We start from the raw sequence: 111443 nt of genomic DNA, 5'->3' as shown, positions 1-111443 counted from the left end.
CAGAGCACATGGCACAGGGTTCTAACCTGACCGTTCTTGAATGTCTGTGCCGGGGGTGACCGCACGCTGACTCCGGGCAGCCTGTTCAGTGCTCAGTGCAGCGAGGTTCTGCCTCACATTCAGGCGGAGCTCCCTGTTTCTTGCCGTTGCCTCCTGTCCCTTTGCTTGGCACCACCGAACAGAGCATGGTCCGTCCTCTTTCACCTCCACTTTGGATATTTATGAACATCTCGAGGCTGAGCAGAACCACAGAACCCATTAGGTTGGAAAAGACCTTTTGGGATCGAGTCCAGCCTGTAGTGTGCAGGCCCCGTTCCTTCAGCTCCTCAGGGGAGAGATGCTCCAGCCCTTGATGAATTTTGTAGGCTCTGCTGGAGCACTCCAGGTGCTCCATGTCTGTCTTGTGCTGAGGAGCCCAGAGCTGGATGCAGCCAGAGGCCAGGAAGGCGCTGCCAGAGACCAGGAAGGTACAGCCAGAGGCCAGGAAAGCACTGCCAGGGCTGCTCACTCTGGACACGGATCAGCTCTAGGCTTGTATCCTCCTGGCACCTTCATCTTCCCGTCCCCACAGCCCTGGTGGCTGTCGTGGCTCCACAGCTTTGTGTAGCAGCTGTGTGTGCAGGGAAGTGCTTTAGGGATTGTTTGGCTCTAAGGTTGTTTTTCTATTTTTCCTATTTGGATTAACATCACACACATCTCTGGTAACAGGCTTGCACAGAGTGAAGTCCACTTCCTGCTCTGGGTCAATGTGGAAAGGAGAACAAGCCCTGGGGAAGGACGACCCGAACAGAGCTGCTGAGGACAAGTGACACGAGCCCACACTCTGCCTTGAGAGTCCTTTTTTCCTCTGGTTATAGAGACACCTGGGATGGCCTTGCTAGCCTAAAGTTAGGCCTGTAAGAGTTCCCCTTCCTCTCCTCTCTCAGTTCTCTATTTGCAGCATTTACACCAGAGTCCTTCCGTATCTTGTAGGGCTTATAAGAGAAGAAATTAAAACTTTGCAGTCTTTAATGATAATTATCCAGGACCAATCAAGTGGTTAAAGTTGCATCCATAATGCTGAATTGATCAGGCACCAATCTGACTTAAAACACTGCCAAGCATAGGAAACTTCACCTATTTGAGTTTCCATTGCCAAGACGGACCAAGTTGTCTGTAGGGACTAGAAACAGCAGCACATGTAAGAAGACTTCACTGTCAGTGGTTTCCAGCCTTTTGCAGTACAACAACTAAACTCTTGGGCCACAGTGCCCAGTGAGTTGTGGGCAGCTGGACATCCTTCTGGGAAGAAGGGATAGTGCTATCACTGGTGCTATCAGTTTTCACTTGATGAAGACTGTGTGGGCCAGAGGACAGGTTATCAGTGGAGGAAAGCATGGCTTAGATTTGACTGTGAGGTCAGTTTTAAAGCACTATTTAACTTTAAGGAAAGATTTTAATCAAAATGGAAGGGTAGGAGCAATATTAGAGGGAAGGGCTCAAGTTTACTCTACAAAAAGCACAGTTAGATTGTGTTGAGCCTGCCTGGTGGTGTGTGGAAGGCACAACAGAGAACAGAAATAGCTAAATCTGGTTGCTCTTACTCTGCTGTCTCCTCTAGCCCTTTTTTGCACATTTGTCTTCTCAATCTGCTTTCAGTGTGGCAAAGGACAATGTATTCAGCACGTGGTGAACCTCTTGAGTAAGCCTGAATTGTAGTTTAACCCTTGCAACAAATGCCATAGCCTGGGTCTCTTCTGACACTTGCATGAAAGTCTGGGGAAACAGTGCAGATATTGGCAGGGGCTTTTTGTCAAAGAGTAAAACAGGGAAATAAAAAGTTGTTCTTGCACCTTAACTGTTCCAGAAGTAACCATGTATTTTGTAAACAATCAGTAAATAGAATTTAGATGGGCCAGTAAGTAAACAGAGGTTTATCAGGTTTATTGTTGAGCAGCACTTTTTAAATGTGCCTTGCTATGCAACAGGGTAAGGAACAAGAAATATTTTTTTTTTAAAGTAGAGTCCCACACTAAGAAACTCAGATTTGCTTTGAATTGCTACAAGAAATGGACAAGATGGGTGGAACTGAGTGAACCATAACCAACAAAATGTTAACCCAAATTTTTGCTGTGGAAAGCTCGTTCCTATTTTGTCAGATAAATTCTTTGCATTCCAAGACAACTTACAGCATAGTCCCTCTCAAATCTGTGCCTCCAGCAGATGTACATGAAAGGTTTAACTTTTCTCCTCCCATTTTGTCAATGACTCTGTTTTCCATTGTATCATTTTCCTCCCCAGTTATTTCATTTCTGAAATACTCTTGCCTGGTGATCACAATGAACATGTGTGACATGTACTTCAAAGGCCAGTAGCTTTAATCTGTCAGTGACCTTGACCAATGTTCCCATCACAGGAAACAGCCAAAATATGGCAATTCTGTCAGGAAACTTTGCAAATGGCTTAGATATCCTTACTTAAAACAACAACACTCTAGACAACATGAAGAATTCTTGGAAGTATTCTTTATGATCTTGAGGAAATCTGTGGAATTATGAATTCTGTGGAAACTAGGATTCTTTAGCCAGAGAATTATAAAGACATATTAGTAAATATGAAGAGATTTAAAAGATTCATTGTCTTTGGCAAAGACTCTCAATGTTGATTCAGCTGCTGTTTTCTATGGCAAAGACTTGTATTTTCAAGCTCAAACCTTAACTCAAAGAGAATGAAGATAGTGAAGAACAGAACTTGATGCAAAGAGATCTTGAGTATTCTTCATACTGCCTTATTCAGATTTACTTTGCCAGCAATCCCAGTTATGATTGTAGGAAGAGTTTATGAACTCCTTTCTTATTAAGCAATAGGAAAACACAACAGCAAAATACAGTTCCATTCAACATTGCTCGGAGAATTTAAGAGTCTGAAATAGAGCATTTATTTCTTTTCTGGGCAGCTGTTTCCCAAGATGAGCTAAGCTTTGAAAAGTAACAGCTCGAAGCACAAACAAATTGCTCCAGTTGTCAGGGTGCTGATCATATGTGCTGTCTTCTAATGACTCTGATTAAGATATTTACCCTGGATTCTTTGAGAAAAAAAAATCCAGTCAGCGATTCTTACCATTTATTTGGTGTGAGATCTACACAACAGACTTGTGGAGTAGAGCCTGCACACTGGATCACCTTATACACAGATCCTCACACATCAGGGCACAGCTCAGAGCAGAACTGACACTTTGGGATGTGGAACATATCCTAAACTCCCATGCAGCACTGTCCCTCTTCTCCCCAGCTCCAGGAGCCCACACTATGGACTGATGCCCCTGTTCCACGCTGCTGTTCTCCAGCATCTCATTCCCATACATCCAGGGCTGCTCCATACCAAGCTACAGAATCCAGCACTTGTCTTTATTGAGCTTCATATTCTTGGTGATTGCCCAGCCCTTGTCATGGTCTCTCTGCAGGGCATCTGCCCTCGAGGGAATCTACAGCTCCTCCCAATTTAGTATAGTCAGCAAACTTATTTAGTGCTCCTTCCAGTCCTTAGTATTCCTTCCAGTCCTGCGTCCGGGTCATTAATGAAGACGTTGAAGAGAATGGGGCCGAGGATGGAACCCTGCAGAACCAGGACCCCCTAGGGATGCCACCCCATTCACTACAGCCCTCTGTGCCTGACCCTGAGCCAGTCACTCACCTGTCACATGGTGTGTTTACCCAGATGAGTGCTGGGCATTTTGTCAGGAGGGAGACTGTGAGAGACAGTCAAAAACTTCACTGAATCTTCTCCATTTTATTGGGCATGGAAGTGAGACTGACAGGCCTGGAGTTTGCATGCTCATCCCTCTTGAAAACTGGGATAGTATTTGCCCAGCTTCCAGTAGACTGGGACCTCTCCAGACACCCAAGACTCAGAAATCATTGAGAGAGGTCAGTGATAACTGACACCAGCCAGCTTTTGAGTACTCTTGCGTGAATCCCATCAGGCCCCATAGACTTAGAGGGATCCAGCTGAAAAAGCAAATCCTGCACAAGTTCAGGGTTGACTGGGAGTTTATCATTCTCACCGTCATGAGAAATCAGTTTAACACAGCAGAGTCAAACATAGAATGATTTAGTGATCTGCTCAGCATACTCCATGACATGGAATTCTTCCAAGTACAGTAAACACTGTAAATTCCAGGTTTTAGATATAACTCCTCAGGGCTAAGTTGTAAAAGAAAAATCAGGAGTTATGAGTGTAACATTAGATTTCAATTCTGAGGAAGAATTTTAAAAGCTATTTCCCACTGAAGCATTCCCAGCCCTCTTGAGGGCCTACCAGGGCCTTTTAAGGCTATGAGGAAACCACTGAAGTTCCACAGCTGCACAGGAGCAGAATTCCCTCTTTGGAAGACTATCTACAGAAAGGAGCTGTTATGAGGCTTCTCAAATATACACAGTCACTGACTGAGCTCTCCTAATCCAGACCCAAATTCTTCCTTGTGTACTATAAAACAAGGAAATGGGAATTATCACACTAGGTGGAACATTTTTAAGAATTGGAGGGGGAGTTTTGGTATGTTAGTAAATATATTATGCCATTATTTATATTAATTGCCAGTACTAAAAGGCTGTAACTTCTTTCAGTTTGGGTGACCTGGAGCTATAAAGCCACCAGCTGAGAGTTATAAATGTCTGTCATTGCAAGACATCAATTGGTCATAAAAATACTCTGAGTATTCCCTTCTCTTTGATGGGAATTTGAGAAAGTTGCTCTGAATCCTGGTTTCCTGTCAAAACCCTTTTTCATTTCCCTCTTAGCACTGCCATACTAAACCACAGGGTTCCCAAACCCCACCCTATGACAGAAGGAAACTACATGACAAAAATTCTCAGAAACACACAAAAATCTTCAGCTGCCTAAAAACACAAGCATGTTTTGACTTTGCATAACAGCACCATTCACTAACAAAAGCTTCTCATTTTTGACTTTTACCCTTGCAGCAAGTTTTCTATACAAGGAAGAAAAATCATCTCATAAACTGGCCTTGACAGAATATTAAGAAAGGTGAATGAAGCTGAAATAACTTCGGCACAGGGGTCTTCCATGTGTTTAATGCAAAAAAGAGGCACTTTATGCAAATAGATGCATTTGAAGAGACTGAAGTCAGACCCAGCTGACTTCCAGTGCAAACCAAACTTTTCAAAATTACTGCCATGAGAAATTAATTTTAGAGAGAAAAGGAAGTCAAATTTACCCAATTATTTTGAAATAAAGGTACAATCTCATCTACAGATGTAATCAGCTCAGGTTTTTTAATCAACAACTAAAAATGCCATTTAAGAACTCACCCCTTTTAAACAGGTTAATAAAAAATTAGGCTTAATAGGAAGTTCAGCATGCTTCATTATACTAAAAAAAATACAGTGTTTCAGATTTTATATAACAGCTTTATTATCAAATGGCAAGAGACATTTAGTAATGATGTCATGCAGGTATCACAAAAAAAAATCCAAAAGATAAACAGGTCACCTATCAGCTCAAAATCCCTTGCTATTAAAAAACAAAGCTACATCTTTCTGATGTCCTGGTTTGTTTTATGGTAGCCACTGTCTTTCTGTCGAAATGTTATGGCTGTCTCTTGGATCACTTGCTGGATTCCCTAAAGGAAAGGGCAGACTAGTACAGTATCCTACACCACGGTGTTTTTTTTGCTTTCCACAAGGCCTGCCTTACTCTGCACAACCTCAGAAATCCTCATGGGATAGGAAAGCACCTCAGGCTGCTGGCAGCTGAAGATAAACACACAAGGGATGGGTTAAAAAAAAAAATGCTAAGGTTTTGTAAAAGTAAAGAATCCTATTTTGAACCTTTTTAAGGTCTTAAGGCTTTTAGTTATTGTGATGGAAGGCCAGTCTCGTGGCTGAAACACAACAGGTTTTCAGTAACAAAGCCTGATCCCATCTCCGTAGTGAAACAACTCAGTGAAAATATCAAGTGATATCAAGTCACACTAGATTGAAAGAGTTCAGCTCCTTCTTTAGTGACAAGGTTCCACCAAAACATCGGCTTTACACAGCATGGGAAGGATTTTACAACAGCTTCTGTTACCAACCAGGAATTGAGACGAGTTTTGAGAAAAGCCACTGGAAAATAAGTAGTAGGTAATTTATCATGAGAGTTCATCTGCATGAAAAGTTAACTCTGCAGAAAAGGCTGTAAATCTACAGCAGCTTCACACTCAGTAGTCCAGGGGACACTTGCTCACATCACATCCAAGTTTACTGTGGAATAAATCCCCTTGGTAGAGGAGCTCTGGAAATTAGAATGGCTGCAATAAAAGTAATCACTGTTCAGTTTTAAAAGACAAAGTATACTTTTAGAATAAATTCTAAATAACAGAAGAATTCCTGCAGCTGAATGGTCTTACAATAAACTTGCAAACAGAACTGATATAAATTCCTTTATATACTTATGTAAAAAATACCATTTACTGTGCAGCCTGGACTTAAATAAAAGACAAATGATGTATCAATAATATTTACTATATATTTACAAGTAATACTGTGATGAAACAAAGCAGTCAATTAACATTATGTTACAAAAATGAATAAACCCTGTAAAGGTACCAGTCAGTACCTTTTACATTATCACATTCATGAACTGTTCTCTTACATCTCGAAGATCTACGATATGATCATGAGTTAACACGAGGACACAGACAAATAAACCCTGGAACTGGAGCACATGATGATGTGCTGAGTCCCTTTTCAAGACACTGCAGAGGCATCAGCTTAAACCACGTGAGCAGCACTGGTTTCAGTTGGATAAAACACCAATGTGCTCCCCAGTTCCTCACTGACCAGGGCCTTGTTTGATGAGGTTCCACTGACAACACAACAAACTACCACAGCTGGAAGCACAGGGGGAGGTATCTTGTACCTTACTGAGAGAATACACAGACTGCTACTGAAGGTGAGTCATGGCTGGTTGCCCATGGCCAGTCACTGCCTTGGCAGACACTGGAACCCCCATTTTTATATACACCGATGCAAGAGCCTGCTGTTCCATGGTGCTCTGAACGTTATTTGGGATCAGCTGCTTGATAGGAACTGCACCAGTTTGTGTACCTGACATTTCTTTTAGCTAATCAAGCTGCAATGAGAAATGTTATACTCTTTACATATTGCTTGAGAAATGGTAATATACACTGCTTAAGCATTTTTAAATCGCTTGAAAATTGCAAGTTTTATATAATCATACCATCACTTAAGTTAGCAGATAAATCTATGCAAGTGAAATATTGGCAAAATAATCAACAGTTAAAAAAATTAAAATTAGAACTTAAAAATCATCAGCTAGCCAAGGTAAGAATTCTAAGCTGCTCCCTCCCTTCCTATTCCCGCTCCCAGAATAAAACTTTACAGGGACCAAGAGGGAATGATGTGACACTTTGCCTTTGTTAATCCAGTAAGTAAAGCAGATGCAGGTTCAAGTATTTAATTCCATAGAGCACTAATAAATAGAAGTAAACAACCAGGATGAGAATAACATTGTAGTTAAAGTACTGCAAAGAACCTCTGTTTCTGAGTGAGCACCGTTATATTATTTTGAAACCCCCCAAGGCAAAAAAGAAGTTAGTGAGAAATGCACTCAGACCAGATCACATGCAAGCCTACAGAGAATGTTACAACGTTGGACTGAATAGTTCAGGGGTTTTTCCTGCAAGAGTTAGAAAGCATCACCTGTAGTTTTTGTCTACATCACCATTTTTGCTCAGCATGTAGCTAGAGCAAAATGTTACATCTATGTTCTCACTCCTCTCACCCGAGGGCCACACACACACCCTCCCAAAGTAAAACACTGGTGTTTGGTTACAAAACTATATGCAGTACATTTCTGAACACATTTCCTTCAGTTTAAGGCCATGTGTTCATTTAAAGACATTCTCATCAATCACAAGCCTCCCCTCTAATTGCTTAAGATCCAATAGAAAAGCAAATATACAAATATCAGAAGTGCTGATCCTGAGATGAAGTATGGGAAATTCTGGTCCAGTTCAATCCTTATTCAAACTTCTGTTTCAGTTTCTTCTGGAAGAGAGCTGGTAGGATGGAGAGGATGGCTAGAATCATGAGAACAAAAACAGAGTTCCAGGAAACAGCTTCCCCTGCTGTTGTAAGCTGGTACAGCGTTGTTCCTGCCTTAATGGCTACAAACGACGGTGGTGCTACACCTGGAGCAAGGAAAGGATGAAAAAACAGCTTGTTAGGGTAAAAAAACCCTTAAAAATTAGTCATCAAATTTTAACACCACAATGTTGAGATTTTGTTGTCTTGTACTTCTTTTGTTTTAAAAGAGGGCTGTGAATACAGAATTCAAAGATAAAAAACCTTTATCCAAAGAACTGGTTTTAAGCCATTCTTTATATTTGTAATGCCAACTCAAATACAGGAGACTAATCAAATAATCTCTGCTCTTTAAACTCCGCAGATTTCAAGTTCTCTCTTTACAAGCTGATTTTTTATAACGGAAAAATAATTAACTTTTTCATAAAGTTCATAAAGGTAAAATACTGGACTGTTTCCTAAAATCAGATTTAAAAGTATGTGCAAAAATATGCCCATTAAAAAAGCTATAGTGTATACCCCTTCTTCTGGCCAACGCTAAGCTGTAGATGACTAGCCACAATTCTTACCTAGGAAAGTGCCAATGAAAAACACTTTCAATGGCACGTTGATTACAGGAGATGTGATATTGATAAACCAGTTGGGGAGGAAAGGTGTTATTCTCAAAAATATTATGTAGTTAATGAGATGTTCTCTATGTCGTTCAACCTGCCAAGACAAAAACAAACAAAAATTTGGTTAAAAAAAAAAATATACAACCACAGAGATTTAAAGGGTTTTTTTATAGACATTTACATGTTGCAAACATAAAAATCAGTTAAAAATGTGTGATGGGGGGAGGATTGCCCAGTCAATCACCTGTTAAATAGCACTGAGATCAGCCTGGAAATAGCTGTGTGTGAGAGCAGTGGTGATGTGTCTGACTGACTCAGCCAGCTCAAGCAGCAAAGGAGTCATGGGCAGAGCCACAGCCCAGTCACCACAGCCAGCCTGTCATCCCATTCCTAAAGCTTCTGCAGGAACTGGCAATGAAGTTTGCCCCTCAAGCCATTCTGACCTAACTTGTGATCAGGCTTGAAACACAGCTGCATTCCTCTCTTGGAATTGCCCAGGCAGGCCATGGCTCTGAACTTCATGAGGTGGCTGCTCCCAGCACAGCTCCAAAGCCTGCCTCCCCAGAGGTTACAGTGCCCAGCATTAACATTTACCCAGAAGCAACAACAATTCTCCAGCTTCATTCACAGTCTCAATTATGTTCTCAGGTCTAGCCCAGCTCCTCACACCAAGCTACAACAAAGCCTCTTCTCCTTCCAGCCTGTCTCTAGCACATCAGCCCTTTCAGACAGCAAGTGCAACCTCGAGCCAAGCTGCAAGGACAGCCAAGCATCCACAATTCCAGCCTATCCTGGCACACCTGCACCAAGCTTAAGCCTCAAACAGTTGAAAACAAAACTGGTCTGATATCAATTCCACCTGAAATTTCACATGGCAGCTCATCCCTGTTTTTCAGCTTTAGCCAAATTTAGATTTTACTGTAACATCAAAATCAGGAGTACTGTGGGTTTTTTAAACCTTAATGAAGAACGATATTTAAATATTGATTAATGCTGCATATAAAATGCCTTAATCTCAATATGATAAGCATGATGGAGTCCAATTAACCTGGAAACAGTCAGATATGAGCTGCACGTGCAATTTTAAATTATATGTTGAGTTCTACTGTCAATAGTAACCATTTGCTATTCAGAGTAGCCTCAAGATTATATTGCAATATTAAGATTTACTTGGGTCAAGAGTCAAAATGGTACTGTATAATCTAACAAGGTCAATTGTGCCAGACACAGCTCCATATCTTATCTAATGAGGAAGAAGTTTAAAGCATTTTTATGTGATTCAAAAAAATCTTGAATAGAGTACATGTGTTTCATACCTGCAAAAAATAAAAATTTGTTTGAATGTTTCAGAGTATCAAAGAAAGACACATAAGGTCTAATACAACTCACACTGTATTTCTGCAAAACCTTTAGCTTCATCTCACAACCAAGACTTGCTGAAACTAATGTTCCCAGATACTGTAAGAAAAAGTTTCTAAATGCTCCAACTACAATAACACATTCAAATTAAGGTCTTTTCAATCAGACATACAGCTACAGGTTCCTCCAACACAAAAATACAAACCCAGCTTTCATCAGTGCTAATGCTTAGAGAGCAATTACTTGAAATTTCCTGAAGCTGGAGAGGTTTCCTGTTGACACTAAATAAACCAGCAGGGTGATCAGTTGCAAAGTTCCTTCCTAGGTAAGAACAACCTTCCCATGGGAAATCCATAAAATCAGGAATACTTCCAGAATATTGTGCTCATAGATACATGAGCACAAGACCTCCTAGTTTTCCATGCTATTCCACGACACATTTTGTATCATAAGTTCCAGCATCTCCAGAAACCTTACCTGTTCTGACCATTTTACTGCTTTTTCTGTTAAATATCTGTACACAACGGGACGTCCCACTAGGTATGACAGCATATAGCAGAATGAAGCTCCAAGTCCTGAGCACTGAAAAATAAAACAACCAGACAACGAATCAGCAGAAGCTCCAATTAATGTCAGCCTTGTGTCTGTATTAATGACCCTGCCTGGCTAGAGCAGGTTTCTGTGCAGCCCTCCCCTCCACTAGGGCTCTCCTCCAGCAGTATGTACACACTCCCTAAGAATGCTGTTGATCCAAGACAGTTTATTTCCGAGGCATTTCAATCAATCTCAGCACTCAAAGTAGACAACATTGATTACTTATCAGTTAATATTGAATGCTTCTGCAGTTTTAAGACTTTGAACAGTGAAAGCTTTTCAAATAAGAGGCATAATGCCATTAGAGAAATTCAAACATGAAAACTGAACAGGGTCCTCCCTACCTTCTCAATATTAAGGCTCATTATGATTGCATCTTTTGCCCATTTCATATTTTAAAGCTTGTTCATAACATACATTTCAAATCTTAAAGGAAGCTTCTTGCATATTTAAGCCAGTTAAAAAACAGATGCATTTTGCAGTGTGATAATAAAACCACAGTAATTGTGTTGTTAAATTACAACTGGCTTCTGGCAGATGCTAAACAAATTTAAAGCAAAGGAAACTCTTGCTGATTCACACTCAAATGCCTTCATCATTAACAAACCTGGAGAAACAGCTCAGTGTTTTGGATTATCACCCAATGAGACAGTGAATTTTGTGGCTAATGCCACTCCTGCAGCAGAGCTGAGTAAGAACTCAATAGTTAATCAGAAACTGAAGTGTACACCAGTTTCTGACTGATCATTTCCAAGAGGAAGCTGCTCAGATGCTTGGTTGTATTCCAAATGGACAGAAAGAAATATATGCCCTCACAAACTACTTTCCATACTTACCAAACAAACAAGAAATAAGGCCAGTGGAAAGGGATAAAGAAATCCTGACAGGATACTGAGAAATATAGAACCAGGAATAGCAAATGTTTGCAAGCTGGATGCATCTTAGTTAAGGAAAAACACATTTCTAAAAAGCTATACACTTCTTAGTTTTATAAGCAGTCAGGATACATTTTGCAATTTGAAAGAGCATAAATAGGCAGGGCCTCTGAAGATCCTTACTTGAAAAAAACCTTTTGTGGAGTAGCACAAGAAGCTCAAGCACAGAGCAACAAGATGTAGATATGTCACTGCACATACAAAGTCACTAAGTAATAAGAGCTGACTACATTTTTCTCTTTATCTGTGCTCCAACTGCCACAGAGGATTTATTGTGACTTCCAGGAAACACATACTTCTGATTTTACACTGTTGACTAGAGATGTGCCGTTTCAGATATTCTCTCTGCAAAGCTCACAGGCCTGTCCAAGCCCATAAGTGTAAGTTCCATGGAAGACTGAAAGGTATGAAGGCAGCTACTACTTCCTTACAAACAGGCTTGGTGTAACCACTAAGCAACAGCTGGTCACTAATTTCAGTCAGAAATTTTTAAAAAGGCAAAAATTAGGTTTGTGCAACATAAGCAAGCAGCTTGTTGGATTTAAGGCTTGCTAGGCATACTTAAGACTATGATGCATTGCCCACTTCAGATAGAAAAGTTATAAAGCCAAAAAACCCTGCACACTTATTTTACTCAAGTTGAATTGACTGAAATATTAAAAAGCCCAATAATCTACCCGAGTGCATTATAGCCAGTAGAGCTTTTGCTAAGCCATGTCAAGGTTCAGTGATAACTGTGCCATGCCTGGAAACTGATCACACTCTCCAGCTGCGACAGTAAAGGTCATCACATCTAAAACTGCTAGAGCTGCTCAATAAAGAGGCAATTTATTCTATTCCTTGTTACTATATAAACTAATGTTTGGATTTTCTGCCTAGATCTACAATTTGGGAAATACTGAATATTTTTTGTGGAATACTTTGCAAGAATGAGCTGAAGGATAATTACTAATGGCGTGTTCAGTGCTGACTCTCCTGAGTTACAAAAGCCTCTTGCATTAAAATGGTGAAATAAACTTCTTCTACAGCTTTAAAGTTATTAACCTTTAGTTAAGTGTTCCAGTTAAGGGTGTGTTTAATGATTAATATATTCAGCACTCAGGAAAAAGAAGTCAACACAGAACATAGGTAGCTTTTGTGCTTCCCTGGACAGAAAGTACTTTAGAAATTTGTCTCTCTAAATGAAAATATTTGGTTTTGTGAATTTGGGCAGTGCAGAGATGAAAGATGGCTCAAAATACTTTCCTTCAGAAATACTGCTAAATATTCTATAAATACCCTTATGAGGAACTTTGAATGTCTGAAGGAAGAGCAGTGCAGTAGTCTCAAGTCTTCTTTTAGAACAAACAGTAATTTCTATCTCAAAATTCACTTTATTTTAAAAGTTATCACAACATTAAAGTGAGACCAAGCCCTAATATACAGAGAAATGTTTTTAAATGTCCAAGACGTTAAAATATTTGTGTCTCTTTGTAGACACTTCTAGGTATCTTAAACTTCACCCATGATCAAGAATTTATCAATTTATATTTTTCATTTATCTTTTCAGAGAAGCATGACTATATCAAAACTGCCCTTTATATCAGACAAAGGATACAAAACATATGTGGCAAAATAAGCCACTAACACTTGAACGTAAAATGTGTCCTTGTATTTGGACAAGACTTTTCCCAAGGCCTTTGCATCGTCCATATCTCTAGGAACCTTTATACATTCTCTTTCTTCTCTGGAGAGGAAAAAAAAAAAAAGCAGGAATGATGGAAATATAATCAAACAGTGTGGTACAATTACTTACTGAATACAGAGATAATTAGATACACTACATCACTAAATTACAGCTTCAGCAAATAAACCATGATTATTGCTGTAATAATGTCCTCAGATGAACACCTAATATTTACAGTGTGGTTTATATTAGAAAATCCCCAATTTCAGATATTTGCAGGCTGTTTTTTTTATTCAGTACAACAATGGGCTTCTTTTCTAGGTTTTTTTTTTTTCTTACCAAGTACTAATCAAAAAGAAAAAATTGCGCAAACCAAACCTTGGCAAGTGAAAGCAGCCAACATTTCAGCCAAAACCAACTGCAGCTGCCTCAGTGCTGGGGTCATAACAGTTGAAGTGCAGCAGGAGTGGCAGAAGTTCACCTCACAAAGTTCTAAGGGCAAAATCTCATGTCACACCTTAATCTGGTGCAACCCTGGGCAGCACACTTGAGTGTCTTTGCTTCCTCTGTGTCAGGTTTATGGATGGGCCATTGCAAACTGACCTCATTGAGCAAGTTAATCAGAGAGAAATTTAACGACCAGAAGTGAAAAAGAAAGCTGCCAGACAAGCAGGCTTCCACCTGCCTGCCATCCCAACACAAGTACTGCATGCAACAAGGAGAAAAAGAGAGGAAGGAAGAAGGATCTCCCCTTTTGGTGACAGCCTCCAGTTTCACCAAGGCACAAAGAAGTCTCAAGTGAACTCAGCCTGAACCAAACACACTCTGGCTGTCAGCTGAAAGTGGGTAAGAACAGCCAGTTACCACTGATAATGTGACAGGGAATAACACCTCAAAACTCAGGATCTTGACCGTACAACAGAAACCTTAGATCAAGAACAATTCTCCAAGTTTATGTCATATCCCCACACAGGCTCCTCCACAATCTGATACTGAAAAGCAAATAAACGGATAAATTAAACTTTCATAGCATACTTACTCACTAAGTTGTGGGAAATTTTTATATACCAGGAACATAAGGAAAGCAGCTGATAAGAAGATGGATACTAAAATAAGAAGTGATGTCCGAGCTGATCCACCTTCTGCAAGAGCTTTCCCTGAAATTAAACATGAAACAAAGTTAGAAAAAAACCCTAGCACTAAAAAAAACAAAACAAAAAAACGCAATCCCTCACAACTTACAACAGATTTCAAACTTACAACAGATTTCAAACTTAACCTTTAAGGGAATATTAAAGCAAACTCTCTGTGGACATCTTCCTACCAATGCTTTCAATAACACACATTGCTCACATCCCCTGAAAGCTTTCAAACAACTTTGAAGTTTTTATGCTGGCAAATATCCCACAGAAGTCACCTTCTATGATCCATAATAATTTAAGCCTCAATTAATAAATATATTTATAAAGAGAAAAAACAGAGCTAAACAACGTAAGCCATACATATGTTTTCCTTTTCGCCAGAAATCTTCTGCCAGTTGAATTAACTACAGATTTAACTTGAAGTTAAATTTCCAGGATGTAATTTCAAAGTTATGTACAACATAACTTTAAAACCTGCTCATTAACAGATTTTGGGGGTTTTTCCCCTCTAATGAAAGACTACCAGGCACAGCCAGTTAGGTGAGACATACTCATTAGGAGCAAACCTATATAAACACACATATGCTAGCCTGTGATATAAAGATCACAGCTTCCAAGTCTTGGGAATAACACATATTTTACACTCATATGAATATATATACGTAAGTGTTTATTAGCCTTTAAATACCTGTGTAGTGGAAGCAGTGGGAGTACACTAAGTGACACAATGACATTTTAGGCCTCTTCTGTATTTTATATTTTTATCAAAATGACCACATACGTGCAACACATTGATTAACACAAATGCAACTACACACATGAAGAATGTAAAACTGAAATGAACACCACACTAAGTACTCTCTGCAGCCACACTGTTGTGTGGATGCTGTGTGTGTGTGCATGTATTAAACCACTCTCTCCTCAGGCACTTTGAGGCTCACCCAGCTTCTCACTCAGGGTCACACGAGGAGCCGAGGCTGTTTTCCCTCGCAGATGCCACTGGCACAACTACAATGCCAACACACAACACTCCAGAGGGTCACGCTGACACCTCACCGTTGTGAAATGCAGCGAGCGGATGACGAAACCCACGGAGCCGGCTGGGCGAGCTGGCAACTTTATCGGTTTAAGGTTTTTTAGGTTTAAGGTCAGCGCGACCCCACAGGTGTGCACTGGGTCAGCCGAGGCCAAAGGCAGCATCCACACAGCAATTACAGGCACAGAACGGTCACGCCGGAAGGGACCCAGCGGTCACCCGGTCCAAGCTCCCAGCCGAAGCAGGGTCACCCCAGAGCTCATGGAACAGGACTGCATCCACACGGTTCTGGAGGATCTCCAGTGAGGGAGACTCCACACCCTCTCTGGGCAATCTGTTCCACTACCCTATAGCTGTGGTTATTCTGACAACACCTTCTCCAAGGAGCAAAATAAACGACAGATCAATAAAGAGATAAGCAACTTACAGGGCCAAAAAAAGAAAAACACAGCCCACTGCACTTTCTGCCACTTCCACTTTCTACACTCCAGGCGTGCCGGTAGTGGAATAGCACAAGCACACACACACACACAGACATAGGCATGCAAGCACTTGTGTTCCCTCATGCAGGGGAGAAGGGAGAGGGCTCGGTGCCCCATTCCCCCGCGGGGCCGGAGCCGCCTCAGCCCACACGCACCGTGAGGGGCCCGGCCCGGCCGCCCCAGTGGCCGCGCGGGACGGGGCCGGTGCCCGAGGCGCCCAGAGGCACCGACAGCCGCACCGGGCACCGTCCCCGGGCACCGACACCCGCACGGGGCACCGTCCGATGCCAGGGCGAGGGCACTCCCGCTCCCGCCGCCCCGAGCCCCCGGCACCTTCCAGAAGCTGCCGCTGGTGCCTGGCGCTCTCCGCCGCCGCCGCCGCCTGGCAAGGCCCGCGCTCCGCCACCCTTCGCTGCGCCATGGCTCCGCGACGCCCCGGGGCCCGCCGAGTCAGGGCCGGGGCAGGCCTCGGCGGCACCGGGAGCCGCGGGGAGCAGGAGGCGGGACCGGCGGCACCGGGAGCCGCGGGCAGGAGGAGCAGGAGGAGGAGGCGGGACCGGCCGCTCCTCCTCTCCTCACCCCACCGGGTCGCGGCCGCGCTCCCGCCCCCGCCGCCGCACGGCGCATGCGCTTTTCTCGGGGCATTACGGCTTTGCTGTGGTGCACGAGAGCACGTGTTGGGCTCCACGTCCTTGAAATGCGGTGGCGGGTTAGTGCCGCTAAATACGGTAGCGCCGGCTGCTGGGCGTGCCCGCGTGGGTATTTACGGTAACGGGGATGCGCTCACTAGTGATAAATACGGTGCGGGGCGGTGGTGTCCCAGGCTCCTCGCCTCCAGAGAAATCACATAAATGACATAAATGACATGATCAGTTAGGCTGGGAGAGGCCTCTGAGATCATCGAGTCCAACCTATGACCGAACACCGCCGTGTCAATTAGACCATGGCACTGAGTAACACATCCAGTCGTTCCTTGAATACCTCCAGGGACGGTGACTCCACCATGTCCTTGGGCAGTCCAGTGTCTAATCGCCTTTTCTGTGAAGGAATTCCCCCTGATGTCCAACCGCTGGCACATGAGGGGAGGTTCTATGGGCTGTGTCCTCTCGTCCTGCCGCTGATTGCCCGGGAAATGAACGCGACCCTCCCGGCTACATCCTCCCTTCTGGGAATCGCAGAGCTATAATGTTCCGCCTGAGCCTCCTTTTCTCCAGGTTAAATACCCCAGCTCCCTCCGCCGATCCCCACAGGATTTGTGTTCTACACCCTTCCCCTGCTTCGTTTCCCTTCTCTGGACACACTCCAGAGCCGATCGTGCCACAGGGCAGCGGGATCAAACCCTTGTGCGGGCTCCTTTTCCCTCAGTAATTGCTTTCCATGAGCCAGGGGAGCGGGATCTCCTTTCGGGGAGCGGAATCTCCCATCAGAGAGCGGGATCTCCCCTCAGAGAGCGGGATCTCCCCTCAGAGAGCGGGATCTCCTCAGCGAGTGGGATCTCTCCGCTTAGGGAGCGGGATCTCTCCTCAGACAGTGGGATCTCCCATCAAGGAGTGGGATCTCCCCTCAGAGAGCTTGATCTCTCCTCAGAGAGCGGAGTCTCCCACCGGGGGGCAGGATCTCCCATCAAGGAGCGGGATCTCTCCTCAGAGAGCGGGATCTTCCATCAAGGAGAGGGATCTCTCCTCAGGGAGCGGGATCTCCCATCGGGGAGCGGGATCTCCCATCAAGGAGTGGGATCTCCCATCAAGGAGCGGGATCTCCCCTCGAGGAGCGGGATCGCCTCCTCAAGGAGCGGGATCTCCCATCAGGGAGCAGGATCTCCCATCAAGGAGCGGGATCTCCCTCAGGGAGCGGGAACTCCCCTCGGGAAGCGAGATCTCCCATCAGGGAGTGGGATCTCCTCTCAAGGAGCGGGATCTCCCATCAAGCAGCGGGATCTCCTCTCGGGGAGGCAGGAGCCCCCCGGCGCCTCTGGCTCTGGAACAGCGCCGGGCTTCCAGGAAAACGGGAACCTCATTGCTTTTGTTGCTGTCGTTCGAAAAGAACTCTTATTTGTCGGGAAGAAGGAACACTCCTCTATCAGCCCCGGGATTTTCCTCATGTCGGTTCCTGTAAGAACGTTTGAAATCCCGCAGAAAAGCCAGAGGGGCATGTCCCAGTGTTCGCAGATCCCGTGGCGTTCAAGCCAAGTGTGACCTCGAAGTGCCTTTTCCTCTGCAATCTTCTGGCAGCGGGAGATCCCCGAACATTCCAAGTGCCCGGGCAGCACAGAGTGTTACAGGGAGAGTTCTCCAGGGAGAACGCTGGAGCCCTGCGGACAGCACACATTGCACAAGCTTCTGGGCAGACGGCTTGGCTGATGGACCTGTTGTGGCTCCCCCTCGCCTCTTTTCCAGCCGTGTCTGCTTATAAATGTCCAACCTTTCCTCAGGGTCTTCTAGAAAGGAAGCTCTCTTGGGAGAGCTGGACGCTCGGATTTAACTTCAGCCTCGTTTGTCTGATTACTCCACATTCATACCGTGACTAAACAGCTTTTAAATTGCTCATACAGGATCCAGCAGATCAATTTCTCACAGCAGTGGTATTTATGGGTTGTATTTCACAAGATCACAGATCTTTCCAAAGCCATGAGGAAGATGTAGGTCAGAACAGCAGAGCTCTTAAAAGCGTGGCTTTATTGCCACGTGTACAAAACTCGCTGGTGATACAGTGCAAGTGTCTGCAGGAAGTCGATGATTCATTTAAGATCTAAATAGTCTAATATGCTATTACACAAGTACAGCCACTGCCAAATTCAGTGGCAGGAAATAATCCAAGCTATAAATTGTGGTCAGATTCCACACAAAGCTTCAAATCATGAGCAGATTCTATGTCAACCCATAATTTACTCAGAATTTATTTCTTTTACAATCAAGTTATTTAAAATAATTTCATTAAATAATATTTTAATATTTGCAATTGATAATTGAGGAATTTAGTGCCCTGAGAAGCTGGTTAGGTCTATGAACTTGCTGCTCTGGGCATTGATGCCAGATGAGGGAGTCCTTTGTTTTTTCAAAGCCTTTCACTAGAAAATTGTACGTACTAGCAAGATGGGAATTGCTGACACTGCAGAAAACGGCACTTTCCCCCTTATTGCCAATGCACATCATGTTTGTCATTTCTTTTTGGATATTACTTCTGAAACTCCAGGCGAAATGATTCAAACACTGGGACTTCTTTCCTCTCTAACTTCTGACAAAGCATCAAATAGATGCTGACTTTATGCAGAGAAATCTTCACCAAGTCATCCTGAAACACAGGAGGAAAGACGTAAATAAAGCAAGTACCACAATTTAAAACTGTAGATGGTAAATGCTGCAAGGGCCATCTCTCATTTGGGTGAGGAGGATTTTCAACAAGCAATTTCAACAATACAGATTTGCTCTGTGTTGCCCCTTCCGTTTAGTAGAAAGCACATGGTCTGCAGATGATTCCCAGGATGCTGATTCTGCAGTAAGCTCACAGTGTTAGTACATGTCTTATTAAAAATAGACAAGATAACTCTATAACCACCTCACTGTTATGGAGCTCCAGCTCTCTGAATTGCTGCCAGAGTGAAATTTAAAGATTCATTAGCTAGATCACTTTGCAGTTATGTACTGCACAAATTGTATTTGTTAGACTGGATTATCAGCAGACTTTTAAATTGTTCTTCACTGTTCTTGGTTCCTCTTGCTGGGAGAGTACTGCTGGTGTGACTAGTTGTCTATTTCACTAAACTTTGAAACTGTCAGTGGTGTTTAGTATCTGCTGACAATTTGAATAGTCCACTGCAAAGATGCCCACACCTAACAAATATCAGCAGAACCTCTGCACTTACTCAGGAAAAAAAAAAAAAAACAAGACATGTCTGGGGAATGTTCTTTAGGGCTCACTCTGTAAATAAAATTATCTAGGAACTCTATTTAGAAGATTAACTTAGATTTATTTATTGGAAAGAAGGCAAATGTGAAAAATACTGCTGTAGGCCACATCCTGTATGTGTTCAGGGGATGGAGAGTTTTGGTAGCTGGAACTCAGTGAGTATCAAGGAAATTTTTGACACATGGTTGAGATCAGCACTGCTTCACTCCACAGCACATTGGGAATCATAGCAATGGACTGAAAATAGGTTTACTCTCACAGTGTATAAAGCATCCCCTATATATAATGTATAACTTCAGAAACAGCACAAAACCTGCTATGTCTTTGGAGCACCTTTGTAAGCCCCACCTGACAGGGGACATGCTGCAGAATGCTTTGTCCGGCAGAGAAATGGGAGAAGGACTCGTGTTTCCAGCTGGAGTTTGCTCAGTGACTTTACCAGTGGGAGCAGCACTCTCTGTCTGTACTTAGAGGCTAGAGACTGAATGGGCCAAAACCTTTATATTAAATGGTTTTTGGAAAATACACCTTAAATGCAGAGTATGAGTTCTTTCAAATTATCTGTGAACCAAAAAGAAAAATGTTTTTCTGACCTGCTGGAAAGTAATGAAATAGATTGGCACCTATCAGGGCAGCAGCTAAGTGGTTAGCTCCATGAAGTCACTTCCTTCTGTGGGTGGCTGGATGAAATGCCTTATTTTTGTCAGCTTGAAAGAGTTGTCTTCCCTCAGCACAGAAACTTGTGCTTGCCTCTTTTCTAAATCACTCCTAGATGGACTGATAGAGCCCGTGTCACATGGCTGAGTCACTGACACTGCTGGTGCTTTCTGGACTGAGTCATGCTAATTGTCAGCAAGAGGAAGGAGGATGAGACTGAGTGATCCTGCTCCTGACAGCTTCTAGCTGAAAGTGATAAAAAAACAGAAACATTAATCAGCAAGTAAATAATATGTAAAATTTCTTGAGAAGTGAAGATTTAGAACTCTCTTTTCCCCCATTACTCTTTTATTTTTGACCACCACAAAGCAAACTGCATTGTTCTAACATTTTTATTTTGTATAAATACGGTAATGTATTAAACTTCAAACATTTATTGTCATTCTATCTAAACTCTAATTTCAACCAAATAAACCTGTGTGCTTGGAATGGGGCTTGTGTATTTTACTGAGCTCATATTTTCATCAGTTACAGTGAGGAGTCTGAGGATGTAATTGGAGAATAACCAGCTGCACAGAAGACAACAGGGTAGAATGCGAATGCACTGATCAAAATTAATAGAGAAATGTCACCAACAAGAGAGATAAATAGAAATGAGCATCTATTTGTAGCTGTTTGTGTGAATGAATGATTAAAAATTTCTTGGAGCCCAAAGGAGAGTTAATGAAAGCTTTCATTTATAAACTCAGTGCTCAAGGACAGAAGCTGAAAAAATTACTAAGCAGCAAGGGAGAGCAGAACTTGTAAGCATTAAAATGAGTTGAATCTGACTTGAGGGATCACAAGTATTCAGATTTGTTTCTCTCCTGGTATTTTTTTATAGAAGGCATGTTCCTTAACTCCTATTGTCCATTTCATGTGCATTGGTTACATGCTGCACATGTACAGGCAATAGACTGTACACAGATTAATGCACAAATGTACAAACTGCAGATTTTTAATGCACCAATTTTCATTACTGCTTAATTACTTAGGAACACAGTGAAACAGATAGCTATGATATTTCTATTCCAAGTAGAAAAATAAGAGCCAGATCCTCAATTCTGATGCACCTCTTGTTCCTAATTAATAGTTAATAAATCCCCTTTAATAGCCAGCTTTTTTTTTTTTAATATTATTATTTTTTCCTATTGCATGCGTCAGTGGAGTACATGAAATGGGGAAAGAAACTTTTCTGGTCAGTCTGCTCATATCCTCTATTTGAATGCAAAAAAAAAACAGGAATTAAAGGTTATTTTGTCTTCCTGCAAATTAAGAGTGAAACATACCCTGTAATAAGCTTATGCCACCCCAACTGAGGAACATGAAAACACTATCAGGTTCCTTAAATGTAGTTCCAACCTTCAGAGACCTTACTTCTAGTTCTATTTTTTTTTTTCCTAGCCTTGGAAAGCACTTTCTCTAAAAAGTCAAACCTCTTATTAAAAGTACCGATAAAAGAAGGAGTTCTCATCACAGTACAAGGAATCTCAGCAATGACCAACTTAGTGTTTGTAACAGGAAGAGGGATGAACAACTCCACCTCCCTGTCAACCTCCTCATCCCAGCTTTTAGTCCAACCTACAGCACCTGAGTTCTGGGAATGGGCTCAGGCAACAGCAAACAGGTTGAAGAGCTCAGACAATGTCCACTCTTTAAGATAGGTAGCAAGGGAAGCAAAAATATTTCCAAAGCAAGAAAATATTCCTGGCACCTTATTCTACCTCAGAGGTAGCTCGTTCAAAGCTCTTGGGGATACCTGTGGAGCACAGCAGAGCCCACACAGGGCAGAGCAGAACAGAGCGTGATGGGGGGAGGCCAGAAGGGAGGCAGCAGGAGAGCAGAGTGGGATGTGGAGCTGCAGGGACAGTCCTTGCTTGACTCAAAAGCAGCTGCACAAGACTTCAGCCATGCAGCTCTGCTCTGCAGCTGAGGCATTTATAAGCTGGTGTTTATTGCGTTGATAATAATCACAGTTGTAAATTTCTGTGTAGAGAATTCACAGCCCTTATCCCGAGACACACCCATTAGTCGTGATTCATATTCCGTGCTAGGGCAAGATTAAATGTAGTGATCAGATTTATACCCTGTCTGAAGCTGAGTTTATACTAACATAGCTGAAAATTCAAACATTCTTCCTAAGAGGAATATGTTCCTTCAAGGATTCCTTCTAATCCATAGCAGTGATGTAGCTGGACATACCCACCTGGAGGGCAAAAGTTTCCAAACGTAAATTATTCCGTGCTGATAAAAACACCGCCTTTAATCTGAGCAAAGACCCATTTTAATTTTCCTTTAGATGCCATTACAGACTCTGCTCTTACAAATGTGGAATTGTAGTTTCAGCTCAGTTAAACCAAAGATTGTTGGTCTGGGGAATCAGCTTCAGGCAACCTCCCAGTGTTGAACACATGCTGGGGTGTGCAGCTTTGACAACGTCTGATCTGCTGGAGTAATGACTTAAGTTAATGCTGCAGAATGCAGAATTGCAGAATGCAATCAAGTTTTTTTTAAGCTGCTTTTTCTACTGTCCTCAAAAAGGCCCAAGCAAAACCCCCTGCTGGAACTGATCAGGACCTGAATGATCTCCCCTTGCTACTAGGTTCTTAAAAATACCACTGCAACTGTCTATTGCCATTTCCTTTTTTGCAATTTGCTTGTTGACTCTAAGTGGGCTAAGCAGGTTGCACTGTGACAAAGAAAGCTTCCTTTTATTTTAATTTGCCCTCATTCGAGGTCCCAACTCTGTCCCCTAATGTTAAGAAAGAAGCTGGATGAGAAAATATCAGGGGTACTGGTTTAATCAACCTTCTTCCAAAATCGACAGTTTGAAGTGCTGCTGCTTTTTGTGCTGCTTCTGAATCTCTTCTTATCATCAATGATCCAAAATTATAGCAGTTGGCCAATCCAAGCTGTTCACTGCTTGTGCTCACACAGTTGCTTTTGTTGCTGAGGAGGATCCTTGCTTTTGATGAAAAAAATCTTCTATCTTAAAGGAGTAAGAGAGGAAAAAATTTAGGATCTTTGGAAGTGCAGACCAGCAAATATTGGGGAAAAAAGTGACATGATATACACTTGATTCAGGAAGAAACTGTGGAACAACAATTCTGATGGGGAAAGGAAGATGGGGAAGTGCATTCAGGTAATATGGGAGTGTCAAACAGGTTGTAGAAGAAAGCAGAATAAGGAAAAAGGAAAAGTAGAAAAATCCAATTTTTTTTGAAAAAAGCAAAACTTCCACAGAAAAAGTTTAAAACTTCAAAATATCTCCCATATTGTAAGGACTCCCTGCAACCTTCAGACAAATTGCATGAATTGCATTTGAAACTAGAAGGGAAGTTTTTTTCCCTGTTACAATGTGTTTCACAATTGACAATTTAAGAATGCATGATCTCATCATAATACGTGCAAATGTCACACCGGATTTTCATCTAGATTGCTTTTTCTGTGAGGTACAAAATGTCTGCAGTGAGAGTGCTCAGAGTTTGTCCTGACCTGGCCTCTGAGGCCTAAGTTCTTGCAGAAAACAACCATAAAGAGTGAGCCAATAAGCAGTCCACAAGGAACAAACCCTTGCTGTATGCAGCCACACCCAAAGTCAATTTTTAAGAAATATATTCAGGTCATCATTAAACCAGTAGTCTGCAGTGGAAAATAATTAAAATTCAGAGCATATCAAAAGGTCAAAATGTAATTTAATTGAAACATTGCAGAAAAGCTGCCAAAATTCTGAGAAACTATTTGCTGTATGTGTATTCCTGTGGGAAATTATTAAATTAATTGAAAAAGCTATAATATGACTGATTGCACTTCCTATCATAATAAAGGAGCATCACAAATTCAGTTGTTAATCAGGATTAGAGATTAAATGGGGACAGTCTGATAAAAATCAATTCTTTTCACCTAAGGCATTTCTGTGAAGGAACTCTCTTCATTTCAATTTTGAACATTTTGCACCTAGTCCTAGACAAGTTTCCTGTCAGATACCTTGGCTGAATGCAGAAATCCAGATCTACAAATATCAACAAAGAAATTTGGATGTTTTCTACTGCTTGAAATAGTAGTTCCCTTTTGCCTATGGATAAACCACAGGATCAGGTTTTTAGCCTGTTCCCTGCAACAAAATTGGCTAAAACCAGTAACTGCAGAAAAAAGTGTCAGGTGCTTGAGTGAGGCATTATTTAATAACTAATATGATGTAATCATTTCTGAATGAGCAAGACTAACACAGAGAAAATAAAAGGAGTCTACAGGAAGACTGATAAGTGGGATTATAATAACTAGAAGAAGCTGGTGTGCCATTATTCTGTAGAAATCCTTACTGCAGCTGAGCCAGCATGTTTGCTTTTTTGTGTGGAGTTACTTGCTGTACTGGCAATACAATACCATCCAAATGCTTTAATAAACTCTAACCTTGATTTAGCTACAGCAATTAATTATTTTTCCTTATCAACCTGGCAGAAGCATGAATGAAAATTCATTTCACATTCTGAAGTGAGGAATCCATTCAGCTCAGGAAAGGCCAGGAGTGGAACAGCAAGATGCTGGCAAGCAGGGGCCAAGGATTACCCAGGAGAGCTCAGAAGAAGCTGACACAGCTCCTTGCTATCCTGAGAACACGATGTTGTCCTGCATGCATTATTCATGTGCCTTCCAAAGGTGAGGGGCAAGCACTTTCCACCTTGCTACTTCACAAAACACCTGGAAAAGACACAAAGTCATGTTCAGATAAGGACATGGGCACTGGCAATAGTTTTTTATTTCTTGTGTTTCCCTCTTGCCTTGTGCTGCAGGTACTGGAAATTTAATCCAGCTGTTGGTTACCAAGGGCCTGGAAGCCACAGGAGTGTGGATTTGTGAGTAGCTATCCCTGTTGCTCCACCTGATGCTCTACACAAAAAATTAGTGGTGCACCCACAGTCACCAGGAAACACAGACATGCGCACAGCTGAAGTAAAATATTAACAATTTCATTCTTTGTTTTCATACCTGTATTTCTTTAGAAATTTACACACAGGTCAGCATTATGTCCTATGTTTGCACATTCCAGTATTATAGCAGCTTTTGTTACTCTTTAGTTATTAGAAATTACTGGTATTTATAACAATATAACCAAATAAAAAACATATTAAACCCTTTTGGACAGCAATACTGAATTGTAAAGCTTTGCAAGGAATAAAAACTATGAGTGTCCCTATTAGTGCTATTATTAGCACTAATCAAAGTGCCAATCTGATAATCTCTTAAATACAAGTAAAAGAAAATAAAGATAATTTTGTTTTATAGAAATGTATTTTTAACAGACTCAAATTCTGTTATTTATCTTTGCTTTATCTAGGATATCTCCATGTTTGTCAACCTTAATTTTGTTATTTTTGACTTGTCTAACATAAGCAGCTAAGACTCATGATCTATAAAAATATTTCTAATAGCAATTTCATGGAAAATAAGGGTTGTTTTATGAAGTGCAATTTATTTAAGAATGTATCAAAAGCTGTGATTCACTTAGTGAATCAGGAATCAAACAGAAAAGCATGTTTCTTTTAGTACTTTTATGTAACCTTGCTGGCTTCTCTGCTGCTTGCAAATCCTGTATCTCACCTCAGTTTTTCTCCCAGTGAGCTTTGAGTGCTTCCTTGTGTGCCCCTGGGTCTTTCTTTGATGCCTGCCTTTACTGAGCTTCCTCTTGAGTAGACAGAGAATTGAGTCTCCTCTCTTTGCAGCCAGACCCAAGAAACACGCTTGGCTCTGGAGCTTCACCTCCTCTGCTAACACAGTGGTGATTACCTCAGCTGTATATTCTGCAAAGCAACCAAAGTGGTTTTACATTTTTCCTGCATAAAAGACTGCTTTTCTATCTATCTGCTCTCCCTGTATTATGCAGAAATCCAGAAATTTCACTCTCTGAGTACTTTGCTTTGTCTCCTCAAGTGTAGAAAGGACAGAGGAAAAGGCAGATGGGAAAAAACTAAAAAAAGGAATAATGTACCATGCCAGCACAACCAAAACGTGTTTTCTTTTTTGTAATAAATCTATAATAAATCCTAAATGTAGTTAAGATTGTGGTCACCACTAGAGGTCAATAATTTTTACTGATCTGAAATGCTTCACAGGCTCCTGAGGAGCCACACTGGCACAATTCCCAAACACAGGTGTGTCCTGGATGGGACTGCCTGGAGTTGTGTGACTGGTATGAGTCTACAAACTGAATGCTGTGCTACTAGATTACTGAAATTCTTAATGTGTGTTTGTAATTCCTTGCATATGACAAGCTCTCCCTAAGTGCTGAGAATTTATTCTGAGTGAATTTTTAATATAATAAAATCCTAGTCCTGTTCTACTGTACTCATTATTGAATTAACCTAAATGGAAACAGGATAGGATTATAAAGACTAAATTTATTCTTAACATAACTCTCTGTCTCATTAAATATAATGAAATATTATAGCTTGATAAAAGTACATATAGCTTGCATAAGCCTTGCACACATATTTAATTATGCAATTAAAGTTATAACATAAATATTCTTTTTTATTCCTCAGAAGTTCTGGAAATTTTTTCTTGTTCCACAGTTTGAGTATTTTCACAATTCTTTCTGAACAATTCTAGTTTATTGCTGCATCTTGGCTGTAAAAACTGCATTATAAAGCTCGTGTTTTAAAAATCAGCATCTGCTTGAACACTTATTCATAGATAGACACACCTTATTCTTAAATTTTATTGACATTTCCTTCCTCAAAATGTAAAGTCAACACTGCATTGGATTCACAGCTGTCCATCTGAGGAACAATTCTAAAAAATAAATAAGCTTGGGGTCCTATTTAAGGAACGGTAAGGAAACATACTTGTTTCCTTGTAAAAACAAAATAAACCAACTCCCATATTGCTTATAAAGATATTCTTGGAGAACAAGAGGTAATGGTAATTCCGTGATCCTTGGCAGGATTTATCATTTCACAACAGTATAACAAATTCCACTGATGCCTTTATAACTTCTGTGCCTGTGCAACTGTATCAAAAGTGTGAAAAAAATGCATGAACTGTGAGTGTCACCTTAATGGCACAAATACCAGTTCCCGTCTGCTGCTTGTCTCTCCAGGGTGTCACCAATCCACCATTCTGCAGCTCTCTAAGTGGCATTTTCCCTCAGGGCCATGAAATAGAAATACACAGGGTGGAAAACAGAGCAAGAGGGAGAAGGAGGAGGAGAAACTGCCCCAGGGTACAGACACTCTTGCTCCTCCGTCTGTCACACAGAGCCTGAAGCAGGTTGTGGGCTGGATTAGCTGGACTGGCACACCGCACAGACCGAGCCTTCAGGAGCAGATAGATCTAACCCGACAGCAAAGAGCAAAACCCAAAACACTGTGCAGCTCATCATCACATTGTCTAGTCCAACATCCTGTTCAAGTTCTATGCACGTTTTATATTAAAGCCCTCATCTTGTTGGTTTGACTGAAGCATAGCTGGTGTTTTCACTAAAACATATCTTCCAGAACTGCACCCAGTCTCACTTGGAGAAAAGAAAGTACCAATTAGTGCCACTGGGAATTTTTTCAGTGACTCTGTGGTTTCACCTGTTAGACATTTGTTCCTCTTACAACTTTATTCACTAGAGATGTTCAGTACCCACTATTGTCTTCTTGATCTTTCTCTTTTTCCTCACCTTGCTGTCCAGAGTTAAGTGATAAAAGTAAGAACTGACGAGGGACTCCTGAATCTTTGAAGAGATGTTTATTAACAAGATGTTCAGTTTTTCTGATCTCAGAAGAATCATGCATCGGAGCTTTTTGCATTTCCTGGTTTTGTTTATTTGTTCGTTGGGGTGTTTTTAATTTTTTTAATAAACCATTGATCTAAAGCTCTTAGAAAGCTCTACTTCCTTGACATTTACACAGAACCTTAATATCCCTGGCTCTATTACAGCAACTGTTTCTTTGCTGCTCCATCTCAGCGTTGCTGCTCCTGCTGTTCCACTTGCAGACAGTTCCACCAGCTAATGGCCGAATCTTGTTTCCAGCATCTGTCCCCTGGGAAACCTGTTTGGATACGGGTTTAGCATCTGCTCCAGCCTTGCCATCTGCCTGGAGGGGATGGGGATGGCTCCTGGGGTTTTTGGTGGGGGTGAAGCAACTATTGAGCTCATGGCTACACAAAGGAGCGTGGTGCCTTCCTCACTGAACAAAACCCTGAAGAAATTTCAGCAAAGTTCTCGTTAGGGGCAAACTCCCATCTGACTAAAGGGGATTAAAGGGAGCTGTGAAACCACGAGCTGGGCATGCAATGGCATCCTGCTCCTTTGGCTAGAGCCAGCCCCAGATCAGGGACTCTGCAAGGAACCACCCTTACTCTGCCTGATAAATCTCTGTTTCACCAGCACAATTGTAGGGACAAACAGCAACCAAGACTCTCCACAACTCTTGTCCTACAATTAATTGGACGTTTCCAGCAGGTGTCATACAGATGAGGAGAATAAACTCTTCATCTCAAACAACTTTTGTGGGTATTTCAAGCATTGCAATTTGTAAATACTTAAAAACCATAAATGCTGGTGTTATTCTCTGGCAATGGAAAATCCATCTGTCCCTATCAGAGGGAGGGACAAACCATTTCCCCACTGCCCCTCTTCAGACATCTGTTTTCAACTCAGAGATTGTGGTTTTGCCACAACATCCTGCTGGGAGCTCATGCCAACCTGCATGCCCATGGTATCCCTGATGATCCTTCTGATCTTTCATTTTCTGTTCTTCTATGTGTAACTTCATGTTTGGCTGTGTTAAAGTGCATTTCTCTTTCTTTTTCAAGTTATGCTCTCATCTCATCCTCACAGGATTGTTTTGCTAATCTTACGTCATCCTCACAATGATCTGCAGTGATTTTTGCATTTATTTCAAAACTGCCTCAGGTATCAAATAGAGTCTGCTAGTGGTATCAGAAAAAAATCCAGACAAAATTGGTGCCTTAAGTAATCACTCTTCACTTACCACGTTTTAACTGAGCATTGTAATTTAGCCAGTTCTCAGTCCCTTCAGTGTGTGCTCAGGGTCATAGCCTACCTACTATGATATTTTTAAGCAAAGAAAGGTACTTATTCTATAATGTTTCCCTAGTCAAAACAGAGAACTCCTCAACCAACCACCTTTGTTTGATAATTTTACATCAAAATATGCTGACTAGCATGTTTCATTTTGTGGTTTCATATTTTAATACAATTTCAGCTTTTTAATAAAGATTAATATAAATACTTTTTTCCAAACTTTGCACATCAGCACAATATTTATGTGCATACCTTTTTCTTCCTAATGCCATCTTTGATTTAGCAAAAGTAGTTCCATGATAACTTTGAGTGCTGGTGATTCATCCACTCATTCCTGTCCAAACTCCCTTTGGATCTGTAGGACTGGTTAAGTATCTTCATGTGCAAGTTTCTTTTTTCCAAATCCTGGGTTGACATTTGGAATGCTGTTGATGCAGGAATACGCTCTGCATTGCTGGAGTTAATTTGGCTGCTGTCAAATCTGTTCCAGCACAGAACAGCTGATAGCAGCATTTATCAGTTACTGTCTTTGGTGGGTTTTTCTGAAATACATAGATGGCATAAAAATTCATGCACAATTTTTTAGTGACATCAGGTAAATGCACCCAAACGTGGCAATCTTTGATAGCTGTGCTGTCTTTATATGTGATTTCAGGCTTTTCCCTGACAGCAGAGAGAATGGTACCCCAGAAAGGCACACAGGCTAAGCAGTGCCCCACAGTCAGCTCCAAGGAGCACATCACTTTATTAAAGCTGACAAACACTGTCTTTGTTATTGTTCCAGCTTTCCAGGGAAAGTACACATGACTGCAAACCCCAAGACAGACAGTGTAGGAGAGCATGTTTATCTTCAGGAGCAATTGGGACCGATTTGAATCCAATGTTTGAGGCCTGTGCAATACCACATCGCCCTTTCTGAGATAATTTGAGAGGCTCTGCTCTCCCACAGCAGCCTGAGGTTGTCTATAAGCATTCCTGCACAACAGAGAACAGTTCGGGCCAGCTAATCCCTGCAGCACGTACACAGGGTTTTTTCTCTTCTGAGACCAAGAATTTGGTGAGGCTTATCTGGCTAAAGGACATACTTCTTTCCAATGTTAACTCTTGTGATTTGAAATTCGACTTCAAAATTAAATTTTTCTATCAACTAATCTGTTTAATCTTGCAAGATATTTATTCATGTCCCCTTTGTTTGCTAAACAGGTTTGGCCAAAGTCCCCACTAATTGCTGTGCTGTGATGAGTGGGCTTAAAGTCTCTTTTGTCATGCTAATACTGTTCAAATAAAGCATCTGGTGGAAGTGGGTATATTTATTTAATCAAAAATTCAGTGTTAAGGATGCCACTGCTCACCAGTTCCTTGTAATATGAAGTCATTTGCCATCTCTTAGGTTGCCCTGCTCAAAATGCTGGTGTGTCAGTTTTCTTCCAGCTTTACTATTTCATTTCTCTGTAACACTAAACAACCCATAGCAAAAGCAATCCAGAAAAAAATTGTTCAGATTTGTGAGAAATTAATTTTTAACCTCATTGATGTTTCCTCTAAAATTTGGCTTCCTGTCGATGTGAAATGTCCATCTTGACTGAATCCTGCATTTATTTTTTTTCTGTGAGTCATTTATGCAATTAATCCTACTGTGAAGTTAGCTATTGTTATTACTTCTGGGCAAGCAAAGATGCAAGTACAAATGTCCTGGACAATGCAAACATGCCTGGACATACAAGATTTTCTTTTTCAGAGTACTCAGGGTGAACAATTAGTTTACACATTCTTTTGCACAACTTTTTTTTTTGTCCTCCTGACTTTTGTATCCAAAGAGGAACAGCTCTGGCACAAGCTTCCAGAGCCACAGCACCTTTGCTGACGATGGCTCCCATCCCATTGTGCTTGTCTTTGCAGCATTTCACATCTGTACATCTGGCACAGAGCACAACTAGCACCTCATGAGCCCTCTGCCCTTTGAAGTACTTATTTTTATTTTTAGAGAAGATATATTCTGTTTCATAAGTTGTTGGATCAGCTTAGCACCCTGGCTGGGGGCATTATTGCTTTGCTCCTTTGTTACAAAGAGCATTGAGATTTAATCCTGTTATCTGTGCTGTGACACAAAAGCAGGGAAAATACTTTGTTGCAGCATTTTGTATTGAATCTACAGTATTTCACTTTTTTTTTTTTTTACATTTTAGGTGATATCTAGAACTGGAGTATGACTGCAGATCTGGGCAACTTATAAAAGAACAGCCTATGACATCATGTCCCAAAAATTATGCCACATTGCCACTTGGGTCACCTGGGCCCATATGTCTCCTGTGCTTACTTAGAAAGGCTGACATTCATTGCTGCTTCACAGTTTAGTTTCAGAAATTAGTTGCTCATTTTCACACTTGTAATAACAAAAAGCTACATAGTGTAAATCATTATGTTAAAATGTTAAAAAAAACCCCCAAGACACCAACAAACCAGTAGCACAAGAAATTGTTTTAGTCCAGCAGGTTTTAGTCCAGCAACAATCATGGAAAAATCACTAATTAGGGAATGTTATATACAAAAGCAAGTCTGTTATGCTGTTCCATATATGCAAAGACACTCTAGATTAAGCCTAGATTTCCTGAAAACTATTTAACTTAACTGTAAAGAGATACTGCACTTTATCAACTTTCTAAATTATATAACTTTTAAATTTTGTTATTTTCTGTATTTTCATTTCTGCTTTTCTCTTTGATATGTGCCTTCATTTCAGAGCCATTCCAGGATGAGATGTTTGTGAAAAAATTTTTTTGGTGGTTTTATCTGACTAATAATAAAATCCTCTCATAAAAATAAATCTCAAAATTTCACGTACATCACTGCATGCCATCCTCCCAAATGAAGGCATGACAGTGAATGACTGTATAGTGCCAATTACATTTTACAACTCACTAACTTATAAATAGGATTGCTCATTTTATCGAACGACTCATGGAAGTGAAATTACTTCAGTGCTCAAATGCTCATAGGATGAAGCCCACAGAAGTGACTTACAGAGAACCAAGTTAAGCAGCTCAGTTATGGATCTGTGACTGAGCCAAGGCCTCCAGAATCATTGAGTCATGGAGTAGCCATGCTTGGAAGAGACCTTCAGGACCATCCTGTCCAAGCACCAGCCCAGCACTGCCCCTGTAACTCCTAACCCAGTAACCCACATCACCCAGCACCAGTTTCAGATGTCTCTTGAACCTGAGCAAGAACCTATTCCACTGACCGACCACGCTGACAGTGAACACTTTTTATTACATCTAATTTGAATTGCCCCTGTCTCATCTTTGGCTCCTCTGCAGGCACAGCAGGAAGATGGGTCCTCACCTGGCTACACCCTCCTCTCAGGGAGTCACAGAGAGATGAGATGAGATCTCCCTGAGCCTCCTTTTCTCCTGCTAAACACCCCCAGCTCCCTCAGCAGACCTTTCTAGACCTTTCACGAGCGACAGTTCTGCTTATACTGATTTTCTGACAAAACTCTGACACATCTTTTTTTCCCACCACCCTAACCCAGCACGGAGGCTCCCCGTGCCCAGGATAAAATCGAACCCACGCATCCCTCCCTCCTCGCTGGGCCGCACGGGCCGCTCCGACACCGGGGCGCGGATGTGGGGGGATTCTCACGGGCGGGACTTTGGCTAAAACAGCGAAAATCCCTCACGGCGCTGGCGCGGCCGAGGAGCTCGGTTCGGTTCGGTTCGGAGCGGGGCTCCCCTCACGGGCCGTCCGGACGGGGCCCGGACCCTGAGGCGGCTTCTGAGGGCGAGACCGCGCATCCCCGTCGGTGCCGGTGCCCGGCCCTATCCGGTGCCCTGATCGCATCTCCCCGGTGCCCGGCGGGCTCCGATTATATCTCCCCGATGCCAGTGCCGGTGCCCGGCCGTGCCCCGATCACATCTCCCCGGTGCCCGGCCGCGCCCCGATCGCATCTCCCCGGTGCCCGGCAGTGCCCCGATCGCATCTCCCCGGTGCCGGTGCCCGGCCGCGCCCCGATCGCCTCTCCCCGGTGCCGGTGCCCGGCCGGACTGCATCTCCCGGGGCGCCCCGCGGCGGGGCGGGGCGGGCCGTGCGGCGGAAGGGGCGCCGCTCCCGTCGGCGGCGGGGGCAGCTCTATCCGGGCTCTTGGCGCTCTCCCTTCCTTTCGCGCCGGCGGCCGCTGGAGGCGGCGGGTCCATGTGCGCTCGGCGCGTCCCCGGCCCCTGCCCTCCGCCCCCCGCGCTGCCCCCGCCATGGACCCCAGCGGCATCATCGAGGCCCTGCGGGGCACCATGGACCCGGCGCTGCGCGAAGCCGCCGAGCGACAGCTCAACGAGGTGAGGGCGCCGCCGGGCCTGGGCCGGGGCCGCGGCGCTGGGGAGCGGGGACGAGGCCGGCCCGGGGGAGGGGGAGCGGGGCGGGGGCAGAGCGGGTCCCCCGGCTCCTCGGCCCGCCCGCCCGCGGCCGCGGCCGCTTCCCGCCGGCGCGTCCGGCATTGGCGGCCGGGCCTGGGCGCATTGTCCCCGCACATGGCAGCGGGGCCGGGCCGGGCGGGGCTGCTCGGCCGGGGGGCAGCGGCGGAGAGCGGCCGGGCCCCGTGCCTCTCCCGCGCTAGCAAATTGCCTCCATTGTCTCCGTGCTCAGCCGGGCCGAGAGTGATCCGCTCGGGGGGGGTTTAAAGCCGCCCTTGTGCAGGCCCTCCCTCGGTGGCTCCCGCTGGACACAGCCCTGCCCGGCACCATCTAAGCGAAATCAGCCTTTGGGTGTTGAGAGCGCTAATTTGTTGGCGGGGAAGGAGGCAGCGAGAACCCCATCCCTTGGCGAGCAGGGCAGCCTGTGCGAGTGGCCTGGGCTGGGCTGGGGCTCGGATCCGGCGGTGCTGGTGCTCCCCATCCGCGGCTCCGGTTCGGCAGGGCTGAGCTGTGCTCCCTGCGGGGACACGGACACGTGTCCGGGGCACGGGGCACAGCTGTGTCTGCACTCACCTGCCAGACCGCGGTGAAAAACCCAGCAGGTCCCAGTTCCACGGGCTTCAGTTTTGGAAAAGATTATATTTCTGTTCTGCTTAACCTCACCTGATAGGTGAAAACTTTGTGACACGCAGCCACGGGGCTTGTAGACATTTTGAGAACAAAAGTGCTTTGGTGTCTGACCCAGAGAAAAGAGGATGTCTTGATGGAGGAGGTGAAGGACAAGCCTGTGTGGCAGCTTTTTAGTTGGCTTTTTCCACAGACATTTTTCCTTGTTGCTCTTAAGCAGACTTGAGGCCTGGCAATACTCATGCAATGCAACAGATGTTCAGCAGAGCTTAGATAAAGGTGGACCAAATGTTCTGCTGGCAGTGGAGAAAATTTCAAAAGCTAAAGGTATAGCTTCTCAGAATATAAAAAGTGATTCCTGCGTATTGTTTAACAAGTGAATGACAAATAGATGTTAGGTACCTTTGAAATAGATAGCTCCAAAACTACTCAATGACTAATTCAGGCTTGTATGAAGTAATTGCTTGTCTTTTCCATTCACTCTATTAAAAAATATATTAGTGTTTGTTATTTAAATCAAAAATGCAGAAAATGTGATGGCCTATAAAGACAGTAATATCTATGAAACCTTAAGCTGGCCCCAAAATGCATTTTGTTTTGTGTGTGTTCAATGGATGTCAATATTTATATATAGTAACTTGCTTGAAATCTATTTTAGTTATTTTCTGCAGGTATTGAGTTGCTGAAGGTGCAGGAAATTAACGTTCCCTGCCAGCCGGGGTCTTCAGCAAATGGCAAACTCTTGCAGGAAGGATCATGCTTGCTGCCACTGGCTTTTGTTCTCATTTTGGAATCAAAACCCCATGGTCCATCGTGTACTACACAAGTGCTAAATTGGTGTAAAATCTGAATATTTGTGCCCTTTTAAAAACACCAGATATTATTGAACCAGCGTGTAAGAATTCTTTGTTGTGGGAAATGGAGCATCACTTATCTTTCACAGATATTTTGTGACAAAAATATGTGCTAAACCAGAAGTCTGCAAGCACTTACACATATGTGCAGCTTTAGTCACCTGTATGGTATTGGTTTTACTTAGATTTATTGAAGTCAGTTATACATTTTTTTGCAGAATGCTGGTCTAAATTTGTTGAATGTTAGAGCAATTCTTCTACCAGTTAGTACTCAATTACAGGTATGGGGGTCTCTTTCTCTGTAAAGATGAGATCACAGGAGCAGTGAACACTGTTCTTGCACATGGCCAGGCTGCACACTTGTTTTTATAGCTTAATGGTTGTCCTTGCTTGACCTTTCAGTTTACCTTTAAATTGTCAGAAGTGCCTCTGTTGAGCTGATGAGACTGGTTTTCAGCAGAATGGTCGTTTTACCTTGCCAGTAAAGAATGTGCTTCAGTCAGTAATTGATATTCCTGATTAGTGCAAGAGTTAACCAAGTATTTGGATCTGTCTTTACCATATCCTATCAGTCAACAAAGTTCTGACTGGAGAAGGGGACTGGCGTGTATGATTCTTGATTTGTCCAGGCTCTATGATTTTTTATTTCACCTTGGCTAAATCATGAATCATTCTATGCTTTATTTCTCCTTTCACCAAATTTTTATCAGGTTATATTGCCTGCACATAAAAGACTGTGAGAACTTTCAGAGTTGAGATAATGTTAAAAAGCAGGTATTTCGGTCTCTTGGTCTTTACTTTTCTCACTGTGAAAGAAGTTACAGAGAATGAGATCCCTGGTTCTTGTGTCTGAGAATTTTCAGCTGATGGGGTACCCTGAGGTGTTCACCCATCTCTGTTTCACAGAGGAGAGCTGTGTTTTACCAGGACTTAGAACCAGACTCTTCAAATAAGCTACTGGAGAGCAGCAGGAAGACATTGCTGCCTTTTGAACTAGTCTTTGTGCTTCATGCATAAAGTGTTTCTCAGACATTGTGATGAAAATAGATATTTTAAACTATGCAGCCATGGAATGGCACTCTGAAAACAATACACAGTGTTGTTTCATCTTTTAATATCACCATATATATAAAGGTGCTGTTGTTAGATAATACTTTCCTTGCAGATTTTTTGTTTGTAATTCCAGGGAATTTATAACTTCACTGTGGTGTATATCATGTAAGTCTCTGAGATAAACCTCTATATCTGAGCTAGTAAGACATCTTTTTAGACTAACAACTCAATTTTTGCATCTGACAATGTTTAGGGGCAAAAAAAGTGCAATCCTGTATAGCTCATCATTTTTTTGTAAGTCAGAGCTCAACAGTTTATTTAGGAAGACATCCTGATGCTCTACTGGAAAGTGGCTTTCAGGAGTTACATTTAAGGTTTTTCATGTTCTAATGAGTGGCAGGGAAAGGATCAAGAAAAAATCTTGTTGGCTGGCCACCATCACCATTGACTTAACAGTGCAGTGGGGCTTAGTTCAGTGCCTTTCACTGCCTGCTTAATAGCTACAAGTGTCAGAAGGATGGAATGGCCACATTAAATGATTGGACTCCCAGCTGCTGAGAGTTTGGGAATGAAAGGTTGTCAAAGAGGAAGAGGCAAGCTGCTTCTTACATGGAGTCTTTCAGACAGGATTTTCCAAATGCTGGAATGCTATGGATACTTGGGGTGAGGTGTTTATAGTGTTACCTCCAGCTTGAATTATTTTTTAAACTTTTCTAACGTGGTCCACATGTGTAACATCCACAGCTCTATATTGTGGTGTGAGAAAAAGAGCAGAGCATGAGTTTCTTTGCTTTGATTACCAGATCATGGGGTCTCTTTTGAAGTTGTTGGTGTGACGTTTTACCCAAAGTACTTGGTTACTTTCACTTCCCTCATCTGCTAGATGAGGGGTGTTGGAACAGGGTGCTTTAAGCTGCATATGCCAAGGCTGGTCCCACTCCAGGAATCCCCTTGGGGGCAGTAAGGAACCGAGGGAGCCTTGGCTCCACTAGGAAGAAGTTTCCTTCTTGGTGCAAGTTGCCCAGCATGTGGTAAAATCTGAGCAGAAAGGGCCGCTTGCCACTTTCTCATGACTTAGCAAATAGTTCCTGTGTGTGCCTAGCAAGCTCTGCTAGGAGCACATTGCTTTTTCCTCAGCCAGCAGTAGAGCAAAAGTCATTCAAACTTACAGAGTACAGTGATGAAAGGAGCATCAGGGATGTTTGCAGGAACTGTAAGTGTGTGTATCTTTTGTGGACATAAACCAGGTTTGCATATACATTGTAGCTGCATAAGAGGTGGCAGAGCTGGCTTGCAAAAACCTGAGGTCAGAGTGACTTCCACACCTGCTGAGTTCTTAAAAAAGAATTAAAAGAGTGCTACAGGGCAGTTTGCTGATTCAGCTTGGCCTTACAGCTCCTGACCTTACCTTTCTATAAGAAAATAGTTTCATCTCAGTGTAATAGTTATGTCCTGCTGTGGCTCAGATCAAAAATTGCATGTAGATTTTTTTCCCCAAAACTGGAATGAAGGAGAAGCATTGAATTATTATTTTTTTAAAAATCTACTTTATTTTTAAAATGTTAGCTTCTATTCACATGTGTGCTACTTTGAATAGTTGTATAAATATCCTGGGGTTCCAGTTCAGCAGCATACAGTAAGTGTTGCTCATCTGTTCTGCTTTTTTTGGGCAACACTAAAGGAGGTGCCTACTATAGTGTGTTTGTTATGGTATGTCAGCTTCCTGATGTCTGAAAAGAATGTGTGGAGGTTTTTTTACCCAAGATGAAACTTGTTTTTATCATTTAGAGGCACCCAGGCTTTGTGTGAGAGATGAATATTCCAGCATTAAAGATTAATGTAACTTACTGCAGTGAGTATCATTACTGTAGGAAAAGTGCTTTTCCACGTTGTAATTAACTATTCATAATTCACATGCCATGAACTAGTCTCTTCAGTGTTAACTTTGAACTTCATTCCTCTTTGGGATAATGCAGCTGGTAAGACACTTTTCTCAAAAGTCTCTTAGCACTTGTCTAACAAAGCAACCCTGCTAGGAAAAACTGCAATGGGCTGTGCAAAAAGATTGTGTGTTGTGGAGCAGTGATTGGTGTTAACAGACAGTGGTGCAAGGTTTGTGGTCTGATAGAACACATTCCTCAGCTAGCCAGGCTGCATAGCAAAGATTGCTCTTGGGAAAAGTCCCTGAATTCTTTGGCTCTTAGACAGCAAAGTCATACCAGTGACATGGCATGTTGGACCTTTTGAAAGAGGGAAGGACTTGACATGAGTTTTGCTTTTGTTTTTCGTTAAATGCTGAGTTAAGTGCTGGAAAACTGACTTCTGTGACAGAACTATTTTTTAAAAAATACTGTAGTTCTCAAAATTTAATACTTTCAAATGGTACTTGTAAACAAGGAGAAACAGAATAAAAGTCAAAATTTTACCAATGTCAAAACTTTGAAGTCTTAGAAATTTTCTGTTCTTTATGCAGTTTAGAGTATGTGATAGTAACCACTGTGAAATCTTGATTTTAGTTCAAAAATGAACCTAGAATAGGTGTGGTTTTTAGTTATTATGGTTGCTTTTTTTAGCAGTGTGGTCAGTGAAGGGGAGCAGGCTGTCCTGAGAGGCAGCCTTCTTGAGGGAGTACAATTATTAAAGATGGAAATAGCTGGTAGATTCAGTATTTTGTAATGCTGTAGATACAAAAAGGCACCTATGGTGGTGTCTTATTTTAGATTCAGTTGTTTTTTTCCAAGTGCCAGTAAAACATTGGGTGTTCTTTTTGAGTGAAGAAGAGCAAGGGAGCACGTGAGGTGATTGTAGTACTTGGTGTTTTATTTGAGCATTCAATACACCCTGGTCTTCATGGATCTGTCCGTACTCATCCCTACATCTCCCTTTCTCTGCAATCACCTTCTTTCAGTGGCTTGGGAAGGAGGTCATTGTGAAGAGTTTGGGACTCCTTTATATTCCAGGGAGAATGCATGGAAGTGGTAATGTAGCTCTGTGTGAATGTAGGTCTTAACGGAGAGGATTAAGAGCAGGCTTTGATTGGCAAGTACAAGGTATTTTACTTGTATTAAAAGCACAGATTATATCTCTGCTGAATCTGCTTTGAACCACTAAAGGTGATAAAGCAGTTCATCCTTGGTTGGAGGCTGGTTGGAGTCTGATGCTTCAGATGCTAATAAGGATGATACTTGTAAGATTTTTTTTTTTTAAACTTCAGAAAACAGATAATGGTGTAGATGTTTCAGTTTTGTCCCTTATGCTTGCTATAGTTCAAAGAACCTGAGGAAAATCTATTAATCCCACATCCTATTAGAACTGATATTTCTAGGGAGCTTCTGTAGCCTGCTATAGGCACAGGCTCAGTCTTGTCTTTGTAAATGAAAAAAACATTCTTTGGTTTTTTTTATTAACTTTCAGTGTGTGGCAGTTCTGCAAACTGCTATTTTTTTGTTTCTTTTAAGACATAAGATATTTTAGTTTAATTTATTTTGGTTTTCCTGTTAGTTCCTTAGTAGCTTTTAAGCATTATTTCTATATTTGTTGCTGAAATTTATGGTTTTTATTATAAAAATAGCGGCCATTTATCATGGGAAAGGGAAAGTAATCCTTCGTTTTTTAAATTATAGGATTAAATGCTTCTGACTTTGCAAACATTGCAAATTTTCACTATAGAAAAGGTATCTGTTAAGTTTATAGCCCTTGTGGAAAGACACCAGTTTGCACTTTTAAGTCCATTTTATGCAGACTAATATGACCTTATCTGGAGGTGAGTTAAAGATTATTGAAACTGAAAGCTTTCTTCAGGTTTGCAACACGTTAAATACAGGAGCACTTCCGCTGCTGTTAATGTTAAGCGTATAATTGAGTGCTGTGCTGAATTAGGGTCTGATGTCATTTGGAATGTGCTGCAGGACTCTCTGTGTCTATTAATGTTCCTTAAGAAATGGAGGAACTTAACGGGCCTGGAGCTGTAGGAGAAATCAAACCCAACTAGTAAATTTTACTTTTAATTTATTTACTCAACTTGGCTGTTAAAGGCAATTGCTTTTTTCATTATTTTTCTCATTTGAAAGTGTGTTTGCTTCCTGAGGACTTGGGGAATAACAGAGGGGCATGGGTCAGCAGGACCTGTGCTCATATTGCAGTGTCAGTTACTCTCAGTTCATCAAATCACACTCTGCAAATAAACATTTCAGTGGGACCAGATGCTTCTGGGTGCTCTGGAGCCTGAAGAGTTTTAGTGCACAGGATGAAGGTGTACAACAGAGTTTTAACATTTTGGGCAGATTTTCTTAAGTTTGTTCTTCATTTGAAATCTGTTTCAAAGAACAGGAGATAGAAAACAATCTGCACTAACCAAATCTGAGTACCAATGTCATGTCCCAGGCTGTCCCTTTTACACTTGTTTATACTGGAACCTGTTGGAGATATTTGCTCAGGAAAATGAAAGTTGAAGAGAACAACTCTAGTACTGTAGGAGTGAGCTGAGCTGTGTTACACATTTAGGAGTCTTGACATCATTTCCTACTGTCTGAAGAGCTTTTGGTCCTACTAAGGGAATGGAAGAATAATTTCTTATTATTTCATCTTAGAATATGAAGTTGCAGCAGTATCTGAGGCAGCCATTTGTTTTTCATAAATAGTGTAATTTCAATGGTTTTGAGAGTAACAAGTGGGTAAGTGGTGTGTTCCTAAGAATACAACAGGTTAAATTATGTGGATCTATGCAGTTGTCTTTGATAGGGGAACTGCAAAGAACATAGGAAACATTGACATATAAGTGAAGATAAAGCAGAATAGCAAAGCTGTTTGGAAGTTGGATGAGGTAGATCAGGACTTGTCCAACAGAATATCTCTAAGGATGAGGTCACACAGCCTTGGTGGATAAGTATTCTAGGCCTTGACCTCCCTTGTGAATTTTTTTTTCCATGCATAAAATAGGGATTTCCCGTTGTAACTCATGTCCATGGACTTTTCACCTCGAGGAAAATTATGTTTGGTTTCAGTTAAGAAAAGCAGAGTTACTTTTTAAGGATAGCAACTCATTTTTCCCAGTAAAATTAATTTATTGTCTGGAGTTCTTGAGGCTTGGGAAAGGTGGGTATAGGGTGTTATAATAACATTAAGGTTTGTTTCCTCATTGGAAATAAAATCCAATCCTTAATGTGTTAGGGACAGTTCTCGTTGTGGTAAGAAAAAACATATTTTGTTTTCTTTCTAAGTGAAACTCCTTCACATCCTTGGGAAGTTGTTACTCTGCAGATGTGTCCCCATTTGGGTCTCCCTGCTGTTGCTTTGCTGTTGTGTATTCTGTGGACAGCTGCTGCAGTAGTGCATCAGTGGTCCCTTGAAACTGATTTTTTTCAGAAAGATGAAGTAGGAGTTGGAATTAGTTTTAAAATATAGTTCCCATCTGTTCCTTAGCTTGTTATATAATGAACTCATACCTTGCTAAAGGTCACTGCAAACTTGCTATGCTGGAGTTTTTCGGGCTGTTCAGGTGCTCTTGCTTCAAGTGTTTGTTCTGAATGGGGAACATGTGATTTCTTCAACTCTTACCTTAAACAGTAGGGTTTTTCCTGCCCCTTGCTGTCTTCAAAATACAGTGAGCACAAAACTTTGGAATGCTTTGGCTGATTAGCTGACTTCTATGCAACTGGCTGAATTGCTGGTATTCTATTGATTGCATTACATCATTATAAAGATATTGTAAAACTTAATGGGAGTATTCTAAAACTTAACTTTTTTTTTCCCCTCTCCATAGGCTCATAAGTCAGTGAACTTTGTTTCAACTCTGCTTCAGATCACTATGTCCGAGCAACTGGATTTACCAGTGAGACAGGCAGGCAAGTTTTCAAATATTTTTTTCATTGTATCTACTCTAATAGTGCATAGACACAAGTACACATGCAGATACTGTTAAAGAATTCTAATGGTTTTAATGTCAAGCACTCAAGTTGGGAGTTGCTCAAATTACAGTCATCATAAGCTATTATCTGGCACCATACACTGAATAAGGAAGACAGAAAGAAAAGGTGTGTCTGGCTCTTGGAATGATTCTTCCCCTTTATCTCTAGTGAACATTCCTGGGGAAAGCAGAGTGGTTTATGATGCTGGTGCACTTGGTCCAAGGAGGTCATTTAAACTTGTACTGTGAACACTGATGTTTCTAAACATTCTAAGTGGAAGAAAACAAATTATGTCTTTTGGAACCCTTCAGTAAAATTGGATGTTGATTATTGACAGCTCCAAACATCACTTTAAAGCTGTTCTAATTACTTGACAGAGGTTTTTAGTACAATACTTCAGTGGGTTTTCTGACGGGTCAGGAGGGTGTGATCTGAATTGCTTATTTGGGCCTTCCAAATAGTAGACTACTCTAAGCTGTAGCCTAAACCTGGGTTGAATTTTTATCTTACTGCTTGGGAGAACCATTCAAATGATGATTCAAAAAGCTTACTGTTTTACAAGTATAACATGCAAAAAGAAGCTTTAAGAAAAACTCTAAATTTCACCCTCCTCCACGTAAGCCGATTAAACCAGAGCATCCTGTGGAGCGTGGGGATGGCTCATTCAAGGTCCAGCTTACAGACAGTGTGTGTTTGCAAAGCAATTAATGATAAATCTCTCTGAGGGCTGGCTGAAGTCTCTATCACTTCAGTCTTGTGATAATCTGCTGAGTGTTTCTTGACTTCTGCAGACACTTTCAGAAATCCTATGCTTTCTGAATTTCCAAAAGGTGCGTATGAAATTTAGGAAGAGAAGTTGCTTTGTGGACTTTTATGTAGAATTAGATTAACAGTAGCTTTGTTAGCAGTTTGCCATTTGAGATTTCCTGTTGCACGTTGTAAGTACTTTTCTAAGTGCTGTGATTTATATTCTGCCACACAAGCAGTTTGGATTTGGTTATCAAATGGTAAATGCAGGGTTTGTTCCAGGAGCCTGATTGCCACAAATTGCTGTAGCCCATAACCTGGGTATAAAGGAGCTCTGTTTCTCTAGCATTCCTTCCTGTCTCACAAACTCGGATTTATTTTTTTTTTTTTTTTTTGCGTATAAGAGATGTTTTAGGTTGCCATTATATTGATCAGCTTTTCTTTTTCAGTTTTAATGAAAATATTGAGTAAGTCATTGTAATGGATTTTTTCAGAAATGTGTTGCTAAATACTTCCACAACTACTTACCTGAATCACAGATAAAAGCAATACTTTTAGTATTTTTGTATGAAATGGTTGGAAGAGTATCAATTTAGTAAATTATTGGTTGCATTATAACTTGCATGGTTTATGTATTTCGGTTCTCCTACTTAGGAAGGGCTTTTGTAATTTTGTTCAGTCTTTTTCCAAAAAATATTTGCTTGCAAGATATGTTTGTTTTATGCTTTGAATGGCTGTCAGCTGATTTGCCACTCTTGTTTCACAGGGGTTATCTACTTGAAAAATATGATAACCCAGTATTGGCCGGACCGCGAAAGTGCTCCAGGAGAAATCCCACCTTACTCCATCCCAGAAGAAGACAGACACTGTATCCGTGAGAACATTGTAGAAGCCATTATCCACTCTCCTGAGCTCATCAGGTGCACGGTTTTAGCCTCTGCATGAATTCTGACTGTTGGGTTTGTTTATTTTTCACCAGCCAAGATCACCTACATGCTAAGCATCATTGTCACACACTGTGTATCCTAAACATAGAATTAATGTAGATGGAAAAACAGTTTTCAGCTTGTGTAGCATGTAGAAATTTAAAATTCCTTAAATGGAGAATATTAAGCAGAAACCACAGAAACTAAACCTTCTCAACAAAAATGAAGTCTAAGTATGGACAGTATTTGCTGCTTCAACACTACAAGAATACTATTAAAATAATAGTGGTAACTCACTTAATTGTTGTGCTTTTGATTTCAGAGTACAGCTTACTACTTGCATTCACCACATTATCAAGTATGATTATCCAAGTCGCTGGACTGCAGTTGTGGAGAAAATTGGATTTTATCTCCAGTCTGACAATAGTGCTTGTTGGCTGGGAATTCTTCTCTGTCTTTATCAACTTGTGAAAAACTATGAGTAAGTTCCTTCTGGTCTTTCTTTATATAAACCAGATGAATTAATATATTGGTGTGTATTTTTTTATACTCTGTGTGGATATTGTAACCTTATAGAATTGTCCATGGGACTGCACAAAGGTTATGGAAATGTAATCTTAGAAAGTATTCTTGACAACTTGCTATATAGATGTTGGCTCATGTATCTTCTCCACTAAAAATTACAGAAAAGCTGTCTTCATTGAAAGTTTGAATTCAGAAAAAAAAAGATGTTTTAAAACCTTAATGTGGTAGTTGTTTTTTATAGATTATAGGCAGTAAGAAAGTCTGCTCAAAGTCATGACTTTTGCAGGAATTTAATATTTAAATTAGGTTTAAACTTTTAAACAATTTGTACTCTAGTACTTGGTGACAGTAACCACAGAAAAGTTTCAAAGTATGAAACATTGGGAGCTCAGAATTAGTTAACTGACTTTGGTTTGAGCACTTAGGTGAGCAGAGGAAAGGACAATCCTGGAGTCAGAGAATTGTAGTAGTGGAACTGATGAAATCCACAACTTACTCTTTCAGAGCATTGGAATACATAACATTTCTGTTCCAGGTTCTTGATTTAAAATGTTGGATGGAAAATTTTCCATCTAATTTCATTAATTTTATGTCAATCAGTGTAAAACAGTGAATGTCAATTTCTCAAAAATACTTTTACAGGAATGCCATAAAGATCTTTGTAATCCCAAGTGGGAGCTTCCTTAGTGGCTGAAAATTTCAAGCCTTCCAGGAAAGGAAAGCAAAAAAATTCTCACTTGATTTTTCAGCTTAAACATCGTTAACTAAATATGCTGCAGGGATCTGTGAGCTGTAAATCAAGAAGTGTTGAGTGGTAGTGAAAGATGAGGATAGAAATCCATGTTTAGGGATCTGAGTGCAGTCACTGTGTGACAAGGTAACAGGTGTGTCTGTAGTCTCAGCTGATCAAACACTTCAGCTGAGGCCAGGAACTGCTCCTGCTTGCTCAGCTTTCTGGTGGAATCAGCAAGGGTGAATTTCATGTCACGAATCATGGAGGAATGTGCACATTTCACTGTGGTTCACTCAGTTTAGTGGGACACGAATCTGTAATGTTATGACTTTGATCAAGTTCTTACTGCCTGAATTGTAGGAATATTTAAAGTCTGAATTATTTTTTCCTTGACATGGAACATAAATATCTTTTCACTTTTTTTCCCCCACCTTTGAAATTCAACCAGCAAGATCAAATAGCTGCTCTTTGCATAGTAGTTTTTCTAGTATTTTTTTTCCTTTTTTTTTTGGTGAAAATTAGAAACTGAATTTTTCTGAGCAATATTTAATTTGAATGTTTGGGTTTCTGGTTCAGAAAATGCATGAAAACTATTATTGAACAGGATTTTGAAGCTCAGTGTTTTGTAGTAGCTCTTACAGAACATACCATCTGGCAGCAGATTGAGTATTCTTTTTCTTGTTATATTCTGAAAATTTGCTACTGTTTAGGAAGCTGAGTATTGATATTTAATATTAGTAAAAAGTCTATAAAAATGTGTTTGAAAAACAAACCATACCAAAGCTCAATCCTCTCACCTAGAAGTCTCCCTCAAGAGTCCAGGAGTCTGACAAGTATTGATTGCTGAATCAAGAAATAAATGCACAATTATAAAATTATATTTTACATTGTTGTTGTCATCACTAGTATAGACAAGATCCTGCTCTGTTGTGGTAACTCTTGAATCAATTAGGAGTTTCCTGTGTATAAGTTAAAATTTAGGGCAAAGATTTCAAAATGTGGCTTTGTTTCCTTTCAGGAATTTTGAGATGTGTAAGAAAGGAAGTGGAGCCTTGTTTTCAGCATGGGCAAGCTGGTGGGCTGTCCCCAGCATAGAAGGTCTGAGGTTTTATTTCAAAGGTGATTGCCTGCTCCACAGTCTGTCCCACAGCCTGGAATCCCACTTCTCTATCAGATTGTTGGCTTTGGGCAAAGTAAATTATGAGATGTGAAAGCCATCACAGCAGGCTGTGAGAGACTTCTCAGTTTGCTTTATCCAGTGCCAGTGAAGCAATCTAGGTTCTGCAAATATTTTGATAAATTGTGAACTCTGATTAATGTGTTTCTCATCAGTAACACTGTCTGGCTATGGCTTTATTTCCAATTCTGTCACAGGAACTGGCTAGCATTTCTTTTTAAGACACAGGTTGTTATGAGCTGTCATATAACCTATTTGTGCCTACACTGGGGCAAGGTGAGGTTTTTCAATTTAAAGCTGCCTGAAAGAACTACAGAATTCGTTTTGTTCTTCTCTAAAGGTACAAGAAGCCAGAGGAGCGGAGTCCCTTGATAGCTGCAATGCAACATTTTCTGCCAGTCCTGAAGGACAGCTTCATTCAGCTCTTGAATGATCCATCAGACCAGTCTGTTCTCATCCAGAAACAAATCTTCAAAATATTTTATGCCCTTGTCCAGGTAAAAAACATTGTATATACTTGAACAATAATACAAAGCATTATGATTTTCCTTAAAATAGTGGATGACAGAAATATTACAGTATTAGATTACATCTGAATCATTTTCCCTACTACTCAGCTCCATGAATCACAAGTTTCTGATTGTCTTGTGCTTTTACTTCTGTACAGTGCTATTCCTGGTTGCCATTAGATAAAAGTTGCACGTGCCATCCTCTAAAGTAGGATGTTTGCTGGAAAACCAGAGAGAAAATTAGTTGTCTAAGGACAGATTGTGGAGGCCAGCCTACAGAGAATTACCAGTATAAATAAAGCATTTTGTAATGGAACTGCTGTTAAATGCTTCAGAAATTAGAGTAACATCCATTTAAGTAGCATTTTAGTATTGCATAGCACAATGAATTGGAGCAAAGACCTCTAGAACTTTTGAGGATATTCAGGATATAGGTTAGGTTGTGTTGAGTTCTTTAGCTTGGTTTTTGAGGTAAATTGCTAATCTTTCCTGGTAGCTAAGTGTAGGCAAAGATTTGAAAGCTAAAATTCAAACTGTAAAAGTAATGTAAATTTATTTATAAATATTATATTTATTTATTAAAAAAGCACTTCCCCTTTTTTTTTTTTTTTTTTTTTTTTGTTTTCTTAACCAGTACACATTACCTTTGGAGTTGATAAATCAGCAAAACCTGACTGAGTGGATAGAAATCTTGAAGACTGTTGTCGATAGGGATGTACCAGCTGTAAGTGGCTTTTGGCTTTTTATGTCTTTAAGCTTAAATATTTTTCTTTCATTAGAATGTTAAACAGTTTAATATTTTATTTCTGCATTCTCTTTTTCTCTACAGATGCTAAGAAAATAATAAATAAAAAATATTAGGCTAAATGGGGAGTTTTAGAGACCAAGCAAATTTTGAAAATATGTAGCTTGTATGAGAGTTCTGTTTGCAAAACTTATTTTGGCTTCTTGTTTCAAAAATGTAGGTATATTTCATGGGATTTATTTTTAGATATGCTGTACTTCATACTTTTATTAAGCTAGAAGTGCAAATGGCAGGTTTGTAAATGGGAAGACATACTATGTAGTTGCTAAAATCACATATAATTTGAACTCTTCGTGAATAATTGGTAAATAATGTCTTTTTTTTTCCTAAAGGAAACCCTTCAGGTTGATGAAGATGATAGACCTGAGTTGCCATGGTGGAAATGCAAGAAGTGGGCTTTGCATATCTTAGCTAGGCTCTTCGAGAGGTATTTTCCCTTCCATTATTATCTTTAAAAAACCCCAGGCAAATATTCAAGTAGCAATATTGCTGCACCCTTGAGTTTACATACTTGCTTCTAATTCTAGGTATGGAAGCCCTGGTAATGTTTCCAAGGAGTACAACGAGTTTGCTGAAGTTTTCCTGAAGGCCTTTGCTGTTGGTGTTCAGCAAGTAAGAAACACTGAGTGTTGGGGGGGAGTATTTAGAGTTAGTACAAAATTTTCAGCCTTCTGCAAAAGCCTGCTCAAGCAGGGGCTCTTTTATAGACAGATAATTCTGATGTTCCCTATGCATTTGTCTCCCTGTTTTGGGGTTGCCACTTGTTCTGTGTTTTAGAGTCTGCTGTATGCAAAGAATTTTTGGAATAATTAAAAACCTAAGGTATGGTTTTTATAAAATTTCCTTGTATTTGGTTCATAAATACCTTTATTTTAAGGTGATAATGTTGCAAATGTAAATAGACTATTGATTTATGAAAATCTCACAGTGCAGAATGTTTTCTTCAAAGCCTTTTGAGTCAGACAGTTCTTAGCTCAGTTTCAGTTCTCTTAATTTCTAATGTAATTAGAATGAATTGCAGGACTTTAAAAGAAGAAATATAGGGAAAGTATCTCATAAATCCATGCTTTTTGAAAGTTGGCTAAAGTATGGAAAACATTTTCCACATTGATTGTGAGGCAGTATATCCCAACATTCTTCTCAGGCAAATGGTGTCAGCATTGCTTCCTGAGGTGCTCACCTGTCACCTCTAGGTGACATTAGACAGATAATTATTGCATTTTCTTTAAGGCCTTGCTGGTTGCTTTGCACTTCCAAGATAAAATGAACTTTTGACAAAAGGCTATGGCCTAAAGTAGTCTTGGAAAAGATAATTTTAACAGTTTGACATGCTTGTTTTTCTTTACATTCTCTTTGAATCAGACTTGATCCTTACTGTTACTGGAGCTAGGAAGCTCTTTAAGAATTCAAGTACTTAAAGAAAACTGCTAAAAAATCAATACTTTAGCATGCATAGTTTGTTCCTAAACAATAATGTAACTTGTTTAGAAAGACAGACTGTATTAAGGTTCTGCCCTCCATTTTTCTGAAGAAGATAAATCTTGGGCCTCTGCTCAGGACATGGAATCTGTCAAATAAATGTTGTGTAAGATTTTTAAGCAGATGTGTTGCTTTAGAGAAATTGGAAATCCACGAAATACTGGAGAATACAAATCAGGATAATACGTTTCATTGAGTTCTCTCTACTCTCCAAAGTGTTTGCACCCTTTTAGTAAAGGAGTAATAAATAAGGCATGAGACTACAGGTGGTTCAAGTATAAACCTGAAGTATACTGTTAATATTGCTGCCATAATTACTACTCATTGATTAGCCCTCACCCCTCAAAAAAAAAAAAAAAAAAAAAATCCTGTACATTCAGCATTCACTTTAGCTAAATTTTCTTAGCTTGTCCAAACCAGGCTGAGCTGCCTGGCTGAAATACCCTGAATTTATCCCTTGTGTTAGCAGCTGTTTTGCTCAAGACACTTCACTTGAGTCAGAACTAAGCCCTGGTTGGACACTGCTGCCTTGTAGTTCCTTGGCACTGTTACAGAATTTTATTTTCTTTGCCTGAGAGTGTCCATCCTGCTTTCCTCACTGCAGCTCTTAAACATTTTCTTTATTTTTTTGTATCTTACCTACTACATCTGAATCATGCAACTACATGCATCCTCTTGGTTAGTCCTCCAAACAGCTGCAAGTTTGAACTTCTGCTCTCTTCTTTCCTCTCCTAACTCAATACCTAATGCCACCAAAACCTTGTACACAGGTGTTGGTGCCAACCAGTAATTTCTGTCTAAATCCTGACGATTTTTAAACATGAGCAGTTCAAACTCTGGGAACTGATAAAACATCTAGAGCAAAAACTTTATAAAGCAGTGAATATTTTGATGAATGAGTGTGTCCTCTTTAAACTGAAGTGCAAGGCAATTCCTTTGGGGAAAAACACTTCAGTGTTTCTGTAATAAATGGTGTTAGCAGCATTCATTTTCAAAATAATGAATCTTTTTTTCCCTGGTTTTTTATTTTGGTAATATAGATTGATTGATATCTTTCCAGCCTCTTTGAGTTTGGATTTTTTTTAAAAATCCTTCTTTTGTGTGAAGACTTGCATGAAACCATGGAAATGGGATTTGCCATTTCTTTCCAGTTAGTGATGCTGCTTCTGAAGATGCAGTGTTTCAGCTGACCTGGATTGGGCTACAGGGAATTCCCTTTGCATTATCTATGCAAAACTCTCCTGTGAGCTGTAATTTAATTAATGGTCATGGTCCCATATCCATTTCATGACCTTATTTGTGGAGAGCCTTGAACACATGTTCCTCCCTGTGAGGAGTTCTGGATGCCACCTCAGGAAAAGAATTGAGGCCAGAAAGGCAGAGGAGTGACTGATGGATCACTCCACACTCACACACATTGCTCACACAGCTGTGTGGCTATGAGATCAGTAGACTGTGAGTGTAGAGCGTTCTGATCCAGTGGCTGGGTGTGAATTTCTGCCCCCAAAGAGTGAAGATGGAATAATAAACCTTAGAGGGCAAGGCCCCCTGGGGTGTGTTGGTGGTGAATTAGCATGTATGGTTTGTGTTATTAAAGGATCTTATTTTTAAAAGATGTGCAAGCACCCAATATGAGCTGCAAATTGTCTTATAAAATTAACAATGACATTTGGTACCAGGCTTAGTCAGTACCCATTTTAGCCTAATGAATAAACAGGGGTTTTGTTCAGTTTTGAGGGGTTCTTATGTAGGCTTGTGATTGAGGGTAGAATTGTGGTGAAAAGGGTCAGTGCTCAGCATAAGCGATTAATGAGTTCTCATTTCTTTAGGTGTTGCTGAAGGTGCTGTATCAATACAAGGAAAAGCAGTACATGGCTCCTAGAGTTCTGCAGCAAACGCTGAATTACATCAATCAAGGAGTGTCTCATGCAGTCACCTGGAAGAATCTGAAACCTCATATTCAAGTAAGCCATTTTTGGGGTTTAATATTTAGATGACTCAGAAGTCTTACCTTACTACATGTAAGACTATATTAGTACTACTGTACAGTGTTTCCAGCCCTGCTACAATTCACATTTTAGGCATTTCTCTTATAAATTGCTGGTGGAAAGAGTTTAAGCCAGTTTAGTGAAGGTTACCTTGAAACATGAACAAAGCCAGCTAATATATTGCTGTCTCTCCTTTGTGCTTTAATTTATTAAGGATTACAATCTAACACAGTAGCACAACATATTTGCAGATGGTGTTAGCTGTTGAATTTATGGCATCGAATCATCTCCACTTGCCATTATCCAAAGCCAATCTAGAATCTTGTGTTGTATTGTAACTCTACCTGAACACAAAAGATCTGCTCTTTTGTGAAGTGACACATAAATCCACTCTAAATCCAAATAGTTTTAGAATGTTACCATTTTATGTGAGGAAGTGACAGGATGGAGAAAATCTGTAAAATACAGGAGAGAATACAGAGATTGATTTAGTAGTGCTTACCTGTTTCAATCTCTTTTTTTTATTGCAGGGAATCATCCAGGATGTTATTTTCCCATTGATGTGCTACACAGATGCTGATGAAGAGCTCTGGCAAGAAGATCCATATGAATATATCCGCATGAAATTTGGTGAGCATGCAAAATCTACTCATGTTGAAAAATGATTTCACATAAAGATGGGATTTCTATGGAGTGGTTTTGTGAAAACAGAGATGGCTTTAATCTTAAAAAAATAAGAGAGAAACACAGTTATTATTAAACAAATAATAGAAGTTAATATATGTAACTTGGACATATTGGTGGAAAGGAGAGAGGATACAAGTATTTGTGCACTTGTAAAATTATTTAATTTTTACTTTTACAAAGTTTTCATTACAACCCAAGCAGTCCTGGCCTTACTAACAACTACATGAATTTAATGTCATTTAAAGGTTATGCCTTACAACAGCTCATATTTCAGGCCCTAGATTTCTTAGGGAATTTCACTCATCACAGATTTACTCAAGTGGTAAATGACACATTATGGAGTAAACCTGGCATTCCAGACTTGTCCCATTTTGCTTCCTGTGCTCTTCTTCTTTATGTTGGGATTTACTCTAAGTCAGTGCAGTCCTCTGAGGCTGGGAACAAAAAAAAATACTTCAGACTCCCTGAAAAAATTCTTCCCTCCACTAGGAATGTTTATGTAGCTAGAACAAGGAATCTTGAGGGGTTTGGGAGTTTTTATCCCTCAGGTTAGAGGCATACCTGTAAACACTACAGGTATTACACAAGGCTCTGATAATCCTCTTCTGCTGAGAAATGAGAAACTGAGCATTTTTTAACCCAATTAATTCTGTGTGCTGGCCTATAGAGCAAATGACATCCATGTCTAAACTTGACTGTTGTGTCTGCTTCTACTGTTACAAAAGATTTATCTTAAAAATAAGAGACATAGAACTTCAAATGAGACATGCAGAGACAGTCATAATGAAAAACATGAAACTTATGTATCCAACCACACGTTAATCTTTGGTCTTGAAATATCTCTAGCAAGAAAGCATGGTTAACCACCTGAAAGGTGCCCGTTTTTGATATTAAATACATTGGGATCATGAACTGTAGTAAAGGACCGGACTTTATAACTGTTACAATCTTATTTAACAGATGTATTTGAAGACTTCATTTCTCCAACAACTGCTGCTCAGACATTATTGTTTACATCATGTAGTAAAAGGAAAGAGGTAAGATGTTAAAGGATTATACTAAAATACCACTAGCTAAATTCAGTTTATTTGCTGGAAGAGCTATTAATAGAAGTTTTCCTTTTCTGCTCTCATATCATAGTATGCTAAAATTTGAAATTTCAAATTTATTTTGCACTGGTCTATGTATGATTTTTGTATTTGCAAATTCCCCTAGGACCCATTCTTGATAGAATATTGTATGTTTAGAACAAAGACATAAAACATTGCCCAAATTCCAGACTTGGAGCAGGCTTTTAGATATTGTAGCATTTCAGAGCAAAGAGAATGGTAGCTGGGATGATTGATGGGAATACTCTGACTAACCTTACATATAATCTAGGTCCTGCAGAAGACAATGGGCTTTTGTTATCAAATCCTTACGGAGCCAAATGCTGATCCTCGCAAGAAAGATGGTGCTTTACATATGATTGGTTCTTTGGCTGAAATTCTCCTAAAAGTAAGCAGAACAAATCTGGTGGTTCTTTTCATCCTTTTTTTTGTCCCTCTTATGCTTTCTCTAACATATAATGCCTTAGAAGAAATGTGAATAGCTCTGAGTTCACAGGTTTCTGAATTGCTACTAGGTTTTTTTAAGCTGTTGAACTTAATTGTTTTGGGTTTAATCCCAGCTTAATTACTTAATTACCAAAGTTTTATAGGTCATATACAAGTTCAGATTATTAAGTTCCTTTAAGTTCTGTGCTTCTGGTGAGAATTACTACACCATTTCTGTGCTACACGTAATTACATTCCCTTTTTTGTGGAAGGAAGGAAGGAAAAAATGCATCCAGTGAGAGGCTGTTTATTTAATGGACTCTTTTTGTGCATAGAAGAGAGGAAATAAATTTAAATTAGTGATGTTGCTCAGTTAAAATGGTAGGAAAATAGATGCTTGGCATGGACTTGTATTTGGACCGCAGCTCTAAGCAGTTTTTACTTTTGATGCCAATGTGCTGCCAATTGAAAGGTCTCTCTTGGGGTCAAAAAATGCCTGGGGAAAAAGTGTCACTATTATGACTGAACATTTTTAAAATCCATGTAAGATCCAAGTTTAATCACTAATGCAGGAGATCATTGTTGCATAATTGACTTTTAAAAAGGCATAAGTTAAAAGTCTGAGGGTTTTGTTACACTCTTCACACTTTATAATGTGTGACTTTTTTATTGGGATAGAAATACATTTTTATATCAAGTTTTAAACTGATGTGTTTTTTTCATATTTTGACAGAAAAAGATCTATAAGGATCAGATGGAATATATGTTGCAGAATCATGTGTTCCCTCTCTTCAGCAGTGAGCTGGGTTACATGAGAGCACGGGTAAGAAAGTGTGGCACTTTCTGGTGAGATACACTGTCTGTTCCAATTGAAGAATCCAGAAATCTTCAGCTTCTTCCCTCTCACAGATGCTCTCCTTTCTGCACCTTTTTCATGATAAATTGTACACTTATTCCAGGGATGAGTACCACTTTTTGCATATGATTCTAGATAGCCCCTGTGTAGTTTTGAAATGGCTGCAGCATTGTGTGCACAGTTTCCCATCTGTGTCTGGTGGTACAGTCTGTGTGTGTTTTGCACATAGACTGTACTGCTCACACAAAACCTGTGGCCAAAGATGAACCTGAGATCATAGTACTGGTCCAGTGATGTCTGCAGGACAGCCTCCCACTGACCAGCCTCCACACTCTCAAACATCTTCATCCCTGAAGTCTTACAGTATCTTTATTCAACAGGAGTTGTGCCTCAGATTCAACTATTTATGTAGGTTATGGATATACAATCAGTTGATAATCCTGTTTGTAGGTTTTGCAGCTCTGAATTTCTTCAGTGTCTCCCTTTTTTTCAGGCTTGCTGGGTTCTTCATTATTTCTGTGAAGTCAAATTTAAAAGTGACCAGAATCTCCAGACAGCCTTAGAACTCACAAGACGGTGTCTGATAGATGATAGGGAAATGCCTGTGAAAGTGGAAGCTGCCATAGCTCTTCAAGTTCTCATCAGTAATCAAGAGAAAGGTAGGAGCCCTTTCTTACAGCTACAGGAAGCTTTAATGGAATAGGTGCTAACTTTGTGATATTCAGGCAGACTTGCTCTTTTCTTCCTTCATGTTAATTTCTCTCCTGCAGTTGTAACTTGTAATCATTTAGTATAATTTTTCAGCTAGAAAAGTTTAAAAAAAAATTAGACAGTAAATTGCATTTTAGCATTGTAACACATTATGATTGTTAAGACATGGTAAACAAGAGCTTCATGGTACAGTAAATCCAGTTTTATCGCACTTAGTAATTGAATCAGAAATACAGTGGCAATATCTGTCTTGGCATATATTCGTTCTTGTTAACATTTATTTAAAGAAAAAAAAAAAAGGCTGTCTTGATCCAGGCAGGTTTTACATGGCTTAGTATTCCTGAAGCTGGCATAAAAACCACAAAGCAAACATAAATTACATATTTAATACTTCAGGGAATTTGACAAAGGTGTGTATGTACCCATTCCCATTCAATTAACATTTGCATTGATCAGTAATCTTGCATTTTATGAATTCAGACTGCAGAGCTCTGGTTTTTATACTAAAATGTGGATCCTCTTGTTATATATTAGAATTTTGTTCTGAATGCTATAATGATTTATACTACCCATGGTTTTGGCATGTTAATGCAAGCACTAAGTAAAGTTCTTTGAGGTTGAGGTTCTTTCACTGATCTGTCGTTTTCTAAGAATGTTAATTCAAACATTGTACCTGTTTTACAGCTAAAGAATATATTACTCCATTCATTAGACCTGTAATGCAAGCTTTGCTTCATATTATAAGAGAGACTGAAAATGATGATCTTACTAATGTGATTCAGAAGATGATCTGTGAATATAGTGAAGAAGTTACCCCAATTGCAGTAGAAATGACACAGCATTTGGTAAGACTTTATGGTGGATTGGGAAGATGTTAATATGGGAAAGATTGGTATTTAAAATTGAATATTTGAGTTTGACCATCAGTCAATAGCTGTTGTTACTCCAGTCTCTTTAACTGCATTGATACAAGTAATTTTCTTCTACATTTAGACAGTTTTAGACAGAAGTGTCTTCATAACTTCCACTGAGTGGAAATTTCTAAGAACAATTCTAGAAATGTTTGTGAAATCTTTGCATATTTCCTCCTGATAGTGGCAATAATGAAATTGGTAGCACATTTTGGGTAGTCTCTAAAATGTCACTTAGGTTTGCTGTTTTAAAATATTAAATTAAAGAGTAGATTTTAAAGGAAAAGTGAATCTGCAGGAGAAATTCAGAGCTTGAATGGCCATGTTTAGCTAGCTGTATTAGTGATTGCAAAAGCAGAGGTCAGCTCAGTGCTTCCTTATTAAAGGCTCTTGGAGTTAAAATGGAATTGTTAGCATGTCCTCTCTGGGAATGCCTGCCAAGTGTTCCGGTCTAGTTCAGCTGCTGAGGAAACCTTGTGGCAGAAGAACTTACCAAAGGACAATGTATTCTTTTACATGGGACAACTGTCATTTATATATTTTTATTTGTGAGTAGATAAAGGATGTCAGCTCCAATGGCTTAACATTCATATTTTATGATCCTGAAAAGCAATTCTGGAGCAGAGCAGTCAACTGCTATTATTTGTACACATTTTCTCAGCAGAAAGTCCTTCTGAAATTGTGTTGAACGCCAGACTTTCACAATTTAATGACATCTTTCTGGGTTGTTCTGCTGTTATGTGCAGGCAATGACATTCAACCAGGTGATCCAGACTGGTCCAGATGAAGAGGGGAGTGATGACAAAGCAGTGACAGCAATGGGAATCTTGAATACTATTGATACACTTCTCAGTGTAGTTGAAGATCACAAGGAAGTAAGTAAAAATTGCTTTAAAGCTGGTGTATATGGTCTAAGAACACTGTAAGTCTTTCGTAGTCAGTGTTCCTGGCATTGTTACCTGAAAAAATGTCCTTTTGGCCAAAAAGATATTAAAACAGAAAGCAGTATGAAGTACTTGTCCTGTAGCCACGTTGTAACAGAGTGGGTCAGTTTTTTAATGCAATGCATGCTGTAATAGAGCAGAAATGTTGCCACAGCATTTCCCGTAAGAATCCAGCTTCTTGTTCAAATAGTAGAAGCAATGTGTCTGTAGCAGGTGGAACTCTGCTCAGCTGGAAACACACATCTGATTTGATGAGGTCTGCCCTTCAAACAAAACAGATAAAGCTTCACATAGCTCCAAACATTGACTCTGCTGACTGAGTTTGCTCCCTGTGACAGAATCAATGTGGGTAAATACAGCTCTTGCGGCTGTGCTCAGACATGGGGGATTTCACCTGCCACATCTGCCCTGGAGAATTTTCCTTTGGGATTAAAACTTCTGTAATTTTGTTTTGGTGTACTGAATGGAGTCACTTTGTCCAGAGTACAGCCAGTTCAAAATACGTTATTTCTGATTAAAATCTTTCTTGACAAGGTCAGCTACAGTCTTTTAATAACAACATTATAGTCTTTTAGTGACTAAAGGGTTTGGTAATAAACTGTAGGGCTTGAAGACTTCACTAAAGAAGCAGCATTATACAAATTCCCTAGGGTAGAATTTAGTGCTGCCACACAATAAACCAAGGACCAGCTCAGCTCATTTACTTGTTGCTAGAGATGCTCATTAAGCTTTTCATGTACTTGTTTTCGTCAGCAAATCCTTGCCTTCTAAATTAAAAGTCTGTGTAATAATATGCTAGTCATGAGGAAGTCAGTTTGAAAATGTTGACCAGTAAACATTTATATTTAGAGACATCTCACACAGGATGACCAGTGTTCCAAGAGATAAGGGCTTTAGCAGGTTAGTTTCAAATCCTGTTCTGCATAGCTAAGACCAGAAACTCAGCCTTTATTTGTCCCTTTGCAACATGAGTGCCCTCAACAGGTTAATGACTGTTTTGTTAGCTATTCTGCTTGAATCTGTAGGATGAGCATTTAAACTGATGGTCTCCTTACTATGGGAACATCCTAAGCTAGGTTTGAGAAGTGGTTTGGTGTTTGGGATTTTTTGGGTGTTGAGGTTTTTTTGTTTTTGTTTTTGTTTGGGTTTTTTTGTTTGTTTGGGTTTTTTTGTTGTTGTTGTTTTTTTTTTTTTTTTTTTTTGTTTTTTTGTTTTTTTTTTTTTGTTTTTGTTTTTTGTTTTTAATTTCTTTTCTGGAACAGGAAATACCTCCTGTTATTTTCATTGTTTACTCCTTTGACATATATATATATTTGCTTACAGTGTTTTAATGGGACTGAACTGGTTAGTCAGGCTTTTCTTTTTAAAGAATACCCCATAATGAAATTCTTCCAATACTTAAAAAACACCTTGTATTGAAAGCTGTCTCGCAGATCCTTAGCTGAGTGCTGCTCTTACACATTTAGCGCTCTAAAGTGCGAGACATTTCTAACCATTCTTTAAAACTATATTGTATATATAGAAACTGCTTCCACAAATTTTAGAATGTGTTTAATTTAAACTCTGAAGTATTGAAAATAGTCATTCTCTGTCATTTTAATTTGTAAATTTTTTTCAGATTACCCAGCAGCTGGAAGGGATCTGTTTGCAAGTGATTGGAACAGTTTTGCAGCAGCATGTATTAGGTACCTGTACTTCTGCTGGCTTACTTTTAAAAGTGCATGGGGATTGGCGTGGTATTTACCTAGATTCTGTTTGTTTTAGAGTTCTACGAGGAGATCTTTTCCTTGGCTCATAGTCTGACCTGCCAACAGGTTTCTGCACAAATGTGGCAGCTTCTTCCTCTTGTGTTTGAAGTCTTCCAGCAGGATGGTTTTGATTATTTTACTGGTAAGTAATATAAATAAATCAGATGGTTTCATGCACGTGATTTCAGCCATACAATGAATTGCATCATGACTGAAATCTTAGGAAAACACTCAACTGAGGTTACACTTGAAGTATTTTTATTTTGCTGTTGGATGCTATCAGACTTGTTTTGCTAAGGCACCTATGACTTGCACACATTTATCTTGGCAAACATTAAGCAAGAACTATAATTATTAATACACAGATTTCAACCTGATTTTAATAGCACACAGACGATACCTAACTGTGATCATCTTTCTTTTTAATACAGATATGATGCCTCTCTTGCATAATTATGTTACTGTTGATACAGATACACTTCTTTCAGACACAAAATATCTTGAAATGATCTACAGTATGTGCAAGAAGGTAAGTAGATTCCTGTGTGGTAGCAAAACCTGCCATCTCTGAAGAAATAACAGTGTTAAACTGGCTACTTTTTTTCACAGCAGCTTTTGACATCTTCTCTTTAAAGCATTTTGCTATCTTAACATCCTCTAATATTCCCCAAATTATTAAGTAATTGCAGAGAAATTTAAAAAGATTGCATCAAAATTTCAGATATATGCCTTTGGCAGAAGGGAAAAATAAATCATACACAAGAGAAGCAGAATAAACAAAGCAGGTTTGGTGCAATACACTTTGTGCTTATGAGCATGCAAGACAGATTGCAAAAGGTAGGTGGATTCTTTGTTCTGGTATTTGTAGCCTCACCATGGCCAGGATACACATGCTGTAGGTCTAACACCTGTTAGCTAAAAAAGCAGTGTAGGGATGGAGCTAAAGGGACAGGAATAGGCAGTTATTTTCCCAAGTTTGTGCCACGTCAGTGGTGAAATCTGGGAGCAGAATGCAGTTGGTCTGACTCAGTCCAGACACTTTTGGGCAGGATTTCTGTATTCTACTTTGTATTACTGGGCTTTCTTTGTCCAGTCAAAATGTAGAATATACAGCTTTCCAGAGTGTTAGCACCGTGCGAGGAAAGGAATACTTTTTTATAAGATGTGTTAATGTTTTTTCTCTAATATGTGGGGATTTCAGTTTTCGACTTCTGAATATGGGGTGTGGTGTCTATATATGAGCTTTGGTGAACTGTCAGCTGTGCTGCCTGTGGTATTTCTTGAATAATTCTTTTGAAGATGTTTAAATATTACAGTGAATATCTATTTTAGTATTCTGTAAATACTAGTGAATAACTCTTGCCAGCCTTTGTTTGAAAACAAGTTGCAGCCAGGCCAATAGGGGTGTTTGTAATTTCTTGGAATGTTATATATAAAATTAGCCTGTCATGACTACTTAGTGATTGGTGTTAGCTGAGCACAGTGAATTTTTAACACAAGTTTTAGGTATTGCATGGTCTTCCACTGGAAATCCCATTTTTGTAAATAAAACTTGTACAAAATTCAGTACATTAATGCACAAGAAAAGTTTTTGTGTATGGAAATAACCCTTGGCAAAATGGCAGCTGATGCTTTTACAGTAACTGTGGTAGGCTCAGCATCCATAGAGATCTTGAATATTTGTACATGTAGGTTAGTTTTGCCCACTTTCAGCAGTTTTCAATCTCTGGTTGTCACACTGAGCCTTTGCACATCTGGCTGCTTCACTGATGGTTGTTTATGCTGGCATTGTTAAAAAGGGGTCAATTCATACCAGCTTTTCAAAACAAAGCAGGACATAGAGAATATTCCTTGAGGGGATACACCACCAGTAATGGTTGTGTTTCAGGTCCTTACAGGAGTTGCTGGAGAAGATGCAGAATGTCATGCAGCAAAGCTGTTAGAAGTAATTATTCTTCAGTGTAAAGGGCGTGGCATCGATCAGGTTGGTAACAACGTTGGTTGCTAAAACAAATACTTTTAAAACACTTCATGTAGTATGAGTTGATTAGGTATTAAGATGAGTTTTGTTACAAACACTTAATGTGGTGCAGCTGATAATCCTGTGTTGTACTTCAGTGTTTCTCACTGGAACACTTGCAGAGAGTTCCTGCATGCTTTGGCTCCATAATTTAGACACTGCAAAACTTATGTTTTCATGAGTCTGCAAGAGTGCCACCTCAGGAGCATCTTGGTTCTAAAAAGTCAATTAATTGCATTCTAAGTTAATTCTAGTGAATATTTAATAAAAAGTATTCTATCTCAAGATAATTATTTCAATGCTCATAGCTTTGAAATAATGGGGAATGAAAATGGAAGTTCCTAGAATCCAAATCAATGTAATAGAGGGACCAGGGACTTCATTAAGCCCATATGGCAGTTGGAATTTGAGAGATGAATACGTTGATTTTTCTGGACTTCCTAGTGTACACTTTTTTTCTATTTTCCATTTTTAATACATAAGATTGTAGAACCCGAAGTCACATTTGCTGTGCAGGATGTCACAAAATCCATGTGATTAAATATTTTCACATTTTCATTTCATCTTTATGTCTGACTTCTGCTGTCAATTAAAAATGACTCAATTTTATGCCATCTGTGTTTATGTGCCACACTGTTGAAGTACAGAAGGACAAGTTTTATTTTTGACTGCTGAGTCTGTAATGTTCTCACTGTCCAGTGCATACCCTTGTTTGTGGAAGCTGCCTTGGAGAGACTGACCAGAGAAGTGAAAACCAGTGAACTGAGAACCATGTGCCTCCAGGTTGCCATAGCTGCTTTGTATTACAATCCTCATTTACTATTAAACACATTGGAAAATCTTCGTTTCCCCAATAATGTGGAGCCTGTCACCAATCACTTCATAACTCAGTGGCTTAATGATGTGGACTGTTTCCTAGGGTAAGTGTTTGTGCTTCTGGAGATGATTGTCTGTGATACACCTGTGTCTGACCTGCTTGTAAATCATGACAAAACTTGAAACTTTTCTACTCTTTTGTTTTGTAGACTTCATGACAGAAAGATGTGTGTGCTTGGCTTGTGTGCTCTTATTGATCTGGAGCAAATACCACAGGTTTTAAATCAAGTTGCTGGGCAGATCCTGCCAGCTTTTATCCTTTTATTTAATGGATTGAAAAGAGCATATGCCTGTCATGCAGAGCATGAAAATGACAGTGATGATGACGATGAAGCTGAAGAAGATGAGGAAACAGGTATGGAGATGGAACCTTTGATGTTATTTTGTATGTTTCATTTTTTTCTGATGGAGATATCGAGTTCCTTTGTGGAATTCTTCCAAGCGCCCTAATTCCAAAAATGAAGCTCTGCAGTAGAACACTGGACATCTTTTGATAACTTTTAAGTATATCTGACTTACTTTGCACTCCCTCTTAAAAACTGACTTCCTGGGCTGAGTTAAATGAGCTCCTCTCTTTCCAGCCTGCACTTTGTTACCACTTCCACTGCCTGTTTTATCTAATTAGCCACATTTCTAAAGACTTGTTCTTGCTCTTCTCAAGATAAACCTTTTTTTGTTTTTAATTAACTCAGAGGAGCTGGGGAGTGACGAAGATGACATTGATGAAGATGGTCAAGAATATCTAGAAATTCTAGCAAAACAGGCAGGTGAAGATGGAGATGATGAAGACTGGGAAGAAGATGATGCTGAAGAGACTGCTTTGGAAGGCTATTCCACAATTATTGATGATGAAGACAACCCTATTGATGAATATCAGATATTTAAAACAATTTTTCAGAGTAAGTAACTGTATTCCTTTTCCTGGCCAACAATTTACATTTCAACTTTAGCGTACACTGTTGTAAACTAGAACCTGTTCAAAACTTCCCAACAGGCTTTCCAATACGTGCTTGAACCACTTCTTTCTTTGGAAAGGAGATGCCATCATTAAACTTTTAGAGCAGAGAAAGATGCTTGAATGAATTTGCAGTGGTAGGGAAGAGGTCAGAAGCTGTACTAGTGTTTAAATGTCTTGAGTTATGTAACCATAATAGAGTATTACTGTGATTAAAATGGCAGTGAGTAAGGTTTGAGTTCTAGAACTTTTTAATCAACACTTTCCTTTCTGCTGCAGCAATTCAGAACCGTAACCCTGCGTGGTACCAGGCTTTGACACAGGGCCTTAGCGAAGAACAAAGGAAGCAGCTGCAGGACATAGCGACCCTGGCAGATCAGCGACGGGCAGCACACGGTATTTGCACCCTTCATACCCATAAAGCCTCCTTTGCTCTGGGAATGCCCTGGCTGTGCTCAAGAAGCATAATACAGAAATGGCCTGCAATTCAAGCCCCTGGTCATGTCTCCAGCAAAACAGGGTTGTTTGAAATTTCTTAAAATTGTCAGGTCACAAAGCCTCGATGCACAAACTGGGTGGCAATATACAGGGGGGAGGAATGGTAGAAACACTTGGGGAGGTGGCCAAGGAAATAAAAGCATATTTGTCCTAAGTGCTTGGATTTGAAAACAATTGATTTGTTTACCTGAAGGTAGATGAACTCCAGGTATGACAAACACATTAAGTGGCTGATAAATTATTTCCTGAGATGTGATGTGGTCCACCTGGGATAGACAAGGATTCTGTGGGTAGAAGAGTACTAAATTATGAGAGTAGTACCATCTGTAAAGCCACATCATTAAGCCTGTTAAATATTACACATAATACTGATTTTTAAATCTGTAAAAAGTTTTATTATTTTTTCTAAGTTTTCCCTTTAGAGTTAAAGCCAATATATATATCACACTCTAAAGTCAAGACTGAATGTTGAGGGAGCAGTCCAGCCTTATATCCTCTGTCTTAGTGAGCAATTGCTACAGATGTTTCAAAACAAATTCATAAATTTTTCAATAAAAAGATTGGTAGTAAGAACACACATTTAATAAGTGGTTTCTGAGAGAATAGCCTAAATCACTCACAAAGCTTGTGTCCAGACTGATCCAGTTTTAATGATTATAAAATACAGTTTTACTGTGACCCCTGTCAGGCACTAGACATTAAATGATGTAAGTATGTACTACTGCATTTTATGGAGGCGAAAAACTTTGAGGGGTGTGTGTGTGTTTGTTTGTTTTGTACTGTTTTTTCAAAGAAGTTGTGAAGTTAACTTAACCAGATCCTTATGGGAAATTTTTGCCTACTATCAGAGCACACTTGATAGTACATCTTGGCCATTTACCACACGTGAGGACATCCTTTTAGGAGGATTTCAAATACGGTTCTCCCTTATTAATGTAGCTTAGAAGAATTTCCATAAGCTGAGAGATTTGTCTTCTGTGGAGCTGAATCCCTGAGAGGGATTCTCTCCCCATGCTCCATTAGCCATGGCAACATCTTTCTGGCCCGTTTCCAAAGAAACAGAGCCAAAATGCGGATTTGCTAGATAGTAAGAGCTGTCCTGTATTCCCAGAGAGATTGCAACTGTTCTGATTTAGGAGAAAGCTCTAAGACCAACATAAGACATTAATAATGGTTGTTATCTTGGCCTGGAAATAACACAAACCACCTTCTGCACTATCTAGATTGTAGTAAAGGTACAACCTAAATTCCCAACCTGATTTTCAGTTATCCATTTATTAGAGCTTGTAAAAAACCTGTTTTACCATAAAACCTGTTTGAAGTCTTGTAAAACCAGACATTTTAACTACCATTGGTAGTTATTAGTGATGGATATGTGGACCTCAGATGTCTAAAGATTTTAAGATTTGGTTGAAATTAAAAAGTGATCAACTGGGTAGTTTGCTATCAGAATTATGTTTTGTGGTCTAGTCACCTGAAATCCAAATTTCCTGTTTGGGTAGCAGCATGTGTAAAAAGGCTTTCTCTGGTGCTTCAGTGGTGGTTTCTGCTTATATTGTTGAATTGAGACTTATATTGTTGAATTGAGATAGACCACCAAAAATTTAGCCAATATCTGTGTTCTGCTTTTTTGCACATGTGCTCTTGTTACTGACTTGACTGCAAAGCCTATTGATGTTAACAAGAAAAACTGTATATATGTTACCAAGTTTATGAGTACAACACTTATTCAGGTCCTGTTTCTAAACTACAGTAATGTCCAAAAGCTGAAGTGTGGGCTTTCTAAAGTACAAATTCATGTAAGTGTGGTGATAACAATAGTGAGAAGTTAAAATAAGTGGATAGTCAGTCCATCTGTCCTTTGGGGCCTGGCACATTTCCACTTGGGGGTGCTGATTCCTTTGTTGGGTAACCCAGGTTAAACCTGTATCTCTGAGAGACTCCAAGTGGTCAGTCACAGAATCTTGGTCTGTCTTCCCTCTACACATACACTAAAACTTCTTCCTTCTTTTTTTTTGTTTTGTTTTAGAATCCAAAATGATTGAAAAGCATGGAGGATACAAATTCAATGCTCCAGTTGTGCCAACTTCATTTAATTTTGGAGGCCCTGCCCCAGGAATGAATTGAATTATCACTTTTCCTGCTACTGTGTGATTGTAGTGAAGAGCTTGTGTTCCTCCCAATAGTGGTTCCAGAACTGGTTCATGTTATCTACAACTCACTCTAAACTAATTTATAAATAGATTGGACAAAAGCCCCAGAAGTGGGACCTGATTATACGACCTGATACTGGAAAGCAAACCAGAGGTTTTTTTGAAGATAGGAAGAATCTGAATTTAAAGCTTCAAATGACACACTTTGGAGATCGGAAATCAAGAGGGGATGTCATGAAGGCAGCTTTTCTTTTTCTGAGGAAAATAAACTAGACATGGGCTGCAGGACTATTTAAAATGTCTCATTTACAGTACAAGCTAGAAGGCAGACTTAATTTTTACACCTGTGGCAGTATGAGTATTTGCCCAGTTTCTTTCCCTTTTATCCCTACCACTGGGTGTCTATTCTTTTAATGTAAATAAGATAAGGTAATCAGATAGCCTTACTTAATCTTCATCATTTCCATTTATCAAGATTGTTCATATGTAGAATATTGGACACTTAATGTAGCACTACATAACTGATAAATCTGTAAATGAATTAGCACTTTCATATTGAAACAAGCCTGCTAGCCTATGTACAAAAATAGCAAAATGTTTGCTGTTTATAAAAATAAAAAAATAAGGGATGTATCGGGGAAAATAATTTCAAGTTATTAATTTAAAATGAACTAGCAGTTTTGTACCTGGTGACTTTGTGGTGCAGTCACCTCTGGTTGTGACTTGAATTCGGATATGTAAAAAGGGGTTAGTGATATTTCATTGCTGCTAAAGAAAAAATAGCAACACCCTCCGTTGTCCTTGGTTTTTTTTAAAGATCTCACTGTACAAGCTAGAAAATTGAACAAATGTGTACTGTAAGCACAAAGAAAAGTTATCCTCTCTAAAGCAGGTAAAAGATGTGAAGTTCTTAGGGTCAATTGAAGTGTATGTGTGAAGCATCTACATATGCAATCTATTAAAAACAACAGTGTCATTGGCTGATCTGGGCTATGGTATATAAATGCAATTTTTCTTCCCCCAGTTGTGCAAAATATTCTTTTTCCAGCTCATTGTAGTGCAGGTGCACTACTCCTGCATTTCATTCCCCCTCTTTTTGCACTTACAGCATTAGTGTGTGCTGTTGTCTGCCTAATCCAGACAGTGTATTTGAAGTTTTGCCAATCTTTCAGTTTTGAAGCCACAATTTTCTTCCTTCAAAGTTGCTATAGTAACTAGTATTTTAGCTAGAGAGGCAAAATACAGTTCCCTCTGGGACCACTATCAAAACCACTGTATGAAGAAGCCAGCAGGGAGAGGCTGTGAATGGGTTGGCTTAAGTGCCCCCTTTTTCTTTTTTAAAAGCAAAATCCATTGGCGTTTGATCTTGCCTTGAGATCATTGGTGTCAGGTCTTTTAAATCAAATGTTTGGGTTTTTTTTTTTCTTTAGGCTGTTTTTATATAAAAATGTCACCTGCTGTTACAATTGATATTAAACAAGCTACCTTAATTTAATGTAAGCCTCCAAAATTTAAATACAGGTTAAAAATAAACTGAGTTTTTATCTGTAAAAAAGAAATGCACATATATATATATATTATGATACTCAAAATGCAGTCTTCAGAAAATTGGTCTGTGTGGTGTGGTTTTTTGCATCAGCAGAGTAGCAGGATTTGGTGTTGCTTTGGGGTTTCCTTGCTGAGCTGCCCAGCCCCACACTCTGCCTTCCACTGGTGCTAGCACTTCCCAGACAGCAGGAGGGGTTTTCCAACCTCTCCACTCCAGCAAATGCTTCCCCACATCCAGGGGCCAAGGAGGGACACAGAACCCTACCCCAGTACCCAAGGGACACTTGAAATGCAAAGCACCTGAGGTGAAGCAACTAAGGAAGGATGGCAATGTCCATCCTGGTGGTGGTGTGAGAGCCAGGGTAGCTCCTCTACATCTTTAGGTGATGCACAGAGCAAACATTACCTGGGGCTTTGTGACTGTAACTCATGGGCACGTCCAGGTGTGCTCTGGCCCCCAGGGAATCTCTAGGCAGGGTTTTATTTTTGTAGAAAAATCTGACTGACAGTACTTCCAGCATGCCTTCTCCTGTGCATTCTTTGGGAATACCCAGTTTGACAAATCATTTCTGAACATCTGCTTGTTTGGGTATATGCTTACTTTCATATACATCCTAAAAATGTGTGGGAACCTTTGAGGACAGATGAGCCATTCTGGGCCTCATGGCAGAAGATGTGACAGCAGCAGTGAGAAGGCTTCATGTATAAAGCAGATGACAAAAATTAGGGGCAAATCACCAATTTTAGTGCCATTGTCAGTTCTGGAACAATTCTATTTTTCAAGTCACAAGTCAAGGGAAGAATTTAATCTTGGTGTGAGGAATACAGTCTTACTTCAAGGGTGCTTTTATGTGTCACTAGACTGGTTAGCAAGGAGCATCTTTTTTAAGAATGGATCTAGAACTTTGCTTTCCTTTGCTCCAAGAAATGTATTTATATAAATTGCAAAACAATCTTGCATTGTTGTTGGTGGTGATAGCGCATTTTGTGATGCAATATATCAATTTCAGTGATACACTTATGTCAAATTAAAAACTGAGCTTCCTCCTAGAACTTGCATTTATCCATTCCATTTTTAAGGATAATGCAACTCTAAAGGAAGAGCTGGGAAATATAAAGACTCTGTTTTTTTCTATTATGGAAGATCTCCTTGGATTAATAAACATCTAAAGCAAATCCTTATCTTCACTTATTTCAGTGTGGTGTTTTGAATGTAGCTGTATCCTTACAGTAAAGTCCTGATTGAGTTGCACAGCTCTCAGGTTGGTATTTCCCTCTCCAAAATATTTCTCCAAACAAATGTTAGGCACAACCAGAGCTCTCTTCAACTATGTTAAACAGAAAAAATAGGCAGTTTTTAAAAATGCTGACATACAGGGTTAATTTTTTTTTTCCTTAATCATTGTCTTCAAATAATTATTCATATGTATCAGCATAGTACAGCAAAGCTTTCTTCCAAGCTTCTACAGCCTAGGACTGTCACTGCAAGATTTATCAAGTCTGCAGTGGAGTAATTACTGACTACCTGCCAATAAACATGCAGGTGAATTTAATTATGCCTGGTAATGGATACCTGGTAAGTTTTATGGTTGATTTTTTTTTCTCTGTGGAACCCAAAATGAGCCACCTGGAAAAGCTTTGCTGCCAATTTTAAGTTACTTTTCAATCAATACATACCTTTATCTTAAATGGCTCGTCACTGGTTGTGTATTTCTGCTTTTCATAGCAAACTGTTTGTGCTGCAAACATAAAGCACTTCAGAAAGGGAAATAAAGATTGTAGTATTTCACAGGAATGTTAATAAATTTGATTCTGGAAAAGAAGTATTTCAGAATGGGAAATAGATTGTAGTATTTTACAGAGATGTTAACAAATAATCTCTTAAGTGGAGTTGGCAGTTCAGAAATAGAATTTTATCTTGGGTATTTCAATGCTGCTGCACCTTGAACCAAACTGAGGGCTGCAGCTTGTACTTGGCTTAGAACTTACAATTAGGAAACAAGAAATTAAGAAAGAAAAACCGCTGGCCATTGGGCCTGTTTTGGGATTTTTTTTTTTTTTTTTGGCATTTTGTACAACTGCACTAATTTTGGACTGTATGAATTTCGAAATATAATTCTGGAGCAAAACATAAATGTTCTTACATCTCTCATGTTCAGGAAGATGCTGTAAATCAATCAAAACTGGGCTTACTCTCCCATCAAAGGGAATAATTCGCGTCAACTGCGCATCAGGGTTTTCTGAACAATCACCTACGGAATTAACCTTAACACGCTTTGCTTGCCTTGGACTGGGAGCTGTTGGGACTATTTATTACATGTTTCCATACCTAACAGATAAGCACTCCCAGGAAGAGCTTTAACACAGCGTCCTTCTCCCCCAGAGCCGGGCTGGAATGGCAGCCGGAGATCATGCGGCAGGAGGCCGGGAAAGGAAGGGCAGAGCGCTCGGTGTCGCCGGCCCGGCCATGCGGCCCCGCGGGGCCCAGGGGAGCGCGGCTGGCCCCGGCCGAGCCGGACCCGCTCCCCGGGGCCTGCCGCCCGCCGCTGCCCGTGCCCTCCCGTCCCCGCCGCCTCAGGCGCCGCCGGCCCGCCGGGGGAGGGCAGGAAATGGCGCCGCTCCCCGCTGGCGCGCGGGCGCCTCGCCGCCCGCTGCACAAAATGGCGGCGGCCCCGCGCCCGCCACAGCCGCGACGCCATGAAGCCGCGGGGCGGGGCCGCGGGCGCGCGGCCAATGGGCACCGCCGCGCGCCCCGCGGGCGGCCAATGGCGGGCGGCGGCGGCGGCGGCGCGCGCCCCGCGGCCAATGGGAGCGGCGGAGCCGAGGCTGCCGGGCCCCGCCCGCGGGGCGCGGGGCGGTGCCGGGCGGGCGGGCGGCGCCGAGCGGCCGTTTCCTGTCCTGGTGCATGGTGGTCGGACGGAGGAATTGTTGGAAAATTTCTCGGCGAGGTTCGTATATAAATGTGCTTTTACCCAGTGTGCCTTATGCTCCCTCCGCCATCTCCGGACGGGGCCGCCGCGCCGCGCCCGCCGCGCCCGCCGGCGGTGCTCGGGGAGGCGGGCAGGGGCAGCGGGGCGCGGGCGGCACCGAGCCGAGCGGCAGAGCCGCGGCGATAAAGCCGCTCGGCCCGGCGGGCCCGCCCGGCCCCTCCCCGCCCGCCGGGGCCGCGGGGGTCCCCCGGGCCGCCCCCCGGGCCCGCTCGGCGCTGCGTCACGGCCGGGGGGCGAGGGGGGCGCGGGCCGGGGCGCTCCGGTTCCCGCGCCCGCCCTGCCTAAATCAGGGGGGCTCGTACATTTTTACATTTTCCCCGTTGTTCTATTTTTCTATTTTTAATTTTTTTTTCATCTCCTATTTTTTAAGCACACTTTTTTTGCCGCTGGTATCTCTTCCAGCGCGGTGTTGCCGTGCTGCCGGGCGGCGCGGCGCTGCAGCCGCCACGGCCGGGCCCGCGGGCTGCGGAGCCGAGCCCGCCGCTGCTGCCGGGCCGCGCTCGGGGGAGGGCCCGGCACCGTCCGGCTCCAGAAACCCGGCTGCGCTGCTGCATCGCCTCACCTCGCCGCATGCAGAGCCTTTCCATCTGCTTTTTCCATTTTTTTTTTTTTTTCTCGTTTGTCTTGCCCTTCACAATTTTTTTTTTCTCCAGAACGGGATAACGAGAAGCTGCTCCTCTACAAAAATGGCCTGCAGTGATGCAAAGATTTTTTTATTTTGTTTTCTGATAAGGCCTTATTTGTGGTGTTTTTTTCATCTAGATAAAATGACTTGACTTCCGTGAATCTTTTGTTAAAACAAGGCTGCAGTTGAGCAGCTTTACTTAAATTCTGAAATTTTTCAGGTTTGGTTTTGAACTATCAGAGAATTGCTTTTGCCATCATATGCAGAGTGATACCAGTTTTTTTTAAGGAGTGTTATTTCTAGTCCAGTGACACAGGAACTGCAACCTTACAGTCTTTCAAAGCAAACATTTCGTCTTGTTTTATCAATATTCTGCATCAAATATTGTCTATCAGCTGTCTCTGCAACTATATACGAGATATTTCTGTTGTAGTTTCTAGGTGATGTTACCTGAAAAATGAAATTAGATTGTCTTTAACTAGCATTTTTTAACCTAGATTGTTAGGTTTGTGCATTTGCCATAAAGCTTTAGAATGGCAGAGTATGATGTAGCTGTGTTTTCATGGCTTGTTTTTTTGTATTTCTGCATTAGTGCCTTGAGCTTTCAAGCTGTGTTTGTTTCAAAAGCGATTTGTCTGTATCACTGCAGGAAAGGAACCTGAGGAATATGTGGTCACATAATAGATGATTGATGCTTTGGTAATGGAGCTTAAATGAGATGTAAAAATAAACATTTTGAAAGAGTTTTGAGAAGTGTATTTCAAATTGATTTCATAATTTACTTAAACTGTTCTCGTAATTGATATTTAATTTATACTACCCTATCTGAAGAAGTGTAATTTTGCTTTATATTACAGGCTAAAACAAAGCAAATACTTAAAATAGTGTAAAAGGTTCTTTAGGTAGAAAGTCACACTGACTTCACTGTTTCATTTTTGTGTGAAAATGACACAGGAGAGAGAGGGACAGCAGTGGTCAGGTGATGAATAGTCCCTGGTAGTGGGTGCCAAAATTAGGCTGTAAATTAGGCTTTTTTTTTTATTTAGAATATCTCCAGTTGTGTGCTGCTTCAGCTCAGCGGATCTTTTGCTGTCCTGTACTGTCCAGGAGAAGGGAATTATCAGGAGTTTGAGCTGTGGCCAGCTCCCAGTGCTGGCTGCTGCCTCTGCCGCTGTTCACCTGCAGCTCTGGGGATGGGCACAGGGATGAGTTCCTCGGCTTTAGTTTGGTCAGGATGGCTTTATTTACCCCACGGGATGTTGGTCTTCTTTTGCTATTGCATGTGAGTCTTTGCTTTAAGAGTTCTGGGTTAGCAGATGCTTAGGTGGAGTCTTTGCGAAGCACTGTTACATTTTGAGGAGTCGTTAGCAGGCAGTTGTGAAGCAAATGGTTTTCCAAAGGGCTTGGCTGAATTTGCGTGGGTTTCTACACACACAGATCATCAGGGCAATTCTTCCAGCATCAGCCCTTACAATGGCCAGAATGCAAATATTCATGAGGAGGGTGGGACCCATCTTGGTGCTCTTGTAGTTACTGTTTTCCTGTCTTTGTTTTGACTGGTACCTGCTTCCTTGGCCATCCCCGTGAGTTGAGCTTCCCTTGATAACTTCTGTAAGTCCTGCAGCCTCTGACATGTATGTACATAGCACAGCACCCCAAGCCAGCCATTCCTTACCACTCACCCACCTTTTTTTTTCCCTCTTTTGCTGCTACATCTCGTGCACGTCTCTCCAGCTTACCAGCAGTGCTTTTTTCCTCAGCATTAATTGGGGGCAGCTTGGTTTTTTTATCTCCTCAGTGCAAGGAAATCAATGCACCTGGTAAAGACAGCGTGAATTGGGTAGTCTGTTCCTGTGGCTTGTGTCACAAAACATCCCCAAAGATGGGAGAATGCTTAGCTTATGGATGCCTAAGATACACTGCAGTGCAAACACATCCTCTTGAACCCAAGAGTTCAGCTCTGAAGGGCAGATTCCTGTAACCTGAGTGGGCACAGCTCTTGTTCTGAGCATGGAGTGAGGGGGCTGAGCCAGGTGTCTCCCCATGGACACCATTTCTAGGGAGGAGGGGAAGGAAGGAAGCCTTGTGACCCATCCCACAGTGGGGTTTATGGGGTTTTGGGTGTACCCGAGTGTAAATTCATCTGCCCTTAGTTGTGTTTACTTAAGGGAATATGACTTTGCTTCTCAACCTCTGTGCACCAGGGATCATTGATCAGTTACTCAAAACCAAATTGGACTAAATTAGTAAATGCTTCCAGTGATTTAGTCTACTAAAATGTTCTAGGCTACATGGCTATTTTTCAATTTAAATAGCGGGATTATACTTTGCCAAGATAGCACTTGTTAAATAAATGAAATTTTCAGTTTTGAAAGGAATTTACTGTTCCAGCAGGTTTTGCAATTTTCAATGTTTACATCAGAGTTACACTTAAAACTATGAAATGCTTATCTCAGTCTGTATTTTACTATCTGCAGAACGTTTCCCTCTGCATACACTTGAGCAGAAAATTTTGTTACCTGCTTAATACTCTTGGACTTCATTTCTGCTGAGAGATTTTTCTAGAATTGGAAGATGAGTCTGTATTTGCAAGTTAGTTGGTTTGCTCATATTTGAAGTATACTCATACATAGCTAACGTGGTGCTGCATAGAGTTTTGTAAGGATGTATTTTGATGTACTGTGTTTCAAGTTCTGTTTGTAATCTGATTTTGGCAATCCTGCAGGCTGCCCCTTTAGTTCCTGAAATACAAGGCTGTGCTAAAGCACTGCCATTAACTGTCATGGCTAATGCTGATACATCTGTAAGTACCAGATTGCTAATTAATTCATAGCCACACAACACAGCCCACTCAAAATTCCTCTTTTGTTGGCAGTCTCATTGGATTTGCAGGATTTGAAAGGGCATGGCCAGGATTCATTAGTTCTAGTGATGTAAAACAACAATAGAAATAGTAGGTCTCAGTTTCTTTCAGATTTTTAGCCCTTAAGTATTCACCTAATCACCAGATGTTTCCAGTTTTATTTAAAACACTGATATATCTGGAGGTTTTATGATTTAAGGGATAATAGCCCCATGAAGTGCTTCAGAAGTTAACTGTATATATTTTTTAGTAAATAGGCATCACTGCTCATTTCTAGGAGTGACAGCTACTCAGTTGTGGCATGCATGGGCTGGATGCCTTCTGCATACGTATTTTAGTTATATATACACTTGATGGTAAAAACCAAACAGAAGCCAGTGGTTTTAAAAACACACTGATTCATCTATTAGGTGCTTTAAATCTGTTTCCTCTTATTTCCAGGGTGAAAATCCATTTGGAATGAAATGCTTTATCTCACTAACATGTGCTGTAAAATTACTTCAAGTTTAGGATTTTTTCATCTGCCTAAATAATGTTCTAAGTTTTTTCCGAAAATCAGCTGACCTGCCATTCAGCTTTTTTCCTGAGTGTGCGCTTTATGATTAGTTACCCAAACTTTTTTTGACTATTAAGTCACAAGTAATTTATTGCCAGTCAGTCTGCAATGAAGAAATGGGTTTGAGGTCCTTTAGAAAGGAAAGCCTGAGCACTGATAGTACAAGTTTGGCCAGGAGAGAAGAAATATATTCTAACTTTGAACAAGAAATACCACCTGTGTTGAGAGGAACTTCATGGGCAGTTTTGGTAAGCAAGTTCCACAGTTGCATTTGCAGGAGGTCTGCAGGGCATTCTGTGCACACAGACCAGCATTCCTAATGATTCAGGGCTATTTCAGGCATGCTTGATTTTGGTGTTTGGGACAGATTATATGGGTGGCCCTTCCTCAAGCCAAACTGCTGCTGGGTGCTACTACTGCTACTAAAAATAATAATAATAATAATAATACTTGAGTCATTGGTGTGTTGCTTATTGATCACCTGCATTAATATGCTTTTCTGTACTTCATTAATATAAAAATTTTGGAACCCTGGTGTCTTTAGCTCTGCAAACAGTGCTGCATGGATCTCAATTACTTGTCAGCTTCCATGCAGGATTTTTGGAATTGTCTCCCAAATCTATTTCACACCTCTGGCTCCAGAAGCTGTGCTGCTGGAATGGTGCACCCAGGGCACATGTGCTCATGGAACAGGGTGTTTGCTGTGAGATGCTTGTCCAGAGCTGCAGCAGGAGTTTAGCTTCTGTCAGCACTGCTGGCAGCTCATGTGCTGATGGAACTACTCTGGCCTCCTTTCATTAACCAGTCATTTCTTCTCTAATATATTCAAGAAATGGGTGAAGTTAGAAGTCATATATGGGATCAGCCTGAATGCTCTCTACCATGTGTAGGACTTGGTGGGTGGCTTTCTGAATCTTCCTGTCTTTAAATGCCATACCTTTGAAAATAATAGCAACATTTGCATTCCCACGGTGTGAAAATACACACATACACATAATCTCATTAGTTAAAAGTAAGGATTTGTAAATATTCTTTATTTGCACCAGTTAATCCAGCTGTTTTAATGTATCTGTGAAATGCAAGGATTGATATCTGGCAATATTTCTAACATTCAGAATTTGTAGATGGGATTTGCAATATAGAGTGTATGGAAAATGACTTTTAGGGGAACAAGACTGCTGGAACATGAAGTAATTTTGTCAGGCTAAATGTGGTTCCCCTGTTCACACTGAAGTCAGACTGATGGGTGGTTAAGGCAATGATAAATTTGGTCTTGCATTTATTTTTCATTTCTGAAGAAATACAAACATTGTGGCAGTGAATTATACTTAAACTGTATTATTATTAGTAAGTATCTCTTTGGAACAGAAAGGTTAAATACTGTAAAAGGAATAAAAAGGAGTCTTGAATTTGCTTCAGAGTGTGTATGTTGTGCTTGTGCAGTTGACAGTGCTGTCACTCTTGGTCAGGTGTTTCTGCAGGACCAGACTTAGGGCCTGTGGTTTATCATTCACAAATCTTCTTTACCACATAGGAAATTAGAAAGTGATTGTGTGATTTGCTGTTAAATTACCTGACTCCAACTGATGTTGCCAGATTCTGTAGAAGAGGTTTTTGTTTTGTATTTCAATCTTGTTTCCATTTTATACTGTAGATGATTAATGTGGTGGAAATTGCTGTTTAATTATGTTTTGTCTTTACAAGAGACTGGAGAAAATACAGTAAAAGAAATTAATGTGAGAAAGCACACAGCAATTTAAAAGTGCCCAACATTAAGTAGTTGTTACACTTATTCACTGGAAGTCAGTCTGACAACAGCACAAACCCAATTTTTCAGTGCAGTAAAGTCCTGGAAAAGGTAAGGGCTGTTGATGAAGAAGGAAATCCACGTCTACTGAAGTGTTTGTCAAAGCACCCACAGGATCTAGGTTTAATTTTTGACCCTGTTATAGATTTCTGCTTAATACTGAAAAAGATTATCATGAAGCTACATAGGGGAGCAGAAGTAAAATTGTAAAAAGAGTCTTAATTCTCCTGTGTCTGTTTCTGAGCTTAAAGATGACAAATGATTTATGTAATTAGTGGGGGAGGAAATGCTAAAAGTCCTCTTAGGTTGTCTGAAAAGACTGTGTGGAATAGTCAGTTTTCCAGTCTGTCAGACTTTTTTTCTTTTTTTTTCTTTTTTTTTTTTTTTTTTTTTTTTTGCGCTGAGACTCAGAAGGCTGTAACATATGTAAATTATCAATTAAAATGTATTTAACCAGATTGTTAATTGTAGGTACTAATTTCGAGTTTTCACACATCTGCCTACTCAGAACTAGTTTTGTGAAATTACTGATGTTTGCAATCATATCAGTTGTTAAGGGCCCTAAGGTAGGCAGTATTTAATTCAGAAAAAACTTAATTGTGTTACACTACAGGCATACTTGAATTGATTTTGGGGTCCAGCTTTGTCAAATATGGGAATACCGTTCTCTAAAATTCTCTAATGAAAGTTTCATTATTGTGAGGCTATGTATTATTTGCCATATTACCCTTCTTGATTGTTTTTTATTTACTTTTTTTATAAGTTTATAAAATTACAATGTTTTTGTACATTATTTAGAAGTGTATTAAAAATAAAAGTGATGTTTCTTTTCAAATGAAATAAATGCAGTTATTTCAAACTTCTCAGTGCTGTCTGCATGAAGGGAGTGAACAACCACAAGGTTGCTGAATGTCTGAAGCAGCTTTTTTCCTGTCATTCTTTCCCAGGTTTTTTTGCACATTCTAAATTTATATTTTATAACAGTAAGTTTTCTTCCGTGACTGCTATTACAAGCTTTATTCCATTTCCCATTAATCATCTTCTAAGCATCATCTTTGTCTCTCTGAGGAGTTTCTGCTACTATCACTGTATGATGTTTTTCCTTTGTCCAGCAATACAGTGGTACAGTTATTCTTTAAATGACACATTCCTGCTGTTTTCCAGCCACACTGGGTGCTCCTCATGCTGTCCTCTCAGCTGCTGGAGTTCCCAAGTGGTCCAAACCCCCTTTCTGCTCCAGAGCAGCCATGCCTTCTGCCAGCTCTTCCCTTGCTTTCCAATTGCCTGAATCCCACCTGCTGTTTTTCAGTTGCTTGATTCTTAGTTTTTAGTGGAGATTCCTGTTTCCAGTTGTTAGATTGAGTTGACATGAAAACCTTTCTTCTAACATTGCATCTTTTCTCCAAAACAAGTGATAGCACCCAGAAAATTCTATTTGGTTGAGTGTTAGTGGAAGGAAAAAGTACAGGATGTGCTTTCTAGATGGGTAACTTGATGAACACTTAATGAAAGATCTTTTTCTTTTTAACCATCCTTTCCCCTCTCCTGTGCCTTTGGTTTCCAAGTGTTGAGAATTTAATGTATACCTGAGAGTATTTTTTTCTGTTCAGATAATTTGCAGGAGGTGGTGGGGTTTTTAGTTTTGTTTTGTTTGTTTTGTTTGGGTTGTTTTTTGTTTTTTGTTTTTTGTTTTGTTTTTTAATAAGAGCTTGTACCTCTGTGTCCCACTGGATGGCTACTTAAGGTATCAGTGTTAGAGGGAGGGTGACTGCCTGTGGTCAGACACTCTTTTCAGTTCAGAGACTTTTTCTGAGAAGTGCTTTAACCATCTAAAAGAATGGTAAGATTTTTCTCTGCCTGGATACCATAGATATGTTTTGGTGACTAATCATTTCAGGAATGCAAGATACGTTACTGTCCCTGTGAAAGTCTGCCCAAATCTCGTCATTGATGTGCCTTGGAAAATTGACAGTTGCAACTTGCGTATGATCTGTGAAGATTTGCAAGAGCTCACAAAGTCAAGTCTCAAGTTTTCACTTCAGTGAGTACTTCGTGACTGAGCCTGGACTTGTCTTTGCTGTAAGACAGCTCTTGAGAAGAAGTAGAATCCATGTGTGTCAATCTTGCTGCTATGCAGGCCCTACCCCAGGGTTCCTGGCTTTTCCTAAAAATGGATTTTTAAATAATGAGCTGCAATATTTGAAGTAGGGTAAAGGAAATCTTCTCTCCTAGATTTTTACTGACAGACCTCCCAGCAGACAGGAGATTTAAAGAAAAAAGCTTACTGATGTAAATGCAGAGGAATAAAAGCAATGACTGTGGATTAGAGAAAAAAAGATATTCAGATTGAAGAAATGACAGAGACAAATTTGATGGAAGCTGAGGAGAAAACAGAAGAGAAAGACTAAAGTAGAGTCAAGGAAGAGATTTGAGTTTGATGAAAACCAGCTAGTTTTGAAAAAGCATAGCAAATTTAAAAATGCTAGGAGAGTAGAGTTGCAGGGTGGATGATACAGGAACAACAGCAAGGTGATGCTGTTGTAAATGGGTCCATTACTGGAATGATTATCAGAGAGCTGGTCAAGTTGGAAGGACTGTCAGAAGTTTTCTGGTTCGGGATTGATCAAGGCAAGTCTCATTTGCCCAGGGCTGTGTCAAGTTGCTTTGAACCTCTACAAGGATGGAGAGTCCATACCTGTCTTGGCAATTTGTTCCTGTATTTGACTAATCTTACCAATGATGGTGTAGCATCATTGTCTCTGATAGATTGACCCTTTTCTCTGCAGCACAGGCCAGCTCTACATTCTTTGCTTCATCTTTCCAGCCCTGTCTGTCTAGTCAGTGTTCTCCAGTGGGGAGAAAGAGGAAAGCCTGGAAGGGAGCAGCACATCCACTTCAGGCTGAAGGTTCTCTTCCCTGTGCAGCAGAGTGACAGAGCAAAGCTGCTGTGTCTCTGCAGAGGGTGTGAATGCTGGGGCTGGCGTTTGGGAGGACCCCAGTGCTCCAGCCTCTTGTGGGAGATGTACTTCCAAGGTGGGTCTGAACATGAACTGTTGGCACAGAGGCAGGAAGGGCATAGACAGGTGTGAGTAGATCATAGAACAGACCAGCAGCAAGAGAAGACTTGGGGACTAATTGCAGAGGAAGCTGATGTGGGCATGAAGTATTTGATAGTATTCTGACAAGAAGGAAGGGATTATATCTAGGAAGAGGCATGTCCTGGAAATTTGGTGTTGTGACTAGGACTGAAGAAGAAAATTGGTACTTCAAGGAGAAGGGATGGAATTGGGGATAAGGACCTTAGTGGAAGGCCAGAGGATTGAAAGAAGGATATGTTGGAAGTGACCATGGAAAGGAGCTAGAATTGGGAGAAACAGACTGCTGAGTTCTTGTGTGAGATTGTATGACTGTCCAGACTCTCTGCAGTAGAGCAAGGTTGTAGACATTGTTCTGTGTGCAGCAGTTGCCTGTAATTAGTTTTCAGTGTGTGAGTTGATAGCCATTACAGTAACAAACACTGTGAAACAATTTAGATACTGTTGCTCCTGCAGCTTTTGCATTAATCTGGCATTAGATTTATTTTCCTTCCAAAGAAGCTACTCAGCCCTTAAGCAATTGGTTCTGCTCAGCCTCTGTCAGAGCTCTGCAGCTGTCTGTGTGGACTGGCTCCCTCGCTGCTGCCCAAAGGTGGGAGAAGAGCCATGGCTTCTGGAGGAAGGCAGATGACATTAAAGGTGCTGGGGATCTTAAAAGATTCTTTGTCTGAGAGAGGCAATACTCAAGTAGACTGGAGCTGAAAAGCCTTTGAGGTGCAGTCTGCTGGAATCGTTTCACTCTAGTTCAGGTTAACCCCTGTGGCTGTGGGGCCTTTCTTCTCTGCTCTGGGAAATGGTGTAGCTGTTTTGCAGCCTGCTTCCATGAGGTGTCCTGAAAACTGAGTGCATGGGAAATACTGACAATACAGACCTCTTTCAGCACTCAGAGGACAGCCAGCCTCTGGGTACTGCTAATATATTATACCAGAATTAGTTAATTTAACTTGCAGCAAGCTGGCAGTACCTCCACAAAAGCAGCCCTTGCAAACTGGGCTGGATAAAACTCCTTTTGCTGCTAGTTTTCGGTTTGTTTTTAAGCTGCTACAGTTTTCTGATCTTCTTTGCAGTATAGTACATGAATGCTGGGCTGCTTTGCTTCTGTGCCTGTGTAGGCTGAGTCTGTAGATACATCATGATTGATTTTTGGTTTGTGAGCAAGCTGCTTCCTAAGTAAAGGTTTTTTGCCTATTTTGAATTGGGGGTTAGGAAAAGAAGTTTATTTTTCCAAACTCACAATCACGGACATGGCAGAGGAAGAAGTTGAACTCAGGATCTTCTATATCCTCATACAATTCCTTGTCTCTTAAATTATAGTATCCAAACAAACTTTCCTATTTGATTTTCTTCAGAGACATATATATAAATGCAATTTAGTCTGGATGGCTTCTCCTTTTCTTCTGTATTACTTTTCTTTTCGAGGCATCATTTTCTGTAAAAGCTTCTTTTCCTGAAAAGGATTTTGGGAGGAATTACCCATCTTCTCTTGGATCTTAAAAAAATCCTTTCCACCCATTTGAATTGTATTTTGGTTTCTGTCTTAATTTTATCTTTTTGATAGGTTCAAATTCCTTATTGCAAGGCGGTATTTTAATTTCCTTAATGGTCCAGAGAGAAATTATGAGGACATTAGTCTTGGAAGGCATATTTCTTACAGAATTAGGCACTGATCATTAGTAATGTTTTGGGGTTTTTGTATAATTTTCAATGTAACCTATGAATAAAGAAAGAGGCTTAAAACTTTCCTAAAGGTACCCTTGCTTTCCACTTTATTAACTACATCTGGTCCATTAACTGAAAATAAGAAACTTAGCCTGCAGCTCTAGGAAAAAGTCTGGCTCACTATATACACTTGCATGTATTTGAAAAATACTGCTTGGGTGTAATTTTCAACTAGTAAATTAGTGTGGCAACCTTTTTAAATACTGTAGGCACACTGGAGAACCTACATGGTCTGATTTTTGTGCTCCTTATTCCTTAGTTTTGAGAGAAGTACAGTTATCTCACTCATATTTGAGACTGTTGTTTAATTGCTTATTAGACTGTAGAGGTAAAAATAGTTAAATATATCTATAAAGGTAATCATAAATGAAACCTCTAGATTATTCTTCTCAGCCTTGAATTATAAACCAGCAGCTCATAGAACCACATTTGGATTTAAAGCTGTGATCTCCTATCTTAAAACATGTCTGAGTAAAAATGTGAGTGTGCAAAGGGATGACTCTGTCTGGTTCTGTGAGATACAGCAGTCACTCCCTGATCACTGTCCTTTTGTCTAATGAACAACTTTTATCATAGGATACTTCATTGTTTTAAAGGACAGATTGTTTTGTTTGGTTGGTTTTTTTGTTTAAATAGAAACCTTTCTGGAAAATCTAGGAAAACAGTTGAAATGTTCAGTTAGACTTTTGCAATGTGTCATTGTTTTTAAACCTCTTACTGGCACTGGAGAAATCTTTGATTTATACAGATAAAGCCCTGCTGTTGTTATGGGTGACTATGAGTGAATTGTCAGCTTTATTTCAATTCTGGGGACAAATAGTATCATTACCTGTATCATCATTACCACCTTTATTCTTTGTACATTGGTTAAATCATTTATATTTAATTGAAATTTAAATGTGGTCAATGAATTGATATTAATAACTGCTACCTCAAGTACTTAACATCTAAGTTAATTGAGGTAGTAATACTTATTTCAGATAACTTTTATTCCGTCAGAGTATTTTCCAGATAAATCAGTCATTTTTTGCATCTATTTTATGAAAAACATAAGATAAAACATTTGTAGCAGCTGTATAAAAATCACATTAAACTGAGACTGTGTAGTACTGGTTCTGTATTTCAATTTTCTGTTTTTTGAATACTTTCTTTCTAGGTAGACAATGTTATTAGCTCAGATAAATCGAGACTCTCAGGGAATGACGGAATTTTCTGGAGGAGGAATGGAGGCCCAGCACGTGACTCTGTGTCTAACAGAAGCTGTAGCTGTGCAAGGTGAACCTTCAGGTTAAATACCTCTACATTATTATGTCTTTTCTTTTGAAGCTCAGATAAAACACTAAAATTCATGTCATGTATTCTGAACTAAAAGTCCAACAGAAAGCAGTTAACTGTAATTGATTAAATTCACTAATTTAATTCTGGCTGGAAATGATAATTTATTTAAGATATTAGAAATGTAAATGTGCTTAAAAGCTATGAAATATGGAATCTGACTTTATTCTCTGTATAGTCTTACTGTGTTATACTTTGTAAATTCATTTGATATCTAAGTCTGTATTAAGCAAATTGAATTTTAAAATAGATTAATGACTTGAAATTGGCTTAAACTTGATGTTTCCTGAGACCTTTGTTATCATTTTACACGATTACAAGCTCTGTCCTAAATCTGCATTTTAATCTAAATAGCTTGCTGTGTATTAATGACAAGTAGTGTTGTACAAAACAAAATTATCAATACAAGTATGTGTGTCATTATTTCACTGTTGGCGCTGATGACTTCATTCATAGTTCTCCTAGAACCTCAGCTTTGTAATTATTTATTCAGTGATATTGTATTTTTATTAGTTAAGGAAAATTACATTTAGCTGCCATGTTTACTGTGCAGAATTTTGAATGTAATACCCTAGTATGTGTCCCAGGCTCAGAAACCAGGAATCAGGTAAGAGCTACTTGCTCTTCTTATTTGCCAAACCAATATGCTTTGAGGGGATGTAATAATTTATGGAGGTCTATAAGTTGAGATTTCTGGGGGTCCATGCTGCTTATAGTGAAGGTGAACTTTTTTCCCTGCTAGATGGCGACAACTTGGAAAACATGGAAGGTGTAAGTTTGCAAGCAGTTACCCTGGCTGATGGCTCCACTGCTTACATACAGCACAATTCTAAAGGTAGGCAGAGGACTGCAGACTGATGGCTGTTGAAGTGGTATTCCCCTTTCTAACCCTCTCTTTGCATTGCAAAGTTAGGCAAAATCTGTACAGTGTTTCCTAAGTTCCAATTCCAGTTGGAAATTTCAGTAATACTATAAAATAAATGTTTTGGTTTTGCTACTAATAAGATGCAAAAATGAAATTCGGAACATAAGTCAAGCAAAAGTGAAGAGATCTTTATGGTTCAAACCCAGATATCAATATTCTGTCTAACAGGACAGAAGACCTTTTCTGTTTTTTTTAATCCCTGAATTTTAAAAGCTCTGTACAGTCACAATTTACCAAACATTATTTCTTGTTGATATTTTATTTATACGTTAATCTAGAAAGTATCAACTATGTATTTCAACTGTGATTTGTTGCACAATTAGAATTCTTAAAAATATTTTGTATGTTTCAGATGGTAAATTAATGGACGGCCAAGTGATTCAATTAGAAGATGGTTCTGCTGCTTATGTTCAACATGTACCTATGCCTAAAAGCAGTGAGTGCATTAATATAAGAAATATATTATAAAATAATGTATAACTGCTAAGTATTGATTTTAAGTAATTAACAGTCATGATAATAGCTTGATTTCTTATTTTAATGGAAATTGTCATGAAGAGATCTTAGGTATTTTGTAATCCTGGGTATTTATTGTTTGATCTTTCCATGTAATGGATTCTTTGAGCTCCTGCTGAAGTGCTGTAATTCTTCCTTCTGAGCAGGGGAGAGCCTGCGTCTAGAAGATGGACAGGCGGTTCAGCTGGAAGATGGAACTACAGCTTTTATTCATCACACCTCAAAAGGTAACTTTGGACTTATTACATCAGTGTTCAACAGAACTGCAGCAGTATAAAATAGGTTACTCTAAAAATTATCATCTTAATGGGGTTCCCAGTGTGAATTACTTGTTTCTTTAACTTTGACATCTGAAAATTGTTGAAATGGGACTGTTTCAGTTCTTTACTTGGGTCTCATGTAACAGTAATAAATGTAATCAAACCCAGTTTATTTCTCTGCTTATTCAGCTCAGGATCACATTAAAGTGAATATAACCTTTAGGTAGTAGGGCAGAAAATGTGACAGCTGACAGTCAAGAATGCAAATGTAGCTATTCCAGATGATAACTTATGTTTCTGCAGAAGGTGATTACACTAGTCTTGGAAATAGCACCACTTCTCTAGAAAAAGTGATCAGGTATATATTTTAAGTCTTTTTAAACCAGTGTGACAATTACATTTTACAACCAACAATCATAAGAGGAAAGAATGTAATGTAGATTTTTTTTTTGTTCAAAGTAGTTTTATATTTTGTTTCTTTTGCATATTTGTATGATTCTGTTCTTAAAATGAAAGACCTATGAACTCTAAAATCTGAAGTAATTATATCAATATTTTTTTTATATTATTTTCATTATAAGTGGATTTGAAATGGAAAGCATATTTGTGCTCCTGATTTCTTTTGTAAATAAGGACAATATAAATTTTTTGGTACTTTTGTAATTGTAGAAGTAAAACTGAGAGGTGTTGTCTTGCAAACAAATTCCTGTGTTATTCATAGTATTATTTTAAGTGTTTATATTTGTCATATATTGGTGGTTCTGTTTCCCTTATATTTCATTTGCATTCATGACTTCAGGAGATGCTTCCTGCAGAGCAGTAGTTTCTCATGTAACACATTGCTGCTCCTTTCAGAATCCTAACACTTTGCAATATCGTTCCTCAGACAGTTATGACCAGAGTGCACTGCAGGCTGTGCAGCTGGAGGATGGAACCACTGCCTACATCCACCACACGGTGCAGATGCCACAGTCAGACACCATTTTGGCCATCCAGGCTGATGGCACAGTGGCAGGACTGCACACAGGAGATGCTGCCATCGACCCAGACACCATCAGTGCTTTGGAGCAGTATGCAGCCAAGGTACTCTGCTGGGCCTTTTCTCTATCCTTGATGTTTTAATGTGCAGCACAAGCCAATTGTTGTTTAAGAAATAAAATTATAACTGAGAGAGTGTCAGACTCCTAGAAGAGAGACACCAAATTGTCATGACAGTGCTTCACTGTCATGAGCAGCTCTGGTGCATAAGGTTGCATAAAACGGAGAAAAGATTGAATGCTGAACTGGAGCCAGATTTAAAAACAATTTAGACAGCTAAATAATAATCTTCTCTATACTATAGCATTGCAAAGGAGTCTCCTGAAAGGACACTGTTTGGAAAGAAGAACAAAATCAAATTATTTTTGTTCAGACACTGTTGCTAGATTAAGTTTTTTTCCTGAGAATGGGAAGAGTATGGCCTGGTGTACTGAGCAAGGACAACACATGGTATGAGGTGTTAGAAAAGACAATTAGATAATTACTGAATTCAGAAAAAACCCCTTCTTTTATCCATATTTTCAATAGTAAAAATGCAGTAGGATGCACAAAATTAATGTTGTTCACTTTACTGGACCTCTGAGAAGCATGATGTAAGTATGGCAATGGGTGATGCAACTGCCATGACTCTGTAGTTAAGCAGTGTCCCAGTTGCTGGATAATTGCCATCAGTGCTTGTATTGCTCTGGAAAAAGAGCAGAATGTATTTTAAAGTCTGTCCTCTTAATGTCACCAAGAGTTGTCAAAATTTGGGAGGCCAGTTGGGATAATTAAATAGCTTATTCACTGTTCTTTTCATTATGCTTCTGTCTGTTAGAATTGAGAGATCCTGAGGCAGGCAGGCAAATTGTCTTGTGATGCTATGCTTTAGCATTTAATGAAATAAAAGGTAATTCCATGTTAGTTGAGCTGTAATCACAAGCTTCTACACATTCCACAGATACTATTTAATTTAGATTAATTAAATCACAACTTTGCCCTTCTTAACCAACAGCTATATTAATAACAAATTCTGATAAGTTTCTGTTTTGAGAAGGTCAAGAAGAAACAGAAGAAATGCAGATAAATTTGCATTTTCATCCTATTTAATTCAATATGGCTGTAATGTGAATTTATTTTCTGTAGTGCACTTGTGTGTTTGTTTAGGAAAAATTGGTTTCTTTAAGCTTTCATCTCAGAACCTTATTCTGAATGCTACTGCTAGAACCTTTAGGGACAGTAAGTAGAAGGGAGTTTCCAAGCACTGCACCTGGTTTATGTAAAAAACCAAAAAATAGCTCAGAACCCTCGGAACCCTGGATCTCTTCAAAGTAGAAATATGATTTTGTGATTCTTCTTCATGTCCATGTACACTTCATAATGAGGCAAGGCACACTTTTCATAGCTGCTGTTACAGATACTTTGAAAAAGGTACAGTAAGAAATTAAATGCTCATGGTAAGTATATTATAGGATTTTATAAAATTTTAAGTAGCCTAAAGAAGAGCAGTGACTTGTCATTGGCTGCACCAGTTTCAGAACTGGGTAACTTCAGGTGAAACTCTCATGTGATGAGTTCAAGAAGAAGGAAAATACTTTTCCAAACAGCTCAAAGTTAAGCACTACTTGTAGCATATTGTGGACACTTTTATGTCCTTGGATTCAAGGAGTAATTAGATAAATTCATAGAAGAAAAATGTGTCCGTGGCTATTAGGTAGAAACACGTGACTTCTGGTCCAGGAAGGTCATAAACTACAAATTGCTTGGAGGTTGGCAGAATATTATGGGGAATGCATCACTACGTGCTTGGCCTGTTTGTTTAGTGTTCTCCAGCATTTGCTGCTGGCTGCTCTTGGAAATGAAATGGTGCAGTATTGCCTTCAGTTCGACTCAATGTAGGTGTTCTTGTGTTTTTATTTGAAGTCAGACTCAATCTTTCTTTAGCATAAAAGAGAGTATTTTAGGAACAGCTCAAAGATCTGCCCTGGAATCCTTCCAGAATTCTTACAGTACTGCAAAAGAGCAGTTTACAATTGGGTGTCTTTTTTTATTTGATTCTTTTAAGGCTTTCTTTTTGAAGCTTAAAGGGCAAAGAAAAAAAAAAAAAAGGTGAATTTGGAGAGTGGTGGTTCTTCTTTGTTTCCTTGTCCTATGCAACAGGCAGAAACAGATCAGTGGGATGCCCAGGATAAGTGTAGAATATGAGTTCATACCAAGAAATCCAGGCAGACTACCCAGAAGCTCGCTGGAAGTGGCGGAACATGCACGTTTTTCATTGTCCCTCACTTCTCCTTCAAGCCTAGTGACACTTTCCACAACATGCAAAGCACATGCAGACTTAACTAGAGTCCTGTAATTTTGGCCTGAGTCAATGCCACCATCCTCCCAAAGCAGCCAAGGAGAAAAGGTCACTGCTCCCAGTGAAGTCAGAATAGGTGATGGAATTGTGAAGAGGTTACAACACATACTTCTCTTCCATGAGCTGTTTTCCTGTGCCATCACAGCTGCTGGCAAAGTACAGTTACTGGGATTTGTACATGCCTCAACACATGCACACCATTCTGTTTGGATCATTTGTTTCCAGTAGTTGATCAAGTTCTAATTTGTGTCAGCAGTTCTTTTCTCTACCAACAACAGGAAGTTCAGGATGAAGTAATTTGAGTCTTCTTTCTATGCAGGTTCTCCCCCCTTCCTTTAAAAATTCTGAGGGAGAAGGTTCCAAAATAGCTATTATTTCCCTCTGAAAAAAACACCCCAAAATTACCTGCTTTCTTACACTCCTTTAAATCTCTTCATAATGTAAATTTGCCTCTGCTTGGTCACTTTCCTCATTACTGTTTTAGCTCAAAGTTCCCAAAAGTATATTGCTCATAATTGTCTAATTTAGAGTGAGAGAGGATGCAAACCTCTTGTGGGATGAATTCATGGCAGTGTGCAAGCAAACTGCTGGGGGCTGGTTCTTTGGGCAAGATGCTTCACACAAGCACCAATGTTCTCAGGGCCTGCTCTGGCCTCTTGGGTGAAAGGGCAGGAGCAGCCAGGGAGAGGGAGGGTTCCTGCTGAGAAGAATAAAATCACATAGACTAGGCTTAGGTGCATCAGTCTCAGCCTTGAATATAATGGATGCAGAGAGTATTGGGAATGCCTGTTCTTAATGCAGAGAAAATTAAGGAATGGGAAACTATGCAAAATTCACTTTAATTTTTTTTATATAGTGACCAGTAACATCCTGTTCTTTGAGTTGCTGCTTGTGAGAGTTTGGGGTGTTTTTTAACTGGATGACTACACTTTTATTTAAATAAAAATTTCATTAACATTTATCAGCCTTTCAAATATTTTTATGAGCTCCTTGGAAACAGCAATACCTATCTCTTCCTGGAGACTGTCTTTAAAAACAAACCTATGTAGCAATACCCAAGTCCTTGCTTAGTTGTAATTTGACTAGTTCAAATTGAGATGTAACACATTGTCTTAGGTATTTTGATTCAAAAAGCAGCTGTGCTGTTTGAAACAAGTACATTCTGCTTAACAAGGAGTGAGAGAGATACCTTTATTATAAAAGAAGTAAATGTTTGGGGGTTTTTTGGTCAGAATTCAATTGTTAAATTTATTGATTTATTGTAATATTTTTATCAGTCTATTAATTTAACATCCTTAGATCTTGCAGTCTTTCCTAGCCTGTTATAAAACAACGTTGCTGTGCTCATTTGACCTCTTCTGTAATGCAGGTGCTGCAAGTGGTGATTTTTATGTGAGCTCATGTACTGTGGGATAATCATGTTCCAAGAGGGAGCTAGAGAGCTATGAAATAATAAACCCTCAGTTACTCTCTGTAACCCTCTGTTTCTCAGATGAATAAAAGTAACCTGCAAATGTTTTTCCCATTTCAACTTTGTTTTTCAGGTGTCTATTGATGGAAATGACAGTGTTAGTAGCACAGGAATTATAGGTGAAAATGAACAAGATAAAAAAATGCAGGTATGTACTTAACACAAAATAATTAAATATATAATTTTTTTCTGCCCACCTAGGTGCATGTTAGGGAGTCCTGTAGCCATGAACTAGGGTTTGCTTCTACCCTTCAGAAGTTGTAGATTTCAAACTATACAGATAGTTTCTATTATCTCACTCAATACAAAATTCTGTCACAAGAATTTTAAAAGATCATCTAATTTCTAGAGGGTTTTCCTGTTAAAAGTTAATTAAAAATTATGTTGGCTTTCTAAGATTTTAAAGCTGAACTGAGTATTTCATCAATAAGAATGTAAGTATTTCAGAAGTTCTTTTCCAGAGAAGGAGCTGACTTTTGATAGTATTTGAAGCAGAAAAATGCTGTCCCAGTTGATACATTTCTTGTAGGAGAGGCCATTCCAGGCATAGGTCTGGAACTGTTCTCTCTTTAATTACTTATTTTGATTCCACTTGCCCTGTTAGGGTCCCTGACCTTGACAGCTGGTTTTATAAGTAATCAGTAGTTAAGAGTGTTGCTCCTAGAGAATGCTTAAAGAACAGAAAAATACTTCAATTTCTTCTTCTGGATATATATAGTTAGTGCATAGAAATGTAAAAACTTTTAAATATGAAAAGATTAATCTAAAAGTTCAAAGGGTAATGAAAAATACAGGTGCAACTTACTAAGTCTCAAGCTTTTTTCTCTGGGGTCCATAAAATTATGTAGCAAGAATGGTTCTTGGCATTATAATGTATTTTATTAAAGGAAAAGACAAAGAAAAATGCATTCTGGGCTTCAAATATGCTACTAAAATAATACTAAAACCTGTATATCCTCATGTTCATATGACAAAATAAAAAATGGAAAAGTCATTGCATTGAGAATGGGGTAAACCTTTTCTCCTCTTTGCTTCATTTAAGAAATAATGAAGGAGACAAGGAGGAAAAATGTTTTCTTCCAAGATCAAAATACATTATCTGTGAAAGGAATAATTACAGGCTCACTTCTTACAGTTAGCTCAATTTTTCTACTTTTAGTCTTTTACAAGTTAGATCCCACAATATTTAAAGCTGCAGACACTTCACTTTTGCCTATGTGGCATGACTGTGGAAGGAGAGAATAACTAATACTTGCTTTATTTACTGTATTGGGCCATGTTCCAGAAAATGAAATTAAGAAATTCAGAGAGTTTGCACACTTGTAGGTTGGAATAGGGAAACAACTCAAATGAAAGGCAAAATTCAAGGAAGAGTAAGATAAAACCTCTGTTGGTTTTACCTGAAGTAAGAGCCTATTAAGCAAAATTACCTGTAATCAGTACCTACCTAAATATTGATTTTGGCCTCAGCCCTGAAACTAACTGAACGTGGATGTGGTTTTGTCTTATACATATATGGCAACATATGGGCCATATGGAAATTTGCCAATCTTATGGAACATTATATGTTCCAAACAATACAAGATCTGATATTTCCAAAAGGTAATGAGGCTTAGTCTCAAATTCTGACCCTTATAAGGTGACTACAGTTGGCCTTCAGTTGAAGGGGCCCAAAGCTGTCAATTATGTATGAAAATAAATATCATTCTTATATCTTGATTTAAGTAGATACCTACTTGTAACTCATTATGTATTCATATGTATAAAGATATAATATATAAAATAGTCTCAGATGTAGGATTAAATAGGTGCATATTTATAAACTTTTTAAGTTCATAGGGAGCAGAACAGATGTCACACTGCTAAGGAGTCAGTCAGACTTGCACGTGGTTAGTTAGATGTTTCAGCAAAGAAATAAAGCATAAAACCTCTTTGTGATTTCTGCATGAGAAAACAAAAGACCTTGTGTGCCCAAATGGGTGTATCACTATTTCCTTTCAAACCTGTCATACCCATCTGTTCATAATACACACTTTGGTTATATGATTCTGCTTTTATATGTGCAGTAGAACAATCTGATACGAGATATTTGTTTTTCTCCTGTTTTACCTTTCTGAGCTCAGGATGCATTTGTGATCTCTGAAAAATAGGGGAGTTTAAATTCTATTTATTTATTCATTCTGTTTAAAAGTATTTGAAATACACAATTCCTCTCAGCAAGTTCCACATTATTAGAAAGATGCTTCCTCCTCAGTTTTTGTTTCCATCTTAATACTGGTAAGATTATGGCTGGTTATTTCCTTGCAGATATCAGCACATTGTTGTTTGAATTGTTTTCATTTTCTTTTAAACTTTGGCATTCTTGAGCTTTATGGCAGAACTTAGCAGTATATACATATTTTTATATGCTGGAACAACAAAGAAATAGTAGTAGGTTTACTGAGGGGAAAAAAAAAATAGTGCTTCAGTGCAGGTGCTCAACCAAGCACATTCTTCATGACCCTTAATATAAGGAAGTGATTTCTGTGGTTCATGCTGTCATAGGTTAAAAAATAGTATCAGCAATGTGTTTCTTGATCCAGGAGGTTTTCTCTGTGGTTCCAGAAATGATTTTCTGAAGTGATGGAGTTGAAAATTTCAGCTGATTAAAAATTTTGTATTGAACTTTGCTCCTTTAGTCTTGAACAGTTTTGAGGTTACAGGTTATTCCATCCTCTCTGAAGAATCTGTAGGAAAGGTGTTAGCAGTCAAATTTGTGATTTCTCAAAGAATAAATAAAGGTCTCTGTGCTGTTGCAGGGCTGCAGTCTCCCTGGTGGGAGGGCTCAGATGAATGAAGTGCTGTGGTGATGGATCCAGGCTCTTTAAGGGCCTGGTGGGGAAGGAGAGCAGCAGGAGCTGTCTTTCCTATGGGAACAGCACAGGGTTTTTGGGATGGGACATGGCTCAGACCAATGTGGGTGCCGAGGTGGTGACTGTCTGCCACAAGGTCATGATGAGGAAGAAGATGAAGCCTTCTTCAGAAAACTGGAATGAGCCTTGTGTTCACAGGCCCACATCCTCAGTATGTGCCAGAAGGGCATCACAGCAGGGCACATGAGGAGCATTCTGGAGTTCAGGGATGGCAACAGGCAATCTAGAGCAGGTTACTGAGCAGCTGGCCAAGGGAGACACTTTGCAGTGTCTCAGTTGCCAAGAAGAATTAGTTTGGAATGTGAACATTGGGAACAGACTTCAGGAGTCTCCATCCTTAGAGATATTCAGAACCCATTTGGATATGGCTGTGAGCAATCTGCTGCAGCTGACACTATTGTATGCTGAGAGTACTGTCTCCTGATCCATCCTGTGAGATGTTCTTTTGACAGTTTGGAATAGAATTAGATGTGTAACAAAAGGGAGGTGATTTAAAAGGACAGACTGTATAAAATAGCCTCGATTGCTTTGCATAGAGTTGTGTGGAAGTGCTGATGTCTGGGCTTCTGCCTCTGTGCTCAGTCTATGAATGTTTCTTGCATGCCAGTGTATGAAGGAGCCTCTACAAGGGGTTTCAATTGCCTCCTGAAGCTGTGCTGTTTATTTTCCTCTTGTCATGCCAGAAGGGAGAGTAGAACCTGGCTCACAATGCTACAATTAGCTTGATCAAAATACATGCATGGCAGATCAAGTACAAAATGCTTTCCTTCATTTTCAAAAAGTGCTCATTCTAAGGACATTTAATTATTGTTTGGCCTTTCCATGAACTTATATTTGAAGGTGATCTGATTTATAACTAATTTCCCTTAGGAACAGATCTAGCACCTCAGATATAATGTAAGACTTGTCTACTAATTGGATCATTTTACCACTGTGCTTATATTTTGAATTATTTGCCTTTGTTATTTGACTCAATATTCAAGCTTTTAAATTTGCTAGGTACAAGTAAATCTGTTTTACTGTTTCCATCATGATTTTCAGTTATTTATTTTTAGTTTATTTGTTGAGGACTCAGAAATACATGGCAGAGCAAAAGCAAAGAGAAACAAAAGAAACTTGTCAGAATCAACTCTGGCTTGATAGCAAAATAAACTGTAACTTCTCTGATCCATTCTGGTTGTGGCTTTTATTAGTATGTGGTTGGGGTTTTTAATTTTTTTTTCTCTTTCACTTAAGATTGTCTTGCAAGGACATGGAACAAGAGTGACTGCCAAATCTCAACAGACTGGAGAGAAAGCCTTTCGCTGTGATTATGATGGCTGTGGAAAACTGTACACAACAGCTCACCATCTTAAGGTGATGAAATGTAAACTGTGCACTACTGCTTTATAGATATGATTTTTTTTTTAAGATTGTGTGGTTAAAGGTAATAGAAATTGAGAGAGAGCCAGTTGCAATGGGGCTGTTTTGTGAAATGTTTATTGAATTGATTTTATGGTAATTGGTGGTGCTCAGCTGAGTTTACTTGGTGTTCTGGGATCATGTTCAGCTGCTATATTGCCAGCACATTGAGATTGTTTCCACCAGCAGTATCACAGCAATTCTGGAATCCAATATTCAGTTTATCAACTTCACATGTATGCATGATCATGCAAAATTTCCACTTTCTGAAATATTTCACCGTCATAGTACAAAGTGAGACTTTTCAAAACTAATATTCAAAGTGAGAAGCTGGAACATCTTTTCTTCACAGATGGCAACTTCTTAATTCTGTTCCCTTTTTAAATTAAGTAAAGGAATTACTGAAATGGTAAATGGTTTGGGGCTGCTCACATTCCAGCTGAGGATGGCACAATCCTTGCTGATGAGGTAATCTCCTCACAGTGCTGCTTTGTCTCTGACTGCAGGAGTCAGTGAGGGGTTGGCTTTATGAGTCACTTGCTAAAGTCATATCCTTGCTGTAGAGGTTTCATGCAATAGAGGAGCATCATTGGAAGCATTCAGTGGAGTCAAAAATCAGAGAGTGGCCTCTGAGGCATATTTGCCTCCTGTCTTTAATGTAGTGCATGATGGCAACTCTGCATGTATTTACAGAAGTGTTTTGTGCCAAACTGACTGGCAGGATCAGGTTAGACCTTGGAAAGAGACATCTTTAGTTTTAGGGAAAATGCTGTTACCATATTTCATTATTTTTCATCACTGGTACAAACAGATGCTTCAATGTGAATCTTAGTAAGACAAATAAAATATGTTGGCTTTGAGAATGAACTGTTTCTGTGCTGAAGTAACCAGATACGACATTTCATTAAGTCACTGTATTGGATGTCAACAGGTGCATGAAAGGTCTCACACAGGAGACAGACCATACCAATGTGAACATCCTGGATGTGGCAAAGCCTTTGCAACAGGTAATCTTTTGCAGACTAGCTCCTCCTGCTTGTTAGTGTTTGTCTGTGAATAAAGAAAGATTTTAATATTGCCTTTTTTAACTGCTAAGTTGGTTGGGACAATTGAAGAAAAAATGCATTTTTTCAGCTACTGAAATTCAGGTTCATTTTCTAAAATGGCTGTTTCAGGCTTCTTTAGTCATTATCTCTTCGGGGAAATGTAAATCTTGGTTAAATGCTCATTGCAAAATAATTTATAGAGGGCCTGATCCAAAGTTCAGAGTGGTAGAGTTTCTGATGATGATAAGTTCCTAAAAGTAATCTTAATGAGTGTCTATGACTGCTCTTGGTTAGCACCTGTATATGTGATTTTACTGCTGACTTCATTTGTGGTTATTGCTTTTCCTATGAGCATATAATTAAATGTCATTTTGATGACAGTAGTGGGAAGAGATAAAAACTAGATGGAATCCATCAATGGCTTCCTCAGAAGGCAGAATAAATATTTTTTCACATTATAATAATTGCAGTTTATCCTTTTGAAGGGAAGAAGCAACATTATGGAAATGTATTTTCTTCAAAAAGAGAATCAAAGAATTTCTAAAATGTCATCCAGAGTTCTGCTGCTAAGAATGAAAGAGTAACTTTGAGTCAGCAGTGTTCCTGATGGGCATGGCAAGCAGAGCTTTTGCTGGGGGTGGTTTATGGTGCCCTGACTGTGCTCATGCTGTGGTGCCATCCTTTCTGGTCCCAGGGTACGGGCTGAAGAGCCACGTGCGAACACACACGGGTGAGAAGCCCTACCGGTGCACAGAGGAGAACTGCACCAAATCCTTCAAGACTTCTGGAGACCTGCAGAAGCACATCCGCACCCACACAGGTACTGCCAGCACACACTCCTTTTCTGCTCATTCACCTGGGTGGATTTTTAGTTTTTTCTCTCTCCTCATTCTGTGACTTTATACTGACAAAATCAGCCTGTGTATATTCTCTTTCTGAAGCCCGGTGAGCTCATTTACTGCAAGTCCAGCATGCTTTGCTTGGAAAAAGTGCTTAAGCATTCACACTGCTATTGCAAATGCACTAACTTTTAGCAGTGCATCACTTACATTATCACTGAGTCTCATTGCCTTTACAGTTTCATCTGCAGCTAACAGAACAATGAACTTTTCCTCAGTAATCTGCCTTTTAGAAATGGCTTCAGTGCTCCTCAGTTTTGGTGCTTTAATATAACTCACATGCCAGCTTCACGAAGGTTGATATTCTGAGCTTGTTATCCTCATTTCCCATCTCTTCTTCCAGCTGAAAAACAAAAATATTATAGAAAACCATTACTAGAACTTGCGAAAGCACAAAAAAAAAAAATCTTACATTATGTCTAAAAACAGTAAATTGAAAGCCAAACCACAAATTCTAGACAGCACACACTGCACTTTGCAAAACTCTGTGGGTGCACACACGTGTAAACAAGTTTGTACAATGTCTTCTTTGTGCCTGTGATCTTCCAAAAGAAAAAAAAAAAAGAAAAACAACCCTTAAATGTAGGAAGAACAATCTATCATTTTCTAACTTATTCCATTGAATAAATGTATGTCTCTGGTAGAACACTGACAAGCTTTTCCAGTGCACTGTTTGAATCTGAGTCAAGAAGAAAAAAACAAAATAAATAGGGGTTTGGATTTTTTTCAAATTAAAAATACTAATAATATGGAGGGGTGGGATGTAAATATAGGCAATAAAAATTGTAAAAACTCAGAATTACATTAAGATATTTCTGCTTTTTTGGACTTCCATACACAAAAAGATTCTGTTGGGATTAGAGCTGTCTTGATTTTTAAACATCAGGGTGAACACATATCTCAGTTCTAGAAGAGAACTGTTGATATGCACTGCATCAAGTACAGACTATAAACTGAAAAGTTTTTATAGCATGGACAATTTTATTAGCTGTGGACTGTTTTCTTTCCTTTATTGTGGCCACAGAAGGTGTGTGGTAATTTAATCTCTGTTTAACAATTGAGACAAAAGATTTGAGCCAGCCCTATGTAACCTACCCACCTGAACAGTATTAATAATAGCTTGATAATCTCCCAGCAGACCAGGGGCCAGAGGTGTCTTATTTGAGGTTTGAGTGTTTTCAGGGTGCTGAATAAGGAGAGCAGAGTTGCAGCAGCTGCTTCGTGCAGGTGGATGGAGCAGTGTGTGCTGATGCCTTGGGCAGGCTGCAGCAGGGCACCCGGGGAGGCAGGTCCGGGTTCTGCCATGGCTGTGAAACCTTTCCCCTCCTTTAGCAGGGACATCAGGGCAGTGCTTGCTTCCTTTTCTGCCTGTTTTAATCACAGGTGGCTTTTCCCCCTCTGTCAGTAGAGTCAAGTCTCGCTTTCAGTGCCATCAGATGCTTGCCCCGGCTTTCTCCATGACTCAGACACACAGCCCTGGGATCAGAAAACTGCTGTGGATGGTACCTCGTGCTGCAGTGGGGTAGAGCTTCAAGGCTTTGCATTTCTAGAGCTGGAATTCTCTGTCACCTGGAAACAGGTCGCTTTGCTAGGAAGGACATTAGAATTTGAAAAGGGCCCTTGAGGGACCGGTCTGGTGACATTCCTGCGGGCATTGTTGGAGAGCGATCTGTTGTGGTTTCCAGTGCAGGGTCTGTTGCTGGGAGGGGTTGGCTCTGCTGCTTTCAGACGTGTTTGGGGTCCTGGCTGAAGCCGGGATTAGGGGAGCCATGGTAACACAACACTGAGGCTCACAGGGAGTACACACTGCCTTGCCAGGAAGCTGGAAAACCTTCCCAAAACAGCTGCCCCGAGGAGTGAATAGTAGTTTCCTCTGCCAAGGAGCGAACTGCTTTGGAGTTTCGTGGTATTACTGTCTATCAGGACTTGTTGTTTTGTTTTTCAGTACCTATTGTTGCTGTAGGGGTGTTCTGCTCTCTTGGTCTCAGATTCTGCTCTTTGGTAAGCAGCACAGTGTGTGGAATGTACTTGGCTGAAGAAGTGGGAAATTACACTAGAACAGCTTGTCAGTGACTCGGAAGTCTCCAAATTTAAACCTCTGTGCTCTCCTCCGTGTGCTTTGGTAGATCTGAAAGGTCAGGGTTATGGCAGTATTACTGGTTGGCCTTGTCTGCTATTCACAGTGAAATGCTTTGGTGCAGGGATGTAAGTTATTGTGCTTAAACTTGTATTACATGAAGAGACTTACTCTAAAAGAACCTGGTATTTGTGATTTGGTTTGGTCTGGAGTTTGCAACTTGAATTTCATGGCTGCTTCTCTATAGAAAGTTTATTCTTTTTTAAGGTTAAGTGCTTTCTATAACAAATTTTACTAATCCATCTTTATCCTGATTATATGTTGAATCATGAAGGTACTTTTTCATTAGAAGAATTAACAATTGTCAAAGGTCAATGGTATGATACACTTGATTTGGATCATATATATATATATATGAATTGGGGAGGTTGTTAAATAATATTAGATTATGGGCAGTGTGGAAGCTAATCCAAGCAACTGAGTCTGTTAAAGTATTAATCTAAGTGCTTCATAATTTAGCTTACAGCCTGCCTGAATTTTGTTAGTTTTGTCTCAACTAGAACACTCCACAGTGGCATGTTCATGGTGTTTCTGACTGAAGGTCTCAAAGATAAAATTAGGCAGCTTTAGGTTCCTACACTCAATTCTAAGCGTAACTTAGGAATTTCATTTTTATTTGTAACCCTTTCATATGTACCTTTTCTTGTCTTCTTTTTCAGGTGAAAGGCCTTTTAAGTGTCCCTTTGAAGGATGTGGCAGGTCATTCACAACATCTAATATTAGAAAGGTTCACATCAGGACACATACAGGCGAAAGGCCTTATTACTGTACAGAGCCAGGATGTGGGAGAGCTTTTGCCAGTGCAACTAATTATAAGAATCATGTGAGAATACACACAGGTACATGAGAGATTTATTGTATTTTGAAGTGGAATATTCTTGGGAGAGTGTGTAATTTTTGTTATCAGTGTTTGGTGGGTTAATTTGGTATAGTCATGTTTATATGACTTGGCTTGGTAATTCTGTTTGAGCCTCCTCTCCCCTCAGCTGAGGAAATTTAAGCAGTTAGATTTCCCACCTTGCTGTCAAGGCAGAATAATTTTGGTTTGGACACCAAGTTTGTTAAACGGACCTTGGGCTGAATCCTTATTATGACTCTGAAGCTTGCCTCCTTTGTGAGCTGTTTCTTAAAGAAATACCAGTAAAGGACAAGTCTGAGCTTAACTTTGGCTCACTGTTATGAGTCACCCTTTCATCCCAGCTGTATTTTACTTGCTGCTGGAACTGTGGTCAAAACTTCCTTTTTTATAGACTGATGTGAAAATACTTATCTAACTTGATTTTCAGAGTTAGTGAGCAGAAATGATAAGCACAAACTGAAGATTCTAAAATCTAGGAGCCAGTGATAGCCATATCAGCTTGGTAACATAATATATTTTATAGAAACACAGACAAGATTCATAGAGGGATGTTTTGTATCTCAGTTTATATTTTTAGTTTACAGAGTAATTTGGACACTTGTTTCATTGATTTTTAAATGGAAGATGTTTCTGTATGAAACCATAATTGTTTATACACATACTTCCTATGGATTTCCTCAGAGCTTTCAATACTCAAAATTGATGCTAGTCAATCAATATATCTGATCATCGAGGGAAACTATGGGGCTTCCAGTAATAAAAGAACAAAATTCTCAATACAGTGACAAACTGAAATTGCACCTCTCAGCCTGTATAATTCTGCCTTCATCAGAAGGATGTTTTAGATTGAATAATAGGCAGAAAAATGGGCCCAACTTGTACTAGCAGTAATTCTTAAAAATAGACAGTAAGATGCTGCATTGGTAAACTTTGTGAGGTTGAGCTTCTCTGTTGCCATTGAAATTAAAGTAGGGTTGGTAATAGAGGTTTGTCCCTAAATATAATTAACTGACAATTTTTTCCTGTGCATCCTGAATAAAGTTCTCTTTATACCTTTTATTTTGCTGTGCAGGGGAGAAGCCTTATGTCTGTACAGTTCCTGGCTGTGACAAACGTTTCACAGAGTATTCCAGTTTATACAAACATCATGTTGTACATACTCATTCCAAACCATACAACTGCAATCACTGTGGGAAGACCTACAAGCAGATCTCTACCCTTGCTATGCACAAACGGACAGCACACAACGACACAGAGCCCATTGAGGAAGAACAAGAGGCTTTCTTTGAGCCACCTCCAGGTTAGAATTGCAGCCTTTGAATCTCTAAATTGTAAAAAAAAAAAAAAAAAAAAAAAAATTAAAAAAATGGACTGGATGGTATTTAGCTGGGGGATTTTGAGCCAGCAAAATTAAAGCAAAAGTTGAAGTACTTAAAAAAGATATCGTAATTTCTCTGTAAGGCTTTTTAGGGTGGTAGGCAACTTTTAAACAGAAATTGCATGGTAATTGGCCAGTTAATAAACTCATTTATAGCAGTCATGTGGTTAAAAGAGAAATCTGAGTTGCAGTCTCAGCAAACCTGCTAAAAACATGAATGTGGGGAAGGGACCAGAGACACTCTAAACTGATTACAACTTACTGGACTTTTGTTAAGAGTTTTTCAAAGAGTGTGTGTGTGTGTGTGTGTATATATATATATGTATAATATGTATATTTATATATAACACCATGACTGGTTACAATATTTTGTGTGGGAGTAAAGGCTCTGCCTTAAGAAAAAACATCTCTTTTTGTAGCACAGTGATATGGGCTGGTTTTGCAGTGGTTTAGAGCAGTTTCTGTAAACTGTCCGAGAGGCAGAGATGAAAAGGAGCTGCTGTGCTGCAGTATTCCTCAGAGTATGCTGTTCATGGTATCATGAGTATTGAATCCTATGGTTATAAAGGATCAGACTGAAGGAAATACTGTGATAGGACAAACACTTGTAAAATTGTGATTTTTAAATGTGCCTGAAGATCGGAAATATCCACACAAACTGTTTTGGTTAGAAAAGTTGTTTTGCTGCATGTTCTTGGGAAATTGCACTGAATGCCTCAAACAGACTTGCTATAGCTTAATTCCTTCCTTTAAAGGAATGATAACATTTGTTTGCTGAGGTTAAACATTTATCAAGATAATGAACTGACTTAAATCTTCACACAAAGACATCGCTATGTTCTTCTGTATGTTTGTAAATTAATAACTTTAAAAAAAATCCAGTTGTGTTTGCATGAAGTTCCTCGCATGGAGAGGTTGACATTTAATGAATAAGTTAGAAATGTTTATCACATTTTAATATTTGCTTACAAACTAAACATATATGTAGTATTTATGTGTCTTTAGACTCATTGCTAGAAGATTGTATCCTATGTTCCCAAAATAAGACTTTCTGACTTGCTCCTGGTATCTTTCCTTCTTTTATTTTTCTCATCTTTTCCCTGAATTTTTCTGTTGGAGTGTTTAAAACCTTCAGACAAGACTGGTACTTAATCCTTGGTTTTGCTGTCCTGGGAGCATTTAGAGTATGTAAAGTATCTTCTTGCCTTCTTTCTATCCACTAGGTCAAGGTGAAGATGTGCTCAAAGGCTCCCAGATCACCTACGTGACAGGTGTGGAGGGAGAAGATGTCATTTCTGCACAGGTTGCTACAGTTACTCAGTCGGGATTAGGCCAGCAAGTAGCGCTAATATCCCAGGATGGAACCCAACATGTAAGTAACTACAGTGCTTAGGTGCTGACAAAACCGTGCTGGGAATTGAGGCACAGGTTTGTAGCTTCTGAAATCACATAGGATTCATTTGTGTTTTAACAACTGCTATAAATACAGCCTGTTTCTGACAATTCCCAGATAATGCTGTTAATATCTGACAGGCATCTTCACCGTCTTGTCTGCACACACTTTGGGGGGTTGAGGGGTGGGAAGTCTTTTCAGTCCAGGTGCTTCCTTTACAAGCAGTTTGGTTGGTAGTGTGCAGTTTCTAACATAAACTAAAGGATAAGGAATCCTTTGATACTGTTTTCCACTTGAACATTCCTATGGCTGTCTTTTTTTTTTAAGGTTTTCCATGGTTACATATCTTTAAGGATTTCATATGAAATTAATTTGGAAGGGGATTTCAGCACAACTCTCGATTCACTGTAGCAGTATATTGAAGCCTTTTGGGAAAAAGTTTGTATAACAGCTGGCAGGGCAGCTGAAATACCAGTAACATATGAAAGATATATCTGAATTCAGACTGAAATAAAATATCCAAGGGGCCTATTATATTGCCAGCTCTGTCCATTGCAGCAATATTAAGTAACTCTAAAATGAAGGCCTACAGAAGCCTTGACATAGAATTCTTACATTTAAATTATCTTTCAGCTTGACTTCAGTTCTGGGATTTATTACCTTGTAAATCAGACATCAAATTATATCTGATGCCCTAATGCATTTATACTGGGGACATCAGTAATTTATATAATTAATTTGTTATGGATTGTTTATTTGTGGCTTAAATTCTAAGCCCTCGTAGGGCTCTTTAGTATTGCCATCAAGATAAAAGTGTGTCAGGTGGTACAGCCTTGAATCCCATTGACCTCTGTGTAAGACACGTGCATAGATAATCTGTGGTGCTGTTATTTGGGGTACTCTCTGATTAACATGGAATTGTAGGCTCTGGGATTAAGTATGAGCCTCTTTCCGCTGCTGAGAGCCAAACTGTTTACAGAAAACAGGTAAGTGCATCTGGAAGGTCATGCTGTGAGGCAGGTGGAAGGAGGGCTCTGAGCTGAGCAGCAGTCTGCCCTGCCCTGGCTCAGGAGCTGCTGTGTGTTGCAGGTGAACATCTCCCAGGCAGACATGCAGGCCATTGGCAATACCATCACCATGGTGACACAGGACGGCACCACCATCACAGTCCCTGCCCACGACGCCGTCATCTCCTCGGCGGGAACGCACTCGGTGGCCATGGTCACTGCAGAGGGCACCGAGGGACAGCAGGTGAGGCACACACAGTCCTGCACACCTGGCCACAGCCCTTTGGGAGTGGGAACCAATGGGCCCCTGAGCCAGCACTGCTGGCATTGATTACATTTATCTCTGCACAGCAGTTTCCAGCACCTGGCCAGCACATTCCCCTTGTACGTGCCTGAGGTGTTCCACTCTAGTGCTGTACCTCAGCAGATGGTGGAATGTTTTAAAAACAAATGGGCACCCAGAAAAAAAATCTGAGGTACCACTCCAATGATTCATTTAGGTGTCTAAAATAAGATCTAGAAATGCCAAGCATTTTCCCCAAAGTCACATAGTAAATGAGTGGCAGAACTAAGTATAGAACTCAGTATGAACTGTAGTTTCATTGGTTAATATTATGGGACTGTAATTTATTTGGCAGATGGGAAACACTTGTGTAAGTATATATCTGTGGGTCGGTTTTTAATGTACAGATAAAACAGCTAAACTTTTTAGAACAAATATTATATTATCTTTAACTTAAAATGCATTCTACTATTCTAAAATTGCACCACATGAAGATGAAGATAGTTGTTAATCTCTGTGTAGATATTCACAGGTCTGTAGGTACATTTACTGCAGTCCTGAGGATGTTTATATTTTAAGAGCTGGTAGATCATTTGGAGAACACAATTATGCCAACTCTTCTTTTGCACAATACAATTATGCTCATGAGGAATCCCAGCTTTGAATGTAACTGTGAAGGCAGTGATGGCACGAGGTGAGGAGCAGGAACAGATCTGCCAGGCAGGTGATTCTGTCCCTTTGTCCTGAAGGTTGCAATTGTGGCCCAAGACTTAGCAGCATTTCACAGTGCCTCCTCAGAAATGGGACACCAGCAGCACGGACACCATCTAGTGACTACAGAAACTAGACCTGTGACATTGTTGGCTACATCCAATGGGACACAAATTGCAGTACAGGTAAGATGGGGATAGTCTGGTTTTCTGTTTGGTTTGTTTTGGTTTTTTTTTTTGAGTATTTCTTACTTCTAGAGCTAGAATCTATCTAGGCAAGTAATAAAATTATTTGAATAAACTTGGTTTCCCTGAAAAAAAATTGCCCACAAACATATGATCTCATATTTAAAATAATATTTAAGGTATCTAAATAGCATCTGATTTTCCAAATCTACTCGTAGACCTCTGAAAAGAGGGGAATGCTGGGGTAGGGCCGAACTTCAGGTGTCAACTGAGTTGTTCATGGACTCACAGGTGAAAAAATGCTTTTGTTCATCCTTCAGCTTTACATATAGGGTTGACACATATAAAGCCAAACTCTGAAGGATAAATTGCTATGAACTTATAAAATTAGCAGATTTGTTATTTGAACCTTGAAATGCTAATAGCAAAATAGTGCAAACAGTTATATAGAAAAATTAATAATTAGAAGTCTCTGGAAAGAGTGACCTTCTGTTATGTGCCTAACCAGCACAGTACAAGCAGCCTCTGTAAATAGTTCCTCACATTGTTCAAACACTGTCAGGAAAAGGTAATTTCTGGGTATGAAAGAGCTCTTAGGAGCTCAAATTGAAAGGAATAGTATTAATATCCTCAAGCAGAAACAAGAGATTGTTATTTTACCCTTTGTTAAATGAAACTTGCAAGTCAGATGCTGTTGAAAGTTGAGAAGCTCTGAATTGTGAACTCCTCTCTTTTGAGCTGAGTTGGCACTAATCAAAACTGCCTGTGAGAGAAACCAGGTCAGAAGGCAATTGTTTGCATGACAGCAAGAAAAAAGTAGCGTGCACCCTCAGCAGTGGGTCCTTTGAATGAAAGGAAAACAGGCACTCTCTGCACAAGCCCCTCTTCTGTTACCAGCTGTGGAACATTAACTTAAGTCCCTTTACATTCATTAAACTTAAAATACACAAATAGAAGAGAGAGAATTAAAAAATTAAAATATATTGATTAGTTCTGAGTGTTTGATTGGCTTTTCTTTTGTACTTTAATAGTAATGAATTAATCCATTTGAAGTACTTGTAAAGCCAGTAGCCAGTAGCCTGGCCAGTAGCATACTGAAGCCCTAATTAGGTGAAAACAGAGGTCTTGATTTTAGTGGATCCAGAATGTGATATGCAGTGACTGTGAAAATAACAAGAATTAGAATTGTCCCTTTAGGCCAAACAATTTGATTTTACCTTTCACACTCTCATGTGTTTCTCCTGAGCCAATAGGTAAAGGCCAGCTTTACATTTTTTGTAAGGTTGAGGTTGACTTCAGTGTTCCCATGAACATACTACAAAACTCCATGGATTCTTTCCCAAAATTGTGTCAAGTTGTCTTGTACTGTACACTTTTTCTATAAATTAATGTCATGTGGCATTCCAAAGAGCTGACTTTCTAGAGTCAGAGTTAAGAAAAATGAAAATGTTTGTTTGCTTTACCAGTGATGAAATGTAATGCAACAGCCACTGACTTCTGCAAGCCTTGTCTGAGCTTTGTAATATCTGCCAAGTAAAATATCACCTACTTTGTGGGTCATGAAGTGTTTATCATGCAGCAGTTCTTTGAAGCACATGTATTTGGTAGTTACATAGAAACCCAGTGTAATCCCCTATCAGCAGCTATCTTAATTGTCATGCTGATTAGATAGCTGCTGGTATATTATATTACCCAGGTGAGGTGTGACAATACTGATCACACTCATTTAGGCTGAATATTGTTTGATATCCAGATCTGTGCTTTCAGATCTTTTTTGATGCATTTATTATGCAAGTGTAACATTTTGGATTTCTTTCTGTTTAAATGTGTTTATTTCAGCTTGGAGAACAACAGTCTCTGGAAGAAGCCATTAGAATAGCCTCCAGAATACAGCAGGGAGAAACGCCAGGGATTGATGATTAACTTCTAAAACTGCTACCAGAACAATAGAGTGGAAGGTATTTTATTTTCAACCAACAAAGGTCCATGCCAGCAACAGCCCATAAAAACTTTGAAGTCCCCCACTCACTGATACTGTGTACACATTTTATGCAAGAGTGAAGAACATTTGCTAAGTTTTGTGTACATAACCCTTGGAATGGACTGACATCATCTACTTCCAACCGTTGCGTTCAGGAATATGGAATTAGGATTATATAGTAAACTTCCTTGTTATCCTTTCATCAGATTTCAGACTGGTCTACAAGCAAGTAAAAAATAGAAGTATTGGATTTAATTTTTCATGTCATGTACAAATAATGAAGGCATTACTGAAGATTTCAGCTGTTTAAGTAACCATTTCAGGAACCCTTACAAGTAATAAAGGCAACAAAGCCTTTTGAAATTGCATTCCATTAATGGAAAAGTCTTGGATTTTGAGCCTACTACTGTAAATCTTCGTATTTTGATTTGTTTCATACGGATTTGAATACTCTTTAGATTATCTGCCCGATCTCATTCATTGTAAATACGGACCGTTAATGCTGGAAGTGCTAATTATATTATCTTTAAATTGGATTATGTACAAAGAACTGGTTGTTCCATATTAAAGAAAGTAAATCTAATGATTTTGTTTCTTTACATATTTTACTTAAGATGTTACTCTCAAATTATTATGCAATAAAATATAGCAAGATTGTATTGTTTAGATAGGATGATATTGTCGTGTGACGTATTGTTTTACTTCTTACTGAGACTGAAGTTCAAATTATTTATTTACGGCCTTGTATAAATTTTTCCAAAGTTTATTTATCATAAACTTAATTTTTTGACATTAATTTTGATCGTAATCCACTGTAGTGTATTAAGCAAATACTGGTAATAGTTATTTCAGACATTCTAAAACACTACAGGAGTGATTTTTCACTAAAAGGTGAAGTTACCCACTTTCAAGAGAACTTTTTTCAAATGGTGCATTTGCAGCAAAAGTACAAGTACTAAATAGTCTATTTTCAACAGTTCTGAGTGCCTGCTGCTACGATTCAGTACCTAGAATGTGCTGATAATCAGTGCTTTTGAAAATCAGGACACAAGTTACTAGAAAAAAGGGATTAATGATGATGTAAGTACAATGCTCTTCTCCAGCTATCATTCTGTAAAGGAAAAAGTCCATTGTAGATATGTCGATACACACAGCAAAATGTACTTTCAATTTTTTTATATGAAGAAGTGTTTTTACTCTTGTCTTGTTAGCAAGCTGGTTAAGCAAGTTAAAATTTTTTGGCTTCCTGAAAGATTCAGTGCTCATTTTAGATTAGTGTCAAGAGCACTTCTGAAACTGAAGCCTCACCTTTTGCCTTCTCAAGGGGAAGGACTGAACAGCCTCTGGACAAAAATCTTTACTAAGGAATCCCAAGTATTGTGAGGTGCACATCCTACATGAAAAAATAAAGTCCAGAACTAAGTACCTTGAGGTATTTGACCTCAGAAAGGCCAAGTTTCAATAGAATGAGCCAATTTATTGTGAATTACTGTATCAGTGTGGGTTGCAACCTTCTATGTTTTCTACACAGAAGCTGTAAAGTGCAGTGAGAGAATACAGTACTGTGGGATAGATGGGGACAAAGCAAAGGCTATTCTCTGCATAAATTACAAAGTAAAACTTGAAATATTTAGGTTGTCTGTAACTTTTGTATAGGATTGAGGTTGCTTGCTCACTTAGGTGCCAGTTTTCCTGAAATGTTGTAAATCTTGATATCCCATGGAGATAAATGTACTATGCAAGGAGGATTAATTGCCTGTCAACTAGATCAGTTTCTTAGTACTTATCACCTTTTAGAAATTAAAGTTGTATCATTTGACGTGAATGTTCAAGGTTTTTTTTTTTTTTCTTAAATTTTATTGCTAATAGTTTCTGGAAACAGTAGCTGGAAAGGTGGATTTGACTTAACAAAGAAGTAACTTCAGTTCTTACTTCTTCCGATTTCCCAGGACATTTCCTGACCACTGTACAAATGTGAGTATTCTTTCTCTTTCATACAAGTTGGTTTGCTGCAAGGTGTTCATTCAGAAAAACTGTAGTATTTTTAAAATTACTTCTGTGACTCTTACCTTACCAGTTACTCTTGCAAAACTCCCAGGTCAAAGGTGGTGCTTCCATGTTTTGCTAGCTACCTCTACAAAGGAAAACTTACTGAATAAATAAGGTAGATTGACTTAGACTGCTTGGTGTTTAAAGAGAAGCTGAGGTAATTGTGTGCCTTAGCTGCAAGGTCTGCCTTCAGCCAGGAGTGGAAGGAGCTGTTTTGGTTGTTGATGCTGCATGTTGGCATTGGAAGGTCCTGTAGTGGAGTTTAGACAGGACGAGATCGGGTTAGAAAAGTAGGAAAATTGGCAAAAAGAATTTCAGGGAGAGGAAGAAAATAAAATGCCAGGACTGGGTGTTTGGCAGTAGAAATCTATGTTTTACCCACGGATTCTACCCCTCTCTTGCAAATTGTCTCAAAAGGAATGCTTTGGCACACTAGAAAGAAGTAGCTTTTAAAAGGTGAACCCTGTAAAATAAATCAGCTCAGGATATCACTGCCTCTTACAGACTGACTCCCACTTTTGCAGTCACGATTTTTCTCTTCTATTTCAATTCTGGGCCCATACCCATTCTCCCCATAAAGGAGTAAGCCCGAAGTCTTTCCAGACTTCGAAGTCATCTCTTCCCCGTTAAGTATTTCCCCGGTTTTTCCCTACGGTGGGCTTTGCTTTACTGTAGTAAAGTAGTGCTATCTTCTGATAGTAAAAGAGGTGATTATTTTCAGTGCTCCAGGCTGATGACCTCTTGTGCCAGACACACTGCATAACAACAGGATGGCTTTTACCCTAAAGGGCTAATGGTTTTCATAGGAGTAAATCCTGCTGTAAACAGCCTCATCCCGGCCGGTGTGATGAACCCAGCTCAGCTGACCGATACCGCCGATCCCGGGTGTGAGACAGCACGTGGTGTCTGCTCAGCCCAAGGGCAGCAGGCTGAGCTGGGAAGGCTGAGCCTCCTGAGCTCTGCTCCAGCTCCTGGCCCTGCTCACCCTCACATACTGATGCCATTTGTCCATGGCTGCTCTGCTTTCTGCCACGATTGTGCTGGAGCAGAGAAATCCTTCTGCGCTGCTGTGCTCTCTCCAAGGACAAGGAGCCATTTAATCGGCATTTAGCCACCAAGGAAAGATGGTGTGGAGTAAGGATCTGATCGAAAATGTTTCTGAACCTGGCAACTCCAGCTCTAGAGCTGCCGAGATTTGTCTGACTCTACACCTTACCAAGATGCAGAAGTGCCCTATAACAAACCTATTCTGTTCACTCTGAGTTAGTCATTGAATGAAAACAAATTTTCTGTGTAATTTTCAAACAGCACAGGTGAAATGTCATTAATATTTGGGTGGCATGCAAACTTATTTTCTTAAGCAGTAAGGTTTTGAGAGACTGGAAATGACAGGTAGCTTGTGTCCTATTCAGTTATTAACATAGAGTTAAAACAAAGCCTTAAAAGATGTATTTATTCAGCATGAATCGTTTTTGTCTTGAAAAAACGGAAATTGCCTTGTCTTTGCAGATGCATAAAAATCAAACTCCAGCCCCTTGTTTATAATAAAGTACTCCTACATTATTTGCAAAGTATATATTTGAACAACATTTTCCCAAAATTATTCTGTGCTCTATGGATAAAAACCTTCTAAAGCATAGACACCTACCACAACAAAACAAAAATCAAGAGCCATTTTCAGTTCTTTTGTTGGAGGTAGTAAACTGCACTCAAACTGAGGCAGAGAAGCCAGCATTTTTCCTTGTTATGTGTATTGTAAAATGCCCCATCAGTTTGGCATTCCTTTGATTCTATTTTTCATTCTGCTGGTGAAGTTCACTTGGCCAGAGGAAAATCTAACAATCTCATTAGGCCATCACCATTAGCACTAAGTGGCTGACACCTCACCCTATCAGGAACAGGGTGATACCAGACTTTCTAACTCAGGGTTATATTCAAAGCAGACTTCAATTATCCCAATAAACATAACAAGGCTATATTAATTATCCTAATAAACATAGAAGCCTGTATCAGCAAGTGAGCCCTTGGTCCAACACAGTCTGTGTATTTATCTCTGCTGGAAATGTGATCCCCTTAAATCCAATCCATCTCAGGTTCTGAAACAGTAAGAGATTTTTCTTTGGATTATTACTTTCTGTTTAATTATTTGCAGCATTTTGCTCACAGGAATGACAAACCATTTACACTTTCAGGGCACAAGTAACTGTGTGAAACTTCTCCTGTAAGTAAAAAGTATCTTATGTGGTTGTCTAAACCCCCAGTGTTTTACCCTTTCTTTGGTTTAAATCCATCATCAGCCTTTAGGCTGACTGTCTGCTGCTTTTTGCTTTTTTTTTCAAGAGACTTATAGACTCTCCATCGTGTTACTGATTGGTTCTGTAGAATTTGCTGAGTGGTTCCTGAACAGGCATCTTGGGCAAGATGAGGGAAAGAGGCTGACTTCCCAACATCTGGCAGGTCTGCTGGCACAACAGAAACACTCCCCACAGGGATGTAAAAACCTCCTCGAGACACAACAATGGTCCAAAGCTACATCTCCAGTGGGGTTTTTGCCTTGGTGTAGGGCTAATTCAGATTTGAATATAGGTTGTAATGACTGTAAAATCAGAAACTGCAAAAATGGTTTGTGGGACAGATGGGATTAGCTGCTTTTTCTTTTTAAACAGGTATATTCAAGACAGTTAAGAGGTGGATTTTTTAAAAATCTTTTTATCTGTATACCTAAAAATGTTTGTAAAATGTCTTACCTTAAATGGTGCACATAAGAGATTGTTAAAAGAAGAGTAGTAGATTTGAAAAAAGGCACAGTAGCTCTTTTATGGTTGTGCATGTTCCTTGAAGGAGAAAAAGGAAACAGGTTAGGGATAGAGGTAATTTAGTAGTGTAGTGACTACTTAGTTTCTCTGCATTAGATATTGTGAGGTTTTTAATTACTAGTACAAAATCTTTCTATTTTGATAACTGTAATTTGGCCTCAACAGAGGAATGGGATATTCTAATAGTACCTGTTTCAGTCATGTCAATTATTCTATCTCTTCCACTTTTCAGATGTTTTGGAGAAAATTTCTTACCTGAATACAACTCTCAGATTGTTTTGCCATTTTTTTGTTAAGCGGATTTCAAGTGTTAAGAGGAAGACTTACAAGCAAAAAAGGGAGCCACTGAAAACTGTCATGAGTGTGTGCTCTCATAGTCAGAGAATTACTGAGTTGTATGTGACTGCTTGGCACAACCTGTACTTTTAACTTCTGAGTACCTTCAGATCTTCCCTGAAATTCTGAGATTTTTGATCCTGAAGCTCTTCTTTACTTTGTAGAAACCATGGTGCTGTCAAATTCCACTTTCTATTCTCTACCTTGTTCTGTTGCTGTTATTATTTAGAATTTCTAGGTGAATAAATCCCTGAGAAATGTCCTCTCTGCCTGCAGACTATAGACAAAAAAGAGCACAAGGACTGGCAGCATCAGCTATTGGCATGTCTTTGGATATACAAAGTCCATTTTTGATGGGAAACTCCTTTAACTCTGGACCTTGTAATTGAAGAGAAAGAGGTTGCCAGCTAACAGCAGCTGTTAGCAGCACAACCCCAGATAAAATAATCTTTAAACTGCTCACCTTTAGGCTGCCAGTGGCCCAGACACAACATCTCCCAGTTGGCACATTCCCACTGGGACTGGTGTCCCTGTATATGCCAAGTCTGGTGTGAACACTGGAATGCCATTGCTGGCACTGGTGATAAGCACACTGGTCCCTGGGTACCTGCTGAAAGCCAAGATAAAAGCTGGGAAAACAGCAAAGATCTCTCTGCTCTCAGTTCTTCACCAACGGCCTTGGCACAGGTGGCTGTAGTGTTTCTGTTCTTCATAAAAGCAACTTGACCTTCTTCCCCTTCTGCTCTTTCACTCCATTTGCACCTCTCACGGTAAGGTGAACTCTCATAATGAGGTGAATTGTGCTAGCTGATGTAGAATGGGTTTCAGCCAGACTTTGGCAGAACTCTTCCACTTGGATGGAAGTGGTTTTGCAGGATTCCGGATGAGCTTGCAAGTGCAGGAATCCTGACAAGATGGCAATGCCACTTCTCTGGCAGTTCTGACAGCCAGACAAATTGGCCATTGTTCTACTTCTTCCCCATTCATCATTATTTGACTTCCCCTGCTTCCCACAAAAGTTGGAAACAATAGTTCCCTTGAGCTTGAAAACTCCTAGTTAAAAGCAGCTGTTTGCCTGTGAGTGTGTGCTGCTCCAGATAAACATTTCTAGTAGCAAAATCTTCAGTGCACTTTCAAAACAAGTATTATAAAAATGAAAAGAAGCCAATTTTGCAAATGTATATCCTGAAAACCATTAAACCACTCAAATTTGTAGAAATATCAGTCAGGCACTGCCTAGACATCAGTTTGTGTGCTGTTACATCTACTGGAAGAACCAGGGCTTGAGTCTGCAAGATCTGTAGCAGTACAAAGGTGCACTTTAATCAGCTTCAGAGAATTTGGGATGATTTGGCTGGGAGAGTGTGGCACAGTGGAAGCCTGCAGAGCTCCTCCTCACTCAGCTTCCTCCTCCTGTGGTGATGTCCACTGCTCAAGTGCTCTCTGGGAGGGAATTGGCTCCGTGGGGCTCTTTATGCTGCTCCTAGGGCTCCTCGTGCTAATTACAGGTGTCACAGGGGACAGTCATCTCTAAAACACAACTGTTCATGGTCCTGTCAGACTGCAGCAAAGAGAACTCTGACACAGCAGCTGTGCATTTTGTTAGCTACATCTTTATTCAGTACTTCCCTCTCTTAATTGCTTTCAGATTGGAAATAAACTTTCTTTTAAAATCAGTGTGTTTCTGTTGTTTCCTTATTTCTCTGCTCTTTTTTTTCTTTCCTGTCTTCTCTTCAGAAATCCTTTCTTCTCTGTACAAACTCTGAGTTGTTCCACTTGAT

The 111443-nt window shown here is 39.8% G+C and overlaps 3 protein-coding genes, 3 long non-coding RNA genes and 1 other non-coding gene across 18 annotated transcripts; 3 read left to right on the top strand and 4 right to left on the bottom strand.

The window, feature by feature from the left end:
* Positions 1-5387: 5387 nt before the first annotated feature.
* On the bottom strand, positions 5388-16514 carry TMEM41B (transmembrane protein 41B). Of its 2 annotated transcripts, none has more exons than XM_056493266.1 (7): positions 16249-16514; positions 14295-14412; positions 13187-13315; positions 11491-11584; positions 10538-10642; positions 8657-8795; positions 5388-8194 (listed from the first exon to the last, which is right to left on the bottom strand). In XM_056493266.1, the coding sequence occupies exons 1-7, from the start codon at positions 16334-16336 to the stop codon at positions 8025-8027; spliced, it is 843 nt and encodes a 280-aa protein (XP_056349241.1). In that variant the 5' UTR covers positions 16337-16514; the 3' UTR covers positions 5388-8024. The 2 variants fall into 2 exon arrangements, with proteins under 2 accessions (XP_056349241.1, XP_056349242.1); XM_056493267.1 differs by lacking the exon at positions 16249-16514 and adding an exon at positions 15339-15760.
* Positions 16515-22415: 5901 nt separating this feature from the next.
* On the bottom strand, positions 22416-33404 carry LOC130254294 (uncharacterized). 2 transcript variants are annotated; one of them, XR_008840668.1, is made up of 4 exons: positions 29807-33404; positions 26119-26318; positions 25087-25218; positions 22416-23506 (listed from the first exon to the last, which is right to left on the bottom strand). It is a non-coding gene; the product is annotated as an uncharacterized LOC130254294 (long non-coding RNA). The 2 variants fall into 2 exon arrangements; XR_008840669.1 differs by lacking the exon at positions 26119-26318.
* A 247-nt stretch (positions 33405-33651) lies between these two features.
* Positions 33652-67923, top strand: IPO7 (importin 7). The gene is made up of 25 exons (XM_056492312.1): positions 33652-33885; positions 42256-42337; positions 43914-44067; positions 44396-44554; positions 46849-47005; positions 47652-47741; positions 48155-48249; positions 48350-48434; positions 51131-51265; positions 51820-51919; positions 52937-53013; positions 53357-53473; positions 54245-54334; positions 54861-55026; positions 55763-55923; positions 56736-56864; positions 58552-58618; positions 58698-58823; positions 59113-59210; positions 60570-60665; positions 61401-61621; positions 61727-61932; positions 62270-62476; positions 62812-62928; positions 65060-67923. Exons 1-25 carry the CDS (start codon positions 33802-33804, stop codon positions 65155-65157), a joined length of 3117 nt encoding a protein of 1038 aa, XP_056348287.1. The 5' UTR covers positions 33652-33801; the 3' UTR covers positions 65158-67923.
* LOC130254576 (small nucleolar RNA SNORA23) lies at positions 54531-54711 on the top strand. The gene has a single exon (XR_008840765.1). It is a non-coding gene; the product is annotated as a small nucleolar RNA SNORA23 (small nucleolar RNA).
* Positions 54758-69425, bottom strand: LOC130253610 (uncharacterized). 4 transcript variants are annotated; one of them, XR_008840585.1, is made up of 5 exons: positions 69061-69425; positions 68409-68470; positions 63218-63314; positions 60810-60917; positions 55033-55171 (listed from the first exon to the last, which is right to left on the bottom strand). It is a non-coding gene; the product is annotated as an uncharacterized LOC130253610 (long non-coding RNA). The 4 variants fall into 4 exon arrangements; XR_008840586.1 differs by lacking the exon at positions 55033-55171 and adding an exon at positions 56872-57196; XR_008840583.1 differs by lacking the exon at positions 60810-60917 and having other exon boundaries at positions 54758-55171.
* Positions 69426-69569: 144 nt separating this feature from the next.
* On the top strand, positions 69570-106286 carry ZNF143 (zinc finger protein 143). 6 transcript variants are annotated; one of them, XM_056493858.1, is made up of 17 exons: positions 69570-69679; positions 77470-77613; positions 81543-81661; positions 82464-82556; positions 82999-83082; positions 83309-83389; positions 84309-84505; positions 88343-88417; positions 92418-92537; positions 93514-93589; positions 94323-94448; positions 97324-97503; positions 98596-98823; positions 100125-100273; positions 101384-101545; positions 102334-102480; positions 104320-106286. In XM_056493858.1, exons 3-17 carry the CDS (start codon positions 81550-81552, stop codon positions 104401-104403), a joined length of 1914 nt encoding a protein of 637 aa, XP_056349833.1. In that variant the 5' UTR covers positions 69570-69679; positions 77470-77613; positions 81543-81549; the 3' UTR covers positions 104404-106286. The 6 variants fall into 6 exon arrangements, with proteins under 6 accessions (XP_056349833.1, XP_056349832.1, XP_056349827.1 ...); XM_056493852.1 differs by having other exon boundaries at positions 69576-69679; positions 81543-81673; XM_056493853.1 differs by lacking the exon at positions 69570-69679 and adding an exon at positions 75973-76519 and having other exon boundaries at positions 81543-81673.
* Positions 89033-109747, bottom strand: LOC130254390 (uncharacterized). 2 transcript variants are annotated; one of them, XR_008840701.1, is made up of 3 exons: positions 109258-109747; positions 94807-94870; positions 89033-90995 (listed from the first exon to the last, which is right to left on the bottom strand). It is a non-coding gene; the product is annotated as an uncharacterized LOC130254390 (long non-coding RNA). The 2 variants fall into 2 exon arrangements; XR_008840700.1 differs by lacking the exon at positions 89033-90995 and having other exon boundaries at positions 94806-94870.
* Positions 109748-111443: the final 1696 nt, after the last annotated feature.

This window comes from Oenanthe melanoleuca, chromosome 5 (genome assembly GCF_029582105.1).
Source record: "Oenanthe melanoleuca isolate GR-GAL-2019-014 chromosome 5, OMel1.0, whole genome shotgun sequence".
Lineage (NCBI taxonomy): Eukaryota > Metazoa > Chordata > Aves > Passeriformes > Muscicapidae > Oenanthe > Oenanthe melanoleuca.
Note: the sequence above shows the minus strand (reverse complement) of the source record. Positions and strands in the feature narration are given on the sequence as shown.

What these genes read in the sequence shown, in the direction of transcription:
- IPO7 (XM_056492312.1), top strand. Translation starts at nt 33,802, where the DNA reads ATGGACCCCAGCGGCATCATCGAGGCCCTGCGGGGCACCATGGACCCG. An exon ending in GATGTGGACTGTTTCCTAGG is followed by an intron (nt 61,622 to 61,726) that starts GTAAGTGTTTGT and finishes TTTGTTTTGTAG; the next exon opens with ACTTCATGACAGAAAGATGT. An exon ending in TGAAGAAGATGAGGAAACAG is followed by an intron (nt 61,933 to 62,269) that starts GTATGGAGATGG and finishes TAATTAACTCAG; the next exon opens with AGGAGCTGGGGAGTGACGAA.
- ZNF143 (XM_056493852.1), top strand. Translation starts at nt 81,550, where the DNA reads ATGTTATTAGCTCAGATAAATCGAGACTCTCAGGGAATGACGGAATTT. An exon ending in CATACAGCACAATTCTAAAG is followed by an intron (nt 82,557 to 82,998) that starts GTAGGCAGAGGA and finishes TGTATGTTTCAG; the next exon opens with ATGGTAAATTAATGGACGGC. An exon ending in TATTCATCACACCTCAAAAG is followed by an intron (nt 83,390 to 84,308) that starts GTAACTTTGGAC and finishes ATCGTTCCTCAG; the next exon opens with ACAGTTATGACCAGAGTGCA.
- TMEM41B (XM_056493266.1), bottom strand. Translation starts at nt 16,336, where the DNA reads ATGGCGCAGCGAAGGGTGGCGGAGCGCGGGCCTTGCCAGGCGGCGGCG. An exon ending in CCAGCGGCAGCTTCTGGAAG is followed by an intron (nt 14,413 to 16,248) that starts GTGCCGGGGGCT and finishes GTTTAATTTCAG; the next exon opens with GGAAAGCTCTTGCAGAAGGT. An exon ending in TATTTTGCCACATATGTTTT is followed by an intron (nt 11,585 to 13,186) that starts GTATCCTTTGTC and finishes AGATGCATCCAG; the next exon opens with CTTGCAAACATTTGCTATTC.